The sequence below is a fragment of the Lacerta agilis genome, chromosome 4 (genome assembly GCF_009819535.1).
Source record: "Lacerta agilis isolate rLacAgi1 chromosome 4, rLacAgi1.pri, whole genome shotgun sequence".
Lineage (NCBI taxonomy): Eukaryota > Metazoa > Chordata > Lepidosauria > Squamata > Lacertidae > Lacerta > Lacerta agilis.
Window position 1 is genome coordinate 51,698,226 of NC_046315.1, and position 103,510 is coordinate 51,801,735.

General features: G+C 38.3%; 1 protein-coding gene across 1 annotated transcript; it reads right to left on the bottom strand.

The window, feature by feature from the left end:
* Positions 1-9,445: 9,445 nt before the first annotated feature.
* HLCS (holocarboxylase synthetase) lies at positions 9,446-99,413 on the bottom strand. Its single transcript, XM_033147005.1, is given in 14 exon segments — positions 9,446-11,301; positions 11,304-11,374; positions 12,507-12,687; positions 12,690-12,719; positions 14,548-14,662; positions 17,132-17,292; positions 18,459-18,477; positions 18,479-18,527; positions 67,642-67,913; positions 88,272-88,454; positions 89,146-90,107; positions 92,510-92,672; positions 93,041-93,193; positions 99,026-99,413. Coding segments are annotated over 14 exon segments (2,814 nt in total). The 5' UTR covers positions 99,305-99,413; the 3' UTR covers positions 9,446-11,125.
* Between the last annotated feature and the right edge of the window lie 4,097 nt (positions 99,414-103,510).

A 103,510-nucleotide genomic window follows, 5' to 3' on the forward strand; every position in this document is an offset into this window, starting at 1 on the left:
TCTGGAAGGTAAGGCAACCCAAGTACCTGCAAAGATTTACCGTAATACCATAAATATATAGCTCTACCGTGTTCCAGTTGTCTGTGGATGCTTTAATAAAATCATAAGCAATAGCACAAAGGAATACACATGCCAAGTTGTTCGTGCTATCCAGTTAAATGGGGGAAGCTCTTGTGTACATGTGGTGGGTGTGTATACACATGAAGGTTGTTTTGCACACTAGGAGTTACTAGAATGTGGTTATCATTTCAACATAACTAATAAACCATTTATCATCTTAATAACAGAACAGAAGGCACCCTAATATGTAAAAAGCTTATGTATAAAAATGGTTGGCATTAAAGAACATTAACACTGGAGTCAGACGTATATTTTAATTTGACTAGCTTTTCTTAGCTTTGCTGAACTCTGAGCTACATCAAAAACTTCTAAAATTAAATTACAAAAACTTCTAAAATGTCCCTCAGACAAGTGAAGTTTTCATTAGAAGCATGGAAGAACTTCTGGGCCCCCAGGAAGCAAATATCAGTTTTGCCGTTGTTTTGAGTATAGACAGAACCAATTTAAGAATATTTCTTCAAGAAATAATATATAATTTAACTTGTGCAATATGAAAAACAATTTTGATTGCACCTTTTCAAATCTCAACTAAGTTGAAAGGTAATGAAGACATTTTCTTAAACTATTTTTCTGCATTTAGACGCAGCAATACAATCCATTTCCTTGTCTAATTGTATAAGGCTATTTGTTACTGTAAGGAAATAAGCTTTTTAAAAGTGACCAGTTGTGCTCAGTATTGCCCTATTTAAAGTTAACCGTTGTGAGCATGAACATTTTTAAGTATTGCCAAAGCAGTGTACATTAAATTCAGACTTAACCTGTGCCTTGAGTTGAAGGCAATAGTTCCCAAAGTGTAAAAATAGGCTTCTCCCATAGGTGCTCAGCACCTTGCCTTCAGCATATTGTTCACCATGACTAATATGTTCCATCTCTAGTGCTTTATGGGGTACTGGGTCATCCTTCTTTCTTGCACATGTTTGTTTGTTTGAATGGCCTTGTTCATTCTCTCTTGTGCTTGATCTTTCAGGCTGAGAAAAAAGTGCTTCCAGGTGAACTGGCTACCATTCTTTGGTCATAGTTACATTTGGATAAATGCTTAGGGTATTTTCTGAATCGGAAGGCTCAAAATTGCATATTTTGACTGGTTTTTAAGATAAAGGAACTTCACATTTACAGTTTGGGGTCTAGCCTCATCTTTGTAATATTCACCACACTGCACTGAGAGGTGTCTGACACATCCTTTGCACAGTGCTGATTGTTGTAGCACATATTTCAATACCATGACTACAAAAAGCTGCTGTTTGGTGGTGTGGTGTCTTCTAGATGTAAGGATAAGGGATCACTGTGTACATGAATATAAGATCCAAACTGCACATGTGAAATTGTCCTAACCTTGGTTGAATTCAGATTTAAAGGTAGTGTTTGACTGTATATTATTCAGTTTGAGTTTAAGTGGTTTGGAGCTTGTGGTTTAATTCAGTGCTCCAAGTCAGGATGAATATTTTGGGAAGAAGGATTGCCTGATTTTTTGGGGGGGGGGCGGGGACCATTAAGATAAAAATATTTTTAGAAATGAGGGTTAAACTACAAGCCCTAATCCACACATCACTTGCAAGTAAAACACACACCTAGTACAAGCTGCAAATAAGGCTCCTGTTTGTAATACTGGAATTCCATCATTGTGTGTTATTTCATCAAAATCACATCCTTTGCTGATACCTCAAGTGTTAAGAACCTGCGTAAGTTATCTGGGCAACAAACTTGCCAGAGACTTAATTTTATAGTTAAATTGGGCTAATGTACTTAACACGATGGAAGCGAACTTTTCCATCTAAGAGCCAAACAAAAATATCCTCCCAGACGCCCAAGGTAAATTTTCTGAATGTTGATACCTTTACTGATGTAATTGATATTGCTGAAAACAGCAGCAGTGCTCTTAGCTTGTCTTCATAGAAAGGAACTTTTGTGAATGATCTTATCGTGATGTCATTACACAATTCTATTGCCAGATGCAAGTTTGTTTACAGTCTTTCAAAGTGTTCATGCAGATGTAATCCTGAAAGAATACATTTATGCCAAATAACATTTGTTTATTTTGCTACATGAAAAATGTATTCCCCAATGAGATACAGGCAATTAGCTGACTCATAAAAAGAAATCTGATACACAATTGTAGTGTAGCATACTTACTTTATTTTCTTCAGAGTGACTGTATATATGCTAAGCCTCTTTCACTTTGTAAGAAAGAAAATATTTCTGAAAAGTACACTTTAAAAACTGCTCAATTGCCAATGTCATTTAGTTAATGCTGCTGAAGATAAGCAGTTTCAAATAATTCAGATAATTAACCTACCATTATCACAATGTATAAATTACCAAAGCCTTAGGCATTCTGAAGTCCTATCCACAGAGGGGACTCAAGGATGCACATACCTGCCCTGGCCCTTCCCTTCTGATCTTCCTGGGAAGGCCTGAAGAGGACTTGCAAGCACATTTTTACTTATGAGCTTGCAGTGCTCCCTGCAATCAGGCGTCCTGAGAATTGGAACCCTTTTCAGCTCAACGTACTTACAGTCCCTCTGCAGACCTTCCCAGTCATGAGGGGTGAGGCTGGCACATGTAGCCCTTCCCTCTCGCCATGGATAAAACTTTTAAAAATCCTGAATAGTGCTTGAAATCTACATAAGAATTAAATTTAAACTGGATGTATCATTTACATGCAATAGAAGTGCAGAGAGTGGGACACCTCCTTTTTCACTTTGCCATTACTCTTATTGATTATCAACTATAATTAAACAACTATAATTATCTATCACCAGTGCTTTTTTTCTTTAAAAATGTTTAGGGGTACTCTCCTTTTGACTCAAGAAAATCACCATTTTATAGTTCAAATCAGGATAAATAAATACAGTAAATGGACAAAAGTACAAAGATTCACAAAATGTTTAGTGGTATGCATACCTGTGTCCCCCCAGAAAAAACCACTGCCTATCACTGTACTTTGCAGGGTTTTATAAACTTCATAAGAAATAGTAAACAACAGAGTTTGGAAATGTAATCACTCAGTTTTGTATCTTATGAGTAGAAATGCCACACACACCTAGTACAAACTGCACTGCTGAGTACAATTGTGCAGAATTCTCCTGCATCAATCTGCTTTAGTTAAAAAGCTCAACTTTGCAGCAGCAAACCAGTGAATAATTTTAAGATGCACAATCCTATGCATGTTTACTCAGAAGTGAGTCTAGCTATGTTCAGTGGGGCTTGCTCACTAGTACCAGTAAATAGGTTTAGGATTTGAACTTCACATTCATAAGTAAAGGATAGCATTGAATGAATTAATAAAATTCCTATAATATTACTTGTCCAAAATCACGGTACAGTTTTTTGAGCTAGTTCTTGAGAGAAAACTCTTCTGTTGTTCCTCTACTGGAACATTAGATTTGCTTTTTTATGATGCAAAAATAAATTATTTGACAAACGTATGTGGAAAAAGAAATACATACACATCCTACTATTGCTTAGGATTATATATCTACTCCCTTAAATTGTAAAGCTTTTGCTTATTTATTACGTAAGACTATGTTAAATAAAATACTGTAGACAAAGGAATAATGGACTTCTATTATTTGCTTGGTTTTAGAAGTACAAATAAGCTGTATTTATCAAATACGTTTAATGTTTATTGTATTTTTAATATTGCACATCAACCAATTTAGGTAATTCAATGAAATGAAATACGTCATTTGTTTTCCTTACTGCACAGCAGTTCTAGAAACAGTCAGATTGTTAGGGCTTATTCATAACTTTTGAATGTAATTCTGTTGATACTTAATTAAATCCCCTCCCCCTATTCCCATCCTCAACTCAAGCTATGATGGAACAAAGTTGCATTAAGTATAAAAAATGAAACCATGTTGGTTCATGAGAGAAAAACAGTGAGTTAGGCAATACCTTTAGGACTAGTCTAAATAGTGAGCAAGCTTTTAGGTTATTCAGAATTCTCGTCAGGCTGGATGTTAAACAAAGTAGACTTCAAGTTGCAGCTAAGCACACAATGGTTCATTCTTGTTTCTTCCAAACAGAAAACCCAAATCAGTTTCCATTCTTAGAACACCAGCACTACTTCCATTGCTTTTTATGTGTGTTACTAGAATACCCTATTCAGGAGTAGAATCCTAAAACTGGAGGAAGATTACCTTCTGTCACTTGAAGAAGGGGCTTTGTTGCAGGGCTTTCTCTCCAACTACTAATAGTAGTCAATTTGCTTTGCATTGACTTCTTTGTTTAACTGAGTAAACCACTTAAAAATAATCTCCGGCTTTATAGTTAATATAAAAATTGCCTAGTTTCTCAGTATGTGTGCTTTCCACCTTACCAAAGTATCTGTTGAATCTAATGATGGAGAAAGGTCTGGGTATCAACTGAACTTTTGTTGTTGTTGTTGTTCAGTTGTGTCCGACTCTTTGTGACCCCATGGACCAGAGCACGCCAGGCACGCCTATCCTTCACTGCCTCTCGCAGTTTGGCCAAACTCATGTTAGTAGCTTCGAGAACACTGTCCAACCATCTCATCCTCTGTCGTCCCCTTCTCCAAGTGCCCTCCATCTTTCCCAACATCAGGGTCTTTTCTAGGGAGTCTTCTCTTCTCATGAGGTGGCCAAAGTATTGGAGCCTCAACTTCAGGATCTGCCCTTCCAGTGAGCACTCAGGGCTGATTTCTTTAAGAATGGATAGGTTTGATCTTCTTGCAGTCCATGGGACTCTCAAGAGTCTCCTCCAGCACCATAATTCAAAAGCATCAATTCTTTGGCGATCAGCCTTCTTTATGGTCCAGCTCTCACTTCCGTACATTACTACTGGGAAAACCATAGCTTTAACTATAAGGACCTTTGTCGGCAAGGTGATGTCTTTGCTTTTTAAGATGCTGTCTAGGTTTGTCATTGCTTTTCTCCCAAGAAGCAGGCGTCTTCTAATTTCGTGACTGCTGTCACCATCTGCAGTGATCATGGAACCCAAGAAAGTGAAATCTCTCACTGCCTCCATTTCTTCCCCTTCTATTTGCCAGGAGGTGATGGGACCAGTGGCCATGATCTTAGTTTTTTTGATGTTGAGCTTCAGACCATATTTTGCACTCTCCTCTTTCACCCTCATTAAAAGGTTCTTTAATTCCTCCTCACTTTCTGCCATCAGAAATGGAGTTCTTTGTCCCAGCAGTCCTAGACGCAACTTAATATGCATAGTTAATTAAGTTTGCTCACCCCCTCCACAGTCCATGTTAAGTTTGCAGACTCCACAACTTCAACATCAAGCAATTCTTTCCCCTCTTCTCCATTTCCGTTTGTTTAACATCCATCATGAAGGCTTGCTTACCATTTTGCAACATTCAGGTTGGTCCGAATGCTATTGCTGCAGATGGATTTAACACCAAAAGGACTTCCAAACAAAATATCAAGTTTACTTTTTCCTTGAAAATGCTAGAATGGCAGACTTTAATTTTACAAGTGTGTGCAGTGCATCTCTGCAACAGTACAAACGTGACAGTCCCAAGTTTGCTTTTGGGTAGGTGAAGAAGTATCTGGCAAGGCAAAAAAAGAGAAGAGGAACAAAGTTCTGAGGTAGGAGGAAAGAAGTGCCTACCTTCCACCGTTTCTGTAATCGCTACTGCAGGAGTCAGAAAGGAATTGATCAAGAAGGTGAAGTTCTTAGGTGTGTGCTATGGCTGTGCAGATAGTCTTTCGTGTCAGAATGTTACCAGCTTGCTCTAGAATTTCCAAATATTAATCTACACATGCGGAGAACAGAAAGGCAGAGACTACAAAGAACTGCTATGTTCCCACCAACTACAACTAGCTTCAAAAATCAGAACTATGCTGAAACAAAACTATTAACTTGCTCTATAACCCTGTAATCAGTTAAAAAAAATATTCCTGCAGAAGGAAAGCATGATCCATAGCATAAACACATCATGCTTTAAAAAAGATAACAGAGGCATAATGTCTTGCTAGGACAGGGGTAAGCAACTTTTTTCAGTCGTGGGCTGGTCGACCGTCCCTCAGACCATGTGGTGGGCCGGACTATATTTTGGAAAAAAAATATGAACGAATTCCTATACCCCACAAATAACCCAGAGATGCATTTTAAATAAAAACACACATATTACTCATGTAAAAACATGCTGATTACCAGACCGTCCACTGGCTGGATTGAGAAGGCGATTGGGCCGCATCTGGCCCCCAGGCCTTAGGTTGCCTACCCCTGTCCTAGGACACGTATTTCAATGTGTTATGGAGGCTCATAAATGACTAATGCCAGTTTATTCTTAGTTCTGAGTACCTAACCTGGTGGAAATTGTAATTCTGGAAAGGTCATCAGTTCTGTCTGGATGCAATTCACCTCGTTCTTTTCAAATATTAGCGCACCAGAGTTCCTTAAGAAGCCTTACTGTCAATAAATAATCTGTACAGATATTTTCTTAATATGTAATGAGGAGTTTTAAAACTTTGGTCCGGAAGAAAAGCGCGTATTGCAAAAAAATATGGGCACCATAATGAAATATTTTTGAAAGCACTTCATCTAAAGAACAGTCTGAAAGACGACATCAGCTACACAGTGGAAAAGGTGTTTTACTAACCTGGACATTTTAATAGTATTACACATTTTCAGAGGGCTACTTCTGGATTCCAGGATGCCTGGCTGGCTCCTCCAGACTCTGTCCAGACACATTCTGCTATGTTATAAAGTCACAAGGACTGTTATAAAATGGTTTTCATACAGAAATAGTGAGTAGTTGCCAAATTTGATGTGGAAAACAATGTGATTACCAGCTGTTCTATCCATGCACACCTTTACTTGTGTGTCCTATAGAAAGTCCCGCAGGCACTCCTGACCGCAACAGCTGTGAGTCAGAAAGGCCTTATTCAGCTATTCTGAAGCAAACAAAAATAAAGTCAGGTATATGACAGTTTACAATTGATGCTGACACCCCCCCCGCCTCACTTCAATCAAGACAGTATGTTGTCTTGTATGTACAGGGCAGGCTATTCAAAAGCAGAAGTAAAAGTGATATTCCCACCTAATCCACTTGTGCTTCAACATGTCCACACTTCATTACTTTTCATTTACAGAAAGGAAATTAAATGAAAGAATTTTTCCAGTGCAAAAAACTGTAATATGGTTTGAAATAAAACAAACCATAGGTTGTTTCTACTTTAACAAAGATTTACATTCTTTATTATCCAGGTAAGAAAATCTTATGTCTTATTCAAATTTCTACCCCAATTTTCTACACAATAAATTCAAAGCAGCTTACAAAAAACATACCATATATAGAAAAACTACAAAATAATTCAATGATGTATATTAAGAAGTAACAGTATAAATATATAGCAAGATTTAAAAAAAATCATAGGCCAAGTAATTCGTCTAGTACCAAATACCAGTAGAAGCGAACAGCTCTGTACAATGCAAGCAATGATGAAGCTTGGCAGATCTCCCATAGGAGGCATTCCAGGTCTAAGTACCAGCACAGAAAAGGCCTTGTCTCTGATGCCCACCCATCATCTAATTATAATGGGGCACAGAGCAGGGTGTCTGTTGTTTATCTTCACCTACAGGCAGGCTCATATGGGAGATGACAAGCTTCTTTAGTACTTTAAAGGTTTAAACCAACACTTTGAATTTGCCTTGGAAACAAACTGGTAACCAGTATGAGTGGGGTAGTTCTAAGCTAAAGCCCAACTAAAACTCTAGCAGATGGCGCTTGGCCCAACTATTTTCAAAGGTAGCTCTATGTAGATTGCATTGTTATCTAATCTAGATAATTTTTTTTGATTAACAGGTGTTTTTACTGATTTTTCCAAAAAGAAACAAAAACAAATATAGTCAAACAATACAGAATCAAGTTTAATAAATCAAGAAAATGTGTTCTGTGCATACATAAAACAGGGAGGAGCGGAAGAAGGGAAGATCCAGACCAACCACATGCTCAGTCGTTCAGGCAAACAGAAGTCAATACAGCAGAGAACTGTCATCTTTCACATTGTTATGGAAGGTCACCTTGTATAATTAAGGCATGAATGACAAAGGCCAGAACAAGCTTCACTAGGAAAAGGAGCAGCAGGCATACCACTAAAGCTAGTAAAAAACACTTTGCCATGCCATCCGGACATGCATGGCAACAAGTGAGTAGGTCTCCAAGAGCATCTCAAAGACCACCTCTCGCATCAACCCTGCCCTGCCCTGAGAGCCCAACACCTGATGTAAATCTTTGGCATCAGTTGATTGCTGGACAGGCTGCTATGAAAAGGAAAGTGGATGATGGACCCCTTTCCCCCTGCCATTGAGTATATATTGCTGCTGCACCAATAATTCTCAGGAAACCATAGGAAGAGATTAGGCCTGTCCCTTTCATCCAGCCCAACCTTGATAATGAATGCCAGCTAGATACCAAATTCTATATGGTAGTTGTTTTTTTCCTGTTCACTGGTATAGTATTCAGTAGCAAAGCAATGAGATCTGATGGACTGCAGTAACACGATAGCATGAAGTTATCCCTTCCCTCATCTGTCTGATCTTTCACTGCCCCAAATAACGTCAATAGTGGTGTTGTACCCTACATTTCCTCAAACACATAATAAAAAACAGGGCAGAAATTAATAAATGAAAGGGGCAGAATAAATGAAGAACAAGCTTTAGAGAACCTTTCAACAATTAAATTTTACTGATCCCATCTCCAAATTCAACACCCTCTTTTTTTTAAATTTACCCTCCTGAATAATTGTGAGCAATTTTGGCTGTCATGTATAATCAAACTCCCTACATTATTAAAATGGTTGCATTTATTTTATATTTTTCTGCCTATTCCTACGGCTCTGTTAAAAGACATGCCTGCTTGACACCCTTTGTTGAGGGGCTGTGACAATCTCTAAGACTTCGAAAAGGTGAAGCAAGGCTTCACCTTTGGAGAAGCCATGTCAATCCTTTCTTAGGAAGACATGTGCTTCTATATTTAATATATGTGAAGAGGTGGCAAGGCATTTCCATATGCATATAGTCTTTATTAACAAGATATTGCATCATGAGAGGAAGGAAAGTGAGAAAGCACAGGAATAATCTGGCATCCTAGATGCATAAAAATGAAGTCATAAGCTTTCACAGTAGGAACATGTTTGCAAAGTGTCAGGTAGAAACTGGGGAGTCGATTGCTGTGTGACTTGGGATGAAGGTTCAGACCGAACAATGAAGTGGCACAGCCCTGCTCTATTAATTTGGCAGCTAACAGGTAATAGTATGAATCATACATTTAAAAGCATCTGAGGTAAGACAACAGGACAGAAGGATTCCACGGGGGGGGGGGGGTTAAATACCAAATACATTTCTGGAGTTTCCATTTATTTTATTATACTAACTCAAGCTTAAGGGTCACTTGAGTTATTAAATCAATAATAATTGGAGCTTTGAATTCCTAGTCCCAGAGAGGTTTGCAAGTCATTACTTCTCACCATTAGTTGTTTGAACAAATAACTAATATTTCTCCTTAAAGAAGTATATGGCCACTTAAATTAGTTAAATTGTTTTACTTTTCATTTGTTAGATAACAATGCCATCAAGAAAGAAAACAGTCATAGATGCCACAGTGTAGGAAACATTATTCAACAGAAGTCAAAATCCTCATTTTAAATGAAATGAAAACTTAATCTCCAGTAATTTATAGTCAAAACTACTCAAGACTCCAATATGCAGGGATTATACTAATCCACTATTACAGGCCCACTTCTTTACTTTCTTTAAGGCTTCTTGGATACATTTGAGCCAATCTACTTATTCCTGATTCTTTATAAAGTGAACTTTAACCTACAAACCTGCTTCTGGCTATATGTCAGGCACTTTCTTAACATAACATGAGGGAGTCCTTTAGAACCCATGGCAGTTCTCATTAGGAGGTCATGTTACCAACAGTTCCCCAACATGCAGAAATTGGTTTCAAACTATAGCCTGGGAGGGCTAGGTGAGAGTGTGAGTTCCATAAGGCTAGGCAGCCTTGTCCAGAAACAAAATCATACACCTAGGAGCGTATGAGAACAGTGCAAGAAGCTGAACGAATCATCTATTCATCAGTATTTGGCATCTGATCATAAAAATGATCAGAGTGATCAGAGGACCATACTGAGTAGGTGAGATGACATATAATTATGTATCATATACACTATGATATATTTAATGCATAAGGCACAATAGATAATACAGGAAAATAGGTTCTGCTATAGCCATTAAAGCAGGAACACTTGTCGGATTCATAATCGAGGAAAATGCAAAATAGCACTGTGAACTTGAAACATACTTCCAAGCAATTCAAATTCTGTATAGTCTTATAGGAATCAGGGCAACTGCCAGAAATCTATTGTTAGAAAAATAACAACTAGCGGTCAGCTATGGAAACATCAAGCTTCTGAAAGACTTGGACTCCAACATAACACAGCATATGGAGAGACCTTACTAAAAGGCTAAAATTCCTTTTGATCGTTGTTTTGTGGGTATGAGACAGCAGGAGGGGTAAAATTCTTTAAATAATTTTATGGCATACTCTAAAACACTTGTTCAAAATGAATAATATAACTTCGTTTTGCATATAGCTATTCATCCACAACTTAAAAACAAAACACCGTACTAAACTGGGGCATTGGTAAACCAAACTTATTATATCCTATCATTTTAATATAGGAAATATTCTACTGCAAAATGCATTCCTTCCTATAGATACAAAGTAATCTGAGCACTGGATGTAAAGGTATACTGTAAGTGCAAGCGTGAAGAATTTGTAGTAACAGGATAACACAGATTTATGGAGCTAATTCTACTTAAGTGATCCATGCCAAAAATTAGAAGCTAGAGCTTTTCATGCTGACCATAAGGTTTCCTTCACATCTGCATGGAGACTGGAAGGAAAACAAACAAACAAACACGAAAAGCCACTAAATCCCAGGTCACTGGGCCAAGAGCCCAGGAAAATAAATGACCCAAAATTCAATGTTTTCCTTGGTATACAGTGTTTCAATTCTTCAAATTAGATACTTCTAGTTTGACAGTCTCCAGCCAAACTCCAGAAATGGTCTGAGAGAGAAGCTGTTTCACCACATCCAAACCTACTGCTGTTTGGAATTATCAGGTTTCTCAGCATATCAAAAGTATTGCCATCTGGGTGCACGGTTACTACATCTTTGCCTTCCTCATGAACTTGAGGTATCCAGAATCATCTATTCCAACGATCCACGCTAAAGGCCCTTCATCACTTCCAAGCCGTACTTGTTTACCACTGTAAATAAAAAACAAGGAATTACCCACTTTAAAAAGCCATCAAGTTTCATAAACTCACCTCAGTCTAGTTATAAATGTTACATAATATGTAAAAGGCTTTTGCATTTTAGATATTGGTATTAAGTTTAAATGTTTTTTATACTGATTGGAAGATGCTTTGGAAAAAATTTTGGCTTTGAAAAATGAGGTAGACATCCTTCAATAAATTAAGAAATGAATGATTTACCCATGTATATATAGGGTTTTAACCAACTTTGAATAGACAAACGGAAATAAATGGATTAATGAAATTCAAATAAATGACATTGCGCGAGAGATAATTCTTTAGAAAGGCACATGGATTCTACATAGCTTACACCCAAAGGGTTTACTGACATGGTCTACCATCATAATGAACAATGTCAGAAGAAGAGTTTGGATTTGATATCCCGCTTTTCACTACCCTAAGGAGTCTCAAAGCGGCTAACATTCTCCTTTCCCTTCTCCCCCCACAACAAACACTCTGTGAGGTGAGTGAGGCTGAGAGACTTCAGAGAAGTGTGACTAGCCCAAGGTCACCCAGCAGCTGCATGTGGAGGAGTGCAGACACGAACCCGGTTCCCCAGATTACGAGTCTGCCGCTCTTAACCACTACACCAAACTGGCTCTCGTCAGTGAGAATTCCCTGCACCCACCCATTAATAAGTAGACTTGCTTAACTATAGTAAAATTAATTTGTTTTTCTCAGGTATTCTGCAATGCTCATACTCATGATCTGTGTCTAGCACATTAACTCAAAATGCTAGGCAAATGTCGCTTTAAGGAACAACTCCAATGTAAACATTCTGATATATTTTAATGCATGGGTGCTGAATGACAAATCTGCCTATGCATAAACAAATACTTCTAACACATGCTGAAAAAGTGAAACATGTTAAATACATACATACATATCTGATCAGTCACTATTGGTTTGAGACAAATGCCTCTTGATGGGGTTAGTTCAATTTATCCCTAAAACAATTAAGATTAAAATATTAAGAAGGAATTTTTATTCTATGTTGTGATTCTTTATGTTGTTCTTTATTACTTGTAAAAGAAAAATAAGTATTTTTTAAAAAGATTAAGAATATATATTTTAAATTATTTACCTGTGCACCCAGTACTTATAGTACATGGGAAGAACTCCATTAGGTCCTTTCTCTTGAAAGGTGTTGATCAGACTTTCCAGCACTGTCACACTTCTTGCAATCAGGTAATCTGCACTTAAGGGCTTTAATTCTGTATTCTTTGTCTTATTGTGCTCCACAATGAGATCATTGATGCATATAGTGGGTTGCTGTTATTCACGTTAAATCCACAGCCTGGGGAAGAAAAATAAATTAGAAAGGCAGTGTAGGAAAAGTTTTGTTTCTCTGAAAAGTCTCTTTGTATCGTAAGACAAATCCATTCCTCCAGATAGCTGTAAAAATCCATCTACAGATTTCCTGAAGAGATTTGCTTTAATATGATGAGAAGATGACAGAAGCTCATCTAAACTCAAATCCATCTCATGTGCTAATACAAGACAGCCTGGCTCAGCCTCATGACAGTACTTGATGGTTTTTTTCGTCCAATAAAAGCTAGTTCAGTCCAGGACAATCCACATCCAGACATGCAAGTTTGGAACAATCTTCATTTAAAACAAAGATCAGTTCTGTGCAGTAAAATTGCCAAATATATTTTGTCAGCTTTTATGTCTGTAGATGGTAGATGTCCCATCCCACCACAGTGAGTTCTTGTGGGTGTGGAAACTGCCCCCACCTACAAGGGCTGCCCTGCTAAATTTTGATGGAGGAAGTCAAGCTGCATGCACTGATTGGTGTGCATGTGTAGATGTGCTCCTTAGGTTGAAATTAATGGCCATCTCATGCATATACACATGGCTCAGCATACAGCAAGAGAGCATTAATCGTAAAAAGAAAGGTGCGGCTATGAAATGCTACATTCTACCATTTTAAGAACTTCCATTTCTCCCAGCTCTGGGGCAGCAACTGGCTTCTTTGAGGAAAAGCCTAGAGGATTCCACATTTAAGTCAACTTTCAGCTTTCAAGGGCTCTCTTGCCAGACTCTCTTTGAAGCCTCATTTCTCACCCAGCTCTCTAGCAGGGGATAATATTATTGGCAGGAAGCCAGGGTGTTTAAATGCAGCTCTCAGGACTTTCTTGATCAGGCCTCCTAAACATAGCTCTGCGAAATGTACACACCAATCTTGTACTACCTGTTTATTTTCCTCCCCTTTCTGAGCAATGTAGGTTTTCCATTCCCTGTGCATGTGATGGCACAGCCAGACTTGTCAAGTATACTCACATTTAAACTCCCTATTTTTGAAACCATTACCTTAATAATTTATAAGTAATATACCTATTAATATGGAAATAATTATTTGGTAGTATTCATAATTGATCTGCGGAAGATTAGTTACCTGACATTTAAGAAGGGTGGAGCCAAGAATCAAATTCATATTATAAATTTAAGAACATTCTCTGTTAACAAAACCCACAGATTGACATAGGATTTTAGGATGTGCTCCTATAAGCACTGAAGTGAAACTATAATATTCTCAATATTGTATTTTCCACATTAGTCTTATCCAATATCTTTTCTGGTGTGTGTGGAGAACATTGTGAATGCTGTTAATGGATATGGGCTTAACAAATGTTAAGCAACTATCCACTGCAGGTTGAACACTGTGAAAGTCATGGATCTCAACCTGGATCATCTCGAACATTATTCCTGTTTCAAATGAGATTGCACTGAGATGCATTCTTCATACTGTTTATGAATGAGTATTGCTGCCACCATATCCTGAAGCTTCCTAACTTTGAAGCAGGAGATACTGAGAGTAGATCTGCTGATTGTTCTAAGTCTAGACCTGATTCTGTTATTCCTATTTACCTATCCTTAAAAGCATACAACATGGACACCATTTATTTAATACAGTAATCAAGGATTCTTGATTATGCCTCTCCTCCCATGACTGAAATCAATAATTTCTCCTGCAAGCTGAAAGCAGGGAGTCAGATAACAATCCATTAAGGGCCAGGTGAATCATGGTCACATTTATTTTGCTATGTATTTGCATTATCAATAGCAGGAAAAAATGCCTCAAACAAACAAACAAACATATTTAAAACCATTTATGTTCTTACCAATAAGAATGTGGAATGTATCTCCTGTTAGTGTGGAATTCACTAAACCGCCACCCAGCTTCATAAGGTCACTATAGTAAATATCGTTTGGCCATTTCACTCGAAGCTCAATATCCTAGGGAAACCAACATGTATATTCATAGCTCTATATTACTGCATCCCAAAGCTCTACAGCAGCATGGTGTTAATCGTTTGTCTAGTGCTTCCTGTTCTCCAAATATTTAATACTGACACTGAATACACAAATGAAAACTTTGCAGCATCATCTCTCTCTCTCTCTCTTTTTCTAAAAGATACCCACAAAGAGGCAAAACCCCACAATGAATTTGGACACAGATCAAAACACTAGTTACTTACCTTCAAGGTTTGTTCTTGGCCCCTGGTGAGTTGTAACTCCTGTTTGATGGGAAACATGTGACCCTGGAGCTTTTTCTCCCTAACATCTAATTTTCATACTAGCAGAAACACTTAAAAATAAACATACACATGGAAAACACCAAAAAGAGAGAAGAGCCCTGGTCCTGAATGTGATCTGGATGCATTGAGTGGTGCTGTGGACAGCACCTGACTTGGATGCCTTTGCATGTCCAACAAGAAGGTATGTTGTGGAATAAACCAATGTCCCATTCTCTTGCTGGATGCAGGAGGTATCCAAATGGGATACATAAAAAACTATTACTTTCCTGTGGTGGGTAGACGACCTGCTTCAGCACCGAGGGACAATGTGCATAAACCCTTACCCCCAAAGTTCCACACCATCTAACTGTGCGGTCATGTCAAGATGTTTGTTGAGTGGCATGTGGCTGTTTGGCATATTTCAGATATGTGTGCATGGTTTACAGAGCAACAGACGCGGCAGCTGCCCAAGTGGAATGAGCTGTATGTGAAACAGAGTTGCTAAATGATGGGCCTCATAACCAACAGCTTTTATCCATCTCACCAGAGATGAAGTAGAGACTTTTCTACCTAGTGTGGTAGTACAGGCTGCCCATTTATCTGAATGTTACTGTGTTCTGGATGTAGGTTTTGAGTCCCTGTCTTGACATCTAGTGTGTACAGTCTATTTAGTGGGGTAAAAAGTTTTGGAACATGTAGGGCTAGCTTCTGATGAAAGGTATGTTGAGTTCAGTCACTCTACTTGTTTGGGTGATAGCAATGAAGAATCTACCTTAAGGAACAGGAAGCAGAGAGGACTGAGGAAACAGAGGGGCTGTGGGAGAACATGGAAAACCATGTCCATTCCAGGAGAGAAACCTGTGGATGACCAGAGGGCTTCAAAGAGATGCTCCCTGAAGGAGCCTCTTAAATACTGGATGGGAGCACAGGAGTCTGTCCTGGATAGAACTGATGGCAAAGCAAAGACTTGACATTTCAGTGTATTTGGCTTGAGATCAAGTATAAGGTCTGATTGGAGATCCTTTCTTCAGGAGAATGTTCGATAAACAGGTAATCTGAAAGAACCTGTAATGTGCTGTATTAAGACACTGGATGGAATCTGTATTGTGTGACGTCAGTGGGACCAATGTCCTCTGCTCTCCCCTGCACACCTGGAAAAATAGTTGTTGAACTATTTGAACAAAGATCCAAGTGTACTAATCTAGAGATTTATTTATGAAAATTACTGAAGATATCAGAGAAAACAACAAAAGTACAACAGACTTCTAAAGGGATGATTCAGTTGTACTGTGTCAGTTAACTAATATATTTACGAGACTGAATTATCCCTGTAAAGTATTCCTTTTCTTTTTGGGGACTTCTACATTAAACAGTTAATGCTCTAAACCACTATATTTTATTTTACATTCCATTGTGAAGTATTTTTACAGTCAACTTATGAAGTTCTGAAGTTGGGAAGTGTTAATAGAAGACAACCGTTAAACTATATGAAAGGCTACTGGGTACCACTCTAATGAAATTCATGTGTAAATGTGCTCAAGTCACTGATTTTGTGTAATATAGGAAACATATGTTTTCATTGACTAGTCCTGTAAAATACCAATGTTTTACAGTTAGCTAATATTATGAATTGGTTACATTCAAAGGAACTGATGAGGTGCTAAAGAAGATTGGTTTGTAATTTGAGCATTGGATGACAGGACACTTGATTCCCCCTGAGAGGATATGGTTAGCCTCTTGCTTCCGAGCTTGGGGCAAACATTTCAATGTTAAACAAGAAGTGGAAAAAGAAAGAAGAATGAAGTGGCTAGTGAAACAGCTCCAACTAAAACCTAAGAGGCAATTGTAAATCTTATTATTTTTTCTTTTCTCAGTTCCTCTCATCAGTTTTATAAGAAAAATAAAACAAAGTCCAGGAGTAAGACCAAGAGGCAAATCAATCTTCATTATAAAAACTCAGGTACAACACACTAAAACAGAATAGGCCGTTAGTCTTAACTTACTTTTTTTGGGGGTTCATTGTGGGAACAGCAATCGTACACATGAAGAGAAAAATTTTACCTGGGGGCAAATCAAATTTGCCTGTGGCAAATTCTGACAGTTGAATGGGGACGTCAATTATATACTCAAGTCATTTTAGGTCAAAAAGTGCAAAAATAATGGAATAGGAAACATGCAAATGCAATACCTGGTATCCAGGTATGGATCTAACAGACTCCACAACTGCTAAAGAAACCAAATGCTGAATAAAAGGAATTCTTCGTCCCAGTTCAGAAGATAAAGGAATGGTGATATGTAGAGTTGATAAAGCAGCTCCCACAGGACTCAGCCAAGCATTCCCACCACGGCCTTAAAAAAGGGAACAAGTGTTTATGTGAAAGTTTTATTTTGTTTATATGAAAGGAATGCTTCAACAGTTCACTGAGAAAATCTAATGAAATCTTTTGAAGGTGTTCCAATATACTGATGGTTTTAAAGTTTTTACATTGTTTCTTTCTGTTTTTAATTCACAAATAAAAAAATCATATACATGTGATTTGCTTACACCATAAGTTGTAGCAATAAGAAATGTATGTATGTCTACTGCCAATCTGATACAATATGTCTACTCTGGCCAAAAGAGAAGAGAAATGAAGATTAAAAACAGGCACAATCCAGTCAATGGATTAGATCCATGCTTAATATATAATTAAAGGATAGGTTTTATAATTTTCAAATTAAATACCACCTAGTGTTGTTGTTTTTTAAATGATACATTGAAAAGATCAACTTTATGGTATATATTTGTCATGCCAAAAAAATATAGAAAAATAGGAAAAAAATGAATCAATGGGACTGAAAAAGAGATTCTGAACACTGAAGTAAGCAGTGCAGGAGCTTTGCCCAACCACAACTGCATATACGAACTATTTGAGTATAAAGGTCATTATTTAAGTCATGATCACTTCATGAAGAGTACTAACTGAAGACAAAGGGTCATAAATACCATGGCAGAGTTTGGAAAAGCATACCAAGGAGAGCAATTTGAATTAAAATTAAAGCCACAGCTTGCTACTCAAACACACTTTACAGTATTGGTTTGATGTTTGCTCTATGACAACTCAATTTTTTTGTGTCACACACGATCAAAATCATTCCCCCCAAACAAATAGAAGAACAATGGAAGAACAGACAGTAATCAGATAGATTTGTTCTTCTACACGTTTTGGAGGTAATCCGATGCATGTTTTCGACATGGAAAAGATTTTACTGTCACTTTTTGCATACAGCTGGTAGTAGTTCTCTGTCACAGAACTGGGATGTGGTGAGATTGCATTTGGCTTCCCTGAAAAGCATCTATGAAAATCTTAATTGGATGAAAATATATAGTCAGAAAGTGCTTACTAACAACTCAGGATAGTTTTACACACTCTTTCATGCAGCTATTTTAGCTATTTAAAATTGTACTCTTTATGCAGATGGTTATTTACAATTCATGAACTTGTACTGCTGACATCAGAATTACACCAACATACCTTTCCCTTTAGTTTGTTTGAACCGCAATCGCAATGAGACCTATTTCATGTGGCACCTTGTACATCAACCTGCAAATTATTAAAAGGAAAACTCCTGTTAGAACAATGTGCGGCTTTCTTATAAACATTGTGTTGTTCAGTCGTGTCCGACTCTTCGTGACCCCATGGACCAGAGCACGCAGGCACGCCTATCCTTCACTGCCTCTTGTAGTTTGGCCAAACTCATGTTAGTAGCTTCAAGAACACTGTCCAACCATCTCATCCTCTGTCGTCCCCTTCTCTTTGTGCCCTCCATCTTTCCCAACACCAGGGTCTTTTCTAGGGAGTCTTCTCTTCTCATGAGGTGGCCAAAGTACTGGAGCCTCAACTTCAGGATCTGTCCTTCCAGTGAGCACTCAGGGCTGATTTCTTTAAGAATGGATAGGTTTGATCTTGCAGTCCATGGGACTCTCAAGAGTCGCCTCCAGCACCATAATTCAAAGCATCAATTCTTCAGCGATCAGCCTTCTTTATGTCCAGCTCTCACTTCCGTACGTTACTACTGGGAAAACCATAGCTTAACTATACGGACCTTTGTTGGCAAGGTGATGTCTTTGCTTTTTAAGATGCTGTCTAGGTTTGTCATGCTTTCTCCCAAGAAGCAGTCGTCTTCTAATTTCGTGGCTGCTGTCACCATCTGCAGTGATCATGGAACCCAAGAAAGTGAAATCTCTCACTGCCTCCATTTCTTCCCCTTCTATTTGCCAGGAGGTGATGGGACCAGTGGCCATGATCTTAGTTTTTTGATGTTGAGCTTCAGACCATAATTTGCATAATTTATAAACATTAGATTTAATTTTTTGTTACATTATCATTTCAGCTACAGGTCAAAAATGTTAAAAGAATAGGAAAGGCAAAACATGTAGAAAAATGTTGCAATGAAAATATCAAATCTATAATGGCAGGATATATTTTAATCAAGTAGCTGCACTTCCTACATTTCTTTTTGAGGTGCTTATTCTCACTAAAGGTTTCACTATCTTCCATATGTGACAACCAGCAATTTCTAACATTTGTTACTACTTATAGCAAATTCATGACTATACTCCTGAATACAGCAACAGCAGCAGTTTCTGATTATTTAGAAAACCAGTATGGTGGCAATTAAAGCAGTTTAAGAGAGACACTATCCCTTGAGAACTAATTATGATTTAACTACAGTAAATAAATCTACACCTTCTGAGAACTCTAGAGAACACTAGCTTATTTTAGGCTTGTGCTCTGCTTTTAAATTGTTTCACTTAAAAGAATACAGTTTTCCTACAGGGGATAAGTAGAAACTAAAGCATATTCAAACACCACCAAATGAGCCAATGTTGACTTGCATAAATCTTGCTATGAGAATATTGTTTAAGTTGCCTTGGTAATAAGTAGCACTAAATAGTGCTATGGTTTTCTTTTCCTTCTTTGCAGGTTAACAGAAAAAAGCACGCTATGACATATTGGTCAGGGCTCAAACTATTGCTTTGATAGACCCTTTTAATGTGGAGAATTTCCATTTAATATAATGCAAAGATACTTACAACCAAAGACTGTATTGGCCCCCCAGCAAGATCTATATCAGTGCCCCCCTAAAAAAAACTTTACTGCATTATCTACATTACAAATTACTACATTTTATGAGTACTCAAGTGTCTGGAATGAGGATGAGGTGAGGAGAAAGGGCCAACACAATTCAAACGCCTTTGTGCTACAGTGCAAGAAAGATGGAAACTTCCCCGTGTTTGATCTTGCTGCAACAGTGGCAGCATATCACCACACACACAATATCATATACTCCATAGTCCGAGAGGTGAATTTTGCACCTCCTCAGAGCTGGCACCTCTGGCAGTGGTTGGTTTTGCCAACCCCTAGGTTTGCCTCTGCTTGTAACATATTGCAAAATTACTTTTTTCTGAATTTTGGAAGATTCAAGGATTTAAAACTCTGGGATCGAGCTAATGACAGTCAAGAAAAGCAGAACTGTAAGCACAAATACACCCTCTGCTGCTTACTGGGAACCAACATTGGTTAGTGCCAATGGCTCCTGAGGACGTTTCCTAATTCACCTCCTGCTGGGGTTTCAAGAATGTTTTATAAATAGGTTAGATAGAGGATGCATAAAGAACACAAAACATGATCCAAAATATTTCTGAACATGTTTCCCCAATGGATCAGTTGGTCACCTAACTGCAAAAAAAGTTAAAAGGCAAAAAGTATTAACCACAGGAGTGGTAATGAGATGTTCTCCTCCCTTTAATGCAAATATCAGCAATAGTCCTTTTTTCTAAGCAATGGCCAGAGTATCTCTTTGCCAGTCCCACTTCCATTATATATTAAAGTACAGCCTGATAATTGTTTCTCTTGGCCACCATGAATGCTTATTGAGACCGTCTACCATCAACTGTTGACGTTAAAACCGTATTTTACTTGTGCTGGGAGCTGGCAGAAAGAATCTGAGAGAGGTTCTTTGTAACCATTTAAGTTTAATATTGTCATCTAGAAACTCTGCAGGTAAGAGTCAAAAACTGCTTCAGCTTCAATACCACATTCATGTTACATAAAGGAAATGTAACTTAAATCTGGAAATGGTGCTATGGACAGATTATAATATACCTGAAGCAACCGTCTAGGCAAGCATACGTTACAAATCTGAGGGAGACAAATCAGGAGAGGAAAAAAGTTAGTTATGACACCAAACACAGTGCTGTAGAACAATGATGTGATTAAGGCAAACTATGCATGCAGTTGCTAAGTGGTTTGGCCAGAGTTACTAGAGCACACTAAGACAAGACTGAGCTCCTGTGCTACTGAAGGCAAAAGTTTCTGTAAGGAGGGAAATTCTGTAAGAAGGGATACAGCATAGGGAAGTTGCTACTACCTAGACTGAGACTACTGGAGACAGACAGATTTATTATGCTATCTGAGATAACTCTAGGGGCATTACCACACAGTTCCAAGACCATAATAAAGTGCTTGTGATTTTTATAACCCCCCACCATTTCAGAAAATACAAGTTTTAGATTTTGTAACAGAAAGAAGTGATTGTAAACAGTCTACATGCTAAACTACCTTAGTGTAGTCCTATATCTATGTGGGTACAGAAAGAAGAAGAATAAATATGTAACTTTGTTGAGCTAACCTTCGACTGCAAGCTGTGAGTCTGACAGGACTCTTATTCAGGAAAAAGGAAAGAAGATATGGGGATAATCTTTGGTATGTAAGCTTAGATTTAACCACCTGATACTGCAATAATTTCATATGATAATGCATAATCACCTATTATTATTATTCAAACTATAAACTACATATGTGCTGATGATTCAAAAAACAATAACAGTATTTAGTATAAATACCTAAGAGCTTTACAGGAAAAAACTCAGACCAACCAGGTCCAGATATTCTAAAAAGACATGTTACAATAGGTAGTGACTTATTTTATATCAGCATATAATTCATTGCTTATTTTCTTTAACTGTTATTTTCTGTTTTTAATTATTTTTATTGTAAATGTTTGTGTGTGTGTGTTCACACAAATAGAAGTAACATCCCTGGTCCTTGTTCCCCACTCCCGAATAAAAATGCACGAGTTAACCAATAATATTTTGCCAAATATTGCCATGTGTGTTGGCTGTTGTAAACCATGGTCATCCTTATTTACATAAGCAATAAATGCATACCAAATATCAATAAAATTATTATCCTCATGTCCTGTACTTGTTTGGTAAGTTTCTCCATAAGAGCTATGGACCAGATTTATTGGTGCCAACAGTCTACCAACAAATTTTCCAAGCTCTTTCAGTTGTGTGTGAACCAGTTGCCTTGATGTCACTAGTATAAATGTAACAAGCTCTTTAAGTAGTAAGTCTGAGTTCTCCTTGTCAAAAATCATTAACAGAGCTAATTGTGGAACACAAATAACTGAATGTTGGGTGGGTAATTGTGCCAATCTCCTTAAAGACCGTCTTACAAAGATGTTTATACCTTTGCATAATGATCACATGGGTAGAAGCTCTAATCCCAGGACTTTAGGTGGTAGGGTGGGTAATAATATATAAATAAATACTATCTTCTTGAAACTTGGAGTGATGAAACTTGGAAGCTGCTACCACAGCACCTCTGGGGTGTCAGTTAACATTTATATAAGATATTAGATGTTGTTTCTCTAGTTTTCACTAATACTGATAACGGAGGTTTTGGCCCACACATTACAACTGTCGCCCATTCCAATTCCTTCCCCAAGCTTGATTCCTATAGGCTTTTCAAAGATTTGAGACGGCAGATTTGTAGATGATTGAGAGTACTCTTTTGGACGATACAGATGTATTTTTTTTATTTTTTCAACAGTAGTGAAGGGCCTGCTTGCCTGCTGGTGAATCAAATTTTTCATGCTGAAATGTCTTGGTGAGGCTTACGCCAACTATTTCCAGTTTAGTAACAATCTGAGCAGCTGTAAAACGTTGCTGGTTTTGTAAATGTCACATGAATGATACAGTCCTTCTTCATTCCACTTTGAAAAACGAAAGTCCTGTCCTGAAAGTCCTGCGGTGGCGGCAGCCCTCATTTTGTGGCCCCAAACACTCCAATTTGTGTGGCTAAAATGCAAAAGAATTCACAATGTGTTCCAACTTTATTATTCTTATGGGATGAAAACGTAATAGCACATATTTTATTGTGAACTTCCTGATTATACTCCATCCTAATCATGAACAATCCTTAGGGTCCTGTAGCATAGTGAGAAGGATCTGATATGAACTGCCTCTTAGTACCATTTTAATTTGAGGTAATTCTAGACCCTCTTGTTTTGATTTTTTAACAAATTGTTGCAGGCCTAATCTAGTTCTCTTGCCTTGTTGTAGAACAGAATCCCAGCATTTCTGCCATTGCAACAGCATTTTTCAAGGAATTGTTTTGGGAGCACTTGGAATAAGAGAGTCAATTTGGGGAGTAGCAACATCTTGACAGCTGCTACCATCCAGCCATGACTAAATTGTTTTTGGATCATCAAAGAAGTATTATTTCACTTCTGCAAAAGAGGGTAAATTCAATCTTAATGTTAGACCATTATCTTGGGCACTTGTACCCTTAAGTACTTAAAAACTTCCAACATATTTAAACCTTGTAAGGGGTTTCTAATAGTTGGGAGCTGAGGGAATATGAAGCATAGAAGTTGAGATTTTGAATTGTTTATTGTGAGCTCCACAATGTTTCATATGTAGATATTTCCTGAATGGCTGCTGTGAGAGATCATTCAGGCTTGGCTACTATCAGGACAATACTGTCCACAAACAAATCTAGGGTAGCACGTTGGATTGGAAAGCTGAGTTAGGCCTGGCCATTAACACAACATATGGCCTTCGCAAATGCTATGAAGCGCCTTCACAAATTTGGGGCTGAAAGTTTAATTTGTGGAGGAGAGCATAAAGATAGGCTTAGAGTACTTTGTGAAGTGTCTAGTGAAGCAAGCACAAGGGGCTGGCATCTGTTTGCCATAATAAATTGAATTAAACATATGCTGAAGTGGGATCAGTAATATGCCTTGATCACACAAAACCAGTTTGTTCACCAAGGTTGGAAGAAGGTAGAAGCCTACAGGTATCTGTCAGGATGCTGGAAAATAATTTGGCATCCTGTATACTCTCCAAGTGTTCTGATTTTCCAGGGACAGTCCTGGAATTACAGAAGCCATCCCAGTTTCTGATGTGATCGCGGTATGTCCCGGTTTTCCTTTTTCCTCCTCTCCTGTCTTGATAAGAGTGGTGGAGAGATCAGAACCCCACTGTCCTTCTCAGAAACTGGAGCCTTTCTCTCTTTCTGTGTATGTTTATACTGACATACAAAGCTCTCTCTATAAATCTGAAGGAAAATGTAACCAGTCCCTTTTCAATTCTTTAATAGCAATGCTTCAGAAGCCAGCCATTTTTTTAAGGAAACACATGGAATGTTTATTCCTTTATTGTAAATTAAAGACTACACTATCTACTCAGAAGTAAGTCCCACTGTATTCAATGAAGCTTACTCCCAGATGGTTGGTAAAGACTGAGCAACCTTACACTGCAATCCTAAGCATTTTTATCAGAACTAGGTTCCACTGAGTTCAGTAGTTCCTGAACATTCTCATTGTTGTTGGTTATCCTGCCTTTTCCCGTGACAGAATTCAAGGCAGCTACAGCTAAAAAAAAATCCATTTCATTTATCTGTGGAAGGTGTTATACACAATGCCTTTCCTCGCACATTTTTTCTTTTACAACAATTCTGTTAGGTAGGTTCAGCGGAAAGGCTGTAGTTGGCTCAAGATACAAATGTATTGTGTATATGATGTATATTTGTGTGGTGAGATCAAAAGTGGGAAAATAGAATGTCCCTATTTTCATCTGAGAAATGTTGGAGGGTATGATCCTGGTATTTAACTTATGTTTTCAAAGTTTTTGCTTTCAGAAACTGTTGCATTTTTTTTTTTTGAAGATCTGTGCACAAAAAATTGTTTGAAAAGCATAATGGTGTCCTAGACTTTATGAAAAACAACCTGCAAATTTATAATGAAGGATAGTATATTTTAATAAACAGAAGCAACAGCACCAGACCAAATAGGAGACTGAAATCTTTGATACCCAAAATGAATTTCAGCTTAATCTCCAGTTGCCATTTCACATAAAAATGTCGAAGCAATTAAAGTTTAATTTAACTTCTATAGGCCAGGGTAAAATAGTAAAACCAGGCAGAACTTTTTTTAATGCTCCTACATCAGCTCATAACCATTTTTCACAAAAATGCTTATAGCATAGATTGAAAATGGTATTAGTTAATTCAGCATAGTTAACTGAAATTTCATCAAGTCCAAAGACGCTCAGTGCTCATAGTCAGTAAATGACTTTTATTATACCTACTTAAAATTGGAACTAAAACCACAGAAACTATGTTGGACTAATGTTAATGATCTGACATCTATAAATTTCATTGATGTTGTGGTTTTCAGACTGAAACTCTCATTAATGCACCCTGCTGTTTTATGGTATTGCAGAAGTATTACAAAAAGCAACATTACATTCCAGATGTTGAAAAACCTGAGGGTCAGAAGTAACTTTTACCATCTTCTTTTGAGCTGTTGTAATTATTGTCTTCACATGATTGTGTACAAGACTCTGTGATTCCATTTACAATATATGCCTCAGAATTGGAAGCAATTGCACCAAATGCATTGCATTTTATTGTATCTTTATTCAAGTTAAAAAAAAGAGAGAGTCATTCCAGTTATATAATACCTGCAAAACTGTTACTATAATAACTTATTTGTACCCCGCCCATCTGGCCGGGTCTCCCCAGCCACTCTAATACTGCAATTCTAAAGAATGCATACATATTAGGAAGTAAGTACTGCTGAATACCATTAAACTTATTTCTGAGTAATCATGTACAGGATCGTACTTTAAAAGATCAATCCAAGCCACTTGAGGCTCCCTCTGCCCAGCCCTGCCAGTCTTCTTGTGGCCTCTGCCTGTAGAGTGATGCTAGTGTCACTCTGCTAGCACAGAACTCCCCTTCCACCTGTTTTAATAAAAAGTACTCCCCCCATGTACATAACATTTGTGTAGTTTTTCAAACATATATGTAAAAGAAAAACAACAAATACTCTCAAAAGTTGCTGCAACTTCTGAGTATATTCACCAACAGGCTTTTGAATCCCAATAATCTTTTCACAACCAATGGCACGCAAATCTATTTCCAAGTGCACATGATATGGCACCCCAATAATGGAATAGGTTATTCAAAGATAGACATAAAACAAAAGTTACTATTCATAAGTCCACATAAAACAGATTTTAAATCCAATTGGGAGTTTACTGGCTATTTCTGAAATGCAAAATCCTATTTTTGTGTGGTCAATCCCACAACTAATTTGTTCCATCAGCACAATAATTTACACTTGCACAATGGAAGATTCCGCTCCTTTTGTGTACCCCACACTCTCCCCAAATCTGCTCCAGAGCATTAGGGCAACCCCTAAAATAGTTTTAAGGAGTACGCAGTGGGAAGAGAGGGAGAAGCTCTGTTATGCAAGTGTAAATTCTTGTGTTGATGGAATGCTTTACTTAGCGCTACACTGAATATAACCCAGAGTTGTTTTGGGGTCAGGTGTGTGTGTGAAATGACTTGGTTTTTTTATAATTCATAAGTGGGCAAAAGCCTTCTACCAACTTAACATCTAAGAAAGCATTTTAACAAAGGAAAATGTATTGTTGCATGAAGCAAATGAAAAGAACAAGTTTGAGTTAGGCAACCCACAGTGCCAGAGAATATATTCAAATAAGAAAACAGCTCTATTATGCCAACAAAATGCCAGTAAAAATTGAAATGTTGGTTCAGACTCACTGGTAAACTTCCAAAACTCCAAGTTTAGAAGGACCTCTATTCAGCAAATCATTTCTGTTAATATCATCAAGACCACAAAACTACAGCAAAAAAATGGAGTTTCCAACAGAGCTGTCAGAGATGGTGAAGACTTCAGATCATATCCACTTTAAATTCTTTAAAAATAATTCTCAATCCCCTCTTTAATATACTATCTTTTCAGACACAAATCTTCTTCACTTAAATCATAATGTAAAGTAAATAGAAATGAAAAAATGGTTTCATTTTAAGATTTAATAGGGACAACCAAAAGAAAATAAATCAGCTTTGTGAACTAGTTGACCGACAGATGTCAAACAGTAGTTGTGTTTGCAATATAATGCTAAATCATGGTTCATTATTATTTGAACAAGCTTCAAATGAGCTCAACCAAAGCATGGGGCACATAGAATCAGAGAATTGTAGAGTTGGAAGAGACCTCAAGGGTCATTTAGTCCAACCCCCTGCAATGCAGGAATCATTCCCCCCCCCCACAAACATGTGTCTGATGGGTACTTCAAGCAGAGTTTAGTTTCATCTGTAAGAAATCTCAGCTTAGTTTTAGGTTCAGACTAGACACCCTGGTTTAAAATTACCTCTGGTAAATTTAGCAAGACAGTTTCATAAACCAGGGTTTGTTCTAAACCTCAGCAGAGTTTAAAACCAGATTATTGGTTCAAATGTAATGCTAAACTAAGATTCCTTAAGTAAAACACGTAAGAAGAGTCCCATGGACTGCAAAAAGATCAAACTTATCCAATCCTTAAAGAAATCAGCCCGAGTGCTCACGGAAGGGCAGATCCTGAAGTTGAGGTGCAGTACTTTGGCCACCTCATGAGAAGAGAAGACTCCCTGGAAAAGACCCTGATGTTGGGAAAGATGGAGGGCACAAGAAGAGGGGACGACAGAGGATGAGATGGTTGGACAGTGTTCTCGAAGCGACTGGCATGAGTTTGGCCAAACTGCGGGAGGCAGTGAAGGATAGGGGTGCCTGGTGTGCTCTGGTCTATGGGGTCACGAAGAGTCGGACACGACTGAACAACAACACGTAAGAAGAGCATTGCTGGATCAGACTAAAGGCCCATCTAGTCCAACATTTTGTTGCCCACAGTGGTCAACCAGATGCCCTTGGGAAGCCCGCAAGCAGGATATGAGTGCCATGGCACTCTTACCACTTGTGCTTTCCAGTAAGTCCTGGTTCCTTCCAATTCACTGGGAGCTTGATTTGTGGCAGCATATGCCGTTGGGGAAGGATGGCAGGCAGGCATCACCTTGCATGGGGCACATTTGGCATGCTTCACCCAGCTGTGGGGCTTCCACCCTGGGAGCAAATTGGGACCGGTGCTTTGGACCTGGGAAAATGCTTCCCATCTTGGGTTAGTATTTCCATAGATTGCTCAGTATTTGACAAGTGGAATATCACAATAAAACTAAGTTCAGTCACTTCATCCTCACTTAACTTAATTTCCTTGCTCAGACCAGCAACAAAAAGTGCCTATAGTGGCTCCTTCTATGATGAAAACATCTGTCTACTAGGAATAAGATCAGATGGTCAATTCTTTCCACACAGCCAACCAAGAGATCTTCACCTGCTAACATTTCTCAGTACTTACTACAAATCTGAGCTGGATTCAAGTTAATGATCGAAGTAAAAAACTTTGTAATCTGTTACCAATATATCGCTTGTAATTTTTCAAATTATTTTAAGAACTTCATAAAACAGAATGGCTTAGAACACAGGCATCCAACTTTGCTTATCTGTAAGATCATTCTCTTTTTAAAAATGCTAGATGCTTTTTAAAAATTACTAGATGCTTTTTATTCTAGGTGTTTTAAGTTAATTTGGAAGGATTACACATGATGCTTAAGGAAACGGTAGCAAAAGAGAATAAAAACTCTATACTGTGGAATCTATACTTTTAAAAATGCCCTGATGATATGGTACATACAGTGTCAAAAACATAGTGTTAACCATAAAGTTAAGACAACTGAAACTTTCATCAATACTCAGCCAGTCAATAAAACTCCAGGGAAAGCCTATGTCCTGGGCAGAGATGTTTAAATCTAATACTGTACCAAACAGAGGACAACAATTTGGCTAAATCATTGAATTATATGGATTTAACTGAGATAATTCTTGGTGTGAACTTTCCCTGCATGAAAAGATAGGCTCTGGCAGAATGAGCGGACAAGACGAATGGTGGGTCCAACAATCAAGAAGCTGGTTTTTGCACATGCTGTAGAGGGAAGTGGGGAGCAGATGGAGCTAGCCAATCTAGGAAAAGTAAAACTGGGATTAAGTTTCTATTAGCACAAAACTGCTATACACTAAATAAAAACACACAAACTAGTGACCCTGCAAGATTACAGCTCTTATATTTTTGCAACATTTACACATGGTTAATTGCCCTGTCTCTATGTAACTCTATTGACAAGGTTTGAAAGTCTTGAAACCTCCAATGCTGTTTTTCTGTATCTCTTGGTACAAAGCACACCTCCGTACAGATCTTCCAATCAGTGTAACCATGACAGCTCACATACACATTACAGTACAATGTTGCCTGATGGATGACGCAAGGAACACTCTACTGTGTGAGCTGATAAAGCTAAAGTGTATCCACACTTCTACCACAATACTTGAAGTCATAATAACAACAGAGCCTAATGCAATTTAGAATGAAAACTGTGACATCTTCACATGTACTTCTTCATTGCAGAAAGATTACAAACTCAAAGTAACATAATATGTTCACTATAGGACAGAAGCATACTTCAACTTGGGGGAATCCCACCACCAGTAACTATGATACTGCTACTTTTGAAAAGGCTCAGAAATGCTATCCTTCCTTTCTCCTTAGAATGACTTTACATGAAACTAAACTATTATTTAAAATAGCAACTGAAAATAAGTGAAGACAATGAGAGGAACTCTGCAAATACCCTACATTCACTTTGTAAGACAGACAGCAAACAATCTTTACTAAAATCCTTCTTTAACACATGCATTAAATTCTTTCTGGCTTGTGCAAAACCACCAGAACAATGTGGCTGCCATGATAAGTATGTATGTACAAAAGGATTAGCATGCCATCTTCCCACTTGCACAATAAGACAAGAAAGCATTCCAATGTATTTTCACTCTGAAAAGGGTAAGGTACCCTTTTTATAATGCACAGAGGTTGTGTCAACAGAACTGTCTTAGCAACTATGCAGCTCTTTATTAGTCTCCAGAAACACACATGGGATTTTTCACTTTTCAGATATCAAAGTATCTACAAAAAAAGTTAAAAATAGAAACAATAATTTGTTTCCCAAATTAGGCTCAGAGAATCTTGCAATAAGGGTACAGCAAATGTATTCAACTGTAAACAAAACTAAAGAGCCTGATCATTTGTAACACAGCATACTGAATGTCATATAAAGATTCCCTCTCAGTCTTGAATAATATTCTGCTAAGCGACTGCTGGTGAAGTCTCTTCTTAAACTACTCCCTTTCCATTTTGACAGCTGAACTTGAAATACCTCTAGGATTAAATTTGTTAGACATATGAAGAGCAATATTTATTTTATTGCCAAGGGTATTTGCACCCTCAGACTAAGTAACCCTGGTGTTTTCACACCTCAACTGAACACACAGAAAGTTATCTTCCTAATGATTTTAGGTTCCCCTTCATTATCTTCTATAAGAACAGTTATTTAAATACATAACAGCTTATGAAGCACACAAATTAAAAATGGATGACCTTTTTTCTTTTACAATTTTGCCAAACGTAACGGGCCTAGTGCATTGCATGTACCCAATGGTTAAACTGTATGTGCTTATCTAAGTCTTCAGAGGGAGCCCAAAGTCAAACTATTAAACCCTGGACTGATAAAATATGCTTAAGAAAATTTCTTGAAGATTTACAGTAGAGAAATTTGTTTTTCAAAGTACATACATAGCCCTCAAAAGGAGCGCCACATTACTCTCATGGATCAGTTGCCTTTAGTAACTATTCTTACAGTAAAAGAAACATTCAGGGTCTGTTCTTGGGTATTTCTGTTGGCAATGCTGCAGGAAGGAACATGACCTCCTCCGCTCTGTGGCAGGTTAAGCAGTCTGATTGAACATTGGTGCTAATTAAGAGCTCTTGTTGTTTGGCAGGACCACCAGAGTACCTTCGGCACTTGTTCATGACAGCAGTACCTCTTTCAGAAATTAACACTTGATGAGTACAGACAGGGAACCCAGCTGGTTCTCCTGAGTCCTTCAACTATATAAATGAAGTGTATAAGAACACTGGTGACTACCAAGGGAAGAAAGACTATTCGTGACCTCTTTGTAAAAAACAGAGTATACTTTTACATTGACTTAATTTTCTTCACTGGGGTTAGATAATGCAGCTGGGGACTGTACAAATAGAGCCAAATAACAGGAGGCAGCACCAAGTTATTCTCGTACCAAATATTTGGCTTTATTATTAAACCTAAAACATTATTCTTTTTCTAATATCAATTGCACATGAAGAAAAATTACAGGGGGAAATATATGTTTCATAAGGGAGAAGCATTTACATATGGGTTTCTTTTTCAAATCAAAATGACTAGAATATTTTACTGACACCTGTGATTCTAAGCAGTATAAATTCATTGTGAGCAAGCCACATATAAACACACATATATGTGCATCTGTGTATATAACACAACCATCCTGGATAAAAAAGGCAATGTTCCCAAGATTTCAGCTAGCAGATAGTTATAAACAGACTTGGTATTCTTTTACTAGTTCTTATTTTTGCTTCTAGCCCTCAATTAGTCTTAAGGAAGTGGTCGAGTCTATGTATACAACAGAATGAGTTGGGAATGAAGTGGCAAATTTATGAGGTAGTAGATTATTTCTCTGCATTAAAAAATAAGCTCTCAGGAAAGAGAAGACTAGTACAAAGAAGGAAAATGTTGCACCAGAATCTGCCATGTTAGCTTTTTTACTTGCATGGAGTTCCTACATATGTATTTGTATGAACAGAGATCATGAAATATGTTTTACCTCTGAAATCAGATACTTGTATGGGCTTAAGGAACCTGGTCCTAGAATCCTGCTGTATCTCAAACAAATCCCAACAATGTACACTACTGACCATACCAAATTACTAACATATTTCTTAAGATTGGTTGAGCGTCGAATTGCTAATGCATAATCAACCTTTGGGATGATGCCGACGCCCAACTCACACATATTTTGCATGGGGCTAGACACAGCCATACTTGAGCAGTATCTTAAGTCCCAATTGTCGATAAACGCTGCAGAATAAAACAGTTAAGTCATATTACCCACTATGTCAGTAAAATATAACTTATGTCAGTAAAATAGCATTATGCACAAACATGTTTTGAAATTCCCCACTGTCTCCTGGGAGCACAGCAACACAGCTAACAGGAGGCCAGATGTATGGCGCTTCCCTTCTCCATCAACCACTCTCTGAACAGAAGGTGCTGAACATAAAAACTGACATAAGAATACTTACAAATCTCAATTAGTAAGATTTCACGCAACTGCACACAACCATAACTCGTTATCTTTATATAGCCTTGTTACCCCTTTCTATTGTGGCACCCAGGATGTGGAACTCCCTCCCCAGCAGGTTTCAACTGGTGCCTTCTCTTTTTAAGGTTTATTTTGCTGATCTTTTAGTGTGGGTTAAAGTTTTGTCTTCCAATCTTCATAAAGCTTGTTTTATCTCATTATTGCATTTATTGAACAAAAGGGACATTAGTAATTCGGGTATTTTTACTGTTGGTTTATGAACCTGTTTTGCTGAGCTGCTTTGAGTTTATTTTATAAAGAGAAGTGGGGTATAAATGTTTAGATAGATAGATAGATAGATAGATAGAAAGATAGATAGATGTTTCCCTTGTATGTTTACTGACTTCACATTTAAATGCAGACACACAGTGTCAGGCTATTTTAAATAAGGTAAGCAGTCTGCTGGCAAGATAAAACTAGTGGTTCACTCACACCACAACTACTCCCCCTTTGTTGGCAGTATAATTCCTTACCTGAGCACTTAGACTTATATAGGCACGTACGGTAATAAAAAAATTACCCGCCTTTAAAGCAAAAACTACTATATCTGAAATTTTAGGAGGATGCAAACATAATCTGGGAGAAAACTTTGGAAAGCAGAGTTCCAGTGCCCCAAATTCACTTCTTTTCATGGCTAAAACAGTTGCACCAAGCTACAGGATGATGTGTTTCATAACTGAGCTAGGTTTACAGATGGCTAAATATATTTAGCCATAAAGAATTGGGAACTGTTATGAGAGAAACTTCATAAATTTGCTATGATGTTGAATGTTAAAAAATACTGCTCAAGGCTAGAAAAAAGTACATCATATAGCCAATTATTCCATGAAATATACCGGACATCATAGCTGCATAGCGGGTCATTCCATAATTTTGTACTGTACTTGGAACAGTTCATTTGACATGCGCTACTTCATGTGTACCACCTTGAACTTCTTGGGGAGGAAAGGTTGGATAACTTCGGATAATGCGATTAATAAATATAAAATAATAAATCTATTTCTATCTGGGAAGTGGTTGGCCTGGGAAACAAAGTTTACAGGCAGTACATTTAAGTACGAAAGATGTACATTAGGTCATCACTCATGATGTATTTTTGAAATAAGTGCTGAAAAGTCTGAGAAAAACCGAATGCTAAAGAATGCTTTAAAAATACTGAAAGGCAAAAATTCCTGATGTTTCACAGAACTTGTATCATTAACCAGAAGCCTCACTTCTGGACCTGTATCCTGTTGTGCTTCTAGGATCACCTTCATCTTGATGTCGAGTACCTCATGTGCCTTTTGATGGATATTCCATGAATGCTATTTTAGCATGCTTTGAAGTTCATTTTTATGGACCAACCTAGACCAACCATGGCACAAAGTATTATTGTAGGCTGTCTGTAGCAGTAATTTGCAAGATGCTGCAGAACCAGAAAACTAGAGGCAAAGAAGTTGAACAGAGTCTGCTTCATGAAGTCCAGACCTGCAGGGCTACCAAGCTCAAGCCCCAAAAGAAAGGATGCTAGAGGGTAGTAACAAATAGCTTAAGAACTATGGATGTTTCTGTTTCCAATATTTATACTTCCACTGTAATATCCAATGGGGAATTTACGAGAAGCAGATGTACAAAAACTGTGTAAGTATATCCAGAAGAGTCCTGAATCTTTTGCATATCCACTTGCTGACACTTTAATCAATCCAGGTTACTGTTTCCTTCACTGGTTATTACATCACTTGTGTTGGGGGCGTGGGGAGAAGGCAGAGGGACTAAATAAAAAAACCTCTTTAACAACTGCAAGTGGCATACATAACTTGTTGGAAGGAGTGAACACGCTGATGTTGTTGAGGTGCTCCATCTCAAATACGCTAAATAAATAAGTTCTACCACAGCTCTACCACCTCCATACCACATTCCTTCCTTAGCTACACAACCAACCAATTTCGTATTTGCCTGCACAGGAGAATACATATTGTGCAACCAATTTATATTCATTGTTCTGAAGCAAGTAAAAATAAAGTTAGGACACTGATTCAGAAATACTTCATTTATTTAAATATTTGCATAGGAATTTACACATAATAAATCCTATCATTTTACAAATGTATTCCTAAATGTGGAAGCTTTCAAGCAACATAATATAAAAGGTGATTATAATCTGTCAAATGCTTTTTTCTTGTACAAAAGCCATTATCTATGATATGTCTTAGTTTTAGTTTCATTGTTTCCTAAAGAGTCCTATCATTAGGTTTCCAAGAGGTTTATATAACCAAATATGGAGACAGAGAGAGAGATTCAGTATCAGTGATTGCATCAATGATTGTGAGACATTCAAGCAGGAGGGGAATGCGTTATCCTCCAGATGTTGCTGGACTACAACTGTCATTCTTTCCATTAGTTATGCTGGATAGGGGTGATGGGAGTCCAGCAACATCTGGAGGGCCATAGGTTCTGCATTACAGATTGTACACTTGGAGTTTCAGAAGTCCCACACCATGGCTCCTGTGTCTCTTATCAAAGACTTCTTAGTAAACCTACATACCCTAAAAGAGTATGTCATAGGACCAAGCAGAGAAGATGTGGCCCTAGACTTAATCTTAAATGGCATGTGGGACCTAGTGCAAGATGCAAACAATGACCAAATTGCTTCGAAATTCAACATACATGTAGGCGGGCAATTGCCAAGTTAGTCCAACACAGTCACATTTGACTTCAAAAACAGAAATTTCTCAAAAATTGGTAAAAAGGGAGTTGAAAGGGAAAGGGTCGAGAGGGTCAAATTTCCCTAGAATGCTTAAGGGCTATTCAAAGCCACAATAATAAAAGCTCTTCTGGAATGTATACTGCAGATTAGGAAAGGTACTGACAAGGCCAAGAGGATTCCAGTGTCCTTAACAAGAAAAGTCAAGTAAGCCATTAGAGGCAAGATCATGGTGGCTAGCTCAACGAAAATGCTGAAACAGTATGCAACAGCTGTGAAAATTTGAATAATTCCAGGGACCACTGGAAAAAAATGATGAGTAAAACTAGTTTGAGAAACATGGGGGGAAAGGAGATCTATATATGAAGTGTACACTGGCTGGACTCTGATGCTCAGCTTTTGAAGGCACAGGAGAACCTTTAGAAAAAAGGAGGGAGATATAGAAGGCAACTGTGAGTCTCTCTGTGTGTGTACTTTATCTGATGAATTTCCTCTTTTTCTACTGCAATTTTGAAAGGCTAGGTTTGCTGATTCCAGCGCATGAAAACAAACATGACCCCAAGTTTGCGTCATGGAGTTGTAACCATAGCTTTCTTAAAATTTATTCATTAAAAAACCCAAAAACTTTTAGTTTAACATGCCATGTTACAGGCTTTCCATATTCACTGAATGTCAGGAAATTACAGTTGTTAAGAGCCACACTTTTAACAGACACAATATTTAGGTAATATTATCCTGTTCCAGGTTCTACCTTGGGGCTAGATGAGTGTTAGTGGCAGCAGTGGTGGATCCAAGTCTATTCATCTATTCACATGAAATCTGTGTGACTGAGCTGCCACTGCACATAACATGCATCCGACTAGCAACCAATACAATGCACATGTTTAATTACTTCCATATTTATAGTATATTGTTTCAGGTTTATTAGTTTCTTATCAGCACAGACTCTTTGTGGCACTGGTGTTAACAACTCTGTTTGACAGTTTAGTTGAAACAAAATAAAAAAATTCCTTCCAGTAGCACCTTAGAGACCAACTAAGTTTGTTCTTGGTATGAGCTTTCATGTGCACGCACACTTCTTCAGATACTTACCTGTAACTGACAGTTTAGTTACATACTAAAGACATTGTTTATTTCTAATCAACCAATCTCACCTTACAGCATACTGTGAACTTCTAATATGTCTACTTTCTGCTTTTGCAACTTTAGTAACTATGCAACTCAAAATACACGAAAGGAAAGTCAAGGCACACAAGAGAAAAACCTAGGGTAAGTTGTTTTAATTTTTAAAAGAACTCTTATTCTATGTTGTCATTAAAGTACCATTCAATTACTATGGTTTATGGTCAAAAGAAGTCTATTATCTTGCAGGCTTTCAAGTATAGTTGTGCAATTTGCAAACTGCAATTGGTTAATGAAGCTAAACTTAATTAGTTCAACTTTCTGCAGCTCACATCAAACAATGCTGTTTGATATATCCTGCAAGAGGACCAATTCTCCTACAGCTGGCTAAGTGCCACAATGAAAAGGCAGCAATACGTAATTCTGGGAACTGAAATGAGCTGTTTTAAGTAGAGCTTTTCTTCCATTTTCTGAAACTGCTCTACTCTGACCTTCTCAAAATCAATCCTTTGCGGATTAACATGTAAAGTAGTGTCGAATTAATTTCAGAAAGCGAATATGAGATCAGCCTAGGATCATACAAAACATCTAACTCCTAAATACACTAATGCTTCTAGAAGCTCAATGAGAAGCTGTCAATAAAAAGGGAGGGGGAACCAAGGAGGATTTGAAGCATGGAGCAATCTATCAGGCTAGTTAGAGCTTTGCCTACTTCTGTGGCATAGCTAATGCATTCCTCTAGAAGTTAATCCTATTTCTAAAGGCCCTCCCGAGAGGAGCACATAGGCCGTGCCGAATGAGAACTAAAATGCATTAAAATTCTAAACGACGTCACCAAAAGGCACACTATTGGATTTTGAATGTCGACAATAAGATGGTTCATTAAAGTACAAGGTCTTAAAAAGGTTCATTTTTACATATATTTGGCAGGAAAATACAGGCACATTTAGAAACACTAAACAGTTTCATCTTGAAAACTGACCATTAATGAGACAATATCACACAAAATTATGAAAACAATAGAAAAAGAATAGAAAGCATACACTTTAAAGTGTTAAAATTGTTTTAGGAGTCACCCAGAACTTACGTTATGGGCAGCTAAATAGATTCTGTAACCAACTAACTATTTTGGATGGAAATATATCATAACAGTGTAATGAGATCTCCTCTAACTTCCCTGGGATATGTTTCATTCCCTATACAATTTTCAAAAAATGTAAGATATTCACAGTTCTTAACTAAGAATTGTTTTACTTAATTTAGCTCTTTGCTATGTGTGGATTTTAAAATTATTGTTATGTTACATTGTATTTATATGTTGCTCTAAGGCCCCCAAAGCAATGAACTGCAAATAATACGATAGAAATAATTAATAAAAATGCAGTATATCAACCAAAATAATTGTTTGGTTGCACATCACTTTGGATTGCCTTGGGCAAGATAAAGCAAGCAACATATTTAATAAAATAAATAAATAATAATAATATTTAGAAGACATCTGAAGGCAGCCCTGTTTAGTGAGGCTTTTAATGTTTAATAGATCATTGCATTTTAATGTTCTGTTGGAAGCCACCCAGAGTGGCTGGGGAAACCCAGCCAGATGGGCGGGGTATAAATAATAGATTTATTAATTGTTGTTGTTGTTGTTGTTGTTGTTATATAAAATAACAAGATCAGCAAGTATCAATCAATCACATTGGATATATGTTAGAAACACCAACCATGTGGCAAAGAAACAGAAAGGCAATTGATCAAGCCACCCCTCTGACCCTTTTTTCTGACCCATGGGAGTGTCCTTATACCATAACTCCTCCTTAGATCATGTACCCTCTCCCACAGCCACATCTCTCACAGGTGCTTCTCCGAGCCTTCCTTGAATGCTTTTGTCTGACTAGAACATGTTCTGGAACTATAATATTGCCCCTTGCGTGCCTGGGTGGAAATGTGTCTGAGTTTGTGTGTGGGGGTGTGAACTATATGTGTCTGAAATGTGTCTTCTGTATGAAGTTAAGATTCACTGCCCTGCCCACTTCTGCCTCTGCCCCTGCCAAACACAGCATGTGGCCACTGGAAGGAAATGCAACCCCTGGGCTGAAAAGGGATCCCCCACTCCTGCATTAGGTTATAAATGTCTGCCTCTGGTCATTGTTTTGTCATGGTACCAAGCCCCATGCAGATCTACACTCATCAAGAAGGCTGCATATATATTGCAGCAGGAATAGCTATATTAGTGTTTTGTTGAGCTGTTATTCTGATACATCAGATGAGACAGAAATGTGGCAATTTCCTTAATCCTAAAACAAATTAATTTAAGGGGGAAAACAAAACAATCTGACCAGATGTTGTGTTAAATATTAGAAAATACTGAGATCAAGTTGAAAAAATGTGTTTTCCTATTCAAACACTTATATACAGGAATGGGTATCTTCTTTTCCCCTGAGTGGTAGCTAAGTTTGCACTTAATTTTCCATAGCAGAATATCAATTACTATCAGATTGCCAAGGTAAGCCAATTAGAGAACAACACTACATTCAAAGTGACTAAAAGGGGGTCATCATAACCTACAAAGTTAAGTGTTATCGAACTGCCTTATAAAAATGGTCACATATCACAGGCATCAGATTGGTCATATGTGCTGATTAGACATTTTTATTGTTTATGAAGCTCTTCAAAGTATTACATTATATATAACTGTACTCAAAACATAAATTTATAAAGGAAATATTTTAACAGGGCAAGTTTTCTCAGTTTTATTCTATTATGTAATGAAAACATAACCTTAATGTAAAACTTAGCTGTATACTGTTGTTAATATAATTTGGTTGAATCTGTAACAACTGTGAGCTCAGTTGTTTTCACCAAATGGTACTTACCTTCCCTCTCCTTCTCTTACAACCTCTGCATTCTCTAAAAAGTTAGTCTTAAGGGCTGGGAGATGTGAGGGAATGGTATGAGCTTATAGCAGATAAAAATGAGAGACAGCAGAAATAATAGATATTTCCTTATTCCATTCACACCAGACACCAAGAAGTATCTGTAACCCGAGGTACCACTGTAATGATGGAAGCAAGAGCAAGGGAAGAAACATTAATGAAAAGCTAGATTTGTTACTTTATATCTTCTTTCAGAGTGTTCTTGACAAAGTATTCTTGCTTTTTTATACTGTGCAGTATTTGCCATCTGTCTTGAACCATGTCTATATACTAAAAAGAGCATTCTCTCATTTTCTCATTAAGAGAACCAACGATCCTGAGCAGAGTGTTTAAATCAGGGGTCAGCAAGGTTTACTTCGCCTGGGCCGGTTCACTCCAGCAGAGATCCCTCAGTGGGCAGGATCGCGTGCCCATCCGTGATTTCCGGCATCTGTGCAGACGTGATTTCCGGTGCTGCGGAAGCAAGTCCCCATGCTGCGCAGGTTTAGCACAGCGCGCAGGGACTTGCCAAGCGGGCAGCTTAGTTCGGGGGTAGCTTGTGGGCCAGTTAAATGACCCCTGTGGGCCACTTGTGGCCCATGGGCCTTAGGTTGCCAACCCCTGGTTTAAATGATTCTTCAGTCAGGGCCTTTTTGGTAGTCACACCCGCCCTGTGAAACGCCGTCCCATCAGATGTCAACCACCTGACTTTTAGAAGACTTCTGAAGGCGGCCCTGCATAGGGAAGTTTTTAATGATTGATGTCTTACTGTGTTTTAATTTGTTGGAAGCCACCTAGAGTGACTGCCGTAACCAGTCAGATGGGTGGCAAACCAACCAAAGCGGCTAACATTCTCCTTTCCCTTCCTCCCTCACAACAAACACTCTGTGAGGTGAGTGGGGCTAAGAGACTTCAAAGAAGTGTGACTAGCCCAAGGTCACCCAGCAGCTGCATGTGGAGGAGCAGAGACACGAACCCGGTTCACCAGATTACGAGTCTACCACTTTTAACCACTACACTACACTACACTGGCTGAGTATTTAAGAAAAGCTCTATTTGACCAGGCCAGAATTTCATGTATTCCAGCAACCTATTTCTAACAGCAACTGGTGAGATGCTTCTGAGAAGCCCTTAAGGAAGTTAAAAACAACACCCACCACTCTAAAAATTGGGGGAAGGGGGGGGGCTCCTGCTTGCCAGTACAATACTAAAATTGAGTATTGTGACTTTATCCTCACACAAACCTTTCGGAACTGGTCCACTGAATGCTATGGGAAAAAACCTTCATACATATACAGCAATGGCAACTTAACATACATGACTGCCATTCACCATTTGCATTGAACCAATCATTGGAGACTCTCCAAAATGCTACTACATTCCTGGTAGTAAGATATTCTGGAGAGAGAAATTATAAAATGGGAATTATAATTATAAAATTATAAAATGTGTGGAAAATTATAAAATTCTGTACATAGTAATGAACAATTAAACTGAAGAGCCTTTCATCTTCCAGCCATTTCATTCATAGTTATAGCAAATAAATAAATATATGTAACAGGTAAGACAACTGAGTACTGCTTGAATTTTTAAAACATGAAATTTCCCTTGCCTAAATGCATTTAGTGAGCTCAGAAAGTACTTCACAGCACCAAAAGAATTAGCAAGGCTTATACCAATCAATGTTACATTTTTAAAAAGGATTAACAATTAAAGATTTAAAATACATTACCATTGATCTTCAGCATAAAATACTTGTGATCAATAAGGAGCTAATCTGTAAATTTGATTAATTGAGTAAATCCTATTTACTATAGCACAGTATAAGCATAATTTACAAAATATATAAGAATAACCCACTCTATCTTATGTTATAAGTATTAGATCAGCATCTGTGGAATTAACTAAAGATTCTAAATGTTTTTCTTACAATCTGAATTCTGTACATATACACTGCAAATCACACAAAGCTTTCTAGAATTCACAACACTTCAACCAGGCAATTTGCACACATTTCACCTTAGCTGATGACTTAAGGAATAATGGTACATGTATTAGATCTTCCTTTTACAACTAGTTAATAACTGACAACTCTAATAAGTGACTGGAAATATGTGGGTATTTTACAAAGTGCTTACATTATGAAGATAATTAAGAACTGACAAGTCATTTGAAAAAGGCTGCCTGCAACTATAATTTTAGGGACTGGCTCACACACCAAAAAAAGAAAGAAAGAAAAAGTATGCCCACACTCACACAGCTGGTGTATATTTATAAGAGTAAAGTACGCATCTCGAACCCTAGTGTGTTCAGAACCCACACCCCTAGGTGCTTCTATACTCAAAATGTCAAACTTTCTAGCCACTTTTCAATAGTTTGTCCATGATTTATTTTCTCCTTAGAGTAGGCAGTACCAAGTTATTTGGACCATCATTCATTTTCAGTACAGTATTAGATAGAACATGCATGTAAATACCCAGTGCAACCGGAATTCTCCACGACCCTTCCCCTCTGCAGGGAGGTGGGACTAACTCAGATGGTCCGCCCCTGCCAAATGGTTTCTAGAGAGTGGTAGGGGATGCTTTATTCCATGTTGATGGCCTTTCAGCTGATTCCCTGGTGACCCTCTGCAATGCAGTTAACCAGGGCTATTGACTGTCTGGCTCCAAAGTGCCCTCTCCGATTGCATGAAGCCCGGACAGCCCCATGGTTTCCCCCAGAGCTGAGGGCAAGAAAACAATTGCTGAGACGGCTAGAGCACCGGTGGTGGAAAACTCATTCTGAATAGGACAGGACACAGGTTAGAGCTCAAAATCAAGCCTACCAAGTGGTGATAGCGACGGCGAAGAGGACCTTCTTCACCACCTCTATTGCCTCTTCAGAAAATAGCAGCAGGAGGCTCTTTCAGGTGGTTCGCAATTTAATGGAACCACCTTTGCCATCGGGGCCTTGTAATGACCCCAAGATCTCCTGCAACGATTTTGCTAAGTTTTTTTGGAGATAAAGTTGCTCAGATTTGGAAGGAGGTAGACTCTACTGTGGGAGCAGGGCTGGGGTGGGAGAGTGCTAGTCTTGTCTAGTCGAGTTGCATGGAATCAATTCCAATCTGTTACCTCTGAGGATGTGGACAGGCTGCTTGAACGAGTGAAACCAACCACCTGTCTCCTTGATTCTTGCCCATCCTGGCTCATAAAAGCAAGCCAGGAAGGGCTGGGCGATGGGTTCTGCAGGATGGAGAATGCTTCCCTCTGTGAGGGAGCATTCCCAGACCCGCTAAAAGAGGCGGTCATTAAACCACTTCTTTAAAAAAACATATTTAGACCCAGCCAATATGGCCAACTATTGCCCAGTCTCAAATCTTCCATTCTGGGGCAAGGTGATTGAACAACTCCAAGCATGCCTGGAGGATGCGGACCATTTGGATCCCTTCCAATAGGGATTCAGGCCTCATCATGGGACTGAAACTGCCTTGGTCATGCTGGTCGATGTTCTCCGGCAAGCTAGGGACAAAGGTGAAAGCTGTTTCCTAGTTCTCTCAGTGGCCTTTGACACCATCAACCATAACATCCTTCTGGACATCTAAAGGAGCTGGGAGCACTGTTATATAGAGGTTCCATTCCTTCCTCCTGGGCCGTGTCCAGAAAATGGTGGTGGGGGATGAGTGTTCAGACCCTTGGGCCCTCACTTGTGGGGTGCCTCAGGGTTTCATCCTCTCCCCCATTTTAACATCTATATGAAGCCACTGGGAGAGATCATCAGGGGGTTTGGGCTGGGTGTTCATCAGTATGCACATGATACCCAGCTCTACCTCTCTTTCAAATTGGAACCAGTGAAGGCGGTGAAGGTCCTGTGTGAGTGCTTGGAGGCGGTTTGAGGATGGATGGCAGCTAACAGATTGAGGTTAAATCCTGACAAGACAGAAGTACTGTTTTGGGGGACAGGGGGTGGGTGGATGTGGGGGACTCCCTGCTCCTGAATGGGGCAACTGTACCCCTGAAGGAGCAGGTGCGCAGCCTGGGAGTCATTTTGGACTCACAGCTGTCCATGGAGGTACAAGTCAATTCTGTGTCCAGGGCAGCTGTCTACCAGCTCCATCTGGTACGCAGGCTGAGACCCTACCTGCCTGCAGACTGTCTTGCCAGAGTGGTGCATGCTCTAGTTACCTCCCGCTTGGATTACTGCAATATGCTCTACGTGGGGCTACCTTCTAAGGTGACCTGGAAACTACAATTCATCCAGAATGCAGCAGCTAGACTGGTGACTGGGAGCGGCCACCGAGACCACATAACACCGGTCTTGAAAAACTTACAGTGGCTCCTAGTACGTTTCCGAGCACAATTCAAAGTGTTGGTGCTGACCTTGAAAGCCCTAAATGGCCTCAGCCAAGTATACCTGAAGAAGCGTCTCCACCCCCATCATTTGGCACGGACACTGAGGTCCAGTGCCAAGGACCTTCTGGCGGTTCCCTCACTGCAAGAAGCCAAGTTACAGGGAACTAGGCAGAGGGCCTTTTTGTTAGTGGCTCCCGCCCTGTGGAACGCCCTCCCATCAGGTGTCCAAGGAATAAACAACTACCTGACGTTTAGAAGACATCTGAATGCAGCCCTGTTTAGGGAAGTTTTTTAGTGGCTGGTGATTTGATGTATTTTTAATATCCTGTTGGAAGCTGCCCAGAGTGGCTGGGGAGACCCAACCAGATGGGCGGGGTATACGGTAAGTAATAAATTGTTGTTGTTGTTGTTATTGTTGTTGTTATACTAATGGTGCTGGTTTGGCCATGGGTCTAAACCTTAGGCTTGCATATTCTGTCCTTGACTTCCTGGTTCATGTAAAGTTTACTCTGTCCTTGACATTCAAACTGGAAATTCTGATTATAGGACTAGCATAAAGCACAGTTTGCCAATTTTAATGCTAATGATAAACTACTGTTTACTCAAACTAAGAAGTTGGAGAGGGAATAACAGCATGCAGAGCTCTGTATAAAGAAGGTCAGATTGAACATACAAACCATGGTTTGTTCAATAAGACTAAACCAGCCCACAAATCTAAATAGATATGCATGCCTTCTTAATTACACACATTTAGGTATTCAGGCAAGAGTAGAATCATAGAATCATAGAACTATAGTGTTGGAAGGACCGAAGGCCATCTAGTCTGGTGTTGAAAGCATACCAGTGCAAGTAGATAAGTAAGTACTGCTGTGGCGGGAAGGTAAATGGTGTTTCCATGCGCTCTGGTTTCCATCACAGCGTCTCATTGTGCCAGAAATGGCTTACTCATGCTGGCCACATTACCTGGATAGCTGTCTGTGGACAAACGTCGAACAAACACTGGCCTGAAAAGTGAGAGACCTATGCAAATGGACCACACCCCAAAGTTGCACATGCTCAAGTGCTGTGTAGCATGCAATTTCCAAACTGGTGGCTGCATGTGGAAAGGGGACTAAAGATACTCAACAACATCAGATTCAGACAACATTTATTTACAATCTGGAATGATCAAACTGAAGCCATTGGCATTTAACTACTTCTACTTAAAAGCAACTATAAATTATTGTTCGGAGTCCCCAATCAACACCACTTACACTTAAAAGGAAATTGGAGATTCAGGAGCTCAACCTGGCCCTCAATCCCAAAGACACTTGCTCACTTTAGCTATTCAGAATTATTCTGTGTCAACTTCAACAACGTTGGCCACGATCTCCCATTTGATTAATCTCTCTGAAAAGAGTTTTCTGCCTGCAACTCAGGCTATATGGCAGTGAATCAGTGGATAAAGCAATGGTATACCTTCAAGCTTTTGCTTATTTTTTAAAAAATGAACCCTGTTAAAAATTATGTGCCAAAGATTTTCACTCCTCTTACCACACTTTTCTATGAATTCAAAATTAAACAAACAAAGATGACAACACTGGGTTACTATGTAAATTACGTAAGTCAAGAAAATGAAATAAATGTTCACAGTTTTCAAAAGTGACTTCTGAAAACAACCTAGTAATCCCTGCTATCAGCCACTTTTTCTTAAAGAAAAGGAGATGTAAGCTTTTATGAATGCAGGCAGGACTACAGACCTTTCCCCTTGTTTTACATGCATTAATTAAAATTATATTAGAAGTTAATCATGCATGATTTCAAGACTTTGCCTAATTCTGATGATTTTATAGTACAAAAAAGTCTGCACTGACAGTTTTCAAAAACTAATTTATTCCAGTGAGAATTAAAGTGTTAGAGTAATAAAATGTCTTCTACACGGTTTCTAATAGAAGAGAGACTTGCACCTTAGGCAATGAGCAGTGCTACAACTCTAAAAACAAAAGCTCTCAACATGGCTCTCAGGAATGTCAGTTTTAAAATCCTCTTTTTCCTTCCCTGCAAAACTAGAACATGTGAGAGTAACTAAATATTAGAAAGATCGCCTGAGGTCAAACCCAGATAAATGAATAGCAATTTTACACATTGATGGAACTGTTTTCCTTACTGAGGAATAATTTTAGACAAATCTGCAAGTCATCTGCAATCATGAACATTTTGCCAAGCTTATAATGACTGCTACTGTTTCCGCATTGCACAATACGATTCCATGAAATTCTAGTCATGGACTCAGACCTTTTCCTAACATTATAGCTGTAGTCTTTTTAAGGAGCATACACTTTGAAGTTAATATAAATGAAAACAACTCTAATATAAATGAAAACAACTTTTAAAGTTAATCTATGCATAACTAGGGTTTTTGCCATTGGGGAAGGGGGGTATTCTTCTTCTTACAGAAAAGCATGAGAAACCTCTGAATGGACAGAGATCTACAGCCTAGTTCTTATGTGCTAGGCCTGCCAACTTGAATCACTGATCACAAGATGCAGTGCACACGCACCATTTAAATGGCAATGCCCATTCACTGGAGGGGGGGCAGGCCCCCTTAAATATTTTAGAGGGGGCAAATGACCTTGGCCCCTAGGGGTTGGCTCCTATGTTATGTGCCATTCCTGTATGGTTGCAGCTTCTGCATGGTCAGAATCCCACAGTGCAGGAATAATGTTGAAAATGACAAACCATTGCTACTTCTTTCCTCAAGGACGAACCATTATAGGAACATAAGAAGGGGCCTGACATGGAGTCAGACTGTTGGTCTAACTAGTTCAATAACTGGCAGAGTGTGTCTAGGGTTTTAAGACAAGTTTCTTTCCCAGTCCTACCAAGGCGGCTACTGATTAAACCTGAGACCATCTAAATGCAAAGCATATGTTCCAACACTGAGCTATGGGCCCGACTAAAAGTGTTCCTTGCTAATCCTTCCTTCCCAACTCACGGTTTCACTCTCTGTGCTAGATTAACACACTCTTCTTATTCTATTCCTAATGGTGTGGTTTTTCCCATGTTACTCAAGTAGTCTCTCCCTTTTTAACTGGTTTAATCTATGATGGCTAATTTTAATCACCAAGCACAAATTTTAAATTGTAGGGCTGTTAAGTACTCTGAGGCTGTTCTGTCTAGTATGTTACTGTAATAGAGAATGAAATATCTTAACAGTGAGTAGCAGATTTTGTTTATGACATTAGGTTCTCTGTTTTTTCAATATATCACAACTCACAAATATTAAAGACTAGGTAATACGCAAAAATATTCTAAATCTACTTGACTAGGTTAGTTAAAAGGGAGAGATTAACTAAATTTCATTAACTGGCATTTCTATAAAAATAGGCACTAAGTATGTACATAAAAAACTATAGACTTAACTATAATCAAACATAACATAATAAAAAAAATTCTTTCCAGTAGCACCTTAGAGACCAACTAAGTTTGTTCTTGGTATGAGCTTTGGTCTGCTTAATTCATGTGCATGCACACGAAAGCTCATACCAAGAACAAACTTAGTTGGTCTCTAAGGTGCTACTGGAAAGAATTTTTTTTAGTTTGTTTTGACTATGGCAGACCAACACGGCTACCCACCTGTAACTCAAACATAACATGTAAGCCCTTTTGCAACAGCTTCAGTTTTGTTTTATAACAGTGGGTTTTGATAAACTATTGAAATGTACACAACAGTATCTATTCATTTTTACTTCTACTTTGAAAAATAGGACCTTACAGCCCAAGTAAAGAAGCACTAGATTCAGACCACATTCACATTGAGACCTAAACATGTTTTCCTTGAAAGTAATTACTGCCTCATTCACTTGCTGGTGAAACACTTGAGACTGCAGCCCAGGTTCCATGAACTAAATCCAAGTAGATCAGTCAGCACCTATTAAAACCTGCAGCAAGTATCTAAAGTTGGAATATCAGACACTGGTACTCGGGGTATATGCCACACAAAGGTCTGAGAAGAAGGGAAAACTGGGGGCAGGGGGGATTAACCAGTCCTATAAGAAACTTTATTCTTGATTGATTAGAGCACAGCACATGGCAGGACCTGGCCTCTATGAGCTTCCAGGCTGCTTCCTGTGTCTCCAGCCCCTCTGTCTGTTTTCCAATGCATCTTTGCTAACATTTCATTCCCTGAACTTTGACAGGCCACTTAGCACACCTGCTAAATAGAAATAGTCTGGCAGAACAAGAAATGATATCCTAACTAGATTTCTATCAAATAACACCTCAAAAATCACCAAATATGTTTTCACACATTTGCTCTGAGCAGACTGCCATATATGTTAATTAACCTACAATACCTCTATATTAATAATGGTTATGATAAAAGTCTACTTTTGCAATGGGGGTTTCCAGCTACGTCCAATCTTGAAATATGAGGTGGTCCTACCCACAGAATATACATACCCAGGACAGGATGGGGGCACAATCCTAATATGCAGACATAGTATGTACTTAGATGTACATATGAAGAACCTCTATGTTTTACAATTCTGTATTTGTTCAGCTGTAAATTATATTTATTGGGCAAGAAGACAGGATAACTAGCAATAAGAAGTTTAATGTTCAACTCTGAGCTTTATAAAAAATATTTCATAAACTGAATATATACATAAATACAAAGGCTAGCATATACATTCTAATAGGTAAGCTATGTTCAAAATACGTAAGAACATTTAAAATAATATTTTCCAACACATTAAGAGAAATACCTGACCATTTTAGATGGGAGTTACATTTCATGTCTGCTTAATTCTATCATATCTCAAAAGGTAATACTGGTACAGAACAGCAAACTTTTGGTGCTTTTTAAAATAAATAAATAAAAATAATGGTAGTTCTCAGCTGCTACTGCTCTGTACTGACAGAAGAGAAGTAATCCACAACGTAGGGAGGAAGAAGAAGAAGAAGAAGAAGAAGAAGAAAACAACAACCAGCAAGATCCTATCTAAAATTCTGGAAAGAAGCTTAAATATCCAAGACCAATAAGAAAATATGTATGGAATAAATGTATAATTACAACTGCTTTGGTGAGTAATATTGTAGGCAAAACAGATGTTAGGGACCTATTAATGAAGGTTTTCAAACATCTGCTTACAATTTGAAGGCAATTGTAAATACAGCACAGAAGGTCAATTGGGCCAATTAAGGTCTATGTGCAAATCTACTGCTGCAGGTTTCTTTTCAGCTTATGCTGACTCTCTTTTAGCACAGGAAATAGTATTTAATAGCAACTTTGTCAATTTTGATTGTGATTTTATACAACAACAAACACTGATCATATGCCCTATGCTTCACCAAACAACTCATTTTCCTTCCTAAATTTCCTCCATACCTACAGCACACTGTAAGTTCACTAAGATGTGGCAAAAAGTGGCAAGACACACATAAAAGCCTGATTTTGTTTTAAACAAACAAATCAGAAATTCTGCTAAATAGCCTTTAGACATTCTCTAGTAAAATCTAAACAGTGATCCGCAAGTATACCTAGCATATGGCTTTAACAACATTTCAGTGACAGATACAAGGTCACAATAAATTCTAGTATATCAATTTTATATATTTTTGAAATTACAATTTTATATCTTGCTTTTCCTCCAAAGAGCTCAATTTATATAGGATTATCTATTTTATCCAACTATAGGTATAGTGATGGCTGAATGACTTCCTAGTCTCCCAGTCAGCAAAAGTGAGGAAGTGAACTAGACCTCTACAAGCAGAGTCCACCATTCAGGTTCAGGTGGGGGATTTAAGAGTGGAAAGGTGCTCCAAATGTACATTCAGAGAGACCAACACACACTGGGAACCCTACATGGCAGGGCAGGGGGGAGAACTAAATGGGTGGACAGCAGGGTTAAACATTATTGCTCCATGCCACATTTTTGCTTCAAACTCTGTACAGTCCTAAAAAACCCCACAAAAACCTCAAACCTTCAAATAATACTGCCAAATATTAATAGCATTTGGCATTTGTGTAGAACTTTTCTGTTTATCTAGATAGAAGCATTTTGGATGGTCATCAAGCTATCATCAGAATACTGGACAAACAGAAGCAACTCCCTTTTAAAACGTAAGTATGACTTAGTGAGTTGTCAAATAACATTTTGCTGCAGAGTCCCTGAAGTCAAGTGGCTGTGGACTCAATTCAGGTCCAGCCCATCCATGAGGGAGACTGAGGCAGCCACCTCAGGTGGCAGAATCCAATGGACTCCTACATGGGTGTGCCCCCCTTGAAGCAAGGAGAAACAGCTTCGGTGGTATCCAGGTTCCAATGAGATCAGGGTAGGCAACCTAAGGCCCATGGGCAGGATGTGGCCCAATCACCTTCTCAATCCGGCCCGCAGATGGTCCGGGAATCAGGGTGTTTTTACTTGAGTAGAATGTGTCCTTTTATTTAAAATGCATCTCTGGGTTATTTGTGGGGCCTGCCTGGTGTTTTTACATGAGTAGAATGTGTGCTTTTATTTCTGAGTTATTTATGGGGCATAGGAATTCGTTCATCCCCCCCCCCCAAAATATAGTCCAACCCACCACATGGTCTGAGGGACGGTGGACCGGCCCATGGCTGAAAAAGCTTACCCCTGAATGAGATCTTACAAGAGCCTTGCAAGATCTTGCCAGAAGCAACAGCCATTCAACCCCAGTGAGGCTTTGGCGGGGGGGAGGGTAGCGAAATGGGATAGGCTCTCTTTGCCTTAATTGGTCTGGAAAAGTATGAAAACAGTGAAGTTCAAAACATTTTTAATTTTAGTCATACATTCCATTTAACATGAAATGTCGATAACAAAAAATCTATTAATTCGTTTACATAAAGAAAAAGGCTGGGAGTCAATTGCATGGTGGGTAGTTGAGGTGTTCCAAGTACCGTGGCTGCCCACTGCCCAGCCCCCAACTTCCTCTAGGCTGAAGCTGGAGCGGAAGATAGGGAAAACTCCTAAGCCCTTTCCAAGAACTATGCTAGGAAAGAAACTTGAATGTGCTCCTGCAGGTACAAAAGGATGCCATCAAACACCTGGTGTGATTTGTAGGACTGTGTTAGTAAAACATATAAAAACATGCCACTCATTTTTATCCAAACATGTAAATTGTGTTTTATGTCTGCCAGACTACTAAAATATAAGATCAAACTGTATTTCTAAGCATGAAATACTGTGTTTCAGATTATAATAGTGACATTTTACTTGTGAAATATCATGACTGAATAGATTCAATAAAGTAGGATGGTCTAATATGACATTTCTTAAATCTAAAGAAGCTCTAAGGGGAACAAGCACTAATAGTGCCCAACAATCTTACAAGATAGTTGCAAGTTCTTGTATTTTATAACCTTGAAACTATATCCACCAACATCTGAATGAGGAGCACAAGGCCTCCTTAGTTAAACAGTTAAATCTGAAAGTAAACATCAGAAGTCACAGACAACATTCCCATCAATTAGGAGTTGTCTTTACTCAGCTTGGCCTAATGTCACTTGCTTTGAAAATTTAGCATCTCATCCATATTGCCTGTAACATATCAGTAAGGATATCCACAATGACATAATTTAGTTTCTAGAACAGGTTCTTTCATATTAGATAGTGGAATTTGAATTACCAGAAAAGTATTTTTTCCAAACACAGAATTGAATAGTATCCCGGTTTAAAACATCTTACTTGAAACATTTACGGTATATTTATTTCAACTAAAATACAAAGCTTCATTCCACTATCCTAATCTGTAACAAGGCACCAATTTTATTTTATTTCCACCTGCAGATGTTCTTTCTCTTCTAGTGTCTAGGATAAAAGATGAAATGAACCTTTTCTATTTAATAGCCTTAAAATAGGAAATTTTAGAATAAAGATTTTATTACACAGCAGTGAGAAAAGCTTATCTGCCAATATACTCTCTCTCTTACATGTCACTTTTATAGGTATTCTGCCCTTTGCATGTGGCTTCTGTCTTGCCCTTTCTTTTTGAAATTGTGATGGTGCTGTGGGTGCAACATTTTTGTTGGGTCCTATCCCCACCCGACTCAAAGAATGCACACTCAAATAAGGTGACAGGATTCCTGCTGAAGGGTGCTGGGGTGACGTTTTAAACTATCACACCAGAAAGTCCCAGAAAGGTCCAAATCCTTAGCTACTAGTGATTCACTTACACATCAACCAAAACTAAGACTGCTAATCCGGGCACTGGCAGAACAGACATATGTAGTTTTAAAAAACAGATTAAACATTTCCATCACATTCACCAACACCTGAAAATCATCAAAACAAAATTCATGTAAGCAAAACATAAGCTAATATAGAAAAGCACTATGCAGTGTCATCAGTGATAATGTTCTGTCATTTATACCCATTTTATTATGAAAGTGTAAACTTCAAAATTCATAAATGTGACATTCTCAAAAAGAAAAGCACAGGAAATTCACAAGTCTCAACAGTGGAGGGCAAAGGGAGAATTAGATTTTTCTTATATGAAAGGATTTCCTCTGAAAGCTGAGGTACTAAAACATGAAGCTAGAGACTACTAAGGATTCATATGTTCACTGCAAACTGAACAAAATGCTACAGTAAAGAAGCGTTTGGCAAACACTGTCATTGTAAATGCCAAATATGTTCCTTAGTTTGAAGGAAAATGTAGCTACAGAGTGAGTTTGTTTTGGAATGAACTCTCTGGCTAAATAAATAATTTGGTCCAACTTTATTTTTAGGATGGCATGTCAGTGAGGAAGTGGCAGGGGAAGCAGTGTTTAAACCCAACTAAAGATTTATCACGGATTTAGTCCAGTGTGGTGTAGTGGCTATAGTGTCAGATTAGGACCTGGGAGATCAGGGTTCAAATCCCACTCACTCATGAAACTCATTGGGTTACCTTGGCCCAGTCACAGCCTCTTAACCTACCTCACTGGGTCATTGGAGGGATTAACTGAAAGGGGGGGGGGAGTGAAACATGTACTCCTTGGAGGAAAAAGTGGGATATAAATGCAATAAATAAGCTCTTCTGCTAACCTGCTTAAGAAAAATGGAAGGGCCAGCCAGATGGACATGTCAATTGCCAACCTGGCACCCAGAGATCTCCACTCAGTCACAAATGGGCCCACATCAGTCGCAAAACACACCTGAAGTCTGGGGAATTTCTAACACTGTCCTCTACCTAAGTGAAAACTGTCAGGTAACAGTCAAGCCAATTACTTTATTTTATATGTACTGTTGGGTGTTGCCTTTGGCAGGTACCTCTGGCAAAAACAAGAATGCCTCCACAATATACTCACTTCATCATTCATCATTACTGCAGGGTGAAGTTAACAGCTTACTTTCCCTTGTCAAGAAGCCTTCTTCATTGCAGCAAAGACTACGTACAGCACAATATTCAGTCCCTTGCTCTGATTATTTCTGCGCTGCCAGTCTTGCATCTGCCATGAGTACCATTCTCTGTAGTGCTATTGAAATTTCATTTTCTCTCTTGTTTTTGGAGGTTTATACAGCAACCCCCCCCCCCCGCCAGAAAACACAGACAGAAGAGGAAACTACAGGAAAAAAATCTTCTGCTACTGGGAACACTACTCCAAGTGCCAAAGCGGAGACAGAATTACCAGGAAAACTGTATGCTGACTATCTAAAATAACTTCTGTGGGATCCATCCTGCAGAAAGAAAAATCCTGTGGGCTACCAGTATATTTTATTTAGATTTTGAGTAGATTGTGAGAAGCAACTGGCTGTGCTTACAGTTTATTAGAAATGAATGATTTTGCAGAATTTTTTTGCATTTGGTCTCGACTTCTGCCTGCCCTTGATTAGGTATGTGGCTCAGGTCCTCCTGATCCTGTTTGCTGTTCTGAACCTTGACTGCACAAGTGCCCTTGGCTTCTTTGATTCTTCTTTGACTACACTGACACCTGCTTCTTTTGCACCACATCCCTACCTCTGATGTGCTGGATCAACAACCAACCGCCGCCACCACTTTGCCAGGTCTGGGAACCTAAATGCTTAGAGCCCAGCCCCACACGTAACCTGACAGAAATAAAAGCAAGAGTGTTGGCTCATTTTCCTGAATTTTGAGTTTGCTGGGGTGACTGACTTCCTGAATAAGGGACTGGAACAAGTTTTACAGTGAGAAATAATGCTGCTGTATGTTGGGGACTACACGGTCTAGAGCAGAGATCTCCACTCAGTCACAAATGGGCCCACTTTTCAAAACTTTTCATGTTGGTGACACACTTTTTAGACAGGCATCATTTCATGACACAGTAATTCAGTTTTACTGGCAAACCAGGGGTTAAAACTAACCCCTTTCTAGCCCTGGGAGGAGTGTGGGGAGCATTAGCAGGACACCTACACAATGCAGCTGACACACTAACATGTCGCAACACACAGTTTGGAAAGCTTGGTCTAGAGTGAAGACGTATCATCACTGGGTAAGAAGCAGCTACATCAGGAAGAATCAGGTAAATCTGATTGCATCAGATTGGTTTTAGCTGGCCTACTCAGATAATAATGAATAGTGTACACATAGTTGGAGATTTATTTATATGCTTGGAAATGCCAGAAAAATGCAGATGTACAGAGAAACAGGCACGAGGATGTTATTCAACAGGTGGATGAAGCTGCAGACAGTGAAGAAGTAATGCCCCAGGGCGCCCCCCCCAAAAGATATGCAGAACAAGCTGGCAATTATTTGAAACAGAATGACAGATGGTAGCTGGTAAAATTATTCCTTCACAACATATTTACTTCATGGTTCACCAATTATAGCACATCACCACCAGCAAAGGTATAGTAATGTTAGGAAGCTGAAAGGGAGGGCAGGGAAAATTTCAGTAAGGCATAATCACTGTATTGTATTCTTAACACAAATCAAGTTGTCTGAAAAAATGCTTGATAGTTCCAAAGACATTAAAGGTGGTTGCATTTCTGCAAAAATCATAGCTGTACTATTGATATTTAAAATTGCCAAGTTATTCTATGAAAGCTTCACACATACTTACAATATCCAGATAATTTAGAGAAACCACCCAGTAAACTAAGGCAATTCAGTCAACTAGAGAACCATACTAGTATAAAATATTCACATCAGTATGTTCCTATCCTCTCTTTTATATAATGAAATGGACTTGTGTTCGTGTATGAGATGGTTGGCTATGTACTCACTGCATATTAATGCCTTAAAAGCAAAACAACAACAACAACAACATTTACTAGAATATATACAACTAAAAGCACTAGTCAAGTACAGGTAGGTAGCCGTGTTGGTCTGCCACAGTCAAAACAAAATATAAAATATAAATAAATAAATAAACAAAACCCTTCCAGTACCACCTTAGAGACCAACTAAGTTTGTTCTTGGTATGAGCTTTTGTGTGCATGCACATGAAAGCTCATACCAAGAACAAACTTAGTTGGTCTCTAAGGTGCTACTGGGTTTTTTATTTTTTTATTTTGTTTTCACTAGTCAAGTACTTATGCATAGCAGCTCAGCCCCTTGATGACACTATAAAAGGAGAATCTTATAAAACTACTGCCATGGCCATGTCTGCCAACTCTGCCTCTGGTTGCTACACTACCAACCCCTACTAGTTTTTTTAGTATTATTTTCTGCTTGGTTACTTTTTTTCTTTGAAAGTGCAACCAATCACATCCCGCCCCCCTCAAATAAACTGGAGCTCTTGCCAATGACTTCTCCCTGCCTGAGGACCCTGCCTGATCCTTCCAGCAGGAGGGGTCATCCCTATCTGGAATGTCCTCCAGCAGCATCTGGCAAATAGCTTGGCATTAGGCAACTTATATTAGACAACCACTCAATATTACATTCCCCCCCCCCTTGATATGGCATTTGTTGGTTAAATGCTACATGAACAAATCTATGTGATGAAGTTCCAATGCATTCTATATATACCATACCATCCTACAAAGATAGTTTAGTATTATGTATCTTGTGGTTATTGTTCTACCTTCCAAATGTATGTTTCTCTGTGATGAAATGAAGACTTAAGTATTAAAATGTAGAAATTCTGCACAATATCCTTAACACATTTAACAGACCTCATCAACCAGTTTATCCCTCATTCTGAAGGTTGAGAAAATTGTTAGTGATAAAACAGAATTACTTTTTATTATGTCTTACAGAAACCTGGAATTGTTACCTTTTATGAGCCATGTCTAATTTGTACGTGGCACATCTGGCATAACAGATACTAAGTATAAACCAAGGAATGCTTGCAATAATATGTTTCCCAGTGTTAAAATAAACACCTCAGCACTTTACACTTTGGCGTAGCGCTTTTGCCACAGTGGGGAAGCACTTATCTACTTTAACACTTTGCCACTTATGAATTATCACTCAATTATTGAATATGGTTTTTAATCCTGAAGACAAAATGGTTTCATATTTTCTTCACATTCACTTTAGCTAAGCATAAACGGATAGGTAAACATATAAAAGTTCATTTCACTCTCATTTTCTCTCAGTCTAAAAACAGACCAAAATATTTCCAATAGTTCTCCATCCCATCTAATAATAACAAAGACTTGCAGATGTCATGGCTCTGCAAAAAAAACCCAAACATTCTCAAAGTTTCTCACCACAGTCTCATCTTATTCAACAAAACTGTTGAAGTTCCTAGTAGCACTTGCTGAAAATGAAACAGATCAAGCAAGACAGGGAATGAAAACATGGAGCTGTGCTTAGTGAAAACCCTGTATTGCATAGCAGGCCAGCATTCTTCCTCCTGAAGCATCTTTGTGTGCCCAAGGATGAATTCCCACAAACTGAATTGTACTGTTTATCATTTGAGCCTTCTAGAAGGAATTACCTTTCCATGTCACTCACAATATGACTGAGTGAAGATGATGATGTAGCACAGTAAAAAATAAACTATTGTTCCTAATTAGTGGCTTTCTAGGAAAGAGGCTCACTTGCTATGCTGTGAAAAGCCAGTGATGGATTAAATAAACGTGACCTACAGTAACAGCTCATAAAATTGTTCTAAAATATACTTTTTTCAACTGTATCTCAGAATTGCTTTTGTCACACATATAAAAAACTGGCTGAATCTGGAAGCTCTTTAATGTTAGAAATTATTATATATTTATATATACCCTGCCTTTCCCTGATTGGACTCAAGGGAGCTTACAGATAAAAACAAAAACCAGTAAATACACAGTAAAACTGATCATAAAAATACAGTTAAACAGTGATAATATTAAAACTATATACATATGTAAAATCTGTTTAAAACAAACCAATAATTACAATAAAACAGTATGGCACCAGCCATTTAATTAAAAGCAGTTAATTCCCCAAAACATGTTGAAACAAGAAAATCTTCACCTGCCAGCAGAAGGAAAGCAAAGAGGGACCCTGTCTAGCTTCTCCAGGGAGGAAGCTCCAAAGTCTGGGAGCAGCCACTGAGAAAACCCTCTCCTTTAATCAAAGTCTAGACTGGATCAGATACTCAGAAAGCAGTTCTAGCAAGCTGGTCAATTTACTAACTGCTCTGAAGATGTATCTTTATCTCCATATGTAACTGTTACTTGCATACATACACAGACACATAGTAATGAGGAGTGGTTAAACAAACAAACAAACAAACAAACAAATTCAAGCTATGTTAAACAGAATGGAGAATGCTATGGAAAGCGATTTATGTTTTTTGTTCCCCAGCTGTGAAGAAGCACACAAGTTCCTTCTACAACCACATGAAGCAAGCAATTCCTATAAATGCAATGTCAAACCAGGCTTTGGCAAAATCTGAATAAATCCTCATGAGACTCAGGCTCAAAAAGACTCCCACTTCTTCTCTTCCTCTGAGCAAAGTGAAAATATTCTTTCTTGCAATCTGAATACATTGTTTCAGGTTCTACCCACTAGAGCAGCAGAAAACAAGCTTGCTCCATCATCCCTTCAGATATTTGAGGATGGCAATCATATCACCTCTTCAGTCTCCTCTTTTTCAGGCTAAATATATTCAACTCCCTCAACAGTTACTCATAAAGTTTGGTTTCCAGACCCTTGATCATCTTGGTTGTCCTCCTTTGCACAAGTTCCTGCTAGTTAATATCCTTCTTAAATCGTGCTGCCACAAGAGGAAACGGTACTCCAGTTTGGGACCGACCAAGACAGAAAAGAGTACTAACAATTACTTCCCTTGATCTGGACACTAGACACCAGAATTGTACTGCACTCAAGCCAGGTGCCCCAATCCTACGTATGTGTATCTGATTTTTCCTGCCTAAGCGCAGAACCTTACACTTGTCCCTACTGAAATTCATTGTTATGGTCATCTTGAATCCTGATTCAACATTCTGAAATATTAGGTACCCCTCCAAGTTTGGTGTCATCTGCAAATTTAATCACCATGTTCTCTATTCTTTCATCCAAGCCATTTATAAATATTTTGAACAAACTAGAACCAGCACAGAATCCTGTGACATGCTACTTGTCAGTTTTTTCCTGGATAAGGAACCATGATTTGGGATAGCTCAGTTGGTAGAGCATGAGACTCTTAATCACAGGGTCATGGGATTGAATCCCACGTTGGGTGAAAGATTCCTGCATTGCAGCGGGTTGGACTAGATGACCCTTGTGGTCCATTCCAATTTTACAATTCTATTATCTTGGTTCAAGTCAGCCAACCAGTCACAAGTCCACCGAACAACGAATTGCTGTACATGATTCACATTCAGCATGAATTGCTGTACACAAATTGCAGTACAGTACATGAATTCATGTTCAGAATGAATTGCTGTACAAATCCACCCAACATGAATTGCTGTACATGAGAAATGGGGGGGGGGCATCTCAATTCAGAATTCTCCAGCAATGTAATACCACTGCAGATAATTTAAACTACGTAATGGTTTAGTTTGGTGATTTCCCAAGTCAATTATGTTAGGGACTAGTTACTGTATGAATTAAAAAGGAAGAACAGTACTTGGTATAACAGCATCTATCCAATTGCCTTTTTTAAAAAAATGGCAAAAATACTTACAATCTATCACTATCTGCAAAACAGATGGATAGAGTAGGATGGAAAATTCTAACATTCCAGTGGCAGTGATCCATATAACCTGTCATGTTCTACTAACTTAGAATTATTCCTTATCAACCTGCATCCTCTGTTAAATCAGAAGTCATAGAAAACTGTAACATACAGCATCTAGCTGCCAGCTATTTCTCTTATATCTCAGCATATGTTTATGCAGTCTGTACACTGTGTTTAAGAGTTATTTTTGCTGGCATTTTATAAAATGGTTAACTGTAAATTTACAAGATAGATATATAATTTTAAATGGGATGTATATTCATTTTGTGTCTATTAAATCTAGCTTTAAAATGATAATTTTGATCATGTGCTTCCTCCTTACCCCTCTTCTTCCTCGCTTTATATACAGTAACTGGTTTCAGCAAAGATTTTTGGTTTCTAAAAATAGTTTCCTAAGATATCTAAAACTATTATTTAAAGCAGTGTTTCTCAACCTTTTTTCAACCATTGCCCCCTTTCAACCTAGTTTCCTTCCTGTGTGCGCCCCCCCCCCATCCTACTGGTAGAAAGATAGCTATTTATGTGTTTAGTTTGTAAAGAGAACATATTTTATTTATAATTTATACAATAATTACATAAAAAATATACTTTTGCTTGTGCCAGATGACTAGAAACAAGCTTTTTTGTATATGGTTCTATTGTTGTGAGGGGTAACAGAAGATCACCTCTGCCCATTATGTCAAGGTGATTCCACAATAGGCTGAGTAAATAATTCACATGACTGAAACCTGACTCTACCAAATGCGAAGTAGGAAATGCCATAAAAAACAATTTTGCTTTTTCTCAAAGCTGTGGAACCTTTTTAGATATTGTACTCTTTATCCAAAAATAGTGTTTTTCTTGACTAAAAGTTACTTTGGCTGCTATACCACTCTGTAGCTGTATGAGCACTTCTTGCAAAGAAACATCAACATCAACATCAGCAGCACTCACAGGCAGCAAATGGATCAACTACCCAGGCTGGAATATCCATGTCCAGCAGATCATGGAAATGAACTTCCATATCATTATATAGCTGCTTCAAATGATTCACACGCGCAATTATTTCATCATCTTTAAATTCATCACTAACTGCTGCCAAAGAGGAAAAGCGGTGGAGTGCAGAAGTGGGAGGCAGAAGGAAGTAGAAGCAATGTTGCCGCATAGTGCGTGTGGCGATCCATCCACTGGGAAGCACAGTCACTTCTCTGTTCACTTTACTTTTCTGTTTTCTGTTTTCTCCACTTCTCTGTTTTCTTTTCTTTTCTGGGTGACTTCTCTGTTTTCTTCATTTCTCACTTCCCTTTGTGGTCCCCTAGTCTCATGCTGTGCCCCCCCCCCATTTACACGATTTCCCCCTTGGAATATCCTGGGGGCTCCAGGGGGCCATATGCCCCCCAGTTGAGAAATGCTGATTTAAAGGCTACAAACTATAATCAGAACCTTATAATTAAGTAACATCAAGTTCATAGTTTGAAGCAGTTTGCAACACTTTCACTTTGATGTTTCTTGCCAAAAAAAGAGGGAGGAGGCTCAAAATAGAACAACTTGCATAAGAAGAGTTGACAGTATAGCATTAAACTGTAAAATTCCAGTATTTCAATCTCTTTTCTATCTAATTCTCCATTGATTTTTTTTTGCATGTGCTGGATTGACATTTATGGCTGCAACATTCAGTCCACTAAATTAAAGATGTCAGTTTTGAAACATTCCTCTAAAAATGAGTACAGGAACCTGAGGTGGCCAGCAATTTTAGCTGCTTCTTTCTCTGTTCACTGGTTCATATAATACAGCATGTAATGATCATGTCTTCTGTTCTAATGATCCACATTTTATGCACAGTAAAAAGTGAATAATATACTTTTTTTAGCCATGACATCATTCTTCTGCCCAATATCTAACCACTTGTGGAAAAAGTCACAGGGAAAAAAATTGCCACAAAAATGATAATGCTAACAACATTTAACTCTTGAACAATACTTTCATGCAGAAAACTGCAATTCACTTTAAATGTTTTTTTTTTAAATAAACCAATGTTGAGCACATAATTCACAAGCCCAAGGAGCACTGTTTCATAATGCTATAAAATAATAATCACAGATCGTAAGAGTTACCCTGTCCTGAACAAAGCTCTTTACAAACAAAGTTCTGCTACTTGGAAATACTCATATTATCCATTCATTCCTGCCACTAAAATCACTTTACAAAATAAAATTACATTTAGTACCATGACTTCCATATTTTTGAAAGTCATCACACACTTTATAGGAAGTGTGTATCTCATCTTCCTTGCCTGGTATGAGCATATTAGGAATGATAGCTTAACAGTACATTTGAATCCAAGTTCACGATAATAAAACATGATTGGTAAGCCAACAACAAACCATGGTTTAAGGCCAGCTAGTAACAATAATTTGTTAGGACAAAACAATTCACAATCCTGGGTCTAAATTATTGCTTTCCTGCAAAGTATTGCTACCTGCTTATGAATCTCTCTTCAGTTTCCACAACAGTTTGCCAGACAGCAGAGGGGGTTGTTTCAAAATATACAAACCTGCAAACCCCTTAGGTTCACAGAACCAGTTTCAAGATTCTTTGGAGTCTCACTGTAGTCTAAAAGTATACGGTTTGCTAAGTGTCCTGCTTACACAATGTCCTCTTCCTTGAATGCCCGAAGCACCTCCCGAGGATCAGGGATCACTGGAGACTATTGCCTAAATAAGGAAGAGGCAACTTGCGTGAGTAGATATCAACTCACACAAAGTACTTCTGTTGAATTTTGGGCAGTTTCTCTTTACCACTGAAGTCTGTGCTGTCATAAAGATTTCCCATCTTCTTGAAAAGCCTTGCAGGGAGGGAGAGGGGTGAGAAAGATGCTTGCATTGCATGAGGCTATGCAAACAAATATTTTGGAATATGCTCCCAGGCAGTATAGCTGCAAACCAGTATGTTTTAATTCTAGCATTCTTGTTTTGGAATCTATGAAATTACAAAAAGGAATATTTGATTTATATCACTGACTGAAATTTGGCTTCTTTCTTCTTGATTTTAATAATGATTTTAATTAACTTGACTAAAACCAATTGCTTGACACTTGATGTACCGGTATTTCTCAAGCAACTCTTGAATTATTCCTAACCTACATTAAATTTGTAATTTTCCAGGTACATCCTTAATAATGACCAAATATATGCACATTACAGAAGAACTATGACAGTGTTAACCTGTCCTAGTTACTGGTAATGCTTCTGATTGACATGGTATAAAATGATAAATTTAACTTTAATTTCCACAGCCAACATGACAATGACAATTTTGAACAAATCATTCCAGAAAGATAGTCCCAATAGATTTAAACATTTCTGATGTCATAAAGTATTACTGATCATTCCAAATTATTTAATATTTAAACAAATCTTTATTTTACAATTTGAGTAATACCCCTTAATTTAAAGATACTAATAGAGGTGTTCACACATTGCTTGTTAGTTGTACATGCAAATATATGCCAACAATAATACAGCTTGTATAATAATATGTGATACATCAATACAGGCCATCTGGAGAGCTAATGAATAATCAAGGGACTCAAAATTAAACTACAGAATTTTTCTTAGAATCTTTAGGACAACACTGTCAAGTTCAATCTATTCATTTAGGCTCCAGAATCAATTTTTCAAACTTTATGACAGGTCTAATAGTTCCCACCTGTTTCTCTTGCTTGACTTTTGACTGGCAAGTTACCAGCTAGGGTGGAAATGTAGACAAAGACCCCTATTAGACTCCGGCTGTTTCTCTACTGTGAGGTCACTCAGCCATTAAATTAGTTCCAGCCCACTTTCTTCTCTGTCTTAATTTTTTTTTTGCGCGGGGAGGGGGGATATGTAGATTTGAGGGACTGGGATAGATTTAGTATTCAACTTCAGAAAGGTTTAGAAGCCTATTAAATATAAACTTTATATACCCATTGTCTGAATATGAGATGTCATTTGCCATCTCAAGATCTCACAATTTCATTTATTAAATCGCATTATATTTTCATATTAAAAAGCCTTCAAAAGACAAAAAAATCCATAAACAGGAAAAGCCTAAAATTACATAAATACATTTCCGTGAAATCAAAGCTTATTCAAGATAATTTATTTGCATTTTATTAACCTGGTAAATAACCCTAGTACCATGTATAAACTTGTTTGAAAAGAATAAAATAAATGGCCTAAGCACCACAGCATCAGCTCTTAATTCTATGCATGTTCTAGTGTAGCTCTAGGCCAAAAATCCAAAATGTATATAACTAGTTCTACACAAAGGTGTCATTGTGCTCGCATCTCTCAACGGCTTTGTTCACATGAAAGACTATACCATGGCTTAGCTTTACAGCAAGAAACTAGTGAGTCTTGGACCAATGCCATCATCCCCCTCCTGCACAGCTGCAAGATGAGACTTTAGCTTTCATTTTAAGCTAGCTGCAGCTTCTTGTGATGTCCCAACGTGGACAAACTGTGTTTAGCCTTAACTATAGTTAGTGCAATAAAGTCAATTTCAAACCATAGTTTATGAAACTGGTTAGTTTTCATTAACCATAGTTTAGGTTTGGGACATGACCTAAACAAGGATTATTAAAAATGGAACCAGAAGTTTATTGTTTCCTCCTCACAGTCATAGCTTAACAGTAAATGCAATCTGGGCCAAAGAATATCCCACCACCCTGCTTTTGAGAGAATGTTTGAATGCAATTTCTGATATGGCATGTGGTATGATGTTCAAATAAAGAAATATCTAGGTCCTCAGGTGCAGCTAAATAAGTTATTTGGCTACCACTTTAAATTCACGCTACTCACAGAAACACCTGATTGGAATTTCAAAGACCCAAGTACTTAAGGGACCGCCTCTCCTGGTATGTCCCATGTAGGACCTTAAGGTCCTCAAATAATAATCTTTTGGAGGTCCCAAGCAACAAAGATGCTAGGTTGGCCTCAACTAGGGCCAGGGCCTTCTCAATATTGGCCCCGACTTGGTGGAACAGCCTATCACAAGAGACCAGGGCCCTGCGGGATTTGGCATCTTTCCGCAGGGCCTCCAAGACGGAGCTGTTCCACCTGGCCTTTGGGTTAGTTTCTGTTTAATATTTATGCTTCATCTTTTATTGGTGGGTTATTTTGAAATTGAGACCTGCAGTTTTAATTGAATTTTTAAATTTGTATTTTAATCTGTTATTTTAAATTGATCGTGTTTATGTTTTTGTTTTTTTGTTTTTTGCTGTGATTTTAATTGATGTTAGCCGCCCTGAGCCCGGTTTTTTGGCTGGGAAGGGTGGGGTATAAATAAAAAAATTATTTATTTTATTTATTATTATTTTATTTCCTATTACTAGTTGCATATTGCAAACGCTGAATGATTTTGACTCAAATACATGTAAATCATTGATTTAAACAAGTGTTATCATTATAGACTGTTCAACAATAAATCACTATGTTATTTAAATTTACACACAGAGATAAATAAAAACTTGTTTCTGGAATTGAAACAAATATTGCCATTTGAGCTAATTTAGGGGAATGAAAAACTAGAATTTCTAACATTTTCCTTACCCTGGAGGACTCGGTCAATCAGAGAAAGCAAGGAAAGTAAAAGCAAAGCGACAAGAAGTGGGAAATGCCCCCCCCCCTTTTAAACCTCAGTGAAAATAAATGAGTAAAGTTTGAAAACGGACATACACACAATACTGGAAATTGGTAAGATTTAGGGGAGAAAAATAAAGAAATAGAAATAAAGTGCTGTTGATGTTAAAAATACTGAGCTGACAGAGAAGATAAGAGAGAGCCAGGAGAAAGTGACCTGATCCATCAGGCAGGAGAGAACTGAAGGGAACTGTGCCTTGCTCCCAGAGTTCTTTGCTCTCCTGCCTCCGTCATATGGTGGAGTATGGGAAACCAGCACACCAAAGATGGCAGGGACTAACCACCCCAGTTTAGTTTCCCTAGCCCTTCTCTTTTCTCATGCCACTTAGTCCTGGCACCTGAAAAGTGCACTCTATCTATAGCAAGGGAGCAATATAGGTTTCCTTCTACAAGCTCCAGGGACACTATTACTTCCATGTGTGGGCCTTGGTCATGGGAAGTAGCGTACCTGTCAGGGGTTGTGACTGAACAATGAAAGAGAAAGAGCACAAAAGCAAGGAATACAGCAGAACCATCAATAATTTGTCTCTTGCTCCGCTGGCTTCCTGACTTCTGCACACAGAGAATACTGAGTATAAATGTATTATACACACATATTGTTTCATTGGGAAACTTAGAGCATTTATATCCCCCCCCAAATAATACCAAACCAAGGTAGAGTGGCCGTGAAGTGACCTACTTAGTTTTAACAATGTAATAGCATAATGTTCTATAGACTATGGTCTAGTCTGTGAAAGAAAAAAATGGGAACTTAGTTCTGCTACATGATACCCTTAGCTACAGTGACCAAAACAAAAAGCAATAAAGTAAATATTAACTTTACACAGACTTGTTTGAATAGATCATAAATTGACACATGTACTCTTTTATAGAAAAAGTTATTTTAGATATTTTTGGAGTTACCTTGAATCTACATTAATACCAATCCGCAAGATTTAATAAGACCCAGAGCACTCCACAAAATCACAGGTTTTTTATACTTACACCACCACCCTCTCTACCTCTCTACCTCTCTACCCACTATCCAGCAAGAAGTAGACATTATTGAAAGTTAAAGAACACATTTCAGCCAGGCTAAATCACTTGAGGAGGGAGCAGAGCTGGGTCAGTGAGGGATGGGTATTTGGTAGAGTCATGAAAGCTGGATAAAAAAGCCTGGAAGACTGTATTTTGCCCCTGGACATGAAGTTCCCCAACCCTGCCACAGGGCATTTGTCTGTCTCCTAATCCCAGCCCCACTCATAGATGTCAGGACACAGGGACCTCAGCTGAGTAAAAGAGCTTATGTTATAAATCCAGGACAAATTCCCTTATTAAGAAAGAGGAAATCAGCCTCTAGTGAAACAAGCCTGAATCAGTGATCAGGAATGCAACATGGTTGGATAGCTTGGCCCTTGCATGGGCCAACTAGTCTTTCTAGTCTGTCTTATCCCCTCTCCTGACAAACAATGTGACCATTCCCTCCCTATGTTGCATCCCAGGAATTAATGCTCCTCCCACCCTTAGTATCCCTCCCCTACACACCTTGAAAGGAAACACAAATCCACTTGTGCACTCAGAGACGTCTGCCCCCTCACACCCATCAATGGCATGGATTTTTTTCTGCATCTGGTCTGGAGCAAAGGTTGCACCACCAACAAGGATGTGGATGTAGACTGAAGTAGTATAGGACAGTGTTCCCCAACCTTGGGCCTCCAGCTGTTTTTGGCCTACAACTCCCATCATCCCTGACCACTGGCCTTGCTAGCTAGGGATGATGGGAGCTGTAGTCCAAAAACAGCTGGAGGCCCAAGGTTGGGGAACACTGGTATAGGATACGACACAAGTGTGCTTCTCCCCTGTGCCACCCGTGACCTAATCTCACTTCAGTCATTCTGCCAGCATTTCTTTGTTGCTGAAATGACTCCACGGGGAATCATCCATATCTGGCTTTCCATCAGCAGAACAGTGCATCTGCCAAATCTAATTGCCTTTCAGTCTGCGTCTTTCAAGTATAGGATAGCAGCCTCAATTAAGTGAATATTCATTTTTCTTTTTCTGATTCTTTTTCTTAGAAACTAGATACACTAATAAGATTCCACAGTGGGTTTTTCACTAAAGTTGGTGTGGACTAAGTAGTTAAAGATTTTAAAATATTCAGCACATAAGAGACACAGCATATGTCTATTTAAGAAATGTGACTATTATATTTACTGCAGAGTAACTTCACCTTTCCATTAAAAGGTTTTTTCATCTAGCTACAGAATAGCACAAAATATAATGAAGATTTCAACATTTGCGTTGAAATATTCTAAAATTATACAATTTATGGAAAATTGCATGCATATATTTACCAATAATATGAAATACAGTTTGCTCAGTATAGTTTAATTAACCTGTAACTAAAATATTAGCATATGAAGGCATAAGCTCTTGAAATTAGTTGCTGAAGTTAAAAAGCTGAAGCAATGTAACATAATGAAGTCTTCTTCTAAAACAAATACTGTAATGTTCATAAATTAAAGAACTACAGCTATCAAGGAGATACTCTTTGCTCATTAGCTTTTCCAAAACCACAACTGCAGTGGTGTGATTCAAAATTCTAAAATAACGATTTTAAAATAACAAAGATTTATACAGACCAAAATTGCCAACAAGAAACGTTCAGCATGTTAGCCTGCTTGCTAATTTTTTTAAAAAATATGTTTCACAAGCTCAGTTTCAGAACAGTCACAATGGAAAAATGTGGAGCTACTTACCTTGGAAACTGTGCAACATATATTTGCTGTTGCAATCTTATAACTCCACTTGTTCTAGTTCAAATTAGAAATTCATTTAATTCCTGCTACAAAAAGGCTGATTCTGTGCTCTGTGTTTCTTGTGCAGAAACAAGTTCCATCTGCTCCAAACACTAGAAGGAGATTCTAGGTCCATGCAATCATCTGGGGAAAGGACCTTACATAGTGGAAGAGTACACAGTGGAAGGGCCGTACACATCAAAAAGTTTTGGGGAAGTTAGGAGACAGCTTAACCCTTAACAGAGTATCCTAAAGACAAAAGGAGTGACCTTCTCATCCCTATCACCATTCCAACCCCACATGGTCAAAAGACAACTGCCACCTTGCAACATGAAAAGCTGCATACTTGCAGGGAACGCCCCTCAGCTGCTGTGTCATGAATTAAAGTTTGTGTTGTTACGTCTATAAGACTGAAGATCTAATGCTCCCAATACAGGAAAACTGTACTATAGACTCTGTAGTAAAGCATATATATTGATTCATGAATGACAGTTTATATGTTTAACATTTCTCTAACCTTCTTTAGCAAATTGGTCAAATGTTAAGGGTCTCTGCATTCCTATGCCAGACCTATTTTTAGTAAAATGGGAGAATGGGAAGTCCAACAGAACATTTTTGTTCTTGCCAACTAATATATAGAAAAAAGTTATCACCATCACAGCTAATCTTACCCATCAAGAAGATTCATGGTGGTTGATGTAACTTCAGCAAACAAAACCACTTTCCCAAGTTTCTTTGTATGTAGATTTTGCCTGTATCTCTCAAAACTGAAATGTTCGGACGAGAAAGCTTCCATCTCAGTAACTACTGGCATGAGCGAGGGTGTTACTTCTGTTCCTTTGATGCAAGATGATACAAACTTGAGGGACACCATGCTGGATCTGATTAATCCTTCTGCATTCACATTTCTTTCAAGGAACCCCAAAAATAAACTATGGACATCCTGTTGGGCATAAAACAAAATTAGACAAAAATCAGCTAGGAATCATTTATTTGAAGATGAGGTTTTCTAACAACAGTTTTCCCAACACATGCTATGCTTATCAACTCAGTGAGTTTTAAAGTCAGTTTGAAACAGTCCGTGCCGCATTATTTGATGCACCATTGCATTATTTACTTGAAAATTTATCATCTGCTTGTTCATAAAAAGGTTTTTACCTGAGCCAAAAGGATGCTGATGGTCTGAATGCATCTACCAGTATCTAGTGATGTTTTACTGATGTTTTATAGCTATTCATAGATTGATTTCATTGTATTTTATATGTTTTAAGCTGGCATGTTATAATCTCTTCTCTTTTGGATGGACAATAGTCAAACCATCTTCTGATGGTGTGTTTTTGTTGCTTTATCCATAAAATCCACAATATTTTGTTTAGAGTCAAAAAGGGGCTTCTTTTAAAATATATTGGCATATGAAAGTGTATGAAACAAGGGAAGACCATTGCCAATAGTAGGCCTAATCCATATCCAGTTCTATTAAGCATTATCTCAGAAATATATTATTATTTCTAGGGATATGGATAAGTCATAAAAATTAATAAAAATGAAACAAACCTATATGTGTATCTGTAAACTACTTTTTCAAAGCTATGAACAAAAAGAAAATCCCTACAGCTAAGTGCTTTGATTCCAGAACTCAGAACTTAACACTATTTACAAGCTATAGACCAAGGTGTGCACTGTTTTGTGGCAGCCTCTAGTGGCCACTTAAATGAAAGGTGTTGGTACTAATGTTCAAATATCTGACCTTATATTCCCTTGAGACCTTGTCAAAAAAAACCACATAAAGAATACAATTGTGAGACCAAGGTTCCTGGTAATGATTACAGAAGCCAGCATCAAATTATGAGAAAGAACACAAAACATGTATCAGCAGCCATGTGTGTTAAAATTAAACCATGTTTAATTAGCTAAGGATGCATGCATTTGCTTGGACTGTGTTTTACACAGACACCTGCTGGTATTTGAATGTGCCATCACAGCAAATCTCTATATTTGCAGCCCTGTATCGGGAAGTTTTTAATGTTGGATGTTTTATTATGTTTCACTATATGCTGTACGCTGCCTAGAGTGGCTGGGGAAACCCAGTCATATGGGCAGGGTATAAATAATAAAATTATTATTATTATTATTATGAAGGTGGCACTCTTCAAACACTTTAAAGTTTTGCTATTAAAAACACACAAGCATTTGTATCAATAACAACCTACCCTAAAACTGGTAGAATATTAGTCAATGACAGCTCCATTTAAGTATGATGATGATGATGATGATAATAATAATAATAATAATAATAATAATAATAATAATAATTTATTTGTACCCTGCTCATCTGGCTGGGTTTCCCAAGCCACTCTGGGTGGCTTCCAACATAGATTAAAAATACATTACGATGTCACACATTAAAAACTTCCCTAAACAGGGCTGCCTGCAGATGTCTTCTAAATGTCAGGTAGTTTTTTATCTCTTTGACATCTGATGGGAGGGCGTTCCACAGGGTGGGTGCCACTACCGAGAAAGCCCTCTGCCTGGTTCCCTGTAGCTTTGCTTCTCGCAGTGAGGGAACTGCCAGAAGGCCCTCGTGCTGGATCTCCGTGTCTGGGCAGAATGATGAGGGTGGAGACGCTTCTTCAGGTATACTGGGCCGAGGCCATTTAGGGCTTTAAAGTAAGTTATTAAGCTCCTACCAAAATAACAAATTTGAGTTTATAATCTTAAGTGTTATACAATGATTTTATGTTCACAAATTTAAACCACCTTTCCCCTTTTAAAATGTATATGGGCAACCTCCCCATTTACACGTGCTCAATATGTGTGTGACCGTGCACATGTGCAGTGCATCGAACCTGGAAGTGACCAAAAAAAGTCACAAAAAGGGGTGGGGCAGGAGCGGAATGGGGTGTTTGCAAGCTTTTCCCAATGGTGTTACAAATATATGTGATTTCACTGATGCATGTAGTGCTTCGGAATGTAACCCCCACATAAATAAAGGGTTGCCTCTATTACATCTGAAGCAAGCCATGGGGACTCACTTTGCACCATTAAGCCTACTGTTAGTAATATGGACAACTGTATGCAATACCCCACTTGTTATACCGAAGGATGATGTGACGTAATAGCTCCCACTTTTTGCATATTACTAAATGGCTAGATAACTCTTTCAGAGTCAACTTCAAAACTCCTTTTTTACATGACAGGAGGTGTTATTTCATCTCAGTGGTTGCATGTGTAAATATTTCTTGTCAATTGTATACCAACAATACCGTCAGCATTCAACAATGCGGGGAAAAGATATCTGTTTCGTTAACATAGTAAATATTAGCTGACATCACATGGCATTTATCACATGAAATGGAAAGGTAAAAATTATCTCATTATTGTGTCACCAAAGAAAACATGAACAAACTGAAATCTAAAGGATCTTACATTACACTACTGTATGTGCTTTCCCCTGCATCCCTGCCATGGAGCAAACCATAGTTACATAAACTTACATAAACTCACTTCAATGAACTTTGAGGCTTTTTGGTTTCTAGGAATAAGTTCCAATATATTTTTTTAAAGAAAATACAAATGCTATTTCAGCTATTGCTTTATAGTAGGCATAGATTTTAAGTCTCATGCATGCGCATCAACTTCAATGTTGGTGCAAATGTTTCATGGTCATTTTGGCAGTGAACCTAAAGAATTACTAAACCTAAAGAATTAAGATCTTGGACAAAAATAATGTAACTCTTGCACACATGCAACTGGAACCTTGTAGGGGGGAAGGCCATTGTGAAACAATCTGGAGTAAAGGAATGGAAATTAGGAAAGCATTAAGTACTCACTCACCCACCCTGTAACTGTTAATCAAGTGCCAAATCTGGTCATGTTAAAACTACAGAAAGCTCTCCAAAGTATGAATGCTATTCATATTCTGACATGTTTGTAATGTACACGTCAAAAACAGCTTTAAAAAAAGAATAAAATAATAAGGAAGTACATTTTCCAAAATTTAAGAAAAGGTCATGTAGTAGAGGATGGGTATATGAAATCAATTATATTTTTTACACAGTGCATAATAGCTGACATCTAGTATAGATAAAAAATCCTTGAAATAACAACTTGTAAGCTAACAAGAACACTGTCAAAAATCTATAAAGCTTAATACACATAGAGCTTGAACTTAAATTCTATAAGACCATATATTTATTAAAATTTGCTGCCAACTGAAACTTATACACAGAGTAGCAGCAGTGTAGCGAAGACTATGAATAACCCGTTTCTAACATGGCTGAATTTATAGATATCACACCTTCATATAGCTAAAATGTTATTTTTCTAGCTTATTTTCACTTGTAAAAAGTTTGGTTCAAGAATCACCCTTATTTGAAATTTAGAAAAGGGTAAAAATTTATCAATAATGTCTTTGATTTTTGTTTTAAAAAGTACTACACTCTGGGTCTTAATTGAACACCATGAAGAAACTGAAATGGTGCACATACTTTACTTGCTATATTACACCCAGACATACGAAAGTGAAACTGTCAAATGTCCTTTGGAGACCTTCCATGTCATTCTTCCAACACAAACAAACTACAATCTAAAACAGTAGCAATAGGAGCCTTGTGTGATCCAAAATAAAGGAAATGGTAACACCAGCGCCAACACAGTCAATACCTGAAAGTGGTCCACTGATAAAAAGTGACATCTGCTATGATCCCAGGAACCACACAAAAAAATATTTCAAAAAGTAGTTTGATTTCCTATACTAGGATGACACCTCCCGTTCCCCCACCCCGCTAAGTAGGGCAACTCTGAAAGTGGGAGTGTTGCTTCTCACCTACACCATGTTGTTTTAGCACATAATGATAAGAAATAGTAATTTAAAGTTTGCAGAAATACAAGTTTAACATAACGCACAAAGCTGATAAAGATATTTTATTTTTTTCTCAGATGAAGACAGCAAACTTAGATAAATGTGGGGGCCTAATCTGGGTAACATTTCACAAAATTCTGTTTTAAATAAAGTTGGCAGACATGCTTGCATTAATGCAAATAAGGACAAACCTCGGTACTCGTTCATTTGGAAATTCAGATTGTGCAGATAATACTGTACAGCTACAGTGCAATAAATTTAACTTTTAAGGATTTGCCAGACACAACCTATCAAACTGTGACTATGACATACAGCAAACTCTTCACAATCAATGTGCTTTTGGCCTCACAATGCCCTGTCTAAAATTATTGTTGTAGGCTGTCATAAATTAATGCAGAACAAAAGTGGGCATAAGGGCCAACTGAACGCCCTTCTAAGAATCTAAGAAGAGCTCTGCTGGATTAGTCCAAAACTTATTTCATCCAGCATTCTATTCTCACAATTAACAATCGGATGCCTGTTGGAAACCCATAAGCAGGACATGAGCACAAAACCAGTCACTCCAATGTGCTCCCCAGCAACCGGTGTTCACAGGCATTATACAGTTCCCATTCATCATGTTGAGTACCATTGCTAGTTTTATCTTCTGTTCCCTTTAAAGCCATCTAAGCTGATAACCATCACTATTAGTATCATTAATTTATTAACTGCCTTCTAAACAATCATCACAAAGTGATGTATAATAAAAACAGGAGAAACAGTAAAAAACACAAAAAGCACACACATTTAAAAGAACACTAAAAATATTACAATGAAACTAAAACAGTAACTAGGAATGTCAGAGGAATCCACTGAAAATGCACCACAAATTAATTTCCTTTCATCTATTCACCTGAGCCCCATCACAACACAGACTCTTACTATGAAAGCTTTCCACCTTATTTCTCTACAAAAAAATTTAACATGCAAAAACAGATATACAGTACAAATTGAACAGCCATTCAAATTGCTTTGCAACATATGTTATTTAGATATTCATTTATGTATATTTGCCGTTGTCCAACAGGTGCCTCAGTTTGATGACTTTGTATAAGTTGCTGCTTGTTGCTGGGAAACAGCCTATATGCACTAAGGCTGCAATCCTAACCATGACCACTCAGAAATAATTCCCACTGAATTCAATGGAACTTAACTCTCAGGTAAGTGGAATTAAGATTGCAGTCTTAATCAATGTTCTCCTGTGGATTTTAAAATCCAACAGAGCACATTTTTCCAAGGGTGGCCAACTTTTTTGGATTGTGAGGAAGTTTTGAGAGATTGCCGAGAGTGGCAGTCACAAAATGGCTGCTATGGAGAGGCATGGCAATACACAAAATTAGACAGAAAACCACCATCCTACCAACAACCGTATGCTTACCATGAGAAGTCAGCTACGGTTTGCTACTCCTGAATATGGTGCGCTCTCTCTCTCTCTCTCTCTCTCTCTCTCTCACACACACACACACACAACCAGGTGCTGTTGGCATCTAATAACAACACGGAGCATCCTGCATTACCAGGAAAAATATATTTTTCATATAAATCTCATTTCATAGAAATCTCTTCAATGGTACCTGCACATTTCCCCCCGTAACTTGTGCTAGAGACTTGATTTTTTAAAATTAAAGCTCATTGCCTGGGTCTGCCTGATTGGTGTACCACTGGAAGCCTTCATAGGCATTGTGATACCTGTGGACATGGGGCTGATGACCCCTGCATTGTTCATTATTATTCTTTTCACATGAAAGAAGTGATCTCTTTTATTAGCTGTATACTTTATCAGTGTCCTCAGTTAAAAGTCCAAACTTCTTTGACAAGGTGGGAAGAACCATCTGTATTTGACTGCTCATTTTTTACCACCCACCCTCTTAATCATTATTTTCAAATCTTAAAATATTTTTTGCCCTACTCCCAGTCAAATCTCAACTGAAAAAAACATCATTGTTCTTCACATAGCAGGAAAACATTGGCACACACAAAAATTTACTATAAACAGTTTAAAACATAAATTAGCTTCAACACTGTTTTAGCACATGCAAATGCATAACCATTTGCTGTATTAAATAAGCAATTAAGAAATAATTTTTCTAATAAAAAACACTTCTATGTTGTTAAGTGAGTGACATGAGCTTCAATCCTCTCAAGCTTACTGATAGGCTGCAAACATAATCTCACTTACCTAGGAGTAAGGCCCATTACATTGAATTGAACATAATGAGTAAGGTAAAGGTAAAGGGACCCCTGACCATTAGGCCCAGTTGCGGACGACTCTGGGGTTGCGGCGCTCATCTCGCTTTATTGGCCGAGGGAGCCGGTGTACAGCTTCCAGGTCATGTGGCCAGCATGACTAAGCCGCTTCTGCTGAACCAGAGCAGCGCACGGAAACAGTTTAGCTTCCCGCCAGAGCGGTACCTATTTATCTACTTGCACTTGACGTGCTTTCAAACTGCTAGGTGGGCAGGAGCTGGGAACGAACAACAAGAGCTCACCCCGTTGCGGGGATTCAAACCGCTGACCTTCTGATTGGCAAGCCCTAGGCCCAGTGGTTTAACCCACAGCGCCACCTAAGTAGACACATGGTCAAAATTGCAGCTACATATAGTTTTGTGATGGGCGATCAGCAACTTCATTAACTTTCGTCTTTAACACGCACAAGACTCATTGTTTTGCTACAAGACTACCTCTCTGGAAACTCATTAGCTTTGAAGGGAAACACATGTGGAAGGTTTTGATTTGCAAATATGTTGATGGACGAGGCATGTCTATTGTACTCGATGGTATATGTTTTCATATGTATTTGAAAATACATTTATTTCCACATGACAAACCTGAAGAAAGAATTGGGTAAAATAAACTCATTGCAGCAGAATGAAAAAATACCAGATGAATGTGTATCTATGTAAGAAAAAATGTTGGGAAGTTTGTACATCCCTAGTAATCACCATAATCTGTTGCAGCAAATCTGTTGCAGCAAATTACACTGTACAGTATGAGAGAGGAAGTATGACATCCCCCATACATGCATGGTTTTCTGCACCTCTATCATGTCCCCACTTGTTCACATTTTTTCCAAACCAAGAAGGCCCAAATTCCAGGCATCAAAGAATCTCTCCAACTACACCCTTATGTACTAATTGGAATAGTTTCATAATTTAGAAGAAAATCTCTACCAACTTTACAGCTACCACTGCATCCAAGTTCTACTCCAGAATCATTGCAAATATAAGTATTTTTTTCAGCAACTTATTTTTGAAGACACACAACCATGCTGTTGTACACTCTGCTACCAAGTATTTCAATGTATAAATATACAAATGTTGATATAATATAATGTAATATAATGTAATGTAATATAATATAATGCAAGCACAGTGAATATAATTTTGCAATGCCTGCCCTTTGTAAGGTGCACTCTGCTTTACTTTTTCTCTCACTCAGTGCTGTGAGAACAGTCTGGAAGCAATCTTCTTAGCAGCTGCTCTCATCAACAAACTGTTTATTGTAAGAAAGTGGTTAGGTCAAAGGCTAAACATCATCCTAAGCTGAAAACATACAATATAAAAAATTAATACCGTTCATGCATAAGAAAACACTCTCTCACATAAAGAGTACCATGTTCATGTCAGAAATGCCCAAAAGTCTACTGGGGGGGGGGGGAGAAACCTCCTGTATGTGAATGAGCAGTAGTTTAATATGAAAGCAATTGCTGATTTCCTTTCAGTATTTCAGAAATAAATTATTTTTACCAAGTAGTCACAATAAACAGAATGTAACCAATGTTTTTAGACCTTTTAGAAGATTAAAACATTTCACTAGTCTGTTAGTGATGTCTTTTTCAGTCATAAAAACTGCAGGCTTGCCACCATATAGGATTAAGTTTGCCATGCAGCTATTCCAGCAAAATATAATAGCATTTCACAGTACTGAAAAAGCTATCAGTCATTGACAAAAGCCATGTATACTGAATTCTTTACTGCAGCAATTTTAATGACATCATACCCCATAGGTTGTCTTGGAACATTTCACCATAGCAATATATTTTTAAATTTGCACTTTAAAAACGTTTCCATTATAGGATTTGGGTTGCAAAGCATCTTACGGTATTTTCTTAAAACAAACTTCAATAATGTGCCAAGCAGAAGATGCAACAGAACTGTTTGAATGTTTGGTATCAGCCACAAGTATTAAAGAACAGCAGGAATTTTTATATAGCATTTATTTTCACTTAAGTCATAAATTAAATTACCTTTCAGCTGTTGGTCTCTAAGGTGCTACTAGAAAGAATTTTCGATTTTGTTTTGACTATGGCAGACCAACACGGCTACCCACCTGTAACTACCTTTCAGCTAAATTACTTTCAGCTAAAACATAAATTCCATTATTTCATTATAACAGGAATTAGCAGTGTCATTCCTCAGAATAATGAACAATGAAAAGTTCTAAATAGCACTAATAATAAAGCAATATTCTTTATAATAAATTCTAAGATGAAGTGGATTGCTCAAAACATACATATCTATGGGTGTAAGCAGAATGACAGGTGTTCAAGCAATCTGCACTTAGTTATGTGACAGTTTTGTGCATACCACATAATGCAATATGTCACCTATTGTTCTTGTTTAGCCTTTCGGGGCGTTTTGCATGAGGGTTTAGAATCATAAATCTTAAGAGTTGGAAGGGACCCCAAGGGTCATCTAGCCCAACCTCCTGCAATGCAGGAATGTCAGCTAAAGCATCCATGACAGATGATCATCCAACTTCTGTTTAAAAACCTCCAAGGCAGGAGACAGCTGCTGCAGTGGCTGTTCACCTTACCCCACTTCAACCCTATGAGAACCTTGATAAGCAGTCTGCTGCAGAGCATCCTGAAGGCTACATGGCTGCTTGTGGTGGAGGTGGCAGGGGAAGAACAATTATTTGAATTCAATTCTAAGTACAGAGGCCAAGGACTGACTGTTTATTTAGTTTGCTTAGCAGTTTGGAAGAGGAGAAAGACTGGGGTTTTCTTTTTGCCCAGTTTGAGAATCTGGCCTGCTGGAGGTTTCCGCATCTCTTTTGTACAAATAAGTTTCCAGTTCAAGGTTAGTGTGAATTGAAACTGTTTTTAATTCAGCTATTTTAGTAGTTAAAAAAAACTATTCATGATTATTTATTCTACTTTTTAGTGTTTGCATTATATGCAGGAAGTCAAACAAAGAGTTCATCTTGGTTCCTTTAGTTCCTAGGATGTTAATCATTTTAAGACTTATAGTTCATTATATTGATTTACTTTTGATCAACCGTGGTTCTGACAAAATAGCAGCAAACACTTGAGAGCAGATTCTTTCAGTAGTTGGAATTTTAAAAAATACATATATCAAAATTACATTTTCTGATTATATTGTTGTTGTTGTTGTTCAGTCGTTCAGTCGTGTCCGACTCTTCGTGACCCCATGGACCAGAGCACGCCAGGCACGCCTATCCTTCACTGCCTCCCGCAGTTTGGCCAAACTCATGTTAGTAGCTTCGAGAACACTGTCCAACCATCTCATCCTCTGCCGTCCCCTTCTCCTTGTGCCCTCCATCTTTCCCAACATCAGGGTCTTTTCTAGGGAGTCTTCTCTTCTCATGAGGTGGCCAAAGTACTGGAGCCTCAACTTCAGGATCTGTCCTTCTAGTGAGCACTCAGGGCTGATTTCTTTGAGAATGGATAGGTTTGATCTTCTTGCAGTCCATGGGACTCTCAAGAGTCTCCTCCAGCACCATAATTCAAAAGCATCAATTCTTCGGCGATCAGCCTTCTTTATGGTCCAGCTCTCACTTCCATACATTACTACTGGGAAAACCATAGCTTTAACTATACGGACCTTTGTCGGCAAGGTGATGTCTTTGCTTTTTAAGATGTTGTCTAGGTTTGTCATTGCTTTTCTCCCAAGAAGCAGGCGTCTTCTAATTTCGTGACTGCTGTCACCATCTGCAGTGATCATGGAACCCAAGAAAGTGAAATCTCTCACTGCCTCCATTTCTTCCCCTTCTATTTGCCAGGAGGTGATGGGACCAGTGGCCATGATCTTAGTTTTTTTGATGTTGAGCTTCAGACCATATTTAGCGCTCTCCTCTTTCACCCTCATTAAAAGGTTCTTTAATTCCTCCTCACTTTCTGCCATCAGGGTAGTATCATCAGCATATCTGAGGTTGTTGATATTTTTTCCGGCAATCTTAATTCCGGTTTGGGATTCATCCAGCCCAGCCTTTCGCATGATGAATTCTGCATATAAGTTAAATAAGCAGGGAGACAATATACAGCCTTGTCGTACTCCTTTCCCAATTTTGAACCAATCAGTTGTTCCATATCCAGTTCTAACTGTAGCTTCTTGTCCCACATAGAGATTTCTCAGGAGACAAATGAGGTGATCCGGCACTCCCGGAGACAAATGAGGTGATCCGGCACTGATTATATTAATCTTTTGCTATTTGTGGTTTATTTGCAAGATGCATATGCTAAGTTTTCATCAATAATTGTAAAGGACTATAGGTAAGCAATAAAACCTGCTGCTATGCTTTTTCAACAACATAAACAAGCATAAAAACAGTATTTCAATATCCAATATATTTTCGGCAAATGTATGTAACATTTAACGTAGCTCTGAAGTACGTGCTTAAGGTTTGAATTATGTGCTAACGATCCATTTTTTCCATTAACTTTCCTCTTGCTGCTTTTAAAAGTTAATCTTTCTTCTGCTGGTAACCCTGAACAGATATGCTAACCACAATAAAAACCAACCTCAGGTCACAAACGAGGCTGTTTTTAGGAAGTTATGTTTTCTTATAAAGCAGGGCTCACAGGTCAATCTTGGCTCACCAGGCAGTCCAAGTTGGCCTGCAAGGCCGTTTCCTCCAAATCATGCTGGCATCACTCATGATCCATCCAAAGCAGCATTTAACCTGCGCTATCAGCTGATCAACCTGCGCTATCAGCTGATGAGCAGGGGTTAAATCCTGCCTACAGCAAGGGATTGCAACCTACACCAGACCTACATCAATTGTGGCATCAAGGCTGGAGCAGAAATCAGTGCTATTGCCCTTAAAGCACATGGCAAATGTGTCACAACAGACTTCTGTGAGTAGGGACAGACTGACGTTCCTGGGCCTAAAGCTTTCATGAGATGACTCACCACCCTAAGAAATGTTCCATAGCACAGTGTTTTTCAACCACTGTTCCGCGGCACACTAGTGTGCCGCGAGATGTTGCCTGGTGTGCCGTGGGAAAAATTCCAGCCAGAATATCAGCTTTGTGTTCAGCCAAACAGGCCCTGGTTGCTTACTGGATAAAGTATTTTATAATTTTTCATATTTTTGTTTACTTACTATTTCATAATAAAGTAATTATAAAATACTTTCTTTGTGTTTATTTGATTCCTATTCAAGAGAATTACTTTATATATAGTCAATATAGGCACAGAGTTAAATTTTCTAATGGTGGTGTGCTTCGTGATTTTTTTCATGAAACAAGTGTGCCTTCGCCCAAAAAAGGTTGAAAAACACTGCCATAGCAACTTGAGGATGCAATGGTGGCAACACAGTAGGGTTTGTTTTGTTTTTGCTGCCACCGCTGCCACATGCTAGGCATGCTCTTTAAAATATTTGAATCATAATTGAATGTTGAATCCCTCTGGAAGAAAAAACCTTGTAATCAGCACTATGACATGGACCCGTATACAAGCTACTAAAACATTACAGTATGTCCCTACACTGATATCTGGGGATGCTGATGGGCAAGCAAGACAGATGCACCTGCTGGATAGGGAAGAACAGAAAGGTTTGATTTTGTGTCTCTGGTTATGCATTTGGAAACTTGCTTATTCATCTACTGCTTTCGTTTTAAATGAAAACTTGAGGCTTGTCTACTGTTGATTTATTACTTTATTTTAATTAGGATTACTAATTGTTCTGAAGTCTATTCAGCATCTGCCCTGATTTGCTTACACATAGCTTACATGGTAAGTAAGACTGCATCTGGTCTTTATTGAGTAATTTTTCTGATTTCTTTATGGGGCAGTTATAAAACAGTGAGCATTCATCCTGATTTACTTGCAGAGTGTTCACACATCCTCCCATTAATCATTTGTTCAAACCACACTTTTAAGTGTCTTTCCTATTTTTAATTGTACAAACCTAAATTTCCAGTATGCACTTGAATCCCTCCCACAAAATAGTTACAGTCTATAAGTACCCTTACATTAATGGTCAATTGTATTTTTTTACTGCATTATTATTATTATACCCTCTGGAAAGAATAACAGGAAAGCTGACTTGAATGTTAGTAATAAAAAGTGATATATAAATCTTAGAAGTAAGTAAGTTGGATGCCCCTGTCTTTCTGGATCCTCACTGCAATGTACCTTGAGTGACTAAAAAGGTAATATGCTAACCAGCCTATGGCACAAAGCAATCTTAAGCATTAAGCATAATCTTTCTCTGCTTGGAATAGGTTGACATTGATGTATTTTATACATATCTTAGTATTTTTCATACCCATTATGGGATAAGACATTGAAAAGTAAAGAAAGTAATCACAAGAATGATCATAATGGTATAGGTAAAGGGACCCCTGACTGTTAAGTCCAGTCGCTGACGACTCTGGGGTTGCGGCACTCATCTCGCTTTACGTTTGTCCGCAGAACAGCGCATGGAAACACTGTTTACCTTCCCAACGGAGTGGTACCTATTTATCTAATTGCACTTTGATGTGCTTTCAAACTGCTAGGTTGGCAGGAGCAGGGACCGAGCAATGGGAGCTCACCTCATTGCGGGGATTCGAACTGCCAACCTGTACCTCTGGTTTTCAAATTGTGCACAATTAGAAAACTGATTCAAAGAATTCAATGTTTGCCTTGATCTTGGAACTGCTGTTCAGGTGTTACTCATTTTAAGTCCTGATGCCTTCCTAGCAGCCACATGTTATGTTAGTTTATCTGCACACCCACAATTTCCTTAGCTTGTTAAGAAACATATACAAAACATTTTAATGCTCACCTTCATAAGATTGATGGCATATATTTCAGACTTCAGTGGTGTCTTAGCACTGGTAGCCATTGTTTACTTAACATACATTCAGCAATATGGGTAAACCATCAAAAGTAAAAGTTTTTCATCTTCAGATAGCAGCCGTTCAACTTCTGCATGTCACAGCTGTCTCCAGGTAAAAAAGATAAAAATCTGCCTAACACTTGAAGTCCAACTTTAATTTCTGCCAATATTGTTAACCATAGTAAGATTTTGCCATTTCCTTTCTTTGCTAAAGCAAAATACAAACATTCTCGTACTTAGCTAAAAAGGATCTAGAGGTTTTATTTGATTATCAGATTATATGACAATGCACTAACAATGTTAATGTGACAGCATTTCATAACTTTGAGGAAGATGCCACCTTCCACACACATCCAGGTCTCTTATGTACATTAGCTAGAAACCACACTAAAGGGGTAAAAAAACATTTGCAGGTTTGGATATGCTCCATTTTTGCCAGATCTTTGCAGCTGATGTCATAGTTAAGTAAACTACTGCCAAATTAAAAAGTTTCTCCAGAGTATACTTTATAAGACACAGAGTCTATATATTTAAAACCACCCACCTGCTTCACACCAATCCCCTATAACTCTGAGACTCAAAAGGATATTTTCTGTGACATTTTCTAACGTTGAAACTGAATCCAAAACAGTCACTTTCTTTAATTACTCTAAGTGCAGATGGTTCAGGTATCATGTATTAAAAAAGCAATCTGTTGCCAGACTTCAGATGTTGTTTTGAGTCTCTACATTATGGCAATATAAGAATACTGTAAGTCACTAAGTATGGGGTGGGGAATAGAATGATGTGGCTTAAAGTGAGATTCAGAGCACATTTACCTTTAAGTCAAACTGCACCCAGTAGGGCTTATTTTCAGGTAATTTTTTTCAAGACAAAGTTATAGCCCTTCCCACACAACCTTTGCAGTCAACAAGCCTGAGGACTTTGCATTAGTGGATTCCCACAACTTTTCATGGAGACAGAGAACATGCAGAATGTTTCCAGTGCCAACTATGGAACACTCTGTGCACATATGGTCCACAATGCTGGGGACAAACCTGAATTAAGGGCTTTGCAACTTGTGAACATATTCAAGTCTTAGAAAGTAGTCAGATTGTCACCCTTACATTTCATATTTCCAGTCTTTAGTTTGTAACGTGAATGAAAAAGTAGGTCAAAACACAATTCAACAGCAGTACTCTCTCACCAAAACAAAAAGCCTTCTAAAAAATTAGACACAAAGAATGCATTGATGCTGATTTTGTTACAGGAATACTGTACATACATAATGAAGACAATGGGTTTTACTACAGAAAAGAGTTATCATAATCAGTCTTCCTTTTTTCATAAAAGAAAGCTAATACTGTTACCTAAATTTAAATATTTAAGCATAGTGAAGCACAATTCAGGAGGCAGAACAACAGTGCATAGAGGATTGCCACAAAAATGTAACAATAGACACCAACATGGACCAGACTTTTTAATGCAGAAAAATGTCTGATAATAGGTGGTATAGAATATTTCAGACATGAAGATTTGTTACAAGTCTTGCATAAATCACTAATATTAAGCTGTTTTACAGAATCAGGATACAGATCAAGTAAATGAAGCACTTTGAGCAAAATGTTGCTATTACTACTATAGCAGCACACTATCAAGAATGTAAGAAAAGTAGCTAAATGAGAGCAAAGGCCTAGCTAGTCCAGCATCTTTCCTCCCCAATCAGATGCCAATGGGATGTGAGGGCTAGATGTGAGGGCAATAGACCTCTCCCTCTGTTGTTCCCCAGCAACTGGTATTCAGAGGCATGCTGCCTTTGATCTTGGGAGTAACTTAAAGCCACAATCATGATGTACTTAATCCTAAAACCAAGCTTGCCACCACCAGAGTTTATGACAGGGAATTCCACAGTTTAACAATGCATAGTGTGAAGTACTTTTAATCTGTCCTGAATCTTCCACTATTCAGATGTATTATGATTTTTGCTAACAAGAGCGTTTCTTCAGTTAGCCATTTCCAAAATTACCATACTGTGCAAGTTTGCAGAGCATCCTCGACTGATTGAACAAGAGGGACAACTAATTTTAAGTAAAATACATCAATTAAATGACTCAGAAGCCATCAGTCTCCTTATCAATAAAGTGGTTGTGTGAGAGCAAAAGTGAGTTAATTGCGACAAGCTGGAGCTCAGGAACAGACAGCAAACATGGTTTTTATAGAGGGATGTGTAAAATATCCATGTTCCTAAAAGAAGGGAAGGAGAGACTAAAACTGGGCAATGGGGGGGGGGGAGGAAGAGACTTGGACTAGTAAAGGAAAAGTTACCCCTGACAGTTAGGTCCATTCGCAGACGACTCTGGGGTTGCGGCGCTCATCTCGCTCTACAGGCCGAGGGAGCCGGCGTTTGTCCGCAGACAGCTTCCAGGTCATGTGGCCAGCGTGACTAAGCTGCTTCTGGCGAACCAAAGCAACGCATGGAAACGCTGTTTACCTTCCTACTGGAGCGGCACTTATTTATCTACTTGCACTTCACGTGCTTTCATTCTGCTAGGTGGGCAGGAGCTGGGACAGAACAACAAGAGCTCACCCCGTCATGGGGATTCAAACTGCCGACCTACACCAATGTGGTGTAGTGGTTAAGAGCGGTAGTCTCGTAATCTGGGGAACTGGGTTTGTGTCTCCGCTCCTCCACATGCAGCTGCTGGGTGACCTTGGGCTAGTCACACTTCTCTGAAGTCTCTCAGTCACACCTCACAGAGTGTTTGTTGTTTAGGAGGAAGGGAAAGGAGAATGTGAGCCGCTTTGAGACTCCTTCGGGTAGTGAAAAGCGGGATATCAAATCCAAACTCTTCTTCTTCCGATCGGCAAGCCTAGGCTCTGTTGTTTAGACCACAGCGCCACCCGGACTACCCATGAATAATTAGGATAGTCTGAGGATGAACAAGAACCACTGAGGATTTTGCACAGACCCAAGGAAATGAATATGGCGAACTAGGAAGGAGACAATATTGAGTCTGCAGTCTGCTCAGTCTCCTTACCCAAAGGGGTGGGTAAAAAGGAAGGATGATCAGTAAGTCAGGTTGTCATTTGACAATGGATTCATCCAAAATTATGCAAGCAAAGCAATTTGACTTTCCTGAGTCTTCTTCCCTTCACCACATTCCAAACAAACTTAGACGGTCTGAGGTAGGGGGAGAAGGTTGTAATATTTCTGAACATGCAAACAAGGATAAAGCTGGCAGAACAGGGAACAGATAAAGGAAATAAGAAGACATGCATGGAACAAAAAGTGATAGCAGGGATATCAGAATGTTGAGAGACACCGGGTTTGAAAGGCATGTAAAATTTAAAATCAGACCTAATGCTTACAACTGTGGTAGGTCTTTGACGGAAATAGCAGTTGCAAACTGAACCATTAACCTATTTCTGAAACTGAGGAAAATATGACAGCGTTATAAAAGATAGGTGATAGTCCATGAAGAAGATTGGGATTTTTTTTTTTAAGAGGGAACAATTTTTTAAAAAGAATGAAGATGAAAATATTGGACACCTAAGGAAACTAGACCATGAGGCAATGGAATGGACCAACTGGAACCACAAAAAGTAGCATTCCATACTGCAACATTGTGTTTCAGGCCCCCACTTGTATATTATATGAATATCTCAATTCTTCGAGTGCTGGTTAGAGAATTCCTAATTATTTCCTGAAGTATGAACATTATTTAGCATCATAATGAGGACTGAACATGCCAAAATGATGTGGCTGACATGTGCAATTGGTGTATTTTCAATAATTTACCCCAAAAAACTTTAAAACATACTTTACTCTTTTTGGTGTGCAAACTCTTTATGCATTAAACTAAACTATAAAAATCTTGTTGCATTTAATTTACAGTAAAATAAACATGGGATAATATAACAAAAAGCTTGAAAAATATATAAAGTACAATGAGTTTTGCAGGTCTATCCTTGACGGAAAAAAACATTGATATGTACTTACATGAAAAAAGAACAAAGCTATTTGAGAATCAATTATTCGTTGTTAGGATTTCTACTGGCTTGCTACAGTAAGAGGTTAATAGATTGCCTTTAATACTTGCAAGCACTTCAGCCTTTAATACTGGCAAGCACAAGCATATATTGCAGACACAGCTACACATGAAGCATTTGTTTTCCATTCAACTAAAAATAAATATAGCAGGTTCGTGACATTATTGTATTAGGGCCAAATTATATGTAACAGTAGTCACATGCTTGAGCAAATTTGTTTAACCTAGCTGCTTTTATTTTGAAGAAAAAGCAGCCACTGAGCCTTGATCTGGAATGTGTTAAGGAGATAGCTCAGTTAATGGAGCATGAGACTCTTATGTTTCAAGCCCCATGTTGGGCAAAATATTTCTACATTGCAGGGGGTTGGACTAGATGACCCTTGTGTTCCCTTCCAACTCTACAATTCTATGATTCTATGATACAGACTGCAGCCTTACACCAGTTTTCTCCCGAAATTGACCTAACTGCTATTTGCCCCTCAATGTGCTGTTTGTAGTAAACAACATCTTCAGGGGCAAAGAGTTAGCAGAAGACAGGAGAGAGAAATTTTTAATGGAAGACATCCAAAATAGAAGCAACCAGGGTAAGTGTGTTTATGAACCGAAACAATAAAACTTAACACAAGCAGCTTTGGGGACATTTTACTTCTTCAAGCAAAAATCTAACATATATTGGGGGTAGTAAAATCCCTAAACCATCACTGAAGTCTGCTTCCCAGGTTAAGATTTCATTTTGAAAAACCCATGGAACATTTTTACTTCAACATATTGCATTGACTTGGACAAAAGAATAACAACAACACACTAAACAAAAATCAGTTGATTTCTTGGGATATTTTCTCCCCAGGCACTTTTGTGTGCATAAAGAAGATGGTAAATAGTAACCTAGCCATTCAGGGGGAAATCTACAAGACAAAGATGAATTTCTACTACCTGACAATGGACCTTGACATGTGGAGATTACCATCCCCTTCAACCACTAGGTGCTACTATATAATTTGCTTGCAATTGGCATTTATATAGAACAATTTACTATTTTTACCCAGCACATCATCTGAAATTGCTAGTGTTTATCCTTACTTCTGTCTACCCAACAACCTATGTGTTCTATAAGAATCTAAACATATCTGTTACAAGTCAAACTTTAATTTCTCAGAAATATAGAGCAGACATTGCTTCTGTATCCCAGAATCCTAACTGTGTAAGCTGATCTATGTAGCACCTGAGTGGAAATTATTCAGCCTGTAATTTCCACATTAGAACTGACTCTACAAACTGACTTCACTGTTACATCATCAAATTAATTTTTCTTTTTTTCTTTTTCCTCGTTCCCCTTACCCCTTGCTCTGTGTAGAATCTTGCTTGATAAAGAATTATGGAGAAGCTGAAAGCTTGCTATGCATTCATGACAATTGGGTTGGTCCCTATATATTGCCCAACTATGGACTGTAAATAATAATAATAATAGTTGAAATTTGGGAACATTGTTTTATTACTGTGCAGGTTATAATCTCCTAGAATACCTATGCTATAGGTCTATTCCTGTGTAAATTATGCAATGAAAAGTGAACCCAGAATTAAAAATTTTAAAATGTAAGTATCATTTTCAGCACAATTTGCTGCAACATACCAGTATCTTCTTAATTCCCTGAGCTGCTTAAGATTGGTTTTAAGTCCAATCTTTAGGTTTAAGTCCTAAAAACCAATGTCTGACTAATGCAAACATAATCAATTTTGTTAAATTCACTATTTCAACAAGACAAACCTAAGCTCTAAAGCAGCTCAGAAGTGCCATCTTGTGGCAAGACAAGAAATGCTGTCTTATTAGACTTGGGCCAAAGGCTCATCTAACCCACTAACAACTAGATGTCAATGGGGAACACACAAGCAGAATATGAGTGCAAGAGCACTCTTCATACTTGTGATTTCCAGCAACTGGCATTCAGAGGCATAATGTTTCATTCCCCAAAACCAATAATAAATGTTAAAACTGCTAGGCAACTGTATAAGCGGACACTGAAATGAGCTAGTTTAAATTCGTACACAGTATGTTCTGAATAATTTATTCAGTCATTTAAATATTTTACACTGCCTTTAAAGATTAAAAACCTTAAATACCTATATTAAACAAGTATTAATTTCCAAAATGTGATTGAATTACAAGTCAGAAGGACATTATGGCTGGATATAAATAATTTTAAAAAGCTTTCCAAGAGATAGATGCAAAGGAACAAGTTTTGCCAGAATCCAAATTAATTTCGTTAAGTTGGCCCAAGGAACACCCCCTCTACTCTTGCACTAAGCTAGCTGCAAAGGCATACTGTCAGTCTGATAGTACTATTCCCTCATTTTAGATTGTGATACTTATGATTTGATCACGGGAAGGATCATCAGGAAACATACAATAACCTAAGGAAATAAGTTATATATAGGTTACTTTATGGACATATACAAGCACATATTCAACATATTATTTTTAATCAGTATATTTTTTATATATTTGATGTTATTGTCTACTGTATTCATGATTTACTGAAACCAAGTGAATGATGGACTAAAATTTCATAATCACATCTAAATTACTGTCATGTTATTCAGACATTTCAAAATGTGTAGATGTAATGATTCAACCTTAGCTTAGCAATCAGAAAAGCTTTTCAGATTATATAAAATCATATTCTACAAAAATGCAAGAAAGTCACTTAACAGAAAGAAAAAAAACTTGTAAACAGTGGATATACGCTTCCACAACACACAGTAGTAAAAGGCATCAAGCACCCCACTCCAAAAAAGGTATAGCTGTGTTAGTCTATTGTAACAAAAACAGCAGTCATGTAGCACTTTAAAAGCTAACAAATTTATTATGGGATGAAGCGTTCATAACATAGAATTCACTTCAGATATAATTTGAATTTGATGAAGTGGACTCTTGAGTTGATCTTGAATATGGTAAACTCCAACCTGTTCCTCATGCCGATTGCATTTCTTCCCCTAAACCTTAAGACCTGCTTTGGAAGCCCTCCAGTTCACTAAAACTTCAGTCATAATACACTTGTAAGCCTTCTCTCCTTTTTATTTTTAAAGTATTTTTGTTCACTAACTTCTGCCTGTTAAAGGGAACACTGGTTTCTATAGCTCGCAAAATTATTCCACAAGACTTAAGTTCTTTATTATGCCCAGTTATGAATGCAAAGACATGCTGTTGTCCAATAATAAAATATTGTTTGAAAGAAACCACAGTAAAGTGAGCAATTTGGCATTTTGAATGCTGCCTTTAAATTGAATACAATGAAATATGGCTCACCTTATCAGATGAGAGCAAGTAAATAGGAGTTAATTGGGGAACTTCACTTAAATCACAGCTCAAATGAAGTAGTGTCAGGATTTCAGTAAGAACATCATATCTTTTGGCATTGCTCATTTTGAGTAAATTGAAGTCATCCTTTGTTTGAGTAGACAAACCCTTGACATTCACTTCCAAATGTGCCTGTGAATACAAGGAAGAAACATTACCCTTCAAATGTATTAAAAGTCACTTTAAAAAACCCAGGGTTACTACATTAACTGCACAATCAACAACACTGATGCACCGATAATCTTCAATCACCAGCTACTTGGGTTGTTTTTTATAGCAACTACACATTAACACAATACAGAAAGCAGAAATAGTACTACAGTGACAACGAATATTTACTTGCTAAGATCACTGTTGATCTTGTTCAAAAATAGCCCAAAAAATATTTTTTCCAACAGCCTAGAATTAATTTAAATTAATTAAAATGTTTGATCACTTAATCTGAATATTGGAACTGGGTTATACAGTGGTTAAGAACTTAATTCTGGTTAGCCACCACCAGAGCACAATTTCTGTTCTCATCCTGAAGCAAAGTTCTTAACCCGAGGTACTATTTCTGGGTTAGCGGAGTCTGTAACCTGAAGCGTCTGTAACCAGAAGCGTCTGTAACCCAAGGTACCACTGTACTGCCTTTTATATCAACTGAAGAGGCTATTTGGAATTTTATTACTAGAGAAGGAACAGTGGAAATGCTATAGCACAGACTTACAGACATGTTCTTGGAAAATCCATCTGCCTACAAATCTGTCATTTTCCTGAAAGCAGGATTCTTTAAGAATACATTGAGAAAAACATTTGCAAACAAAACTTATGTCTACCATACCTGACAAAGAATGGCTTCTCCACCACCATTTCCATAGGGCAGATGGACAATCACCATATCTTTATCTGGACTCTCCAAGTAACCTAGTAGCTTCATGGGGCTTAATTCTTCTGTAGTTTCCATCTCGAAAACTTTCCCACTAGCTAGAACATTTAGTCTAACCTCTTTGCTCTTTGTTGTTGAAAACACAAAGTCTTGTATTTTGCCCATCAGTTCATCTTTACTTTTTAGCTGTATTCCACCAAAAGTGAAAGAAGAAGCAAGTCCCAAAATCTTCCCACCTTTTGACATAAAAGCAAGAAATTGTTTGGACACATCATCTGAAATGGGGTGTGATGCAGCAACGATCAACAGCAATGCATTGTCAAGCCATGGAACGCTCATAACTTGATTCTCTAACAACTGGTAGACTGTATAAGCATTAACATCTACACATTCCATGATGAGTGATTTTATTTCCTCAAATTTCACTTTTCCAGGGTCAGAACCAACATAAATTAAAATATTAGGAGGCTTCCCAGTAAGGTTTACCCTTTTCAGGTTTCCTGCCAGATTATCAGTAACATTTTCGGAATTGCCACTATAATCATCAGGAAGATCTGGAATGTTTTCTGCAGAGGCAAACTTAACTGACTCAATTGTGCTATTCTCCAGTTCCAAGCACTCATGACAGCTGGAAAGATGAAGGTGGTGATGTTCACCAGTTCCCGTTTCCTTTTCAGATATTTGCTCAAGTTGTTCAGGGTGTTCATTTACTTTCTGCAATTTACATGCTGATCTCTGCATTTCTTGATCGCCACCTGCTGCACAATCAAGAGCTTCCTCTTCTGGTTTAGCATCAGTTTCAAAAGTAGACCCTTGAGTCAGTTCACCAAGTGGCATCTTATTAGTATTTCCCTCTTTTGGGGTATTTGGAGCCAGTTGTTCTAACTCTTCCAGTGCTGACTTCTGTAAGTGAACAGCTAACATATTTAAAGTAAGTTATTAAACAGAATGTATAATAATGGCAAAGCTGAATAATGCTGCCTTTAAAATAAGCTTAAACTGGTGTTCTAATATTAAATAATTGTGATGACATGTCTCCATTTTACTATCAGCGTGTTTGCAATGCAATATAACATTATGTTATCATGATGATGCAATAGAGCAGCTGTTGGCAAACCCTCTTTTCTCCCCTAAAAAATTATGTGCTTGCAAAGCACATTTTCAGATTAAGCTGTTGGTGACTAAAGTCATCATTTGGCCTAACAAAAAATGCCTGTCTTACTTAAACCCTATGCCAATAAGCTATTGTACACATACACAAAAGAAAAACGTCTAGCAGTTAGACTGAGCACAAGTATGGCTAAGTGAACCAAAACATGTGGCAAAGGTCAGGATTGGCATGTGTTAATTCTGGAGTCTCATATTTGGATATCCAACTAAGAACACTTCAGTGGCCTGACCTTCAGAAGGAATAAGCAACCAGGTCAGTTCAGCACACAATTGTGTATGGACAATGGTTATATTCTCATATTCATCTGTGTAGGTTCTGAATTAAGAAATTTGCTTACAAAGTACAACAAATAATTGGTGCTGACTGGATGCAGATGCACAAATTATGGATGCAGTTCGAATCAGCATGGCAGTCTGGATGACAATGTCATCCCTTCCCATCTCAAAATACCAATGCACTTTCTCATTTGCTATCTGTGTCCATTGTGTTCACTTACTATTAATGTAGAAGACCTTGCACAACTACTGGTGCATTGAAATCACTAGTTTCAATGCATCTCCAATTACGCATGCTTAAAAAACATTTTTAAAATAGAAGTTTGCATTCCAAAGCAGTTACTAGATTTTGCATTATTAAATAATGTACAATTATAGACATCACCAGGAGGACCTGAACTTCTAAATTCTCCAGTATCTGAAGGATACTTTGAGATGGTTAAGTATTTATAACTTTTTTACATTCCAGGATAAAAATTAATTTATGCTTGTCAGTAATTAGCATACCCAATTGTAAGGGTTTTCAGTGATTGCTCATGAGTAACCAGTCAGATGCCGTGGTTTCTAAAACTAAGTTTCTTTATTGTGCAGATATGTACAGTGCAGCACCAAGAAATACATCTAGCTCATCCTTCGGCAGAGTCCGGGAATGACTCTTTCCGGTTCTTTGCCCAGCATAAAAGCTGCGGGATGCGGAACCCCCGCCTACCCCCTCTGCGCCCTCCCCCCCTACGCAAGTGGGGAGACGGAAGAGGCACCTCACCTCCAGTCCCTGCTTGATGCGAGGGCTCTCCTTCCCTGTCAGAGCCCAGACTCCTACTTCCCTGTCCAGTCTCCCCCTCCCCACTAGAGGGATCACTGCCTTCCTCACTGGAGGAAGACGAATTGCTGAGCAGGTGGGGCGGAGGCTCGCAATAGGCAGAAAGTCCTGGCAACCCTTTGCGCTGAGGTGAGGGCAGCACCCTGACACCAATCAACAAAATAACTGAATTGAGAGATTTAAAATTACATATTTACAAGAATGGTGTGAACACCAAATAACTATTTCATAGTAGAGGAGAGTAAAGTCCCATGTTTTAACACACAATTCATAATGCTAATGCTAATGCTAATGCTAATAATAATAATAATAATAATAATAAATGAACTCAATGATGGCCCAACATTTTGAGCAACAAGTCAAATTCAAAATATAAAACTGCACCATTAGAACAAGAACACCATTAGAACTTGTGGCTTTCCAGATACTGTCAAATTACAACTTCCATCATCCCTGACCACTGGCTATACCGATGCAGAGTTATAGGTTCTCCCCTTATAGTGAGCACTACTGTACATATATAACTGCCCTGTTCCCTAGAGTCATTTACTTCTAGTTACTGAGAGTCGGAGTTGATGCCATTAAAGTTGAGGAAAGTATTTTATGGTGTGGTGTATGTCTATGATATCTAGCCCTCTACTTCTCTCCAGAAGTATCAATGAGTCGTTCTATTATTTCTGTCATTTATGACACTCATCTACACAGTGGCCAGTCATTATTGATTGATTACTGTTTCAATATGTAACGTATTGGATGTATACAAAGTCCCAACCCCAAGCACTGAATTCAGTGAAAAGTGTAGAAATAGGTTGTTTATCATAAGTATGTTGTGTTGAAGTTGACAGCACATAATCTTGACCTAGCAATATTAAGACTGGGCCTTAAATTCACAAAATATGCACCTAATAAATGATAGAAATAATGGAACTACAATTAACAGACAGAAGGATGGACCCTACCCGTTTTCTTGCACAGAATGTCAATGAAGTTATGTTGGTACAAGTCGCTTTGTGGGCCACTGCAATGGAACATTTTAATTATAAAGATACTTACACACAATTTTTTGAGGCTTCATTCCATTATCCATTTGGAGTCTATTTTCCATGAATGCTATCCCAAGGCTACTGAAGTTATCTATGCTTGTTTCAGCAAATAATATGTAAGGTTCTCCAGGTCTGAAGGCCAAAGGTGAACAATAGTCTGACCACTTCACAATCTGAAGAAAAAATCATGACATATTACCCAGATTATTTTTTTAAAAAATTATGTGGCATTCATACCCATAGATGTGCATTTTGCCTAGGAATACAGGAATTTAGGATTGTGCACTGATTTCTGACAATTTCTGAATCCTGTGGCAAAGCAGGATGCTTTGGAAGGATTTCAGCTTAGCAAAGGTGCAAGTTCTCTATGAGGCAATCAGAGCCAAAGAAAGAGGACTGAGTTTTCTTTTCTCTTTCTTTCTTTCTCTGTTTGTGTTTTCATCTAGATTAGGTTCTTTTATCTTATTGTATTATAAAAAAGCTTTAATAAAATCTTATGAAAAAATAAAATAAAACCAAAACCATTACAGAACATACTGACCTTTTCTGTTGAGCAATTTACAGCCTGAGAACTGCCTGCTTGAATGGAAATACTTTCAGTTAGAAATGTGATACGTTCTGTTTCCAATATTTTATCCAAATAATGAAAAGGCGATACAATGAGCAACGTCCATTTGTTTAAATCATCAACAGACTGGAAAAGAGAGAAAAAAAGGAGATGCTTAACAACATTTTGGAAAGCTTACCTCTTCCTCCCCAAATTGAGCTCGGATATGTAATTTCAGAAAAACACAACAGTTAAGATGAACTTCACTACACTTTGCTCTACCTGGACCCAACTGAAACAAAAGAGCCCTACTTGGTCAGACCAAAGGCCCATCTAGTCCAGCACCGTGTTCTCACTGTGGCCAACCAGTGGCTAAAAAGAATCCCCTCCTATACTTGGTGTGCCATACCATATACATTTTTGGAATCCCGTGCCTTTGATGGCATCTTACAACACCTTAAGCTCCAACATGTATAGGAAGGGAATCTACTTCTCATTTTTGTTAGTTAAAGTGTTAGTCTCTATCACGAAAACCCTATATTCATGCCACTGACAACTGAGAGTGGAAATTTTTTTTTTCCCATAATCTTTTTATTCAAGATTTACACACATACATTATATTTACAATACTTTCTTATAAAAACATTTCTGTGTTCTGACCACTCAAGGTCTGGACTTCCCTCAATCCTTCGTTCTGGTTTTCACAATATCGTTTCTTTGTTTTTATATTTATTCCATATATTATTGCTTTAATTTTCACAATTAAATTAATCTCTATTATATCATCATACAATAATATTCATTTTATGCTACAAAGCCTCCTGTAATCCTACAAACGTATTCAATTGTGTATATTTTCTCAAGTAATTAACAAATTTTTTCCAATCGTCGATAAATTTCTGATCTCGCTGTTCTCTGACTCTCCCTGTCATTTTGTCTAACTCCGCATAGTCTACCATTTTCAAAATCCATTCCTCTTTCGTTGGTAATGTATCCTGTTTCCATTTTTGAGCCATTAATATTCTGGCTGCTGTAGCCATGTATTGGAAAAGTTTTATATCCTCTTTTTTAATTCCTGTATTAATGATGCCTAATAGTAAAGATTCTGGCTTTTTGACAAAATTATACCCTAATATTTTCTTCATTTCGTTATATATTTCATTCCAATAATTTTTAACTTTTTTACACTCCCACCACATGTGATAGAAAGTTCCCACACTATCTTTACACTTCCAGCATTTGTTATCTCCTTTGTGCATTTTGGCCAATTTTGCTGGGGTTATATACCATCTATATATCATTTTATAGATATTTTCTTTTAACGCATTACATGCTGTGAATTTCATCCCTTCTCGCCACAACTTTTCCCAATCCGTCATCATAACATTGTAACCAAAATCTTTTGCCCAGCTTACCATAACCGACTTTACCTCCTCGTCCTTCAATTCCCACTCCAACAATATCTTATACATTTTTGATAATGTTTTGTGGTTGTTATTTAGTATTTCCCTTTCAAATTTAGATTTCGCATCGTCAAAACCATTCTTCTTTAAATCATTTCTAAACATTTCGTTTATTTGGTGGTAGTGTAGCCAATCATTTACATGTTCTTTTACTTCTTCATATGGTCTAAGTTTCCACTTTTCTCCATCTTTTTTAAGCAGTGCTTCGTATGTTGGCCATTTCTCATTCATGTTTGCTTTTTTAAGAGACATAACTTCTAATGGTGAGAGCCACCACGGAGTTTTCCTTTCTAGTAGGTTCCTATATCTTTCCCACACTTCGTAAAGAGCTTTCCTGAATATATGGTTTCCGAATCCTTTATGCACTTTAGTTTTACCTTGCCATAAGTAGGCGTGCCAGCCGAATCTATTGTCGTGGCCCTCTAAATCTAGTAGACTCGTATTTTTTAATATCATCCAATCTTTTATCCAGCAGAGGCATGCCGCCTCATAATACAATTTCAAGTCTGGTAATGCGAACCCTCCTCTGTCTTTAGTATCCGTCAATAATTTAAATCGAATTCTGGGTTTTTTCCCTTGCCAAATATATCTTGATATTTTTCTTTGCCAATCTTTAAATATTGCTGTTCCTTTGAGTATGGGGATTGTCTGAAACAGAAACATCATTCTCGGCAGTACGCTCATTTTGATTGTCGCGATTCTTCCTAGAAGTGATAGTTTTAGTCTGTCCCATATTTTCAAATCTTCCTTTATTTTGTTCCAAACCGGATCATAATTATTTTGAAATAGATTTATATTCTTATTTGTCAGCCATATTCCTAGGTATTTAACTTTTTTGACTACTTCTATTTCTGTGACTTCTTCTAGTTTTTTAATTTCATCATTGTCCATATTTTTAACCAATATTTTTGTTTTTTTCTTATTTAATTTGAATCCTGCCAATTGGCCAAATTCTTCAATTTCTTGTAATGCCACTCTTGCGCTTTCTACTGGATCTTCCAATGTCAATACTAGGTCATCTGCGAATGCTTTTACTTTATGTTGCTTCTTTCCAATTGTTATTCCTTTGATTTTATCTGAATCTCTTACTCTTTTTAATAAAATTTCCAGGACTGATATAAATAGCAATGGTGAAAGTGGGCATCCTTGTCTTGTCCCTTTAGATATTTCTATACTTTCCGATACCACATTATTCACTATTAATTTGGCTTTTTGTTCCTTATAGATTGCTTTGATACTTCTTAATATTTTCTCTCCAAAATCCATTATTTCCAAATTTTTTATCATGAAGTCCCAATCCACGTTGTCGAAAGCTTTCTCTGCGTCTATGAAGATCATCGCAGCTTTTTTTTCGTTTCTGACAGACAGGTATTCTATTATATTCACTACGTTCCTCACATTGTCCTTTAGCTGTCTGCCAGGTAAAAACCCAGTCTGATCCTCATTGATAATTGTATTTAGGACTTTCTTCATACGGTTAGCTATTATGCTTGCAAATATTTTATAATCTGTGTTTAATAATGAAATTGGTCTGTAATTTTTAATTTGAGAAATATCCGAATCTGGTTTGGGGATTAGTGTGATGTATGCTTCTTTCCAGGTTTGTGGTATTTCTGCTTTTTCCCATATGTTATTCAGTACCTCCTTAAATGGTTCTAGCAGGATGCCACTTGTTTTTTTATAAAATTTTGCCGTGAATCCATCAGGTCCTGGTGATTTTCCACTTTTCATGTTCTTTATTGCATTTAATATTTCCTCTTTCTCAATTTTTTCATTCAGATGTATTTTCATTTCTGTTGGAATTTTTTGCACTCCCTTCCTGTTTATAAACTCTTCTATTTTGTCTATTTTGGATTTCTCCTTCCTTTTATATAATTGTCTATAAAAATTTTCAAATCCTTGTCTTATTTCTATTGGGTTTTCAATCTCTTTTTCTTCAATTTTTATTTTATTTATAGTACTTTGTTCTTTCCTTTTCTTTATCTGCCAAGATAGCCATTTTCCGGGTTTGTTTGCATGCTCGAAATTCCTCTGCCTCATCCATTTTATTTTCCATTCTACCTCTTGGTTTATAATCATTGCGAATTGACTCTGTAATATTTTTATATTTTGGCTTGCTTTCAGATCGTTTGGTTTGGACGCCAGTTTTTTCTCGTTCTCCATTATTTGTTTTAGGATTTCTTCTTTTTTCTTCTCTTTAAGCTTTTTCTTTATACTATTCTTCTGTATGAAGAATCCCCTCATAACCGCTTTACTGGCGTCCACAACTGAGAGTGGAAATTAGTCATATCTTAATACTAGCAATTCCAATAACGAGTGTTGGGACTGCACTCTCTTGTACTTTATGACTGTCTAAAGATCAGAGTGTCACATAATAGCCACTAAGGAGCTGCTTTACATGTTACGAAACTAAAATAATGTTTCAAAGAATTAACAAGATTTCAAAAAATACATCAAACAAAATAGTCCACAAATTGAGTTGCAGTGGTAGAAGTTCACATATACTGTATGCAGCTTTTTGCCTATCTAAATATACTTAAGATAGCAACCTAAATGTTTTACTTAACTCTTCAATTTTACACCCGCTTTTACAGATACTAAATTTCTGCTTGTTTGATTTTAACTCTCAGATTGATCATACAGTATGCAATAAATGAATTGTTGCATCCAGACATCAGGCTAACAGATTTCATCTTATTATATGTTTATTTTTAAAATATTTCACATTTTTGAAGGACATGAGTGCTGACCGCAAGGGATGTTTTGCTTAATTTCACATTCTACAGTTAAATGTGCAATCCTATCAGCCACCTATCAACATGAGGCACAATGTCTTCTGCCCCAGAGGAAAAACCACTGTTGCTATTATATCATGCCAGCATAACGGTATAGAGCAAACTTTGTTGATGAAGCATAATACCATCACATGGGACTGTCCTTGAAAACAGTCCAAAAGCTGCAGCTTGTGCAGAATGAGGCTGCCAGGTTACTAACTTGGACAGGGATATGGGATCTCATGTAGCACTGAAGTTCTGCACTGGCCACCTGTGCACTATGGACATTTATTCAATGAGTCAATGCTAAGTGATTTAAGGAACCAAACATCTACAGAAGCTCATCTTCCAATACCAGCCACTCAATCCTTAATATGGGTGGAGCTCTACCTGCAGCTTTCAGATGTCAGTTGAAAACAATTTTATTTACCCAAATGTTTGCAATCTGATAACTCAAGGTTTACCCTTCAGTAAGGCTTTTTTTAATTTGTACATGTTTTTAGCTATATTCAGGTCTTCCACTAGCACGGCTTCCCTCACCAACTAGCTTGTGGGGTCAGAAGAACACCTGGAGCGACAGGCAAGGGGAGAAGAGGGGAAATAATTGTATCAGGCAAGCAGAAATGCTTACACCAAAATATTTGAAACACTGCAATGCTGAATTCCTCCCTCAGTGTTGTGGTTAACATTGTCCTAGGAGGGTCCACATCTTTCATCCTACCAAAATATTTAAGATGTCACACATTACACTTTTAAAATTATATACACAAAGCAGCCTATATTAATACATAATTAACATACACATGCACATACAAGCATGATTTTGCCACTGCATGCATTTCACTGGTACATGCACCAAACAATTTGGAATAATCACATCTCCATTAAACGTGGCTGTGGGGTGTGTGTGTATGTAAAGAAATACTACTTAACCAATGAAGCATCCCTGTACTTTTTACAGGTTAGAAATTTAAAAAGCATGCTTTTCCTTTCTCAAATGTGCTTTTGATTATTCTTACTATTCAGGCACTGGGTGAAAATAGGCTTTCCAGAGCTTTCACCTACTATCAGCAGTAATCTTCAATTAACTTACTGCTGCTACTGTACATCTAATCTTAGTTAGCTGCTTTTTCTCTTTAGAAACAGTTGCTTTATAAGGAGTCGCTTTAAAACTGCAATGTTCTTGTTTGCAAGTTTGGGGGCCTTTCAAGTGAAAGGCAGGCTATAAACATATCTGAACAAAACAACTGCACCACCATAATGTTGCACCCTCCCCAATCTAAGGAGAGCTGCACCTGTTAATTTCTGACTATCCTCCAGCTGTTGAAGGGCCAGAAACCCCCGAGTATTAAAACACGTACTTAAAAAAAATAATTCGGTTTCTATTTCATCTGTAAGCCACCTTGAGCCAATGTCTTGGAAAAAAAGGCTGGGCATAAACATTATAATAATAACTCCCTCCCCCGTCCAAATACCCTACACTTGTGTTGATATATAATCTCCCTACCCCCATCCTATACATCAGGGGCGGGAGGCCTGTGGTCCTCCGTACCTGACTGGACCCCAATTCCTATCATCCCCGACTACTGGCCAAACTGGTCGGGGCTGAGGGGGGTTGGGGTGCCCTACAACTGGAGGACCACACGCTGCCCATCCATTTTATGTACATCTGGCAAACGGCCGCGCTCTTCGTGTCTCCACGCACCCCGGGCCGCGCCTCCTCCTCCCTTCCCGCCTCACACCTGGGTCTCGTCAGTGAAGAAAACCTTGTCCCCCACCCTCAGGCAGACTCTCTTCTCCTCCTCCGGGGGGCGCCGGGAACCCTGAGGAAGGTGGGCAGCTCGCCGGTGCTGCGGAGTTTGGCGAGGGCAGCCGGGGCTGGAGGAGGAGGAGGTGGTGGAAGTAGAGAAGGTGAAGGAGCAGCGGGTCCTGTACAGCCTGCGCACCGTGCGGCGGATGAGCCCCGCCGATGAGGCCCCCCAGCGCGCCCAGAGGTACAAGTAGCAGAGCGTGATCAGCATGGCGCGCGGGCGACGCGCCTGAGGAGCTCCAACCGCCAACCTACGCGCCCGCCCCCATCCGTACCTCAGCGGCTGCGGAGAGGGTGCGGGGAGTGGCGGGGGAGCAGCCAACCCCGCCGCCACCCTGATTGGCTGTCCCGCCCTCCTCACGCGAAGATAATAGGACTGCTGATTGGTCGGAGGTCTCCTCCCCCTCCGTTCTCGCTGTTGGTTCCAGGCACGAACAGGCGCAAAAGACCCGGAAGCGCCATGTAGCCGCGCTGTAGATCCTCTACCCTCTTGCTACTTCTTTGTGCTATGTCTGTAGCAGAATTCAGAGCAGGCTAGACTGCCTTTGGATGGGGAGGGGAGGATGCTTTTTAATTATTTATTTATTTATTTATTTTTAAACTTATTTTCTATAAAAGTTTTCGTCCTTCATTTCCTGGTTCCGTATCCGCATTTGATGCTACTCTCTGTTCTGTTATCATGTATTGCGCTTCCTCTTTTTCTTGTACACGTGCGCGTTGCCCACGATTCTGTCTCCGATCGGTCCTGTGCAAAACTTGGCGTACATTAGGTGGCTTCTGAGCGCGCCAATCCGCATCGGATCGGATCGGGCCGTACGGGAGGCAGTCAATCCGTGGTTGCACAAACGAAACATTTTTGAAGGAGGATGGAAATGTTCCATAAAGAGTTGTATAAAATCTCGACCCAGTTCCTTGGAATGAGACACTACCCTTTCCCTTGCGACAATTTTTAAGCATATATCGCTTGGAAGAAGTAAATTCCACTGATAAAAAAGAGGCTTGACTCGCAAGCAATTCTATAATCGTTGCAGGTTATGCAGAACACCTTATTGCGTAGAATTGGAGGATGTTCTGGACTGGAGCAACATTTTAAAAATTAAAATATTGCAGCATTAAGTTATTGCTATTCCCAGCTAAAAACCATTTTCGTTTTTCAATATTCTGAAAATGAACGTTATAAAGATACAAAATATTTGAACATCCAATATTGCGGGGGGGGGGGGAGTAGGGGGACCGACCACGGGAGGATTTCTGTCTGCTAGTGAGAATTCCAGAGCTTACCTTTGGTGAAGTGTTCGCTTCCCTCCTGCCTCCTCAATGCTGCCCGTCTATCTAAGATTAGGACAAATTATAAATCCTCTGTTGGCTTTTCCAGCTCCTCATTGGACAGGAAAGCTGGCCAAAACGGATTTCTGGGGCTTTTTTGTGTGTGTGCTGGGAAAGGACAGCATCCGTTCATGCTCATAATTAGAAACCTAACTACTCTGCTTCCAATAAGCTGAACCATTTTCTGTAAATCTATTTAAAGAAAGGGAAACTGAAAGCACAGAAGCTTCTTGCGCATGTCTATTTATCACACTGTCTTTTTATCTGCACAAAGTTCTTGGGTGGCAATCAAACTAAGCTTTAAGCAAGCAAGATAGATTACCTATCTAAAGGCACAGATAGCATTGCATTGCTGGAAGCAGTGCCTATAACTATACACACACAAACACTAGCTTGCAATTAATATGTTGACTTATCCCTGGGAAATGTCCAATACACAGTATTTGAGAGCCCAAATGAATTCAGTTTAACTTATTTCCAAGTAAACGTGGAAACAATAATAGTTTTGGAAGGGATCCCAAATGTAATCTAGTCCCACCTCCTGCAATGCAGGAATCACAACTAAAGCATCCATGACAGATGGCCATCTAACCAGTGGCAGAGCTTCATGCTTCAGCACCAGGGTGCAGAGAGCAGGCGGGGGCGCGTCTGGCACACGTCCCAGGGATGTGGCGGCGTGCCACCCAGTGCGGGCAGGGGGCAGCCGCGATGGCACCCCACCGGGATCACACTGCCGGGGGCGGTACGCTCCCCTTGCACTCCTCTTCCTCCGTCAGTGTATCCAACCTCTGCTTTAAAACCTCCAAGGATGGAAAGTCGTTCCACTGTTGAACACTTTCTGTCAAAAAGTTCTTCCTGGTGTTTAGTCAGAATCTCCTTTTGTGTAACTTGAATCTGTTATAGGAATTCTAAGGTCTTAGATATATAAAATAAATGTTCATTAATGTACAAGGCAAACACATACATAAGTATATAAACCACGTGTATGAAACAAGACAGGAGAAGAATCCTGAATTTTACTCTCCCAAATTGACCTAAATATTTCTCTGCAAGGAGGAAGGAAATGGGGAAAGCTTTCCAATTGTCTTTGGACTGTAGAGGCTTACACCTCCCTCTAAATATAGTCTGGCAAGTATCTGTTAAGCTGAGCACACTATCAATATGTGTAAGAGCAGGGGTCAGCAACCTTTTTCAGCCATGGGCCGGTCCACCATCCCTCAGACCATGTGGGGGGCTGGACTATATTTTGAAGGGGGGGGGAGGGAACGAATTCCTATGCCCCACAAATAACCCAGAGATGCATTTTAAATAAAAGCACACATTCTACTTATGTAAAAACACCAGGCAGGCCCCACAAACAACCCAGAGATGCATTTTAAATAAAAGGACACATTCTACTCATGTAAAAACATGCTAATTCCCGGACTGTCCGCGGGTCGGATTGAGAAGGTGAGTGCCTACCCCTGTGTAAGAGATTCAGGAACTAAGTATTTACCATCTCAATGGCCAGGCTACCTAGAAAAGGCAATCAGATAAGGTATTATCAGGCATCCTGGAAGACATAATAGAAGCAACACTTTCAAATTTCTGCTGGGGACAACCTCTTTCTGTGATGATGTTTTGGGGGGTGGTCTTGAGCTACAGGGTAGTAGGCAATTTCAAAAGTCTATATAAGAGCTTGCACACCAATGTTCTGGGTTCCTCTCCTCCCTCCCTGCATGGGGGACCATGTTGCAACAGTTTAATAAAGATCATGCTTACTAGCTGCTTTGCTTCTCAGTATTATCTGATTGGACTGTTATTTTCTCCAACCGATAGAGAACCTACGGTACCTAAGGGCTCTATACGGGCTCTTAGATACCCCATAAGGGAAAGAGAGCAGTATTTTTCTTATAACAAATCTATCATCAGTAAATGCAACAAAGTCAGTTTAAAAGGAGTGGCAACTGAAGAAAAGGCATTTCGGACAAGGTGTATGTTTCACAGGAATGATTTTGTAGAGTTGGTTATGGAACAAAATAGTTAATAAGTTAAGGTTGCTTGGAAAAGGGCAAAATTTAGGAAGCAAAGGGATCAAGGATCTGTGCTGTTCTAAAGTGGTTTACATTGGCACAAGTATTGTTGTTTTGCCAAACAAAATAAGGTTAGGGGTTGTTGGTTTTTTGCATACTGTATCACTGTCAACGTGGGTATCTGTTGATGTGACACAGGAAATCAGAGTAGGATCTTGTACAGTTTTCCCCTAAAACAGCACTAATTGATAGCTTTAGAGCTGAGAGATTATCTTTGGTGTTTTCAACGCAGTAGTACATAGGCATTTCACATAAATTCAAAGGATCTAAGTTACAGAGATATCTGTAAAGCTGAGGCAGGATACCCTATTATTGAGATCTCAGGGAGCATGCTGATCAGAAAACAAGTTCTGATTTTTAGCCCCTACCAGCTTCCACAGATTTTACTTTCCAGCAAAAGGACAATAGCACAGGATTGCTTTGCGTTCTTGGTTCACTGCTTTGACAGAGGCATGAGGCTAAGTGACCATAATAATAATAATAATAATAATAATAATAATAATAGTTGTTTTTAATTTATTTGTACCATACTTAACTGACTGGGTTGGCCCAGCCACTCTGGGCAATTTCTTAAAAAAACACAAAAAGGTTTGTCACAGCATGGGAGAACCAAAAGACACAGCTTCTGTTAAGGTAAAAACAACATGCCCTTTGCTCAGATATATTTGTGGTGTGTGTGGATTTTTGGGGATGTGAAGAGAACGAATGGCACTTGGATTGTGTGGGGACCAGGTGGAGCAAGACAATCCTTGAAAGATGCTTAATTAGTACTGCATCCATATTTTTGAGGCACTTTTACATACCGGTAATCTCACTGAAGTCAAGCATTTTAGCACTTCATTACCAACCAGCCTCCTCAACTCAGGAATTTAATAATAAACCTTTATAATGTGTGCAGTGAAATTAAACGAGCCCCCCCCCCCCACATACACTCAGTCTTATTCGCACTCTGTGTGCTAGTCGGAAGTCAATTGCAGCACTAATTTTTTTTCCCATTCAGCAGCCCAACAGCCACAGAT